General features: G+C 41.4%; 1 protein-coding gene across 1 annotated transcript; it reads left to right on the top strand.

Moving 5' to 3' along the window:
- The first annotated feature begins 2348 nt into the window (after positions 1-2348).
- Positions 2349-76583, top strand: MYOZ2 (myozenin 2). Its single transcript, XM_072119194.1, has 6 exons — positions 2349-2506; positions 10153-10255; positions 41656-41825; positions 67443-67572; positions 70649-70832; positions 76104-76583. The coding sequence occupies exons 2-6, from the start codon at positions 10180-10182 to the stop codon at positions 76336-76338; spliced, it is 795 nt and encodes a 264-aa protein (XP_071975295.1). The 5' UTR covers positions 2349-2506; positions 10153-10179; the 3' UTR covers positions 76339-76583.
- The last annotated feature ends 38765 nt before the right edge of the window (positions 76584-115348 follow it).

The following is a 115348-nucleotide window of genomic DNA, read 5'->3' as shown; positions in this document are numbered from 1 at the left end:
TGGGGACTAAATTTCTGCATAAAACAAATTGTACTTCCTAGGGACAACATTTAATATTCCATATGTACTGCAAAGCTATTTAAAAAATCCAATACGTTGCACCATTTTCCTGAGGGCTCTGTTTTTATGGTTTTCACTGTACACCTCCCATTTATTCTTTGGGTTGGAGATACCAAATCTATATAGGTTTTATAATATTTTAAGACCAGGAGCCTTAAAGGACTAGTACATATTACAATATAGTTGCTGGACCTGTTGACAATTTTGCATTGGGATCTTTCAGCTGCAAGTGTGTTATTTGTTTCCATAGAGACATATCCAATTAAATTTTTTATCAGGAATATTTTGCAAAAGAATAAAACCTCCAGGCTCAATTATAATGGATCATTACCTGGAGGTTTTCTGAAATAACAAAGACTTGAATCTGATGCTTTGTTTCATTGGACCCCTCACAAGAAAGGCGTCTAGTGGCCCACAACTACCTGTGACAGAGCCACATAGTTGAATGGAGCATGGAAAAACTTGGCACCTTTTTTTCAAAGTAAACAGGGACAAAGAAAATTTTTGTCTAGAGTTACAATTATAAAATATACAATTCCACTTAAGAATGAACCTAAAGAACCTATTGGGGGTCATTTACTAAGGGCCCGATTCGCGTTTTCCCGACGTGTTACCCGAATATTTCCGATTTGCGGCGATTGTACCTGAATTGCCCCGGGATTGTGGCGCACGCGATCGGATTGTGGCGCATCGGTGCCGGCATGCGCGCGACAGAAATCGGGGGGCGTGGCCGAGCGAAAACCCGACGTATTCGGAAAAACCGCCGCATTTAAAAACCGAAAAAGTGTCGCTTGGGAAGCGCTTACCTTCACTTGGTCCGAGCTGGTGTATTCCGGCGCATTCAGATGCTTTTCAGCAGAACAGCGCCACCTGGTGGACGTCGGAGGAACTACCTTATTAAATCCCGGCCGGACCCGAATCCAGCACAGAGAACGCACCGCTGGATCGCGAATGGACCGGGTAAGTAAATCTGCCCCATTGTGTACATAACCCAGGGATTGTCTTTATTGGAAAAGGCTTTTAAAGGGATTCCGTCATCAGCAATTGCCCTGATACACTTCTGCCAGAATATTGTCAAGAAGAGTAACAACTTCTATTTTTTGTATGTTTCATGGTTCAGTGTAGTGGTACCATCTAGAAAATCAACTTTGAAGTGAGCTGTAAATTGGTTTTATAAAGTCAAGGGGGAGGAGAGGTTAACACTGAAGTCAAGCTCTAAACACCTACTCCTATATGATTGAAATCATGCCTCAGACTTCAGAATATAGTCAATTACAGTGCAGGGGGTTGTCTGAGTAGGAGAGAGCTTGACTTCAGTGTTAAAATCTCTGATTTTATACAACCATTTACATTTTACTTCATTTCTGGCTGAGGGCACCAGACTGGGCGATGAAAGACACGTGATCTGGAAGGTGTTAAGCTGCTTGACAACATACTGTTCGTGGGTTATTAGGCCATTGCTGTTGACAGGTTCCCTTTAAAGAAACAGTCAAGCACTGTTTTTCATCCTTGCACCTCAGTGTTATACTCCACGGTTCGTCCTTGGATATTCACAGGTATCCCTTCAGTACGGTTTATCATGAGGCACTGGTTGGACACCATGTTAGCTTTCATATTCTTAGTTATATACATTCCCATCATGCATCAGCACAGACAATGCACTTGAGAACTCCTTTAGGTGGTAAGAAGAAGGTTTATAGTGACATAATTTTTGTTGTCCAACTTAGGCCAGCTGCACATCACCATGGTCAGTCTGCAAAAAACAGACTGTTGGCTGGGTGCATTTCATAGACCGACCAGTGACGAGGCAGGGATTCCTGAGCAATGCATGGAGTCTCTTGTTTTTAGAGCATGCACTAAAAACAATAGTTTCAAAATTTCTGCAAGTTCTGCAATGTATGAACATACATGACTCTGTTTCATTGTGAATATTAATGTCTAGCACAAAAGTGGTTTGCAGGATTATTTATGGACAACAGAGTAGAAGGCACTGCCAGAACACAAGTGCAGTTCACATTACAAGAGAAAAAAGATTTGACAGATGACCTCCAAAGTGCGAAATACCATGTGACACTGCAGCACATTGTTATGGTCTACCACAGAATAACACTCTGATCTTTACCCATGTGGCTTCATATTCTGTCCCCATTACTCCGATCACTTTTCACTATTGATATCGAGTGAATAAAAGGGAGAAATACATTTCAAGTTTTCAATCATACTATTTTTATGAGGTATAAGAGTCAGGAGTGTTAAATCTATATTTAGACAGCTGATGTCATTGAGATGCCAGGCTGTGTAGAATGCTTGAGACCCTCTGCTTTGCCTCCATACCAGTTACTATGCATGGAAAGTCTGTCCCGGAGTAGGAAGGTCATTCCCACTTGTAGCACAGTAGGAGCAATCCATTCAAACTGCCTGGTTGGTTTCCATCAGTAAGGCACAGGTAAGAACTAGAACCTAAACTATTGTTCCAATATAATGTAGAGACTGCGCCTCTAATCTGCATAGGGTCTTATGGTTACTTACATAGCAACTGTCAAATTTTAGTTGTAACTTTTGCTCCTACTTAGTAGTGGAGAAGTTGGTGTTGCTCGAATGTAGTAATAGGAAGTTTAAAAAACATCTGAAGGTCAATGATATACAAAGTACAATCTCTGCCAGATACCAGGCTACATGACATAATAGAAGCATCATCATTATAATCAGATCCATCATTATTTCTCTACTAATCTCCCAATCTTGAAATTATTTTGTTAGACACTTGTTTATTTGTCATACGAGGGGCAACGTTTGCCTGTAATAAGCTTCTGTCAGAAGCAGTAACAGGTGAAGCTCAATCTTGGTGAATCTGCACAATGGGCAGACCTCTACAATTTTGAAGGTTTATAGAAGTTGTTAAGAACTTGGCCAGTTATGAAGAGTATGTTGCTAAGCAACTACTTTTGTTACTTGCTCTAAATAGGAATATCAAGTTCTATTTATGAAATGCTAAAAGTCACGTGATTTCATAAAGTAGCAAAATACCATGTATTTGGTGGATTGCAAATAAGATGTTTATAGTTTATTCCAGGGTGAGAATTAATAAATTAACCCCTTCCTGCCCGACCTATGCCTTTGAACTTCTGGAACACGGCTATGTTGGAGATGTGAGCACATCACACACACACACATTGTATGTATTAATAAGCTTGGTCCATTATGATGCAAAATATCACAATGATCAACTCCCACAGCTTTAGCTTTGTATTTCTGTCACTGTATTGGATTCAGCTGTTATTTTCCAGAGGCTGCACAAATGTAATGCGTGACTCATGTTTGTTAGAACAGAAATACAAAAGCATCTTCTCGCAAAGTGCAAAAGCCTTGTAACACATAATATGATGTAACAATTGAAACATCACTTTAATGCAGAACATATAACTGCAGGCAAATAAACAAAAGTAACCCTTGCTATGCTTTACAGCATTGTCAATATCTTTGCAGTGTATTAACTCCCATGTACAAGACAGGGGGGTTGCATTTGATTTTATGTATCTTTTGCTTGAAATACAGTCAAATCTTCTAATCTATAAACTATCGTACATATATACCCTAATAGATAAACAGATATTAAAATTTTTTATCATATTTTAGCTGTACTGAAAATTATATTTGAGTGCACATTTTATTATACCTGTATATGCATGTGGGAAGAACAGTAAGCAACTGTATACCCATACATTTTTGGGGACCAAAACATATAATATATATCTCACATCTCTAAAATCTTTGTTTATCTCTATGCAGAAATCTGACCATGATTAGATAGTGTTGACAAAGGACACATCACAGTTCCCATTTGTTTCTGAGTCATTTGGATAATACATATAATTATGTCTTATTTAAATAACATATATGAGGATTGTAGTTTTACTTAAATCTCTGGAAATATTTACAGTTCTAAATTCATCCCATATAATGTCAGAAGGAAGCTGAATTTAATTAGCACAGTGTCAACCCATGTACAACTCAGGGGCATTCAACAGTCCTACAATTCTATTTTAGTCTAAAATTTTGACACACTCATTTCCTGAACATCTGCCGTCCCTAAGGAGGCGGTAACATGTGGACAGATGTGCATGATTATTAATTGAAATCAATTGTTTTTAAGGCAGATTTTTCTGCTCACTGTACTTAGCCTTTTTCTTAGTAAGAGATGTTGTAATGGAGCAAAAAGCCCACTGCTGCATGTAAACCTCCTGTACAGGAAAAATTGCCCTACCCTGGGGGATTACAGTTTATTTATATATCTCCAAATTCTTATAAGACATTATAGTGAAATGTGTTACATCCTACATATCTTATTTGTCCTTGAGTATTACATTACATTAAATTGTATCATTTATACGTATACATAACTACAACTATTGAAAAGTCAACAATGGCACACAGTAGCTATAACAGGTATAATGGTATCTTAAAGGAAACCTACCATAAGGAATCTACCATCAAATGTAGACCTGATGGTGGATTCCTCCTGCCTGCCTGTGCCCTAATCTGCAATTTAATAATCCTGAAACCTAACCTAACATGTTAAAAACTTTATTTTAGCAATATGTAAATTAACTGCAGGGGGCTACTTCCTAGGCGTGTACTAGCCTGGCCGGGCACTAGGAGCTAGGGCTACTCCATGGCCCAGTATCTGCTACCTAGCAACACACCGCAAATAGTGATGACACATGGATGACACACTGTGTGTCGGTCATATTTTTTACAGCTCTTATGGGAGAGCAGAGCCGCCAAGAATAGGACCTGCATTGAGTTTTTTTCTCAGGGGCACTAGGCTGAGACACAGGGCTGAGAAATCCTCTGCCTTATTTTTAAGCCCATAGAAAAGCATGGAGCCATGAGACAGTCTCAGCCGTATCACCTAAGGAAAAAACAGTCGTGTTTATGAGCCAACAAAAGAAGCAAGTTCTTGGCACTATCCATATGTACCTGACCCCCACAGCCGACCTGGGTTGAAGTCAGGTCAGAAAAGCAATGTCAGTCACTCCACAAGGTATCAGCAGTGGTGCTCTGCTGGAAAGGTATAGTCCACTCATGTATATAGATCAAATAGAATAGAGGCGGCACTTACCGATGTGTAGTTCATCTTTATAACATAAACAGTGCAGTACAGGGATAGAGCAGGACCTGACCTATATACATTTGTGTTTATGAGGCCTTATACCCTAACATGACTAGGGAAATATGGGCGTAAATGTGTCGTATTTTCCTGAGCTAGCAAACGTCCTAATGTACTTTATATCTATGCTGTCATGCTTGTGCCTGTATTTTCCTCAGTCCTGTATTTGAAACATATTGGATAAATATAGGATAGTTCATACCCTCCCTGAGAGAGCTGTGAGTTAGGGGTAAAACCCCTTTAAAAGATTCCCTTTAAAAAGGTTTAATGTGAAGCTCTTGCAGAAAACTTTGCATGCTTTAACAGAGGGTCGATCGCCCCTGGAGACCCTTCTGGAGGCACATACCGTAATCCCCAAACCCCCAAAAAACCACACATCCCCTAAGAACTATAGACCTAGTTCCCTATTGAATATTGATAATACATTTCTAACAGGTATTCTGGCTAAAAGACTGAACAATATTGTCCCATCTCTAGCTCACAAAGATCAAGTGGGCTACGTTCAATCTAGGCAAGCTCCCGATAATGTTAGAAAAGTACTAAACCTTATCCAGCAGTCTAATGTCTCTAAAACTCCCATGGTGGTTCTGGCCCTAGACATTAAAAAGGCCTTTGATAGCGTAATTAGGCCGTTCTTATTTTCTATGCTAGGATGGGTTCAGTATCAGAGGTCTTTTCTAGAGATGAGCGAGCACTAAAATGCTCGGGTGCTCGTTATTCGGTACAAACTTTTCCCGATGCTCGAGTGCTCATACCGAATAACGAGCCACATTAAAGTCAATGGGAGACCCAAGCATTTTTTCACTGAACACATTGAACACATTAAAAGAACAGTGTTACAGAACACATTACACATGTTTCCAGATGTTTTACTTGCAAGAATACATTAAAAAAACACTATTCTTTAATTTGCAGGTGTTCGCGCGTGTCTCCCGCTAAGTTAGGAAATGTGCACGAACATCAGCAATGTGAAGAATAGTGTTCTTTCAATGTGTTCTGCACTTAAATGCTCCTGTGTTCACTGTTTTCACTGTTTTTATTCTATTCTTCACTTTGCAGATGTGCGTGCGTGTCTTCCGATAAGTTCGGAGACACGCTCGCACATCTGCAAAGTGAAGAATAGAATAAAAACTGGGAAAACAGTGAACACGGCAGCATTTAAATGCAGAACACATTGAAAGAACGCTATTCTTCACATTCCAGATGTTCGTGCACATCTCCTGACTTAGCGGGAGACACGCGCGAACACCTGCAAAGTGAAGAATAGTGTTATTTCGATGTGTTCTTACAAGGAAAACATCTGTAGACATGTGTAATGTGTTGAAGAACAGTGTAAACACTGTTCTTCACTGTGTTTTATTAATTTAATGCTCGAACTCGAGCTGGCGAGATACTCGTCCGAGTAACGAGCTGGTCCGAGTATGCTAATACTCGACCGAGCAGTATACTCGGACAAGTATACTCGCTCATCTCTAGTCTTTTCCTTTCCCTTATTAAACAATTACACTCCTTCCCTTCAGCCACGCAGAAGCCCCTGACCACCAGGCAAGGCTGAACTGATCAGGGTTAATCCGAACATTGCAGGACTTCAACTGGGGGGGCAGCCAATACAAGGGGAATCTATTCTGCTTCTGACTATAACTAAGCCTCTGCCTAACCTTTCTGCGGCGATGGATAGGTTTGCTCGAGCTTCTGACTTAAGTGTAAACTTTAATAAATCTGAAGCACTCTTCTGCAACATTGCCTCCCACCCTCAGCTAACTTCCTGCGAATGTTTCGGCAACTTCAATTTGACTTTGCTAACTGAGATACCTCCACCATATCTTGGGTAGGGTGCATTAACACCATAAAGATGAACACATTACCTAAATCATGTACTTGTTACGTTAGCTCTCCCATTCATGTCCCTGTCAAGGCCCTACAAGATTTACAGAAGGCCATCTTTACTTTTATATGGGTGGCAGGAAGCCTAGGATCAAGTTTTGCCTGATGCACCTACATAAGGGAGTTGGGGGAATGTCAGTAACCCATAATCTCCCAGGTACAAAATAGGGCAGCTGCTCCATTTCAGTAGTTCTCTGTGCCCTCAGACTCCCCTCCCAGACATGATGTACTTTGAGATTATTTGCAAAAACGCTGTCTACAGCTGTTTTGTCCTCTATATATTGGATACTGAATCAACTACCTAGGGATCAGAAATTGCCCTTCCAGACCCGATGGGAGTCAGGCCTGTTGTTGGTGGATAAACCGCAGAAGTTTAAATATCAAGCTCAGAAGATGTGTCAATTTACCTGTATGGCAGCCAGAATTCATATCGCAGCCCACTGGAAGTCCTTGTTCCTGTCAGCAGACCACGTGAAGGCAAGGGTCTCGCAGATGTTACTTTATGAAAGATCTCGCAATACGGGGTGATCACATGGAGACGTTTTACAAAATGTGGCAGCCTTGGACAGACTACATCCAGCTGCCATGACCCTCAGCACTACTAGCCCCGTATCTCAGTTAGCTTTGAGCTCTTAGGACTCTTCATCTCCTTGCATCTGAGATTACATTATACTACACTTATGGATGTTCTCGGATTATAATGGAGTGTTCCAAAATAAAAAACGGATCATTATTCACCTGATAAATCCTCCATAATTCCGGCCACATTAAAGGACATCTACCATTAGATTCTCGGATGCTAGATGATTTATACTCACCTCCCCTCCCTTTTTCAGTAATCTCATTTCATTATAGACAGGAGCTGCCGCATTTAGAAGAAAAAAAAGATTTTAAAATATCTAAATGAGCCTCAGGTGCTCTTCTTTCTATTAATTTATTCACTGCTCTTGTCTTGCCTTGTCCTGTCCACACTAGTGTAGAGCACCTCGGGCTCATTTGAATATTTTAGAAACCTTTGTTTCTTCTAAATGCGGCCGTTCTTGTCTTTACTGAAATCAGATTACTGCAAAGGGGAACGGAAGGGGGAAGTTAGTAGAAATCATCTACCATCAGGGAATCCAATAGTAGATGTCCTTTAAAGGAAATCTACCATTTGATTTTATGCATTATACATACCTTGAATATGCTGTAGCTACACTGATGCAGAAACATATCTTGTTTAATCCCTGAACTGAGTGGTTTTGCTGAAAAAAAGATTACAAAATTATGATAATGAGGCTCTGTCACTTCAGTGGTTGGCCTGGCACTTCTACTCGCCCTAATTATGCCCTTTTTCAGAGAACACTGTATTCACTGTGTTGTCCCTGACAGGCAGAAGTAATCAATTGCTGCACCATCCCCCAAATGTTGTGTATGAGTGATCCAGCTCAGGTTGATGTTGTTTATGTTGGCAGCCTACATACAACCCAGCTTTCCCAAGGTCCTAAATTTTTTTGAGCAGTTCTGGGATTAAACAAGATATGTTTCTGCATCAGTGTAGCTACAGCATTCTCAAGGTATGTTTGGTTCACAATGCATAAAAGCAAATGGTAGATTTCCTTTAACAGCGTCCTGCGACCGGTGATTGGCTGCATGTGTCATTAAACAGATGGCACACAAAAAAAGAGGATCTCAGAGAACCTCTTTGAAGCGTATCTTTCTCGACTTTCATCAACTCCTTTTCATCCAACTCCTTGTATCCTCTAATAAGTGCCACTCTGCTGATTCTGACACAGTTGGAATTTTCTCTGTATCCCTCACTCTTCCTGAGGAATCAATGCCATTATTGTTGTATGACAGCAGAGAGTCTATTAGGTACTGAAGTTTGGATTTGCCCATCTGACAGTAGAGATCTGAAAATAATGATAGTGAATACTCAGGAGTGCTAGACTAGAAGCAGTGCCTATTGTTGAGGCTGGTGAAGGTGCTCTTTATGGAGCTAGGTGTAATATCTGCTTTCACATTGCTTCTTGTCAATGCCCCAGCAATTATCATGTTGGGGTAGTACTAATAGTTGTTAAACAGGCCACATTCGCCACAGGCCATATTCGCCCCTTCATACGAACCAAAGTCAAATATAATAAATATGAGTATATTTTTATATGGTTGATTTAATAGGTTTTTAGCCATTGGGGCACATGTCTCAAACTTTTGGTTTGCCTTTATACTATAATTTTTGAGACTTTTCATGGTTCTTGTGCTCATTTGCAACTTTTTGTTCGCCATTGTCTAGTTTTCTGCAGTGTTCCCTGGGTTATCCCCTGAATCCAGATGTGAAAGTTTAAAAAGTCACAAAAAAGTCGCAAATTTTTGTGCAAATGTACGGGTGCTCCTGACCAGGCGTAGATATTAGCCAGGGAACTGTTTGCGACTTTTGTTTTAAAAAGCCACAAATTCACTACAGACCAAATGCCACACATATCAATAAGGAAAAAACTGGTAGGATACATCTGACCAGCAGAAAAACCAAGAAAAGTCCCAAAAAACATATGGACAAATGTGGACTTATGATACATGATTAAGGGTGTACGTTATACCTGAAACGCGTAGTCCCTTTTTTCCACAGAAATAATACTAGGTGATGAGTAAGTGGATGTTTGCTTCTTTTATTCATTCTCTGAAGTTTTGGAAAATAAAGATTTGAAGTTTTAAGGATTTCTCTGTGCCGGAGTGAACCAAATTTTTGTATGCTATGATACATGTGTCCCATTGTTTTGCAGTTGCACAAACAATGCATTTACAAAGTTCTGAGAATATACCGTAATCATATTTTATTATGTTTCTTGTGCTAATATTGATAATTAATATTGTTTTATGACTTTTACAAGTATAAGCATGTGCTAGAAAGTGCTGTCAGGGCCATTACTGGGCATTCCTTCTATGTCCATCTGTTTACATTAAAATCTATACTATCTGATCGGTTGTTGTGAGCTCTTGTAAAGCTGTAGGTCTGTAATTTCTATTTACATTGTTTTTCCATTTTTTTTCCATTTTTTCAGTGTACAGTAACCGGTATAAAGAAGACAATGTTATCGCAAACTGCCCTACAAAAAGAAAGACGTGCACAAGCCTCAGCCATAATGATGGAAATTCAGGGAATCGGTACATAAAGAGTTTTAAATCAGTTTATCTAAAATGAAAAGTAATGAATGTATTGTTATCCATATATAATCTGTTAGAATATCATGCTTCCCTCGGTAGCTGAGCCTTTTGTAGTTGTCAATTTCAGATCTATTTTCAGCTGAACAACTGCTGTAATGGAATGAACCTTAGTAACAGCTGACAGATAGTCTACTTGGATTGACTTTCATCTTTGTCTTTAGGGTTACCACTATAAACAACTTCATAGTAGGGATCTCATGGGTGAATGATCAAACATATCACTGAAATTAAGTCTGCATAGCATTAAATAAATACAGATACCACTCATTCATAATATCTGTATTAAGTTATATCCAAACACTGTACATTGTTAACATGAAATGCAGGGCAAACACTACAGCCAGTAGTAAACTATGTGGTCGGGTTGCTGAGGGAAATCATATACTCTCCCTTTCCACCACTTACAGACAGCTGAGCCAGAGCCGATCCTCTTCTTAAAGCTTTTCTTGAAGTCCCTGGTGTGTGCTCTCAATAGATGGGACGATCACATACTGTATTGACCCCCTCTAAACAAATACAGGTCACAATCTGTACAACTAAAACCAATACAAACTGCATAAATAAAGGTATTAAGCCCAGACCAGAGTGTGCTTTATATCATCCTAAGGCCATTATCCCCCTTTACAGCCAGCCCAAAATTAAATTAAAAATATAATAAATGTGTGTACATTTTTTTACAACATATTAGTATATTGTACATAGTGACGAGAAGACCCTTATAAGTTCAGGTTCGGTCGAATTCTTACCCAGACTCAGACCTGGACCGAAACTGAATCCAGCAACTGGTGCTAAAAAAGTCGCCGGTGGTTATTAAATCTAAATCAGTAACGTCAATAGGGATCGCCAGTCCTACCTAAAATGGTGGTGCACAGAATTGCAGCGTGTAGTGGCAGTAAGTTAGTAAGTGGAAGCCTGCAAGCGCCAGATCCCTGAGGAAGTTCAGGGTTGGGTATGTGGGACCGAAACAGCCAAAATTGGCACAGTTTGGGTCCGTTCTACCCTAATTGTCATTCTTCTAAGTTTTAGACATAGAGCTATAGCCCAAGGAACAAATCCCCCGATTAATGGTTATGTCAGTTTGCTTCTTGTTTCTTTAGTTTTTTTTGGCATCCCAGACCTGAGAGCGGTTGCTAGGGTCATAGCATAGGAATTATCACAACTATGAAGCTTGGAACATTCAGTCCCATTTTCCTCACCACTGTACCTACAAGATGATAGATGGTAACAAGCAAACTAGATTCACTAATGATTCTTATGGTATGAAAGTCTTTGAAATGTTCACAGTTACAATTAACTGATCTAAATACTAGCTAGTCATATTCCACAGCCGTGCTGAGACCTCCTGTGTTTGTGGCCACTTGGAGGACAATATTGGAGCTGATATATCATGCCATTAGTGCCAGATTTTTGGATAAAATCCCACAAGAAAAAGTTCCTGCCACATGACATAGAATTTGTGAAGTTAGCACCACAAGCAGGGCAGGGAAATGGCCAGCTAAATGGACTCCAACCTGTTCCAAAACCTCTTCCAAGGTTATAGCTTAAATATGCAGCTAACTGGACCTGGCATAGATTTCACTTGTGGCGCCCAAGTGCAGCACAGGAGTAGCTCAAGATGCTTTATCCTTCTTCTTCTGACCAGGCCCTTTTTCGTTTTTGCGTTATCATTTTTCACTACCCACCTTCAAAAATCTAAAAAAATTTTATTTTTCCATGTAAAGAGCTGTGTATGAGCTGGTTTTCTGCATAACAAATTGCACTTTATACTGATGGTATTTAATATTCTATGCTGTGTACTGGGAAGCGTGAAAAAAAAACTGAATGCAGTGAAAATTATGAAAAAACGCATTTGCACCAATTTCTTGTGGGCTTGGATTTAACAGCTTACACTGTGCGCCCCAAATGACATGTCTACTACATTCTTTGGGTCAATACTATCACTGAGATTCCAAATTTGTATAGGTTTTATAATGTTTTCATACATTAGCAAAAATTAAAACCTCCTGTACAAAAAAAATTCTTCATTTTGCCGTCTTCTGGCAGTTAATAACGTTTTCATACTTTGGTGTATAGAGCTGTGGACGGTGTCATTTTTTGCGAACTTTTATGATGTTCAATGCTACCATTTTGAGGACTGTACAGCCTTTTGATCACTTTTCATTTAATTTCTTTTGCAAAAAGTGGTATTTTTTACTTTGGGCGCTATTTTCCGTTAAACCCTGGGCACATGTTATAAAATTTTGATAGATCAGACATTATGATATTTACTGTTTATTTATATTTATATCAGTTCTAGGGAAAGGGGGGTGATTTGAATTTTTAATTTTTATTTTCATTTTTAAACATTTTTTATTTTTATTTTTTTTTTTAATATTTTTCAGACGTCCTGGGGTACTTTAACTGTAGGTTGTCTTATTGATCCTACCATATACTGCCATACTACAGTATGGCAGTATATTGGGATTTTGCAAATCATCCGCTTTGCCACCAGCAATCAAAGGGTTAACACCCGCGATTGATGCTTGTTCCATTGTGCAGCAAACACCCGCTGGGTATGACCCCACTTCATACACCCCCTCCACTGCTGGACGTACAGTAACGTCCAAATGCTGTAAGGAGTTAATGGGGCATTTTTAGTGAATTTTCGTACCTGGTGGTTTAAGGGTTTAAGACAAGCAGAGGTGAGTATTTATAGATTTCTTTGTTTTTCGATTGTTTCCTTTAAAGTAAGAGCCCGATACAGATTAAATTGGTGCCAAGCAGCTTCACTTACCCCTTGATATAAGGCAGGAGGAACTAAGTAGATCTTAACTTTTCATGTATGCTTGTATCAGCCGTCTAAGGAAGAGGGTGGTCCTATCAATGATAGAGGGCTATCTCTGAATGAATTGTCATCTAGTCAGGGGGCTGTCCTACTGGTGGTTGACAGATATCTGTGTATGCACAGATATTCATAGAATTGTTGTCAATCAATTGCTAGAATGCCCCTTGACTGGATGACTAGACTAGATGACTAGAGTGTGCATACATAGATAGCTGTCTATCACCGATAATGCAACATGCCCAGCAGGGCCTAACAGGAAATAGGGACTTGCAGCCAAGGAGAAGAGTGGTCTTCATGGTGGTCATGGTAGCCCTTTCCTGGATAATGGCAATCCTCCCACTCCCATGAGGGCTGACAGGGATTGTGTAAGAAAGCTTGACAGCAAGGAACTCCTTGGGCACTCTCAACTGGTAAGGGTTCCAGGCTGATGCTAGATGGCAGGCCTTTGGTGGTAATGTGGCTAAACCAGGAATATGAAGCCTGTATATTCCAAATCACAGGTCTGTATTCCACACACCAAAATTCAGACAGGGCCTAATATAAAAAGTGTGCTAGGGGTTAATGGCAAGAATGTGTTGCAGTGAAGAAATTAGTAGGGATCATATTCTGGGTCACTGCAATAAAAACATCCTATAGCTTCTTTTAACACCTTAATGACCCCTCAATGCTTTTAACCCTTTATGACCACCGTAGACGCCTTTCACAGGTGCTGCATCAGAAGAAGATTGCATGGTCCAGCTTGTGCCAGCGCCAGCCTGTGTTACCACAGCTCAGCCCTGGCACTAACACCCAGGATCGGAAAGCTCGGCTCCCAGGTTTTTAAGCCCTTAGAAACCGAGGTCAAACATGCACCGTAGTGTCTTAGCGGCTGCAGAGGGAGAACAGGGAGCTGATGGTGTTGCATGACAGCCCCAGTGAAGGATAAAAGTTATACTTAATCTTTCCCCCTAAAATATATATTATTATGCTCAGCTCAACTTTTTATTTACAGATTACATTATAGTTTGAAGCTGATAATCTCTTTTAATTAAAATTACATACCGTACATTGGTTTAAAAATGGATGAAAATTATGGACAATCAGGAGCTGAATATAAGTTAACACTCAGTTTTTATTTTCCAATAATATTTTTGTGCCTTCCCATATTCTGAACAGAAAGAAAATATCTGGATTTTATGTTGACAAATAGGTTTTTGCCCCACAGCCTAAACCTAGATGAGACACAATTAGAATCCGTAGCAGAGACACAACTGTATAAGAAATTATTCAGGCTTATCTCTAAGCTGACACTTTAGAAATCCATATCACACATGCCATGGTGTTGCTGGTTTTTACTTAAGGTCGTGGACAGGAAAGAGATTAGCTGGATATAATGTATGAATGAACATCCACTACAAAATGGCATAGAAATAAGTGCACAACGCAAACATATTTGCCACTTAACACATCTTGATTAGCGTGTCTGGCATCTACTTGGCACTTACATCTTGTGTTAATCCCAGAAGTAAATGATATTCTCCTCAGCAAGGTGGGGTATAAGAGCTATATAGGAAACGATCTGTAAAATCCTGGAGACCAGCACTGACGACAGCTTTATCAATGGCTCTGATGTGTGGGATAATTAAAAACATGTTCTAAAAACACAAAGACATCTTTAAACTAGAAACTACTAACTTCAGAATGACTGTACAAGTAAAAATTGGATTGTGCATGGCATTTTATGTACTGTCTAGACCTACCGTACATGTATCCCAATAATCTGTCATTTTGGAGAAAAATGGCCATCACTGCCACCACATCTATTTTTTTTCTATTTTCTACCAGGTGCAGCAGAGGTTCATTTTCCCCCGAACCTACTGGAACCTCCTACATAGAGTTCAGAGAGTCAGTGACGTCACTGGCTCTCTAGAAGTCTTGCACATTTGTGGGCTGTGCTGCGTGAGATTTGCAGAGAGAGAGAGCTGGTGACATCACCTGATCTCTGAACACTGTCTCTGTACATTGTCGATTACAGATATTTAGGAAATCCAATTGCGATCGGATTTCGGGGGGGCGTGGACGTCGGACAACCCGACGGATTCAGAAAAACCGCGGAATTTAAAAAACTAAAAGTATCGCAAGATCAAGGACTCACATGCAGAGGACCTCGGCGCAGCAGTGACAACTACTGGATATCGGGAACACGAACTTAGTGATCCCGGCAGAACCCGAATCCTCGTTGGACAACATGCCGCGGGATCGCAACTGGACCGGGTAAGTAAATGAGCCCCTGTATGTTAAATGTGGTGCATGGTTCGACTGAGCACTGGAACGCCCCCTTCAGTGTAAAAATTTGTGTCGCATGAAGAGTAGCTCAGTGTGCGCCACAATTGTGTTGCGTGCGTCAGAAATGTTCTCAGACACTTAAAATACCTGTGCAAGCAGTTTGCACTGAAAGGAACTTGCAAACTCTGACAGAAAACTAGCCCATGCCTCTTGTGCCTCTTTCTGTTTTTTCGCTCCCCACTTGCAAAAATCAATTTTTACATCTTTCACTGTGCGCTCCAAATGACATCTCTTATTTATTCTTTGTGTACGATCACAGGGATACCAAGTTTATAAAAAGTTTAGATTGTGAGCCCCTGGGGACAGGGAAAATTTGCCATGCTTTGTGCAGCGCTGTGTAATCTGTAAGCGCTATATAAATAATTATTATTATCATTATTATTATTTTATTAAATGAGCGATTTTAAAAAGTTAAAACCTTTTGTATGAAAAAAATAATCTTTATTTTTCCATATTCCATATTATTTTTCCTACGTAGGTGTATGGAGCAAGGTAAGGTTTAATTTTTTTCCGGGATGAGCTGAAATTTTTTATTGCTACCATTTTAGGGACGGTGTAACCCTTTGATTACTTTTTATTCAAATTTTTAAAACACCAAAAAGTGGTGATTCGGACATTTGGGTGCATTTTTTTCATTATGAGGTTCACCATCAGGAATAACCATTTTTATATTTTTATAGATTGGTCAGTAGATTTGTACTGTAATGGCTCATGTGATCATCTTTTGACTTGTTCATACTAAAGCACTGCAATAACCATGCTAGTGCATAGGCTGACAGGCAAGGATCGAGCAGGCAATTCTGAGGACAGACCCAAGGCCTTTTATTAGGTCTGCAGGTATCCAGAGGAGCAGACGGCGCCCCACAATCGCATAGTAGTGTTCCGGTAAGAGGACAGAGGGATCCCTGTCCCTTACCTGGTATGTAGATCAGATGGTTACAGTATTGGATGTCATACCAGTCCAGACTATTAACTCAGGGGCAGTCACTGCTCTTCCCTGCGCGGGGGATCCAAGCAGAACTTAGCTTAATCTAAGGCCCTTTAGTGACCAACGACAAAAGCTGCATGGGTGGTTGAGAATGGGTTAGCTTATATGTTTGGGGTGAATGCTTTTGGATACACTGCCCACTACTGGAGAAAGAACAGAAAAAACACAGAGGGGCTGATGTATTAAGACTGGTATGTTGTATGGCCTGCTGTAGATTTAAGCTTGTCAGATTTCAGTCAGTTTTTGTAAATATAACTGGCTCCACTTTGCTGTGTTCATTTTTTTAAAGTGGCAGGCATGGGGAAAAACAACCAAAAAGTCGCAAATTGTGAGACGCATCAGGAATTGCACATTTTTTCATTCCTTCTATAGAAATCACAAGGCATCCATCCACCTAAGTGAAGCTTAATTTTAAAAGAATTATATTACATATAGAAGTGGCACTGATGTATTAAAAAAAAATATCTAAATAGATTGTGAAAATATCATTCATTACTTTTTGTGACCTGACTGTCATCAATTATCTTATCTGGATTGATCACAGGCTAGGGATCCTCTAAGCCACCAAAAGCCAATGTCCAATATTCATTTAGATCTAATGTACAGATTTATCTTAATTTATCATTGACAATATATTGAATGGGATACAATAAGTTCACCTTGTCGTCTGTACATTATATTGGACTTTATTAATCACCCTTCAGTTTAATTCTCTGCATTGGATAACATGCCAATGAGTAATAATATCAATGTTCACCTTCCTAGCAATTAAATTGACCTTGACTTAGTGAATATATTCATGTGACCTTGCTTCTTCCAGGATCTACCAATGGAGATCACATGAGTAACTGCAAGAATTTTTTCCAAGAATTTTAACTTCAATTAACTTCTACATGTAGTAATTTATGTCTACAAAGCGTACAAGGTCTACAAAGTTATACTCTGAGGAAACTGGAAAATAATAGAATCTACCTGTATATCTTACAGTGTGTGCCCCTGGTAATTTATCAAACTATTATAAATCTGTAATATGTACAGTAAGACATTGAAATACATGAACAAACTAGAATATTAATGGTTAATATTTCCATTTTTGCTTGTGTAACCTTTAGGGCTTGTTCAAATGTAGCAGAATTCTACTAAAGGTGATATTTTCTGCTATGTAGTATTTTTTACTAATGGAATTTGTAAATGTATGTGCACACAAACAACATTTAGGTGTATGGTGTCACGGCATGAGTGATACTGGCTATGGAAGAGCAAGAGGCGGAGGGGGGTTATTCCTGAATTGAGACCTGTGCTTCATGACCTCCATAAGCCTCAAGAGGGCATATAAATAATAAATAATGGCAAAGTGCTGTCATTTATTCTTCAATGTGTTTCTGTTAGTCATATATAGCCACAAACATTGGGTTGCAAAGGAAGAAGCTTATGTATTACTCACGGTGGTGTCCCATTGCCATCAATATCTGCCATTTTCAATCTACAGTGAAGGATTTAGATCTGTCATGTTTTATTTTAATAAGCAATTGTAATAAGAGATGAGTGGATCTATACATTAAATTCAGGTCTGGTATTTGGGTGCTTCCTGTGTGACCCCGAAATATGGTTTATTCTGAAAACAATTCTGTTGCTTTTCTTGAAATACTGAATTGAGTGTTATGTCTGTTATTCCTCCTGTAAATGTTTTCAATACATAGACAACTCTGTTAACATTGTCTCCCTGCTCAAGCCTGTCATCTTGAACCGCTTTTCCCGACAGCTGTCTCCTCCTGCTCCGGTGGCCGACTCCTCTGACATCTATGAGGTAAAGGAGATCCTTGATGCCAAGACTGTAAGGGGTAAGCGGTTCCTCTTGGTTGACTGGAAGGGGTTCGGGCCAGAGGAGAGATCCTGGGAGCCCGAGGACAATATCCTGGACCAGGACCTCCTGCAGAGATTCCTCCAGCCCAGAAAAAGGGGGAGGCCGAAGGGGGGGGTACTGTCACGGGTGGTCCCGCGATCCCCGTCGCGGATCGCGGGCTCACCCGTGCCGTCGGTCCCCCGCCAGCGCGCCGCAAGCGCTACTCACGGGTCCCGGCTCCTGCCCCGCCGGCATCGGCTCCGTCCGCAGCTGCTCCGTCCCCTTCGGCTGTGCGCGCGCGTCCCCGAAAGCTAGGGCGCGCGCGCGGCAAGTTCTGCAAATTTAAAGGGCCAGCACGCCACTAATTGGCGCTGGTCTTTTCCCTTTAAACTATTTAACCCTGCCTCTTCCTGTAACCCTTGCCGGATCTTTGTGCCTTGCGCCCTAGAGAAAGCTGTATTTGATGCCTTGTGCTGTTCTTGAGATTTCCTGTTGTGACCCCAGTTCCGTTTCTGACTACGCTCCTTTGCCGCCTGTCCTGACCTGTTGCTACGACTCTGACTACGAACCTGTGCTGCCCGTCCTGACCTCCTGCCTGACCCCGACTACGAGATTGCCTGCCGATTCTGTACCTCGACCTTGGCTGCCACTGCGGACAAGTCACACCTGTGGAACGACTTGGTGGTACCACGCCGCAGCAAGTCCAACCCGCTTTGTGGCGGGCTTTGGTGAAAACCGGGTACCACTTAGACTCCGGTCCCAGGTAGTGGCTTGTGCCATCGTCCGCAGTGGTTCACAGGATCCACAACCTCTAAGCCTGACAGTAAGATCCGGTCATGGATCCCGCTGAGGTGCCGCTTCCTACTCGGCCGACTCCGGCTGCCATCGTGGGTCAACAATCCCGAGAGACTGTCGCTCAACGCCAACAGCTGGAACAGGTTACCGCCATGCTGCAGCAGCTGCTGGCCACCCAGCAGCACCAACAGGTTCCTGAGGCAGCTCCAGTGGCTCCCGCTACCCCGGCTTCTCTTCCCGCCGCTGAACCGAGGCTACGGCTGTCTATGCCCGGGAAGTATGATGGTGGTCCCAAGTCTTGCAGGGGCTTCATAACCCAGTGCTCCCTGCATTTTGAGTTGATGCCGTCTCAATTCTTCACGGAACGATCCAAGGTGGCCTTCATCGTCAGCCTTCTCTCTGGTAAGGCCCTGGCCTGGGCTACTCCTCTCTGGGACAGAGACGACCCGGTCACAGACAATCTCACTGCATTTCTGGCGGAGTTCCGGTCCGTTTTTGAGGAGCCTGCACGGGCCTCTTCTGCTGAGACTGCGCTGTTGAATCTCCGCCAGGGCGGCTCATCCGTGGGAGAATATGCGGTCCAGTTCCGTACCTTGGCCACGGAACTCTCCTGGAACGATGCGGCCCTGTCCGCAACCTTCAAGAAGGGACTTGCTCCTCATATTAAAGATGCTCTGGCCGCTCAGGATCTGCCGTCTACCCTGGGTGGTCTTATCACCTTAGCCACCCGGATTGACGTGCGATTTAGAGAGCGTGCTGAGGAATTACGCCTAGAGCAACCGCAAGTTCGCCCATGACGATTTCCTCGCCTGGCTCCTGCTTTTCAAAGACCGCTCCAGCCCCCTGATGTACCACCCGTGGAGGAGCCAATGGAGGTGGACAGGCTCAGACTCTCTTCCCAGGAGCGTATCAGAAGGCGTCAGGGAAACCTCTGCTTCTACTGTGCCAGTCCTGAACACTTCCTGGGGTCTTGCCCAATCCGTCCCCAACCTTTGGGAAACGCCAGCACCTAGGGTTCTTGGGAGAAGCGTCCCTAGGTGTGAGCAAAGCTTCTCCACGTTTGATGATACCGGTGCTTCTCAGCGTGGGCACCGGCACCCAGATCCAGGTCTCTGCCTTCTTGGACTCAGGCTCCGCGGGGAACTTCATGGATGCCGCCTTGGTCTCCCGGCATCACCTTCCTGTGGTCCGTCTTGAAAGGCTGTTGGTCATCTCCTCCGTCAGTGGACAAATCCTTTCTGACCCGGTCCACTACCGCAACAAGCCACTGTCTGTGCAAGTCGGTGTGCTGCACAAGGAGAGCCTGTCCTTTTATGTGCTTCCACGTTCCACATACTCCATCCTGTTGGATCTACCATGGTTGCAGTTCCACGCACCCGTTCTTGACTGGAAGACGGGGGAGATCCTTCGGTGGGGACCCGACTGCCAATCTCGCTGTGTGGATTTGCCTCGTCCTGTGCCAGTTCTGGCCTCTTCTGTGTCCCTTAAGGCCCTGGAGGGTCTTCCGGCATGTTATAAGGACTTTCGTGATGTCTTCTCAAAGAAGCAAGCTGAGACGTTGCCACCTCACCGTCCCTACGATTGTCCTGTGGATCTGTTGCCGGGCACTTCTCCCCCACAGGGTCGTGTGTATCCGCTTTCTGTACCAGAAACCACAGCCATGTCGGACTATATCCAAGAAAATCTGCAGAGGGGATTTATACGCAAGTCTTCCTCTCCGGCTGGTGCAGGTTTTTTCTTCGTGACCAAAAAGGACGGGTCACTCCGACCATGCATAGACTATCGCGGTCTTAACAAAATCACGGTTAAGAACCGTTATCCGTTGCCATTGGTCACTGAGTTGTTTGACCGCCTTCTTGGAGCCAAGATCTTCTCCAAATTGGATCTTCGTGGGGCTTACAGCCTCATTCGTATCCGCCAAGGGGATGAATGGAAGACCGCTTTTAATACCCGTGATAGACACTTTGAATATCTGGTGATGCCGTTCGGACTCTGTAATGCACCAGTCGTCTTTCAGGAGTTCGTGAATGACATCTTTAGAGACTTGCTTTATGTCTGTGTGGTGGTCTATCTGGACGATATCCTCGTGTTTTCTCTGGACCTTGAGACCCACCAAGTCCAAGTACGGCAAGTACTCAGTCGATTAAGGACCAATCGTCTCTATGCCAAGCTCGAAAAGTGTCTGTTCCATCAGCAGAGTATTCCATTTCTCGGCTATGTCATCTCGGACAAAGGCCTTCGTATGGATCCTGCCAAGCTGTTGGCGGTTCTTCAGTGGCCTCGCCCAGTGGGACTGCGCGCTATACAGCGATTTCTGGGCTTTGCGAATTATTACCGCCAGTTCATCCCACGTTTTTCCTCTCTGGTGTCTCCAATTGTGGCGCTTACCAAGAAGGGTGCCAATCCCCGACTCTGGCCTTCGGCAGCTGAGGAGGCCTTTAAGAACTTAAAATCTTTGTTTGCCTCGGCTCCAGTCCTGGTGCGTCCCGACATTGAAAAGCCTTTTCATCTGGAAGTGGATGCCTCCTCAGTAGGGGCCGGAGCAGTACTCACGCAGAAGGGTCCCAAAGGCCGCACAGTCACCTGTGGATTCTTCTCCAAGTCTTTTTCCTCCGCAGAGAGGAATTACGGGATAGGAGATCGAGAATTATTGTCGATCAAGCTTGCCCTAGAAGAGTGGCGTTATCTCCTGGAGGGAGCTCGGTTTCCGGTCAGCATCTATACAGACCACAAAAACCTCCTCTATCTCCAGACTGCTCAGCGACTCAATCCACGCCAAGCTCGTTGGTCACTCTTCTTCGCCCGGTTCGATTTTCTCATTCATTTCCGTCCGGCCGAGAAGAACATCAAGGCAGACGCCCTCTCTCGTGCTTCGGATGTCGTTGGGGAAGAACCGGTTCCTCGTCATGTTATCTCTCCTGACCGACTTGTACTGGCCGCGCCAGTGGATCTTCGTCTATTACCTCCTGGCAAGACATACGTACGACCTGTGCTACGGAGGAGAATTCTGTCTTGGGGACATTGCTCTCGTGTGGCTGGGCATCCTGGGGTGCAGCGTTCTATCGCCCTCATTACCCGATTCTACTGGTGGCCAGACCTGGCCAGGGATGTCCGGGATTTTGTGGGTGCCTGTACTTCCTGTGCCCGGAATAAGCCTTCACGTCTTAAGCCTTCTGGTCTTCTTCTGCCGTTGCCGATACCCAGCTGTCCATGGACTCATATTGCTATGGATTTCATCACGGATCTACCTTCTTCTTCAGGCAATACCGTCATCTGGGTGGTGACTGACCGGTTCTCTAAGATGGCCCATTTTATTCCTCTGCCAGGTTTGCCAGCTGCTCCATGTCTTGCCGACCAGTTCTTTCACCACATCTTCCGACTCCATGGACTTCCACGACACATAGTCTCTGACCGTGGAGTACAGTTTGTCTCGAAATTTTGGCGTTCTCTCTGTAATCAACTACAGGTGAAGTTGGACTTCTCTTCCGCCTATCATACCCAGTCGAACGGGCAGGTGGAGAGAGTTAACCAGACTTTGGGCTGCTATCTACGCCACTTTGTTTCTGCCCGTCAGGACGATTGGTCCCAACTGTTGCCTTGGGCGGAGTTCTCCTATAACTCCTTGGACTCTGCATCAGCGGGTTCCGCTCCATTTTTTGTCAACTATGGATTCCATCCTCGCCCGCCTCTACCTCTACCCCTGGCTTCTGATGTTCCTGCTGTTGAGGAGTTGGTACAGGACTTAAAAACCATCTGGGAGCAGACCCGCCTTTCCTTGTTACAGGCTTCGACTCAAACTAAATTTCTAGCTAGGGCACGCGCGCGGCAAGTTCTGCAAATTTAAAAGGGCCAGCGCACCACTAATTGGCGCTGGTCTTTTCCCTTTAAACTATTTAACCCTGCCTCTTCCTGTAACCCTTGCCGGATCTTTGTGCCTTGCGCCCTAGAGAAAGCTGTATTTGATGCCTTGTGCTGTTCTTGAGATTTCCTGTTGTGACCCCAGTTCCGTTTCTGACTACGCTCCTTTGCCGCCTGTCCTGACCTGTTGCTACGACCCCGACTACGAGATTGCCTGCCGATTCTGTACCTCGACCTTGGCTGCCACTGCGGACAAGTCACGCCTGTGGAACGACCTGGTGGTACCACGCCGCAGCAAGTCCAACCCGCTTTGCGGCGGGCTCTGGTGAAAACCGGGTACCACTTAGACTCCGGTCCCAGGTAGTGGCTTGTGCCATCGTCCGCAGTGGTTCAGAGGATCCACAACCTCTAAGCCTGACAAACATTCCCTATGTCCATGAAACATGATCTTAGATATTCTGTTCATTCATTGCTGAAGACTGTTCAGAATTGTTATTTTATAGAAAATTCTTGATTTAATAAAACACAGACGTGTCAGGAAAAATGTGACAGATCCTCTTTAGCCTCTTATCTCTGCACCTGATTTAATGCCCAGGCCATTTTGATGTTTTTCTCAGTCAATGGCTCACTTTCACCAAAACGAATGCAAACTTTGGGTACATTTACACGGCCGTCTGGGGGATGTATATTTGCGGCCGCATATAGGTCCCCATAGAGGTCAATGGCAACCCAGCAGCAGTACGGTGCCAGACATTGTTCCGTGCTGTACACTAGGAAAATATAGAGCATACTCTATCTGTTCCCGTTTGTGCGGCCGTGCGCCGCTGTTTTCTATGGAGGGGGGAGGGCGGGCTAACCGCCATCTGAACGTACCCTTGGACTGTATAAAGTACGGCAGATTCATCCAAACTGGTGCACAGTCTTCATGAATCTGGTGCCCCGGCACTACTCTGGAAGTGTGCACCATTTTTTGGTGCACTTTGTTCATGCTGCAGAATTGCGGCACAGACAGAATTGTGGTGCAAGTCAATAAAAATGTGGCGCAAACTCTGACTAAACACTAACACGTACATTTAGGTGCACATTTTTTCTTTGTTTTGTTGGCCACAGTGCAGTCATGACACAAAAATGGCACAGACACTTTATAAATACATGTGCAAGCAGTTTGCACGTTCTTTTCAGTGCAGACTGAAGTCAGACAGAAAACTGGTGCAAACTTCTTTACCCCTTAAGGACGAAGGTTTTTTTTTCACTCATTTCTCACTCTCCACCTTCAAAATTCCATAACTTTTTCATTTTTCCGTGTACAGAGCTGTGTGAGGGCTTATTTTTTTGCGTAACAAATTTTACTTTCCTGCGATTTTATTTATTATTCCATGTCGTGTACTGGAAAGCAATAAAAAAATTCCAATTGTGGAAAAAAAATTAAAAATGCATGTGCGTCACGTTCTTGTGGGCTCGGTTTTTACGACTTTCACTCTGCGCTCCAAATAACACCTCTATTTTATTGTTTGGTTCGGTACGATCAGGGTGATACCAAATTTATATAGTTTTTATTGCATTTTAATACATTTTCATACTTCACTGTAAGGAGCTGTGTGAATTGTAAATTTTTTGGGAAATGAGCGGGAACGTTTGGGGACGTTTTCATTGCTACCATTTTGAGGACTGTGCAACATTTTGATCACTTTTTATAACATTTTTTATGTCATGCGCCATTTCCCATTTTGGATGTCACAGCCGAATATAACAGTTTTCATATTTTGATAGATCGGGCATTTTGGGATAGCTGATGTGTTTGTGATTTTTACTGTTTATTATATTTTATATTAGTTCTAGGGAAAGGGGGGGTATTTGAATTTAATATTTTATTAATTTTTTACACTTTTTTTTCTTTTTTTCACTATTTCTTAGACCCTCTAGGGTACATTAACCCTAGATGGTCAGATTGTTCCTACCATATACTGCAATACTACCGTATTGCAGAATATGCAGTTTATTCATATGATTCATTACAATGAGCCACTGGCTTATTGTAACGAATATACAGAAACCATGCAGCCTCGGGTCTGACGAAGATCAGAGGCTGTCATGGCAACCGATTGGTGCCCCTGATGATGTTCGGGGGAGTGACGATCTGGCGGCAGCCAGCACAAGTCCTTGAGCCCTCTTCATACACCCTTCATAGCTCTGTGGCAGATATATCCATCACAGAGCGTGAAGGGGTTAAAGGGAACCTGTCACCAGGAACCTCATTTTCACTAAAGGCAGATTGTAAAAGCCCATGACACCTGCAGTGCAAAATGCCTCTCTGTCTTTTATAAGCATTTGCATTACAATATAATTGTGTGTTATGACTTATGACCTTGATTAGATTGTGAGCCCCAACTGGGACAGGGACCGATTTGGCAAGCTCTGTGCAGCACTGCGTAATCTGTGTGCGCTATATAAATAAAGAAATTATTACCTTGCACCCTGACAAAATCTTGGGGTAGTCCCAGGGGTTGGGCTTTGGTTTGGATGCATTTCAAAAAACAACATGTGACTTGTCTGAGTTACTCCTCAGAGCTTGGCCCCCACCTTTGTGCTCCTGTACAGTTCCTCCCTCCTGCTCTTTCACAGATCACAGCCTGGTGAGCTGACATCAGTTTGAGAGGGAGGAGCTGTACAGGAGTACAAATATGTAGACAGCCTGCAGTACAGACAAATCACATATTGTTTTTAGAGATGCATCCAAACCAAAGCCCAACCCCTGTGACTACCTCAGTATTTTGTCAAGGTGCAAGGTAAGTTATAACACACAATTATATTGTAATGCAAATGCTTATAAGAGGCATTTTTGCACTGCAGGTGTCATGGGCTTTTACAATCTGTCTTTAGTGAAAATGAGGTCCCTGGTGACAGGTTCCCTTTAATAATTGTGGCCAATGTGATCTACCTTCTCTAACTTTTTAATTTTTCTGTCACTAGTTGTATGGGGTCTTATTTTAATTAGTACAAAATGTAGTTTTTAATAGCACAATTTTATGTTTTAAATATCCTATTGGTGAACTTTTATTTACCCTTTCTGTGCAGCATATTTTAAAAAGAATGTAAATCTGATGTTTATCGCTGAACCTAAATTAAAAAAAAATCTCTGGGTCAATACTCATACAGTTCCCTCTGCAGCCACTTAGACACTGAGGTCCATGTTCCACCATGGTGTCTGAGGAGTTAAATACTCAGCATCAAAGCTTTTCTGATCCTGGCTGATAGTGAGCAGGATGCAATGTCCTGCAGACTTTTTCTCATGTGGTGCCATAGAAAGGCGTTGCATCAGAAGAAGTACCCATATTAACCATAATAAAAAGTCGAAACAGAGGTCGTTAAGGGGTTTAAAAGAACCTTATAACAGATCTACAAGCTTTGATTCTTTGCAGGTGGTACTCCATTGTAGCAGTTGGAATTTTTTCTTTAATCCCCACCATTCCCGTTCAATTAGTGTGATGAGTTTTGGCAGGAAAACATTTTGCATGTGTAATTAATTAATTTAATGAATCTTATTAATATTATTAATATTATGTTGAGACTTTCTTGGGGTTAATTGTTTTGATTTTACTGTAAATTCTATGAGAAAACACCCTGCCTTCTTGGGAACTAAGCTACTAAGAGCGACACAATTATGAATCAGTTTCCTTTGAAAAAATAACACAGTTTCACTGCCAATAAAGCTTTTTGTGCTTATTTGGAATTGCTTTTACTGTAGCGTTGAAAGGAGGCAGTCACAATGTAAGTTATGTAACAATGGATTTATAAATGATATAATACTTGCCAAAGTTCCTTAGAGATCCTTTTGAACTCTGGGCTAGAGAAGGTTCAATAAATCAATTGTCGTTCAAAATGTTTAAAGTGTATGTTTGAGTGTATCTCACCATTTAGAGGTAAATATACCTTCAAAATCAAGTATAATAAACCAGGGACAGTTACTCATAGATCCACTAACTGTGCCCCTCTGTGCTGCAGCTTCACAAGCTCTTACACTCTCCCTCCTTCTCCCCTTGTTGTCCAAGCACTTTACCCCTCCCTCTGCCTGATGTAATCTCAAGGTAGCAGAGGAAGTTTCAGCAAGTAGTGGGAGAGGGAGTTGCTGCTTGCACAATGTAACAGCATGTGAAGATACAGCAAGCAGGGGCTCTGAGCCCAGAGTTAGTAGTGTCTCATTGTGTGTTATATCCATCTCATGGATACCATCACCTCTCATCTCTGATCTGTCTCAGCTCTTTTTCTATGTGTCATGATACCAGTAGAATGTTCAGAAGCTAAATAAAAAAAGGAAGCTGAACCTGCTCCCTGATAATCTAACCACATTGTCAGTACACAGGGATCATAATGTGTTGCTTAAAGAGTCCCCACCAAAAATTTTACATGCATCTATGCATCGGGCCCACATCTCTACTAGTATTCACAATATTCTCATTATACGTGGGGGCACAAGACCACCCAATCAGCGTGCCCCTGAGCTGGTGGTAGTATATGTTATCAAAGTGGAAGTAGTTTTTGGTCAAAGAAAATTCAAGCAATTGGAAAAGGAGATTATTTTGGGCCCAGTACTGACAACCCCTCATCTTGATGAAAAAGGCAATGGCTTTTAGACCTACCCAATGAGGGATTGATGAGTATAAAAACTCAACATCAATAGTCGCCAGCCAGTGATGTTCATTAATTGTTATCCTTTCAAATTTTTTAAAAGGTCAGGAGTATCACATGTATGTGATGACAATGCCATCACAAACGGTTTCAGAATCAGATCCAGGTAGATCCCAACATTTTGAGTAATGCTCCCCATCCCCTACACAATGGGTCTTCCCCTTGTGGACTTTAGGGAGTCCATAAAATGTGGCTACAACAAGGTGGGTTGGTAACATAAACTGATATTAGTTTTTATCCTGTGCTTCCTTCAGGATAATTTTGAGTTCCCCCAGAAAACACTTTGTAGGGCTACTAGAAAGTATGGTATATCCATCATTATTCAAGATGAGTTTTTAGTTCATCACACACTAGCTTTGTAAATGCATCAATAAGAGACACATCAACAGAAGGGGTAAACTGTTATTTTTATTCCTTAATTCAGTAAATGGTCCAGTCCCAGTTCCAATGTGGTTCCCTTCTTGTTTGAGGCTAAACAAAAGGTGGACATCTGCCAGTTACTCAGTTGGGATGCCCAACTCTTTACTTTGTTTTGTGGCTTGCTGACTTATATATTTATGCCACTTGAGTTTCCTGGCAAAAAGATGTACATCCTTTACTCCTTCACTTACTCTAGGTGCAAAATCAGAACTGGGCACAAACAATAGACCCTTACTCAGTACACCTATCTCAATATCTGTAAAAGTACGGCAGAGATTATCTGTGTTGTGTTAGTGGTGGGAGCTGCTCTGGCACAGATTTGTATCATTAAATGTCAAGTAAATAGTAAAGCCTACCATATTCATTATTCATTTTGTCTTTATATTTCAACAAATGCACATAAATATAAAGGTGCATCACCAAAGTCTTTCATATTCCAATGCGTCCATACGTATACAAAAGTCCACACTGACTCCTCAGGGCTTCACCGAGACACCAGAAACTCTGGCTATTAGTGATGTTTCGGAGGATGCCCCTCCTTCTTCAGATATGCAAAAATGCTAAAGTACGTATTTAGACAAATATATTTACTGAACAATATTACTTTAGAAATGCAGTACAAATCACTTAAAAATTACTCTAATCACATTCTTATTTCAAACAGCAAGCTATTTACAAATATTTACTTTGTACTTGTACTCCTGTTCCTGAGAGGGTAAACTCCTGCACCTGGTGTAGCAGGCTTTTTCCCCCTATCTTGACCCCTTCCTCTCCCCCTGCTCCTTCCCCTGGTATTTTATTGTCTACGTCAGAGGTTTCAGTGTCAGTGGAAGAGGAGTCAAAGTTCTGGCTAAGGAACTTGCCCTACAGAGGAATAAACTTTGTTATCCCTAAAGTCTTGAAGGTCAGATTGGAATTGTCTATGCTTGTACCTTTAGGTTACCAGCGCACCAATTAAGCCCAATTTTTTCCTTTTTACACATATGTCAATAGGGGTATTTCACTTACACTCAGCAACAGAATTTAAATCATACTGCCAGTATGATTTACCGCGTAGCTGCATGAGATTTCCATTAGTGGGTGTGTGCGGCACTGCCACAGCCCCCCATAAGCCCATCCATGTTTCAACTCCTACTTATCCCTTGATTTCAATGTTATATGCACTAGAAATGGAATCAGAGAAGAGTGAAAAGCTTCCAGCACTGACACATTGAAAAATTATGTGTAAAATTCCAAATTCTTTATTTCATCTTGTTAAAATCTTTCTTTGAAAAACCCGCAATCTCTTTTCCAACGTGATGGACTATAAGCTTTTTTAAAGAAAGATTTTAACAAGATGAAATAAAGAAGTTGGAATTTTACTCACAATTTTCCAATGTGCCAGTGCTGGAAGCTTTTCACTTTCTCTGATTCATGTCTCTGGAACTGGACCAGCCTTTGCTCCACGTGCACAGTCCCAAAGAAAACAATATATGAACGAACCACAGGCGGGTGAACTTTCAATACCATCTTTTTTCTATTGTTTTTAGTTACTAGAAACAGAAACCCACGTGGGATGGTGTGGGTTTGCAGCTAGGGATCTATAGAGGGTACTGTCCTTGTTAGGATGATATTTTACTGATTTATATTAAAAATTTAATTTATAATAAAATTTAGGTTTGACTCTTTTATCTTGTACGTAACCCGGGGACGTACAAATGACCACATATCTCCACAGTAGCACAGATTACAATTCATCAATCTGAAGTATATCTATAAAGGTCTTATGTAGCCATACATCACAGCGTAAGAGAGTGTGTATCATACAGTCAAACAAACCCTGTTAATGGGGTCCAATATATCTATTTCCTTGCATGTTTCATCCCGGAGAAATCTAGGTTTCATAAATGTGAGAAGAAAGGTTTTAATTGCTAATGCCTAGATATCAACATATCAATATTATTTTCAGATCAGGTTCCTGTTAAGTTCCAGCATTGTACTGTCCCGTTATATATTTGGATGTCTTATACATATTGTCCTTTACCATAGCTGAAGGAAACCTGGACACTTGATTATGTTAGGAAATGTCAGTGGTTGGCAGTTTACAATTACCCTATTCCTGTGGTGGGTCACTAATTCCAGGAATGGTGAGATATAGTTTCTCAACATGCCTAGAGATCTACTTGTGTCTACATTGGACTTCATCCATACTGTACATGTGTCAGGGCCAGATCCTGGCAACCACACTGGCTAAATGATCATGTACATATTATATTTAAATATAAAAGAAGTTTTATTTATCCAGAACATAGAATTTCTTGGACCTCAAAAAATGTCCCACTTTACAGATTGTTTGCATAGTTTTATGCAACCCTTTTATTTCACACACAGATGGAAAACTTAGCTTAATCTTTCTGAACATGATTTTACATCGGTTGTATTACACTGAGCCATATGGAAATATGTCAGCCATGTCCCTGAAGGAAACAAGTGACAGATCTAGAGTTTGAAAAACACAGATGGTACAAAAGGGTTAAATCTACTTCTCTCTACAGTCATTAGATGTTGTATTACATTATACTTTATAGTGCCATTATCATGACCTATATGTGTAAAGGGATGTGTGCTCATGCATGCAAAAATACCGTAATAAAATAACTTATATATCACTTCCAGCTTGGATCTGTGTTTAGAGCAATATGAACCATCACTGCAGACTGTGCTCCGCAGTATTCTGGGGCTAGTTTCTTTTTTTCCTCAATTTTGGAATGTTCCATCCTATGTGTGATATAGAAATATTCTTTAAGGGGCTATTAGATGCTTTGTAGAGGTAACCTTTTTATGAATTATAGAGGGAACAGCTGATTATAGAAGGCACAGCAACTGCTGATACATGATATTGTATGTTCCAGCCCATTAAAAAAATACATGTAGTGAGAATGTAACTGGCATGTAGATTTCATAATAATGTACTATATTTCTACATTAGAATACAGGCAGTCCCCGGTTTAAGTACAAGATAGGGTCCATTGGTTTGTTCTAAAGTCGAAACTGTATATTTTATAATTGTAGCTGCGGACAAATTTTTTTTTTTTTTGCCCCAGTGACAATTGGATTTTTAAAATTTTAGCTGCAATGTGACCAGGAATTATCAGTAAAGCTTCAATACAGACCCCTTACAGCTGATCATTGTAGCTGGGGACTAAAGTAAAGCATCCAGAGAGCTTCACCAGAGGTCACAGTGGGCAGAGGGGTCCGCCTTTAACTAGGGGTCATCTGTAAGTTGGGTGTCCTTAAGTAGGGGACTGCCTGTGTATATTAGAAGTATATTCTATATATTACTATATTATACAATGGGGTACAATATTGATCTATAATATAATGGGGCACATATACTTGCAACACACTTTTTCAGACTGTGCCCTATCTTCATTGGGATTGCACAGGTATTTAAGTAGCGGGTGCTTTGCCATTGTGTCACACGCGGACCTTATTTTGGCGCAACTGCACTGACTTCCATGCAAAACACATTGGGCATCAGTCAGACGATCCAACTGATTCGGACTGAGTGCGGTATTTAACTTTCAAATTGTGTCGCTAGCCCTAACACGCACCACTAAAAAGATGGTAAACTCTGTCAGACCTGAGTGGGGAAGCGACACATGCAGGATATCGGGCGCACAATCTTGAATTGTGAATTGTGGCACAGTGCTTTCGAGTCGGACAATGCACTTTCGGTGAACTCCAGTGGCGGGGTAAGTAAATGTGCCCCAATACCTTAGCGGCAAGCCTGTTTTGGGTTAAGATATCTAAACAAATCATTTCCTTCATCCTCACCTTTTGAAAGCCATAATTATTTACATTTTTAGTCATAATAGTCATATGAGGGCTTGTTTTTAGCAGGTTGAGTTGATTTTCTAAATTGGCACCATTTTGTGCCATAAATTTATTAATTAACATTTACTGTCCCACAACTGGGGGAAATAGTGAACAAATTTAATTCTGACACTTATTTGAACAATTGTAATCAATGCGGTATAAATACATATACACTTTATTTTGTAGGTCAGAGTCCAAATTTGTATAATTTGTTATATGTTTTTACAACTTTTGCATGATGAAATCATGGAAACATTGTACAAAAAAAATTTGATGATGTCAACACATTTCTAGACTTGTAGTTCTTATGCCTTTACAAAGGAAAGGGGCTCACAATCTAATCAACTGACCAGTATGTTTTGGAGTGTGGGAGGAAATCAGAGGAAACCCACGCAATCACTGAGAGGACATACAAACCCTCTGCAGATGTTGACCTGGATGAGACTTGAACCCAAGACCCCAGCGCTGCAAGGTTGTAGTGCTAACCAATCAGCCACCGTGCTGTCCTTCATAATCTTATATTTGTTATCCATTGCCTTATTCCTTCTCAAATCAACTTTTAAAATTATACTAATTAGCCAGAATGGCTCCAGAGCCTTTCGGTGCTGCAGATTCACTGCTGCAGTAAGATTACGGCAGGCAGAAGTGGGAGGGAAATTCTGAAGGAGCAGGGGGGAGCGTAAAACTTGTGAAGCAAAGCAGGGGGGAGGGTAACACCCCCCCAATTCTCTTTGGGCTCATTAGCATAATTTTAAAAGTTGATTTTAAAAGGAAGGAGTCCATAGATAACAGTATAAGAAAATTACCACATTCACAGTGCCTGGATCTATGAGTCAGTACCTCTGGTTTATAATGCCTGATTTTAATGTTAGATGTCCTTTAATGTAATTTTTTATATTGTTTTGTAAGCCATAATTAAAAATAACTAATTGACTATAAGATCATTTTGAAGAATTTGAACACTGAGACCAAATATTATGCTACATAGACCATGTTGTACCTCATGGCAATATGCATATGTTGGGTGTGTTTTACATAAAAAAATATATATATGTGTATTTATATAATAACATATATACAGTATTTATATACATTTATTAAAATAACAAAATGTATTGTATGGTAACAACTATAGAAGGAATAACTTTTTTAACATAATCTGAGTTCATGAGATGAAAAATGTAAATGTGTGTACTTGACAAGCACTAATTGGTTTTGGGGGGGTTAAATAGTAATTTTCCAAATCACTACCTGTTATTGACAAACCTTCATTTATTAAGTGGATTCATCGGTTGTTTTTGTTTGTCCTGGCCTCAGAACCACATGTTGGAGAGTTTTGCCGTTTGGGCTTGGTCAGGCTAACATCTGAAAGCAGACGTTTGATCAGAAGGAAGTCTGCAACTTTCAACCAGTTTATTTTGCTAGACTGAGTGTAGGTTGTTACACGGAAATAAATATTATTACAGACCACAGGCCAGACCAATTCCAGACCCACATTTCTGTGAAATAATCTTCAAATTTCAAATAATGAACTACTATCCAAAAAACAAGTGTGTTGACTGCTTTGGCAGGCGCAATGCCAGTGACAATGTGTGTGATCGTGCTTGATCTAGACATGATGACGATATTACCCTGACCACATGTCTGGCATCTGTGTGATGGCATGTGTAGGCTTTTTCTTTCCCTTACATTGATTATGACTTAAGAACAAATCAGATTTTGCCAGGCAGTTCCTTGAAATGTGTCAAGAGAAAGTAGTTACAGAATGTGCTCATATCACCTAGTCGAATATTGTACATGTCATTTACTTTACTAATTGATACAAAACTCTTATCGTTTGCACAGGGTCTGTTGGGTTATGTTCAGATCTCATTTTTTGATATGCTTTGTATATACATCGGGTAAGTTCCCATATGACCATATATCCTTAGACTTATACTGGCAGACAGAGGCACCTTTTTCTCCTACGTCTACACAGTATATGTTGCAAACTGTGGGAAGCAAAGGATGGAAAGAAGGAGCAAGATACATCTTTCCATCCTGCTCACTACTGGAATTGCATCCACCCTCCTGGCCTCCACAGAGCATAAGCTCAGGGAGATCTCTGGTGATGTAATGGTCCATATAAGGGCAATTACATCACTGGAGGAAACACCTTGAACATGTTCAATCCTCCTGCTTTCAGGGGATAGGGTGGAATCTGCCCGTGTGTCCTTACAACACAGGACTTAAAAACATGATATTTTTTATTTTATTTTACATGGGTCCATAACTAGTGTTTTAAAAAAGATGAACAATACCTTAAAGGAAATCTACCATTTTAAAATGGTAATTCTGACCTAAACATACCGTTACACAGCGCTAAGCCGATGCTAGAGGTGGTCGTGATAAGGCACGGAAATCCACAGTTTCGATGAAAAATCGATTGGCGCTTGGTCCTAATCATAACAATGCATGCACTTTGCGTGCTTGAAACTTCACCCCCCTACCCTCCCTCACTGAGTGACGTCACCGAGCTCTCAGAAGCACTGGCGCATGCACACTACATCTTCATTTCGCATGGCCGCGCATAATGAAGATACAGTGCGCATGTGCCAATGCTCCCGAGAGCTTGGTGATGCAAGGCGTGTACATTGTTATCATTATGCCCGAGTGCCAAGTGCCCTGTGTCAGGGGCCGAGGAGCACCGAATGGGGTCATATACCTATTGATAAATCGATTTTTCATCGAAACTGCGTATTTCCATGGCTTATTACGACCACCTCCAGTATCGGCTTAGCTAGTGCTGCGTAACTGTATTTTAAAGTCAGAATGACCATTTTAAAATGGTAGATTTCCTTTAAGGACTGAAGTCCTGGAACACAACTTTATTTTACTCTATGGCTATTAACTGGCATAGGGAGATACAACATTACTGTAAGGGGACATGTAATAGGATCAAGGCTGCCTCCTGGGTGTCAGGGTCAGTGGATCCTTTGGACCACTGCAGGAGGTGATACCAGCCGACACCTGGGACCCGAGTCTAAGTGGAACCTGGTCTTCACCAGAGCCTGCCGCAAAGTGGGATGGACTTGCTGGGTACCACCCAGGTCGTTCCACAGGTGTGACTAGCCTGCGGTGGCAGCTGAGGTACCTTAACAGATGACAGTTTCGTGGTTGGGTCCATGCACAGGGTCAGAGCAGGCGGCAGAGATCCAGGGTCAAGTCCAATCTGGGATCAGCAATGGGAGTCCAGGCAGCTGGGAACGGAACCCAGGCACACGGGACACAGGAACACAGCAATGCGGAGGAAGTCTGGTAACGCAGGAACACGTAGGAAGTCTGGTAACACAGGACTCTGGAGCAAGAACACACAAGAACGCAGGAACACACAGGAATGCAGGAATACACAGGAACACAGGAATATTGCTGGGGAGATTTTTCTAAGGCTGTGAGGCACAAAGATCCGGCAGAGCAGGAAGGGAGGTGCCGGATTATAAGGTGGAGGTTTCCAGCTAGCGCACCAATCAATGGTGTGCCCTAGGAGGCAGGGCCGCGTGCGCACGACAGTCCGGAGGATAGCAGGAGCAGGGACAGGTCAGTCCAGAGCAGTGGCTGCAGTGGGGGCACAAGAAGGGCCACGGGTGCGCTCGTGATCCGAGACAGGGATCGCGGGAGCACCCGTGACACTGGGCTTTTGTTAGCAAACCTTTTGGGGCCAACTCTTTCCTAGTACATCATTTTTATAGACTTTCTTCAGTGGTTGTAGACAGCTGGGGCCCAGAATACCGATATGGCTGGTTTATGAGGCCTTGGGCCCGCTATGGTCACAGTGCTTGTTATTGGGACCAGAGGACGGGCCTATAGCCTGGCAGGTCTCCAGCTGGTGGTGTGTGCAAGAAAAGTAGAGGGAGACGCTGATAAAGGAGGTTTCTGCCTGGGGCAGCCCTTGAGGTGTATATGGAAATCCCTGGATGATGGAGGATGGGGAGCCCATGATGGTGAATCAGCCTGATACAGGGATAAAATGGAGGCACATTGTGCAAATCAACTCACGGTTCTTTATTCTTACTCAAACAGCATTCAACAGTCTAAAAATCAACAGCAGGAGTTTCAGCAGGCTGGAAAGCTGGTAGGAGATAGCTGGTCTGCAGGAAGGGTTGCGCCACTTTCAGCTTCCAGCTTATTTTACAATAGTACAAAGGATATAATTGGTTAATAACATTTCACATGTTAACTCTAGCCTTACCAGGCAGTGACTCACGGCTGCAATTACAAAGTTTAAAAAGTCAGTAGCTTCTGAGTGAGTTGGTCAGGCTCACTAGATAGCTACTGATAAGGAGAGGGCTCTATTCGTAACAACCACCTAACCTATGCATTGTCAGGGGTGTTGCTCATAACTATAAACCAAAAAAGACCCCCAACCCAAAATTATTATGGGTTTATTAGGTTTCTATACCTAAGTCGTTTTATGTCAAATGGTATCATGTCCATTTAATTATGAACTAAAAAAACAAACATCTAATTAAATAAAATTCTGACATAAAAATTACTGATGACAGGCTCCAGCCTGGCAACATCGCACTGGATTGTGAAGGCAGACCTTTTCACTGACACTATGTGAATGGCACTACGAATGCTGAAAGCTGTCTCACATAGTGACTACAGTACTGATCAGGTACAGGCAAAAGTGGTGTCCAGCAACTTACGGGTGACAATCTGCTCCATCAGGCCATAACTTATCACTGCAGAATTTGTGACCCAGATGTCCTCACCATCTTGAATCTTATCTCCCTTACAGATACCACAGTATAACGTTCTCTAGATCACAAATGTCCTTCGCTGTGCCCCTAAGTCATATATTCCCATTACAACACTGCTAACCCCACTGTGTTCTCCACATACATTACATATTCCTCTGACAACCCAACTGACCATGCCAATACTTATCATATATACCCCTCACACCACATTATGTCCCTCACATAAAAAGTGCCCCTATGCGTAAATGGAACATGCTGTGACATCTGCATATAAAACATAAACTGTAACATTTTCGATATACATACTATGTACCTGGAATCCATTATTATCTGGTGCTCATCTACTTAAATATATAATTTACAAACCCAAAAAATATGAATTTTTACAGGGTCCTGTCAATCTATTTCATAGCGTCTCTGTGTTAATTACAATTATTTAGAACATTTGGAATTTCCAGACTTCCAGTATATTGCATGGAATTTTAAATGATGTCACCAGGAAGAACAATTTAGAAAAATTTTAAAATATGGCCTATAGAAGCAGGAGTGTAAAACAGAGAAACACAATAACAGCATGCAATGTCAATCAGCTTCCGCTAAAGCCACTAGGATCTTGTCATCAGGGCCGCGCTGTGGGTAGGCAAAGGTGGCAATTGCCCAGGGCCCCCAGGGGAGAATCTCTTCTTTCAAATGAATCTTGAATTTTGTTTCTAGGTGCTCTGGATCCAGAGATATTCAGGTTTAAAGTAAGAATATCAGGTGCCATTTTTATATATAAATATCTCCGTTTTCCTACATTTTAGAAACACAAATTTTCATATAAAAGAGGAGACTCTCTTCTTTCATAGGAAAAAAGAAGTGAGGTTCTATGAGTCACAGAACCAGAGATACAGCCCCCTGAAATGTCTCCCCCATCTCCAGATTCTTAGCCATCAGGCTGCGGGAGCATTTGCTGCACACAGGAGCTGCTGCACCTCACAGATAATGGAAATATTCACTTTATATCTTATTAGTACTACATTTTGAGAAGGGATAATATCAATGAATATTCATGTTTTTAACCCTTCTCTATGCAAATCTAAGAACACACTTTGGGCCACATGTATCAATCGTTTTTTTCTGTTGTTTTTGCGCCTTTTCATTCAGGCGCACCGTTTTTGTGCCATTTTTGCGACTAAATGCCAAACTAGCTGCGCAGCAAAAATAACCAGCTTTCCCTCATTTATCCTAGCAATCCAGATGTTTTGATGCGCCTAATGATATTCATCACTTGCGACTTTTCATTTTGGCGCAAAAACGGGCACAAAAACACTCCAGCCCGAAGCTGGCGTTAACTGAGAAGAAAGCACTGAGCCCCTTTGCAGAACAGCTCATTTCTAGCAGCAAAGCTCAACCAGACACTGCAGACACTAGAACAGATCATACAGACATGAGATACTCTGCAGACACTAGTACAGATAATACAGTCATTAGATACTCTGCAGACAGGAGCTGCAGACTCTATTTACACTTCATCACCATTCTATTTACAAAACATTCTGCAGAATCCTGAGCTCAAAGCAAGAGAGAAGAGAACGTTACAGAATGTTGCACATAGTACTGACAAGTGTCCCCCATGTAATTCTGCACAGTATCACCAGTGTGTCTGAGGGGGATACTGTGCAGAATTACAGGGGTGCAGCAGGAGACCAGCATTGGGGGATCCCCTCCAGGAGAAGCCCCTGCTGAGGAGGTCACTGGGTGCTGGGTGTCACACACCTGGGTGCTGCTGTGAGTGTTATCTTCATTCTGGGCTGTGGGAGAAGCAGAGAGGAGCTTGTAGCAGGATCACATGTAAGTGCCCGAATCTAACATTACGCCTTAACTGCGCCAAAATTGCGCCTAAACTGTGTTAAAGTAAAGTGATTAATAAGAGGCAGAAAATATACTTATCACAGATGGTTGTAGCTTGTGATAATTCTGGAAAACAGTGCGCCAGAATTTAGGCGCAACTACTATACTTAGGCGCACAAAAGTAATAAATGTGGCCCATTCTCTCTTATTCCCTTTTATTTTGTGATAGTTATTTTTTGTTGGGAAAATTGACTGATACGATGAACATTCAATCCTCTTCGCTTAATGTGACTACACCGCGACCAGAACATGTCCATAAAGTTATATGTAACACCAAAAACACACACACATGTCCTGGTATAAAGTTTTTATTTCCCATCATCCTCCATTATTTACACCTATGTTATGACGTTCTCACTCTCATTCTTATGAAGCGCGGAGGGCTCTGTTATTGTGCAGCTAATACAATGGCGACATCTAAATGTGACTTTTATTATCTCATTAGAGAGGTTTATGGATATATAGTTATTTATTTGGGTTACCATTGTATAAGGGAGGATACAATGATACATCTGTGTGAATTTTCTGCAGTTCCCTTTGCTGCATATTTTGGTGAATATACACATGTGGGGTCTGTATGATCTCCTCACATCTTACTGTTTTAGGAAAGTAGATTTTCTTTATATAAGTATCTGGATTTGTACATATTTTAGAGGAAATTTTGAATGTTAATTGCCAAATGCATCGTCTGGTTGTCTGCTTTCAAAATTCTATAGGTTTTATGGCGCCTTTACTTTTTATTCTGTTTTATTGATATATTTTGCAGGTTGTGACTGTCTAAAAATGTCTAGCTGAAAAGCAGATATTTAGTTATTACAGTTTTAGTGATATTATGTGGATTTATTCATGTGAACATATCAATAGGGCACATTTGTGAACTCTACACATGTCCATGTTTGGATCAAATTTTTTGCCATCAAAGTCAAATTTTAAGTATTTTTAATAAAATGTTTCAATTTGAATCAAAATTGCATGAAGGCGCCTGTGTCTATAAAATCTTTGATGCAATTTTGAAAATGGGGCAAGTGTCTGCTTTCAGAAAATATCGGTCCCTCTCCCCAATGGGCCTCACAGTCTAATCAACCTACCAGTAATTTTTTGGAGTGTGGGAAGAAACCGGAGGACCCGGAGGAAACCCACGCAGACACAGAGAGAACATACAAAATCTTTGCAGATGTTTACTAGCGCTGCAAGGCTGTAGTGCTAATCACGGAGCCACCGTGCTGCGCATCATTCTCTCAATCATCTATCTCCTATAAAATTCTCCCATATTACAGTTTGTTTTACCATACTAAAGGAGCCTCTTGCTGACTGTGACTGGTCATAAAATAGTTTTATTTTGGGGCCCCACTTTTAGTTTTGCCCAGGGCCCCACTTTCTCTAGAACCGGCCCTGCTTGTCATGTATCAAAAGTGGTATGGACTTTCAGTATAGGGATGTAATATTACCACTGTACAAGGCATTGGTTCAGTCTCACCTGGAATATGCCATCCAGTTCTGGGCACCGGTCCATAAAAAGGATGCCCTGGAGCTGGAGAGAGTACAAAGAAGAGCCACAAAATAATAAGGCGTAGCAGTTAAGAGGAGCGATTAAATCCATGGTGCTGTACATATGTACATAGGAATGCACATGAAGTGTAATGATGCTATAAATGTTATTGATAGGTTGTAAATATTTTCTGTGCAGAAACGTAACTGTGTGCCAGAGTTGTAAATCCACAGAATGTAATTACAGGTTTATCACAGATTGTCTTTCAGATTTTCAGATAAATCTGCTGCAGATCTACAGCAGAAAATAAACGTGCCATTGTCTATGTCAATTTCAATGCAATATAATTCCCCAGAGAGTAAATAGTAACACCACAAAACTATTTGAAAGCTATGTAAATCCACAGAAGACTTTCTAAGATCCAGGCAAAAGATCTGCTGCACGTCAGTGCTCGTGTTACCTTAAAGGGGTTATCCAGGTTTAAAAATTTTTTTATGGCCGGGCTGGGGAGGGATAGTTAAACATAATAAACATGGACTTACCTCCTCCGGCGCCGCCGATGTCCCGCGCCGCGGTCACTTCGATCCGTGCCCCTGTAAACAAACAGGGGCACGGAAGCCGCGCACAGGGAGCTTCCGGTCCACATTGTGGACGGCTTCTCCCATCCGTCCGTATCTCTCAGCGTTGTAAGCGCTGGGAGATGGTGCGCATGGGAGCATCCGGCCGGCCGGAAGCTCCCTGTGCGCCCTTCTACTGAAACCGGCGCACGGAGAAGACGGGCCGCGGCGCGGGACATCGGCAGCACCGGAGGACATGTTTATTATTTTTAAATAGCCCTCCCCAGCCCGGCCATAAAAAAAAATTTAAACCCGGATAACCCCTTTAAATAAAATCTACCCTCAAAGGCACTGTGATGTAATCTTCCTATATTTGTTATCCATGGCCTCCTTCCTTCTAAAATCAACTTAAATTATGGTAATGAGGACTACTCAAGAGCCAATCCATGGTGTAGCTTCACAGACTGTTACCCTGTGCAAGAGCACATCCCACCCTCCCACCTGCTCCTTCCCTCTGTCTGATGTAATTTCACTGCAGCAGAGGAAGTTTCAGAACAGAGTGGGTGAGGTGGAAGTTCTGAAACTTCTGTGGGGCATAAATAACGTATATATGATGACTGAATAAGTTTGCATATATAAGGTAACCTACGTGCTGGTTTTAGTATAATTAAGTGAAATTTATTAACAAAGTACAGTAAAGCTCTAAAGTATTTATCACATTCTCTATACATTATAATAAAAACACAAGCCTTTAGTTACTATTTAATAGCAGCGCAACTCTTCACAATATTCAAGATTGTGTATGATGTGAATGATAACAAGGGGTAGCTGAGAAGTGGATACAGTTACATACAGCTTAGCAATGATATGTGATATAAGCAGCCTGGCCTTCAGACCTACTTTATTTAGTATGTTGGATGAAATTATCAGATATATATTATTACTGTTGCTGCTGATTTTAGCTCACAGAGCGTTGCCTACCCTGGATACCATCCTACTGGATACGTTTAATGTGTAGTGTATACTGTTTCCAGGAATATTGATGTGTTTTTGCTATTACAGATGGAGATGACCTTAACCTTGGGAAAAAGATAAGTGTGCCCAGAGATATAATGCTGGAAGAACTGTCTCTTCACAACAACCGAGGAGCAAGACTTTTTAAAATGAGACAGAGAAGATCTGACAAATATACATTTGAAAACTTTCCCTATGAAATGAAGCCACAGACCAATGTAAGTAAAAATCTGTGTTACAGACAATATTTAAAAGGTATGATAACAGAAGCTATAACCCCCATAGTGTAATTATAATCAGCTCCCCATAGTTTTAGTATATATAGCCTCCCATAGCATTAATATATAGCACCCCATAGTAGTAATATATATAGTCCCCCATAGTAGTGATATACATATTTACCCATAGCAGTAATATATAGCCCCATAGTAGAGATATATAGCTCCCATAATATTGATAAATATAGCCCTCATAATAGCTATAGATTCCTTCTCATTGTAATAATAAATACAGCCCCCATTGTGTTAATATATAGCCCCTATAGGAGTGATATATAAATATAATACCCAATAGTTTGGATGTGGAATGCACGCCAAAATTTGTCTCAACACATGTGCGTTCCATTATGACTTTACTATTTTTCATGTGTTACACATATTATTGAAAAGATTGGAGACTACTATGGACGTGGGGACACATCAACCAGAAAAGCTCCCTCTTTGGCACTAGCACTTTAGCACTTTATATGTAAAAGGTTAGTTCACAATGTACACGCTGGTACAGCAAATCAATTCAATACAAGCCAAATGCACATAGTTATACATTATATGAATATTTTCACTGCTATTACGCTAATATTGTATGTGTTTTTTACACTTTTTATGCATTGTAAACACTAATACGTAAATATGATGGGCGGATCTTTGTCGGTCATGTGACCATGTATGCTTGTTTATATTTCCGCTGACTGCACCCTGTAAATAGCTCGAAAAAGGCTCTGCCAGGGGCGAAAGGTCACTACTGTCACCTATGATGGAATAAAGGACCACACTTGGTTTACACCACTAAAGGAGTGCTGCTCATTCTCTTGTATTCATGGTTGGAGGACTTGAGGCCTAGTCCTGTGATGCCTGCACCCAGGGCCAGCGATAGCACTGTGCCACCTGATCTACCTCTTTTCCAATGTCTCCCTTCCTGTTGACTCCCTCCCTCCTTTAAAACAATAACCCTGAAGATGCGTTCACACATGGGCCACATTAAAGCTCTTGCGCCAGTTTTCTGTCTGAATGTCTAAAATGCTTGCACTTGTATTTATAAAGTGGTTGCACCAGTTTTGTGTGGCAGCTGCTCTGTAGCCGCCACACCACAAAATTCTACACATAAAGGGGCATTCAGTCCACATTTATTATTGCAACTCGACAGGATTGTGTTGCACACTATTTTAACAGTGCACCAAAGAAAAGGTTGGTGACCCTTCCCAAAAAGTGCAGGAGGTACCAGATTAATGAAAACCGTGCGGCAGCATTCTGTAATGTGCCGCATCCTGCACACTCCACAGGCAAACTGCACTTATTGCACTACTTTTGATAAATGTGGCCCACAGTGTTTTCTGCACACATTTGTACGTATGCATAACACCGCTTGTGTTTTCATGTGTTTGGCTGCTTAGAAAGAGTTTTCTTTCATTGCTAGAAGTGTAAGCAGGTTTGAAAATGTAAACACATTAGCTTACGCTTCCATCAATGAAGATAATGGCTTTAAAAGCAGCCAAACACATGGTAACATAAAAAATGTATGGTGGGGCAACAGGAGGGGGCAAAAGCGGGCCGTGGGTCACTTTCTCTAACTCGAATTTGGGAGGCATAGTAAAGGGACCCACTGAGGCACTGGCGCTCAGGGGCCTACTAGAACCTGGAGCCGGCCCTGCCAGCACCCACCTGGACAAAGTGTTGATTGTGCTGCTTGTATTTTCTCACCGTATATATATATATATACATATATATATATATATATATATATATATATATAGCCACCATAATGGTAATATATAGTTATATATAAAGCCTCCCATAGTATAATGATGTATAGCCCCTGAATTTTATAAATAGAGCCCACACCAGAGTTTTAAAATTGTATTATTATACAATAAGCTACTTAGAAAGTAGTAAAAGTATTGTATATACTAGAGTATAAGTACACCCAAACTCGGCCTATACTCTAGTTAAAAAAAAGAAAGTTAATAACTCACCTTTCCAGCACCCCCGCATGTCTTCTGTGCCATCATTTGCCACCTGGGGCCCTGGTCTCACTCTACAAATATACACTTAGGTGTACACATATAGTAACAAGGAAAACCAGCTCACACTATGCATCCTGTTCATCAAGCAACACAGAAACAAACCCCGCCATGGGGGCAATCATTAGATCAACAAAATAAATGGTCCAGCTCTAATAATATCAGGTGTGTTTCCAGCTTTATTCCAGGTCCTTGTGAAACATCCACAGATTACTTAAAAACATGTCAACGCGTTTCTGGCATCTAAGTGCCCTTAATCATGACCAACCATACCCATTTTATTTTGTTGATATTCACACATATAGAAAAAGACATAAACATACTAACATAACTGACTGATTTATTGTGTGATTACAATATATACAATACTTTTCAGTGGTGGGTTTAGCCAGACCTGGACCCCGTGAAGTTCTTTGTGATCCAGGTCCTCTTAACACCTGTACTGCCGATGTTGACTAACCAAATTGGGATATGGCTAGCAAGCAGTTTGGAGATCCGGTCGTGATTTAAAGAGGACCTGTCACCCTGAAAATGACCCCCACAAAATGTGCCCCCCCATACTCCTCACCCCAGCCCCTTTCTCCCCAGACGGTTTTTTTTTTATTTATTTGTGTTAAATTGCTTTAAAGCGATCTGACCTCTTACTAAATAAGAGGTCGGATTCTCCTATCTTGACCCCGGGCAGTTCGGCCTTATTTATTAGGGGGCCGGCCGACACACCCCCTCCACGCCCCCTGTCTGCGGGGACCTGTAGGAGAAGCCGGAAGCATTGCATGTATTGCGTGATTGCTGCCGGCTCTCCGAGATGCAGCATTGTATGTAAGCCTGGCAGGGCCGGCTCCAGGATTCAGTGGGCCCCTGGGCGACAGAGCCTTAGTGGGCCCCCTTAGCAGTAAACGCCACCTTTACACCATTTTTCAACACATAAAAATTTTTATAAAAAGTGTTTAAAAAGTCGCACAGTCCTCAAAATGGTAGCAATGAAAACGTCAGCTCATCTCACAAAAAAAGACACCACACACAGCTCCTACACCATAGTATGAAAAAGTTTTCATTTTTCAAAATGTATTAAAATACAATAAAACCTACATATATGGTAAAAACTGAGCCCACAATAAAGTGACAAAAATGCGTTTTTTTTTTACAATTTCCCCAAGCTTGGAATTTTTTCCAGCTTCCCAGTACATGACACGGAATAATAAATAACGTCACTGAGAAGTAAAGTTTGTTATGCAGAAAAAAAGCCCCAACACAGCTCTGTACATGGAAACATGAAAACGTTATAGATTTTAGATGGTGGGAAGCGAAAAAATGACCAGAAAATCACTGCGTCCTATAGGGGTTAATATACAGTTGCTCCATAAATTTATATACAATCACTTTTAACTGTAACAGGGTCCAATAATTGGGTATATACAGCCCCCTGCCCCATTAATTAGTTAAATGCACATTAAGCACCTTATAATGGCCAATACAAAAATAATAAACGTTAACTTACCTCAAGCAATGCAGGTCCAGGGCTCCATCTTCACCTCTTCTGGGGCCACGATCTGCAGCGTCAACTGTGCAGCAGCAGGGACACTGGCGGTGTGAGGTCATGACGTCACCGGCCAGCGTCCTGCACCGCAAGCACAGACACTCTGCAAGTCTCTCACTCAAGTCCTCCGATGGCATCGACCCCCCCCCCCGCACCGTCACCCGCACCAGCACCCCGGCTCTCCATTACATCGGCGACACAAGGAAGCCGATGTAATTGAGTTTTGTGATCTGGCCAGCGTGTGCCGTGGGCCCCTCTGGCAGCTGTGGGGCCCTGGCACTAGCCCGGGTGCTGGCGCCAGCCATGAAGCCTGGCGCGGCCGCAACTGCTGTTAGCGCAGCGCAGCCGCCCGACAATGTATAGGGGAAAGTCTGCGGCCACTGTCAGTGCGGCGCGGCCGCATCTCGGAGAGCGATGCTGCCGGCTTCTCCTACAGGTCTCCGCAGACAGGGGGCATGGAGGGGGTGTGACGGCCGGCCCCCTAATGAATAAGGCCGACTGCCCGGGCTCAAGATAGGAGAATCCGACCTCTTATTTAGTAAGAGGTCGGATCGCTTTAAAGCAATTTAACACAAATAAAAAATTTTAAAAACTGCCTGGGGAGAAAGGGGCTGGGGTGAGGAGTATGGGGGGCACATTTTGTGGGTGTCATTTTTGGGGTGACAGGTCCTCTTTAACAAATGTGGATGGTGATTAACAAGTCAAACTGTCCATTCATCCTATCCCTGCTTTTTGTTTTAGAGCCATTGCTCATAGCTCCCAACCGTCCCGATTTTGACAGGACTTTCCCGTTTTTCTTACCTCTGCCCCGCGAAATGGGCAGCTGTCAGATTGTCACGGATTTTCCCCCCAGGTCCCGCTGTGTCCCCATAGTAAATACTTTGAAAGCCAGAACTGATAGTAGAGAATGGCTTCTACAGACATCGGGAGGGAATCCTTTTCAGAGAAGTGTCGGGCTTAGCGGGGAGCAGGGACCATGTCATCAGCATCTGTCCATATATGGTCACTGCATCTCCTAGGGTTCCCCAGAGCAGACATCGGGCAGGGAATCCTTTTCAGAGAAGTGTCGGCTTAGCGGAGAGCAGGGACCACGTCATCAGGTCAGATCAGCATCTGTCCATATATGGTCTCCAGGGTTTCCCCAGACACAAGCTATTTATTTAATTAAATTAAATAAAGTTTTGGCCAGGCTGAGATTCGACCCTGGGACCCTCTGCACTGTAGACAGAAGCTTAACTAACTGAGCTATAAGCCCAGTGATACAGAGCTGAGGATTTCTGGTAACTAAGAAGTGTTATCTGCCATTTACACTGTGACACAGACTAATGCACTGATATATAGAGAGGGATCTTCTCAGAGATTATTATTGTAATTATTGAGACTATTATTATTATTATTATAAATTTTATTATTTTTATTATTATGGAGATGATTATTAATAATAGTAAAAATAATAATAATCATCTCAATAATAATAATAATAATCTCCATAATAATAATAATAGTCTCAATAATTACAATCATCTCTGAGAAGATCCCTCCCTATATACCAAGGCATTAAATCTGTGTCAGTAGTCAGTAGTCATAGTTCTTAGTTACCAAAATTCTACACCTAGATAATCACATTGGTTATAGCTCAGTTGGTTGGGGCACTGTGACATTATTATACATGGACACTGCAGGTTCTGGGTTCTAATCCCAATGAGGATAATATATATATTTTTTTTTATTGAGATCATTTTTATTATTATAATATGGCTAAAATTTGGGGCGTGGCCAGGGAGTGATTGGGGGTGTGGCTTAGGGGGATCGATCGCTACGCGTGCCGCCATTTTGTCCCTCTTTCCCTTTCACGAATTTTGGGAGGTATGCCATTGCTGTATGGGCAGCATTTGTTGTATTCTATATACACAGCTGATTCTATAGAAGTTAGGCATCTACATTTTGTGTTAAGATCTGCATTTTTGATGAAGAACCTACATTTACAACATAAAGGCCTAAAAACACAGTTAAATTTAAAAAAAGAACATAAAGGCCTTTGAACAACAAACATCTTTTGATCTTCCTAAGGATACACATTCTACTAGGCTGTTTTAACAAGTTAAACAGTTGTCAACAGATTTCTAGAGAAGGGAAGCAATTTAGAAGCCTGATACAAAATTTCCTTAGAAACAAAGGCAAGTGCATATAAATTTCGTTTCCCAGACACCGGAAAACAATTGCCTGCTTGAAGTTTCTGGGTCTGTGCTTTTAAGAAATAAATAGTTCACATGGGATGTTTGGAAACCAGCCATTGACGTTTTACTAGGTAATGCTACTGAAGCAATGCACATTACCATGGAAACTAAATGGGTCACAAAGAAGGTTGGGTTCAACAGAAAGGATTCAGAAAGGTTTGTTTGGTGATTTATTTTTCTGATCACTTACACTTAATATAGCCTATTGATATCAGATACCTAACACTCATCATACGTCTAATATGTTACCACAGCCATCATACTATGTACAGTGCTGTATTTGGTAGTAGTATAGAAGTCTGCAGTTGTATAATCACAGTAACATATGTCCAGGTGCAGCAGGAAAATACTAAATTTACCAATCAACATTTACATATAGAAAGCAGATCCTGTACCCATTTCCTTCCCCACTACTTTTTTTCTGGTCTCCTTTGTTATATCCTAACTGTTGAGTATTACTACTATAAAAATGATAAACTCTTCTCAGCGGGGTCCTTTCCTGCTTTTGTACAGCAGTTTGTTGTAAAGTGTATAAATATTTGTGACATATGTTTAATTTCCCCTGATTTAACAACTCTGTGGGTTATCTACAGTACATTGTCTACTGTATAGTATATATAGTATCTTGTATATCCAATATTGATGATGTAGTAAAATATATAATGCAATATGCCACTATAAGGTGTTTTACTGTGTGTGGCTCTGGATTAAATTAATCTTCTGTTAACTGCTGGGGCAAAACAAGTTATCGACAATAAAACCTTAAAGAACATGGGATAAGGCCTAACTTGCTGATTGGTGCGGGTCTCAGTGATGGGACCCTCCACAGATCACAAGAACAGGGGTCTGATGTATCTCCGTTGCACCCTGAATACAGCTCTTGGCAATCTGCTTCAGCTCCATAGAAATGAACTGGGCAGCCCGCACATGTGCGCCCAACTGCACTGGTCATTTCGGGGTACGACTAGGGTTGCGACAGGGGTAGATTGGACCACCGTGATCCGTGTTGGTCCCATTACTGAGACCCGTACCAATCAGCAAATTAGGCCCTATCCTGTGGATAGGGTTTAAGTGCTTAGTCGGACAACCCTTTAACATATTTTAATATTTAATAAGTAATTTAAAAAAAAACATTTCCGTACCGCATTCCCCCATGGTTGCTCTCTTCTCCCAACTTTTGTCTGGGTTTCCCTTTCAGACTCATCATACTGCCTAGGGGCACACAAGAAGAAAAGACTCTTCTTCTGCTAATACCAATAGTATTAGCCCTTTTTTGTTTTTGCATTTATGTTTTTTATTCCCCTCATTACAAAAGCGATAACTATTTTAACGTTTACAGAAATGTGTGATGGCTTGTTATCTGCGGGACAATTTGTACTTTTATATTCTATGCAATGTACTGAAAAAGCTGGAAAAATTCCAAGTGAAATTGACAAAAAAAACACATTTGCTGCATTTTCTTTTGGGCTTTTGTTTTTACAGCTTTCATTCTGCACTACAAATGAAACTTCCACTTTATTCTTTGGGGGTCAATATGCTCACAAGGATATCAAATTTATATAGGTTTTATAAACAAAATTCAAATCTTTCATTTTGTACAAAAATATATTTGACATTTTGCCAAATTCTGAGACCAATAACATTTTCACACTTTGGTGTATGGACCTATGTAAGATTCATTTTTTTGCGGTACATGCTAGCATTTTAATCTAGCTGTGCACCGCAAGGACATGCCTCTTCCGGGTGGACCAAACAGAAGAATTGCGGGGTGCTCCGGAAAGGTGAGTATTCAGTTTGTTTTTTAAATGAAATAGGCAAACGGGCTGGCCGCAGAACGGAGTAGGGGGCTGGTTGCAGAACGGGGCAATGCTGGCTGGCTGCAGAACGGGACAATGCTGGCGTGCTGCTGAACGGGACAATGCTGGTGGGCTGCAGAACGGGACATTGCTGGCTGGCTGCAGAACGGAGGAATGCTGGCTGGCTGCAGAACAGGGCAATGCTGGAAGGCTGCAGAATGGGGCAATGCTGGCTGGCTGCAGAATGGGGCAATGCTGGCTTGCTGCAAAACAGGGCAACACTGGCTGGCTGCAGAACGGGGCAATGCTGGCTGGCTGCAGAATGGGGCAATGCTGGCTTGCTGCAGAACTGGGTAATGCTGGCTGGCTGCAGAACAGGGCAACACAGGCTGGCTGCAGAATGGGGCAATGCTGCCTGGCTGCAGAACAGGGAAACACTGGCTGGCTGCAGAATGGGGCAATGCTGGCTGGCTGCAGAATGGGGCAATGCTGGCTGGCTGCAGAACGGAGGAATTCTGGCTGGCTGCACAACGGGGCAATGCTGGCTGCCTGGCTATATACTTAGGGACTGCCTGGCTATATACTGAGGGGACTGGGGGCTGGCTGGCTATATACTGGGTAGCTGGGGCTGGCAAGCTATACCCTGGGAGGATGCTGTGACCAATGCATTTTCCAACCTAGGTTTATGCTCGAGTAAATAGGTTTTCCTAGCTTTTTTTGTGGTAAAATTAGGGGCCTCGGCTTCTGTTCGGGTCAGCTTATACTCAAGTATATAACAATTTTGTGACCGTTAGATCATTTTTATTCAAATATTCATGGATGGAAAAATGGTGGAAAGTGTTGAGTGGTATATTCCATTATGGTGTTCACAGCAGGAAATAATCTTTTTATATTTTGATAGAACGACAGTGATCTCTGTGTGGTAAAGTTCAATGTGTTCAATGGTGTGGATACAGATGTCTCCTACATAGATTATGAGGTACAAGTATAAGTACCATCCCAGTCAGTGATTCTACAGGACTTTCTCTGTCTCTCTCTGCACCTTATAGTGCACCCCCTCCAAAAGCAGATCTTCATATATGTGGTATGGGCGGGTGCCCAGGCCTTTGGCTTCAGAGGGGCCCACACCCACCCAAACCCGGGCCTTACATGAAGATCTGCGATCAGTCAAAAAAAATCTATGCTCACCTTTGGCTTCTTCTCCCTCCAACTCCATGATGCGGTGGTGGCCGTGTGATGTTATAGTGTGTACACATGCCATGAAAGCAAAAAGAGGAGAAGACAAAGCCGTGGGGAGAAGAAGCCGAAGTTGATTATAAAGGTTTTTTTTTCATGAGGACATTTCATTACTAGGGAGTTGTACATGGTCGTATTGTTCACCGTACATCGAGCATGTCCTATTTTCCACCATATTTCTGTTCCATGCGTCCCATAGAAGTCAATGGGAACATGTGAAATATGGGCTAAATACGTGCTATAAATCTGACAGGTCACCTGAAGCCTTCAATAACTGCAAAACACTTACTAAAATCTGTAAGAAGGAAATAAAATCAGCCAAAATACAAAATGAAAGACAGGTGGCCAAAGATAGAAAAACAAATTGTCAGGGCTGGGAGTCTGTGGACCCTCTGGCCCACCGTGGATAATGGTACTAGCCGACCTGGGACTGGAGTGTAAGTGGCACCCAGTCTTCACCAGAGCCAGCCGTAAAACAGATGGGCTTGCTGTGGCGGAATACCACCAGGTCGTTCCACAGGTGTGACTAGCCCGCAGTGGCTGCCAAGGTAGTAATAAAGGGTGACGGCAGGAGAATAGCAAAGGAAGGCACGCCAGCGTGAGTCATGCATCCTGTAATATACTAGACTGGATGAATATAGACATGATCCAATCTAAACTCAATAAAATAAATGTGTACAAAGCTCCTGGACCACATGGGTTACACCCTATAGTTCTTAAAGAACTCAGTTCTGTTACTGCTGTGCCGGTGCCGAGTGACTGGCACAAGGTGAATGTGGTGCCAATATTTTAAAAAAGGCGCTAAAACCTCGCCCGGCAACACCAGGCCTGTAAGATTAACTGCATTTGGGGGGGAAATATTTGAAGGGTTGCTAAAAGACTACATACAGGAGTATGTGACATCAAATAGTATAATAAGTGGCAGCTAGCATGGGTTTACGAAGCATAAAAGTTGTCAGACTAACCTGATTTGCTTCTATGAAGAGGTGAGCAGATGCCTGGATGGAGGAGCTGCTGCGGATATTGTGCTCTTGGACTTTGCAAAGGCATTTGACACTGTCCCTTACAGACGCCTGATAGGGAAAAATAAGGTCTATTGGTTTGGAAGGACTAATTTGCAATTGGATTGAAAACTGGCTGAAGGATCCATCCAGAGTTATTGTCAATGATTCCTACTCACAATGGTCAACAGTTTTTTAATGATATAGAGGTAGGAATTAATAGCACTGTGTCTATTTTTGCAGATGACACCAAGCTGTGTAGTGTAACACAATCTATGGATGATGTTCGTAGGCTACAGGGTGACTTGAACAAAGTCATCCACTTGTTATCCACAAGTCATCCACTTGGTAAATGAGGGTTAATGTGGATAAATGTAACGTCATGCATCTGGGGGCTAATAAACCCCATACAACTTCTTAGGGGAGTAAATCTCGGAGAGTCCCTTGTTGAGAAGGACCTGGGGGTACTAGTAGATCATAAATTATATAACAACATGCAATGTCAATCAGCTGCCTCTAAAGCCAGCAAGATTTTGTCATATATCATAAGTGGTATGGACTCTAGGAAAAGGGATGTAATTTTACCACCATACAATTTCTCATTGGTTTGGTCTCACCTGGTATATGCCGTCCAGTTCTGGGCACCAGTCCATAAAAAGGATGCTCTGGAGCTGGAGAGGGTACAGTGAAGAGACACAAAATTGATAAGGGGTATGAAGGGTCTCAGTTAGGTCTCAGCTAGATTTATTTAGTCTGGAAAAGAGACAACTAAGAGGGGACATAATTAATTTATATAAATACAGGAATGGTCCATACAAATAATATAGTGAAAAAAAGTTGTTAGATCAGATTAAATCAAGAATTGTTTCCCCTAAATCCTTCCTCATCCAATCCCTTACCTTCCTTGGTTTAACTTGATGGGCATGTGTCTTTTTTCAACCGTATAAACTATGATAAACTATGATGGAATCTGTGGGCAGAGTGAATTGGATACAGCTTCAGGGCAGATACACGAAGAGGTTAGTTTCTGCCCACTTCACCTCTGGTGAGAAATATTTTTGTGAAACCCTTTCAGAAAATGCCATACCTTGGAACGAAAAGGTTGAACAGCACAACATGGGCATCATTCTGTTTTTACCAAACGTATAAGAATTTGGTAATCTTCATAACTTTTGAATTACGCTTTAACCTTAGATTTACAAGTCATCATTTATCAAAAATCTATATTGTATGACAAAACAGCAAATAAAAGTTTTTTTTACAACGTGATACAGCAGCAATTATGAAGATATACACAAAATGGCACATTTACTAACGGCTTTGTCAGACTGTGCACGTTCTTCTAGGCTAAAATGGCTTACACCAGTATTTAAGAAGTGTCTGCCACACTATTGTGCTACACGTGACCCTTTTGTGGTGCAGCTGTGCTAGCCTCCATGTGACACAAATTAGGGGGCTAGCCGTTGGTCAGTCCAACTGATTCGGACAGGGCGCCGTATTTAACTTGCAAATTGTGTCGCACGTCTTATGTGCACCACAAAAAAGATGGTGAACTCTGTCGGGCTAGTGCGGGGAAGCGACATATTCATGACTTCTGGCACAGGATCTTAGTGAATTGCTGCATCCAGCATTATGCAAGGAAATACCAATTTTAGTGTAGTTTCCAACTTTTTAAGTAAATGTGCCCCAAAATCTGCTTCAAGTATCTTCCAATGTTGATGAAAGATGAGAAACCTTATAGGATACTTGGTGGTAGATGCTGCATGGCTGCAATAAGTGGGAAGACCCTTGGTAATGTACTGTGACATGGGAGAAGTGCCCAATAACAAAAAGAAAGATGGATGTCCCAAAAAGGTTTTTTCAGTTGTGGATGCAAAAGATATAGGGGGTCATTTACTAAGGGCCCGATTCTCGTTTTCCTGACGTGTTACCCGAATATTTCCGATTTGCGCCGATTTCCCCTGAATTGCCCCGGGATTTTGGCGCACACGATCGGATTGTGGTGCATCAGCGCTGGCATGCACGCGACGGAATTCGGAGGCGTGGACGAACGAAAACCCGTCGGATTCGGAAAAACCGCCGCATTTAAAACAAAAAAGTGTTGCGGAGCTTGCACTTACCTTCACTAGGAATAGGCCAGTGAACTTGAGCGCGTTCCGATGCTTTTCAGCGCAGCAGCGCCACCTGATGGACGTCAGAGGAACTACCTTAATGAATCCCGGCCGGACCCGAATCCACTGCAGAGAACGCGCCGCTGGATCACGAATGGACCGGGTAAGTAAATCTGCCCCATAATGTGTGCATCTATACTATATAAGCCAGAACAGTTTCATCCTTGAATGTAAGGAGGATTTACACAATCCTTCATCAATCCTGACACTAGTCTTTGCCATGATCCTAGTATATCCACCATATTCCATATTTCTTATACCTACACATATCCTGCCTCAACACAGTAATGCCGAATAGTGTGAATAATACCTCTTATTGCTGTCTAGAGATAATAAGTATTAGTAATAGTATTACTGTACATATCGATGATACATAGCAATACACTGCCGTCATAAAAACAAAGCTGATAAAAATATGGGCCAAAAACAGCATATTTGGAATTTTTTTCAGGTTTCAAATACCTTTCTCAGAACAGTGGTGCCACTAGGATGTACAGATCAAAATAACGCCAGATAACAAGCCTCTATAAATAGAGAAAAAGTTATCACTTTTGAAATGTGTACATAAACTGTGTCCTTTACCCCCTGCTGCAAACGTACATAAAAGTACGGTCGGTGTAAGGGCTGAGCCCTCTCCATACAGAATGGGTGTTTGATTTATATTGCAGCAAACACCCACTGAGGGTGTTAACCCTTTACATGCCACTAAGCGCTGCCGTGTTGGCTATGTCGTCGCTCACTGTTGAGTCATCGGCGAGTAACAATCCATCGCCATGACAGCCTCGGGTCTGTAACAGGAACATTGTAACCCATCTTATGCAAAAATACAAGATCGATCAGACCACCTAGGGTTAAAGTACCCTTGGGGTCTAAAACATTGCAAAAAAACAGTTATTCCCGGCAGTAAACCCTGTAATGGAAAATAGCACAATGGAAACACTACTTTTTTTTGTCATTCTACTGCTCATAATAGTTTACAGTCCCACAAATGGTATCAATCTAAACATCATCACAACCCGCAAAAATTACACATTGCACTGCTCCATATGCCAAAGTATAAAAAAGGTTAGAATATAGCAGAATGAAGAATTTTATTTTGTACAAAAGGTTTTCATTTTTTAAAACCCATTAAAACATATATAAATTTGGTATCCCCATAATCACAATGACCCAATGAATATAGGCAAGGTTTAATTTGGAATGCACAGTGAAAGCCATTAAAACAGAACCCACAAGAATTTCCTCCGGCCTCTAAGCAGTAAGCAATCTTTACAAAAGAGAGGAGAAGCTTAAAGGAAAACTTTTAATAAAATTTAATGCATTCTGAAGCAAACATACCTTGAGATTGCTGTAGCTACACTGATGCAGGTACATATCTTGTTAAATCCCTGTGCTGAGTGATTTTGCTGGAAAAACAATGATAAAATTATGATAATGAAGCTCTGTTGCCCCTTTGCCTGGCTCGATGCTCTTCCTCCCGGTGCACTGCGCTACTACTACTACTACCAGAGAATGATGTAATCACTGTGAGAGGCAGAAGTAGTCAATCGCTGCACCATCTCGCAGCTGCTGTGTATGAGTGATCCAGCTCAGGTTGCTTAGTTCTGTCTGCAAATTTCACAATGTGTAATGTGTTTATATAGGCATCCAGCTTTCCCAAGGTCCTGAATTTTATAATTGTTTTTTCAGCAAAACCACTCAACTCAGAGATGAAACAAGATATGTTTCTACATCAGTGTAGCTACAACATTCATACAGCATAGATATGTTTGGTTCATAATGCATGAAATCAAATGGTAGGTTTTCTTTAAGAAGGTTTTTTTACCTTTTAAGTAAGTGATCGATAAAGTAGATAGATAAATATATAAAAAGATATGATTACAGATAGATATAGCTGTAGAATAAAAATTTTCTTTACAAGACAAAAGCAGCACTTGTCACATTAGGTCAAGGTGTCAGCACATCTACTGTCAAAATTTATATGGAATAATAATGGCTGTCAGATTCAATGACAACATAAGAGACACATTATGGGGGGATGTTTTCTGTATATTTCAGTTGAATGGCCCCTTTTAAGAGATAAGATAATCATAGTAATAATGGAGGTCACATAGTGATGGGAATAACTGTTCTTCCTGAATGCAGATTAGTGTGATGCAATCTTTATCAGTAAGTTTCGGAGTGCTGTACATCAGATTCATTGAAGCAATGCTTTGTATAGTACAGCATGTCTGTACACAGTGCCTGAAAAATTCCCTTTTATGATACATTGAGCTATGACAGTACATCCGTATTCATAGCATGACATTACGTCACTGACTTCCTGCTGGAAGGCATATTAGTCATTGTCTGAAAGAAACGCACATGACTTCATATCACCTACCTTGTGGTTTTACATGCCTCATTTATCCTTATATACCTATTAATACAACATTTCCTTATTTGCTAGCTACATATACAGAAAACAAATGAGAATTTAGACTTCTTAAAAGATTGTCAATGTTAAGAGATGTATTATTTTTTAGGAGCTGCTAAAAGTTTGAGACTTCACTGTGGCAAGAAGTGTTATATGGCAGTATTATTTTTGTGTTTCTACAACTGACCTTGTAAAATTATACAGACAGGTATATACGTTTCATGGAGAGGTATACAAATTAAAGGTCAGATAGATAAATCTAGCCACAGACATAAACAATTTGATCTCATAAGATAATATATAATATCTAATATGATAATATAAAATGATAATCATTCCAGCATGTATAAGCAGAATTTTTTGGGAAATTTTGAAATATTTTGTATTTTTGTGAAATATTTAGCATATCTTTAAAGGGAGGACCATAACATAGAACAGGTGCAGATCTGTCCAATATACCTTATCATACTTTCTCTACTGCTTTTGGTTTTATGGGGATCCATAAAGGTAAATTTTGTTACCCCCCATTCAGTGCTCATTACAGTTTACCATAATGAAATCACATACATATCATTGAAGAGGGTTAGTTAGTGAAAACAATATTAATCAGACATGGGCAGACATTGTATCTAGCAATTGATAAGTGACGAATGTGCTCAGATAAAGAACTTGATGACAACATCTCCCACTTGTGATATACTGTTGCTGGATTTTCCCTTTTGATGTCTTCAGGTACTTGTGCCACATTTCCACACTGCGCCCCTAAAATACACTTACAGTATAGTCCCCCCTGATTACAACATTGTACTCTTAAATAATTTATGCTCCTCATAGCACAACAGACCATACTGTGTCCTTTCATAAATCCAAAAAATACAAAAAGGGGTTCTGTAACATAAACAGGACCCCTGAGGATCATTTGCATAATTTAAAAAGAATATTTTCTCCAAAACTAGGCTATTATAAAATGAAAGAAGAACAAATCCTGTTTCAGAGGACACCACCACTGTGTTAGTGTGTTTGGTGTACAATGTACTGCATCCATGTGGAAGATTTCCTTAGAAGAGGACCTGACAGATCAATTTAGGACCCTAACCAACTACAGGTCTTTATAGACCTATTGTTTAGGGTCCCGAATTGACCTATATGAGGGCTGTGGGTGGGTAAAAATTTAAATAATAAACTTTTGTTCTCAAACAAACAAAAATTAAATGCTTCACACCTACGAAATGTAAAAGATGAATATATGTAGATTTATACACTGCTCAAAAAAAGGGAACACTAAAACAACACAATATAACTCCAAGGAAAAATAAACTTCTGTAAAAACTGTCCACTTATGAAGCAACACTGATTGCCAGTGGCAATTATTGGAAATTAGCCAGACAGGAGTGGTTCTGCAGGTGGGGACCATAGACCACTTCTCAGTACTTGCTTTTTAGTTGATGTTTTTGTCAATTTGAATGTTGGTGGTGCTTTCAAAGTCGTGGTAGAATGAGATGGACTCTACAACACACACAAGTGGCTCAGGTAGTGCAGCTCATCCAGGATGGCACATCAATGCGAGCTGTGGCAAGAAGGTTTGCCTTGTCTGTCGTAGTGTCCAGAAGCTGGAGGCGCTACCAGGAGACAGGCCAGTACACCAGGAAACATTGATTGGGCATAGGAGGACAACAACCCAGCAGCAGGACCATCCACTCCACCTTTGTGCAAGGAGGAACAGGAGAAGCACTGCTAGAGCCCTGCAAAATTACCTCCAGCAGGCCACAAATTTACATTTGTCTTTACAAACGGTTAGAAACTGACTCCATGAGGATGGGATGAGGAGCTGGATGTCCACAGATGAGGGTTGTGCTCACAGCCCAACACCATACTGGACAAAAGCCATTTGCCAGAGAACACCAGGATTGGAAAATTCGCCACTGGTGTCCTGTGCTCTTTACAGATATAAGAAGGTTCACACTGAGCACATGTGTCAGACATGACAGAGTTTGGAGAGTTGGAGAGTTTGCTGCTGCCTGCAACATCCGTCAGCATGACCGGTTGGGTCAGTAACGGTGTGGGGTGGTATTTCTACCATGTGCTCGCCAGAGGTAGCCTGACTGCCATTAGGTACCAAGATGAGATCCTCGGACCCTTTGTGAGACCATATGCTTGTGCGCTTGGTCCTAGGTTCCACTTAATGCAGGTCATTGCTTCACCATTTGTGGCTGGGGTGTGTCAGCTGTTTCTGAAAAATAAAGCCATCAAAGCTATGGACTGGCACACTCATTCCCCAGACCTGAATCCGATTGAGCACATCTGGGACATCATGTCTCGTTACATTCACCAACATACTGTCCAGGAATTGGCGGCTGCTTTAGTCGAGGACTGGGAGGAGATCTCTCAGGAGACCATCCCCAACCTCGTCAGGAGAATGCCGAGGCTTTGTAGGGACAGGCACATGGAGGCCATTACCAACACTGAGCCTCATTTTGACTTATTTTAAGGACATTTCATCAAAGTTGGATCAGCCTGTAGTGTGTTTTTCCACTTTCATTTTGTGGGTGACTCTAAATCCAGGCCTTCATTGGTTAATAAATAAATTGGTTAATAAATCTTTTTTTGTGGTTTTGTTGTTAGCACATTGAACTTTGTACAGAACAAAGTATTTAATGACAATATTTCATTAATTTAGATCTAGGATGTGTTATTTGAGTGTTCCCTTTATTTTTTGACCAGTGTATATACCACAATACACAGTATCAACAAGAATTTACACTCCCAAAAAGGCTAAAACAAATACCATGCAATATTTGATTTCAATCCACAAATGTGTTTAAAAATATATAATGCACAAAGTAATAGCTCCTATTCTATTACAAACCATTTTTTTCTAGAAATCACAGCCTACCATGTATACAAAAATAACTTTTTAATTCATACACACAACCACCTTCATGCAAATGTGCAGCGAACAGTGATTACATGGAAAAATTACATGAAACAAGCTAATGAGATAACAAAAGTTACTTTTAGATCAGTGTAATATTAGAAGCACAATAATGGAACCTTCCGAGGTTCATAAGAATTTGAGTAAGAACGCTAAAACATAGGTGTAAATAATGGAGTGTGTTGGGTGCCCCTGCGACCCATGTCTCGGGTCGCAGATGCACCCATGTTCCTCCATGTAGCCCGCTGCGGCACTCACCTCGCCGGGTTCCAGCGCCATCTCCCGCGACTCTGCGCACACGTCCCGCCTCCAAGGGCGCATGCGCACCAGGTCTGTAAAATTTAAAGGGCCAACACGCCGATAATTGGCGTTGGCCAACCGCCTTCCCTGGTAAGTTCCCAGACCCTTCCTGTGTCCCCTGCCTGATCTTTGTGCCTCATACCCTTAGAGAACGCTTGTCTGATGCCTTGTGCGATTATCCTGATTTCCCATTGTGACCTCGATTCCGTTCCTGACCTCACTCCTGTGCTGCCTGTCCTGACCTCCCGCTACGTCCCCGACTCTGATGCTGTGCTGCCTGTCTCAGCCTCCTGCCTGTCCCGACCACGACCTTGCCTCACGATTCTGTACTTCGTCTTGGCCGTCACCACGGACAAAGTCGCACCTGTGGAACGAACTGGTGGCACCACGCCACAACAAGTAAACCTGCTTTGCTGTGGACTTTGGTGAAAACCGGGTCTCCAGTCCCAGGTGTCGGTTTATGCCATCGTCTGTGGTGGTACAGAGGATCCACTACCACTGATCCTGACATGGAGGATGGTGTGAAATAAAAACTTTATTCACAAATGTGTGTGTTTGTGTTACATATAACTTTTTGGACATGTTCTGGGTCTCAGTTTTACTATGCAACCACATGATGCTCTCAAATGTGGAGAGTGTGCTCTCAAATTGTTCTAGATAATAACAGGAATATAAATTAAAGGAAATCTATTACCTATTATATTACCTAATATATTACCAATTATATATTGTAGCAATGACACTACATAATGCATTTCAGGTATTTACATTCCAAATCATAACTGTAGCAAAATTACAGTTATGAAGTAGCCACCAAAATTAGTTTTTGGCTTGGGGGTCACTGCAACTTGAGGAATTGTATTGCGGGGTCACGGCATTTGAGAACCACTGGTTTAGATAGACATTCACAGTGGCTAGACCCCTAATATGTCCACTCTGAGGGTGCAGTCACACGTTGCAGTTAAAACTGCATCGCAATTAGCTCTGGGTTGGTTTTAGGTGGTATTACTTATTTTAACAAGTGAAAGACATCAAATTCACAGGTGAATGACATTTGTAGAACAGCTTTCTCCTTCCAAATCAAATTCACCCATTCAGTTCATGTCTTTCACCTGTGAAATTGACAAAACTGCACCTAAAACCACCGCAAAACTAGTTGCGATGCAGTTTTAACTGCAACGTGTGACTGCACCCTTAGAAGGTTCCCTCTGAGTAGGGATATTGCTATGTACTACTTCCACATGCCATACAATTAAAGGGATGTTTATGTAATTCCCTTATTTATTAGTAGATATTATCCAAAATTAAACCCTTCCTTTAAGTATTTCTCAAAACATTCTGCTCATTCTTGGTGCGAGAATAGTAAATGCTTTATTACTCCCTTGTAGCATACAGTAAACATGTAACAACCAGGAGGGGCCACTAGGGATAACCTGATTGTATAATGAGCTTGTGTTTGATGTTATTAGCCTATTGTCTTGGAGTAGTTATATAAAGTCCTGTCTCACGCCAGTATGCGTCAATGGTAGCACTTATACAATTCTGATCTAATCTCAGTGACCTGTACTTCTGTACCAACCATTTAACTAGTGTCTATGTCTAATAGAAGTTTCATTCAATGTCCTTCCAGTCTACATGATCACAGCACAATGTGGGCTGAATACAAAAGCCGGATCATACGCACAAGCTATACACAAAGCCATGTTACACGTGGTGTGCAGATGATTCATTTTCTTGTTAATATTTTACTTGAGTTCCTGCCTCCACAGGTGGCTGCAGACTGAGAAAGTTGAATGTTTTGCTTGAAACCTAACAGTACTTTGTGTACAATAATAAAGCATCTGGGTACATTGCGAAACCTCTTATGACTCAATGGAGCGGAGGTCATTCCATGTTGCATTTCATCAGCTGACTAAACCTGACAGGTCTCACACATGCTACATGGGTTGTATCACCGGAGACATTTCTGTGTGTCATGACTTCATTTTAACTTTTGTACGTTAGTTTGTCACTTTGCCATGAATACTTACTGTATCTCACCTTATTGATTAATATCCTATAACATGTCAAGTGCCAACAATACACACAAGATTATACTAAAATAGAAATAAAATTTTGATAAATATAGAATGAAAAGAGAGATAGATTAAATGATCGATCCAGTAAATAGACATTATATACAGTAGATATTTGATGTAGATGTTCTGTGTGTCTGTGCTAGAGGTGCACGGACACTCTCTCACTGTATGCTCAGATGGATGATCCCCTCAGGTCTGTGCTAGGTGCAGACCTGGTCACTAAGAGCTGTGCTCTCTAGGAGAGCTGGGTTCCAAGAGCAGAATCCTCAGTCAGGAGCTGGGCCCAAAGAGAGCTTGTCACTTTCTGTCCAGGGGTTTTGTTCTGGTCAGGTTGTCTCACTCTCCAATCACACTCCAGCTTACAGATTGGAACATTATTGGATAACAAATATTAAAACACAGATTTAACCCTTGCGTGTTCAGGCAGAATCTACTGCTGCTAAGTGCCTAAGACCTATGGCATTCTCCTTATGAGCTGATCAGACTCACTAGAGGGGTTCTAAAGGTGGAGGGCCTCAATTGCAAGCAGTTCCTTGCCTATACAACCGCAGGGTTGTTGCACAAACATTTGAGGTTTTTCACATCATCATCATCATCTCCTCCACCTTATTACAAACTTAATACTGTTCTTTGAATCCCCATGAAAACACTATACTGCCTCTACAGTAGTTAATATAATAACAGTGGCCAATATAATAAAAGTGGCCCCACAGTAGCCAATATACAGGCAGTCCCCGGGTTACATACAAGATAGGGTCTGTAGGTTTGTTCTTAAGTTGAGTTTGTATGTAAGTCGGAACTGTATATATTATCATTGTAATCCCAGCCAGAACTTTTTTGGTCTCTGTGACAATTGGATTTTAAAAATGTTGGGTTGTCATAAGAATCAATATTAACACTAAAGCTTCATTGCAGACACATTTGATAACTGTTACAGCTGATCATTGCAGCCTAGGACTAAAGTAGAATAAATTACCAATATCCAGAGGTCCATTTGTAACTAGGGGTCGTATGTAAGTCGAGTGTTCTTAAGTAGGGGACCGCCTGTAGTAACCCCACTGCCCCCAATGTTCAGTGCACTGTAATCAAGTTACTGTTCCCTAGTAGTTTTTATCACTGTACCCAAGTAGCCAAAAGTAACAGAATTCCAGTGGCTGGTAACAATAGAGCATCCAGTAGCTAATATTAACAATCCTCTAGTAGCCAGGAGTAACAGTGCCTGTGGTAGCCAGAACTAATAATGCCCCCAGCAGACATTAGTAACAGTGGCACCAGTAGCCAGAACTAATAATGCCCACAGTAAACATTATTAACTGTGCCCTCAGTAGCCAGTAGTAACAAGGCCTTCAGTTGTCACTTGTATTAATATCCCTAGTAGCAATAACGTCCCATATAGCCAATAGTAGTAACAATTCCTCCAGCAGTGAGAGCCCTTGGCGGCCTGGGTCAGGATGTCCCCATTTAAATGGGACAAGTCTGTTCTGCTTCAACTATGAGCTGCATCCAATAGTGCCTTGCCGCAGGGTTACCCCATTTAAATACTTGTGCATCATAGCAATATCATCACCTAAGATCAAAAATAACATGGATCCAGCAGACTGCGGGCTTGCAGACAGTGGGCCCAGGTCCATTATAAGCCTATCTGTATTATCTGTAGCCTATGTGCTATTATCTGTAGCCTATGTGTATTATCTGTAGCCTAAATGGGTGCAGTTTAAAGCGCATTTCTATACCAGGCAGGGCCTGGCATAGAATTGCGAATGAGCACAGCCACCCATGTACCAGTGTATTATAAATAATCCCCCTGTGTGTCTAATTGATAGATCACTTTTTCTAATCCGTTTCTAATTTCTGATTTTCTTTCCATGATTATGAGGGTGGCAATCTTGCTTGAGCTCTAGTAGTGGATGTATTGATGGTATTTTTTACGGCACCGTTATCATTCTTCCTAAAATGAAGTCAGTGCTGTATAAAAGAACCCCTACAGGCCATTTTATGTATAATCAACCCTACAGGCCATTTTAGGTGTGCAACAGATCAGATAGTATCGCTGTTATGTAATGTTACGTTATACTTACTAATGATGCATCTCCACATAGTGACATCATTATGAGATAGGTCTTAGTAGAATGTATTTGGAAAGCTCACAACCATAATATCTAAAGATGACATCATATTGTTTGCTGTAGCACCTGTTTTTACTTCCTCATACCAACACTTTACAGCACATAACACTGACAGGGGAAGATACAGCTTTACATAATGCTGCAGTAAGCATCATAAAATGATTAAAATCATTCATGTCACTTACAAGATGGTGTGGTCATATCAAAGTTCTTCATATGCAAATGATGCCTCACTAATTATTGTGGCCGTTATTGACATGAAACTTACCTCACTCCCACTTCACCTCCTCCTCACACTTAGTATCCTGCTCAATACTTTTCATGGGCTGACCCCCTGTATCCACCTGTAGTGGGACGTATGCAACTACTCAGTCCTCTTATGATGTTCCAAATACTCTGACGTTCAGACAGCTTGATAAATCTGCCCAATAATATTTGAAAAGTTCATCTTCCATGTCAAGTGAAAAAGTGAGTATGCAATTGTTTGGAAGTGCTATGCATGTATTTTCAGTCTTTCTATAAATCTCGAGTATTTTGGTGAAGACACTAAACACTATGTGGCACAACATTATTTAAAGGACACCTGTCATCAGGTCTGTGTCACTTGTCCTGTCACTACTACCTGTTGGAGCAGCTCACAAGGATCCCATCCCAGCCTTTATCTAGTTATTTCATACATTATTCATTGTAAAATCATCTATTCTTTATCATGTAAATGAGGCTGGTCACATGGTCAGAGGCAGTGATGTCACCCCTGTTACCCCTCCCCTCTCCTCCCCCTGCTCATGTCTGTGTGTAATGTATAGTAAATCATTGCTAGTGTGTGTGCTGCATCTGCTGACATGCTGCATCCTCCTAATATACAAGTGAGAGACACAGACATCAGCTACACATGAATCTGACATGTTCTGCTGTAACATGGCTGCCTGGAGCTGCTGTATCTCTCCTAAACACACACACATGCACACACAGGCTGCAGGGGGCGTGGCCACCAGCACCAGGAAGCACATCATTATACAGCCTCACATCATTATACAGGCTGTCAGTCATGCACTGGGGGTGTGGCTGTGCCTCCCACTCATGAATAAGCTGGACAGCTTGAATATGCTAATGCTTCATTGGATGTTTCACAGGTCATTTACATACAGCTTTAGGACCTCATTGCTTAGGTTTACAGGCATGTAGAGGGACAAGGAAGGGATAGAGGCAATGCTTTCTAATGGCAGTTTATGAAAATCTATTTAGTTTAGGGGGTTATTTTGCATGACGGGTTCTCTTTAATATAAGCAAGAAAATACCAGATGTTACATAATATACTTCTATACTTCAGAAACACATACAAAAAACTATGCAAAATGTCAAGTCCTATGGATTCTAAATCTAACCAATTTGATCAGATCATTCATATGTTTATATAAAATGATAGTCTTATAATAATTTTAATGGCCTCTAAAATTAGCTATTTTTCTAGAGGGAAAAAGCTCAGAATTTAATGCTATATAATTGTAACTTCTTGTATTTAAAATACAACAATGTGATCTATTTATGATGAAAACATAATGAAAGCTTTCAAAAGACAAAATCATGGACTGTGTCTACAGGATCTGCAGTCACGCTTCAAATAGCACGTGGGTCTATAAAGAAATATTACTATTATTAAAATAAAGTCATATGCTTACAATGTACATGCTACATGCACTGATCACATGACTTTCACATGAAGAGTGCAGGTTTAGTGCCATCTCTGGACGCAGGAATGTCACCCACCCGTTCATTTTTTCCATTACATCACCACACTGGCCATGTAATGAACATGATCTGGAAGGTGTTCATCTACTTAACCCCTTAATGGCCTGGCCCTTTTTTGTTTTTTCATTTACATTTTTCACTCCCCACCTCTTTTTTATTTTTACACGTAAAGAGCTCTATGATGGCTTGTTTTCTGCGAATTTTACAGCTTTCACTGTGCACCCCAAAAGACATGTCTACTTTATTCTTTGGGTCAGTGCAATCAAGGGGATAACAAATTTGTATAGGTTTTATGATGTTTTCATACATTTACAAAAATTAAAACCTGTACAAAATTTTGTTTTTTGATTTTGCCATCTTCTGGCACTAATAACTGTTTTATAGTTTGGTCTATAGAGCTATGGTTGGTTTCATTCTTTGCAACTTTTGATGATGTTTTCAATGCCACCATTTTTAGGACTGTACAACCTTTCACTTTTCAGTGAATTTTTAATATTTTTCAAAATGGCATAAAAGTGCCATTTTCAACTTTGGGTGCTATTTTCTATTACAGGGTTAAAATCAATTAAAAAACATTATTACATTTTGATAGATCGGACATTTTCAGATGCAGCAATACCTAATGTGTTTAAGATTTTTACTGTTTATTTATATTTATATGACTTCTAGGGAAAGGGGGCTGATTTTAATATTGGGGTTTTTTAATTAAAATTTTTTTAACTTTTTTTATTTTTACTATTTTTCAGACCCCTAGGGTACTTTAACCCTAGGTATGGCAGTATATGGGGATTTTCCTCTTCATTCATCACAATGATCATCGTTCCCGATGGCGTCACGGGGAGTGGCGGCCTTCACCAAGTTGGCGGCGCCCATGCTCCTCCATCATATTGAAGCCGCCGGCAGCTTTGCCAGCTGCTATCGATGGCATAACACCCTCGATCAGGTGTTACTGGTAAGTCTTTGCTGCAATATGCAGCAAAAACTTACTGGCTATGGACAGGGCTCAGTCTGTCGAAGCACTATGTACTATTATGGCACGCGTCGGGAAGGGGTTAATAAGGTACAGGTAGTGGTTTATTTCTGTAGACAGGTTCCATTTAATGGAAAATGTACTAATTCTGACAGTTTAGTGGAAACATTTCAAAGATTTATGATAATGTCCCATGCCATAAGATAAAGTTACAAATAATACAAACAATATTTATTTGCTGAAATTGGAATACCCCTTTAACCTCTTCACAACATGCAGCTATATATGTTCTATTTGCACACACCCTGTGTATATAGAAACATGTATAGAAAGGTCAGAAACATAGTCAAGACAGTGTCCAAATTCAAACAGTTATATCTTCTGAACCATAACACACAAGATGCCACAGAATCAGAGATATCCATTGTTAAAATTGCTGTAAAAAAGTGATCTTTATGTACATCTTTACAGTCCTGGTTGTAACTTTAATCTTGAGTGGATATCTCTAACTCTGTGTCACCTAGAAACACAAGTGATTGAAGTGAGTGCCCCTTCAGCCTGTTAGCAAAAAGCTATCATAAGGTAAATCAAGAAAGAAAATCAGTACCATTTATAGATGTATATAGGTAAATTACTTGATATCCTGCCGCCACACTTACACACACATTACAAAATACATATGGCCAACCCCTTTAATAGAATTTTAATCTTCACTTTCAAATAGGTGATAGTAAACATTGCATTCCACTTCTTGCTATCGAACAAGTGTACATTGTTTATATTATATAAATAGTAAATTAAAAAATATTACACCATAAGCATAAAAGTTTAAAGAATTTTATATAGGGAAAAGGGTGCAATTCCATGCAGAGGGAATAAAAAAATAAAAGTGCCCCTTGGAGTAATACTGAAACTAGTTATACTATCTATAGCCTTTCATCAATATATAATTAATTCTGATTTCAATGTTTTTATATTTGGCAAACCCAGGTTCAACAGATCAATCAGAATGGAAAATCAGAAGATATGTCAAATGAATCAGTTCAGCAAACAGCTCCGCAAACACCTCCAAACACTCCAGATCCAAGGAGCCCTCCCAACCCTGAAAACATTGCGCCAGGTAAATTTTATTTTCGCAGGAACCCTTTCAGAATTCATGCACGTGATCTGTGTTGACCGCACCCGAAAGTGTTTTCTGCTATTAAGCAATTGTTCCTAACCCCGGCCTAAGTACTCCCTGAAGCCAGCAAATTTTCCTAAATGCAAACTTGTCAGCTGCGTAAATTTCTTGCAGCTGGTGGGGCTATCGTGATAAATAACCCCCAAACTGTATAATCCAAGTGATGATAAGAATAGATAGTAACAGCTTCTACTTAGATAACAGGATATATCACTTAAAACGGCAGCCTGTACTGCAACCATTGTGTTGTCGTAATCACATCTACATCAACATCAACATTTTGTGCGGCCCTGTGTATGAGTGCCATCATCAGCGGGTCATCAGCGGGTATGCGGCACGAAACCACGGATGACACATGGGTTGCAAACAACGTTCATGTGCAGGAGCACTAAATGTGTAGCCCGTTAAGCTTTGGTTATTTTCTTTTTCATGGGAGGGTCTGGCATGTGAAATCTCAGCTAATATTCTCTTAATTAACTCCTTTCATTAAGTAGACAAAGCTGCTTTTCTGGAAAAGAATCTTAGCTACTTTTATCCAGATCCACCCTGCATGAAGAATTCCTGACATTCACAGCCTCACCCGGAAAATCATGTGCATCTACTGTAGTCTTACATGATAAAGTATGATGATGAAGTGTTACAATTATGTGATTTGCACATTGTGCCTTCACTGCCCCTCCCTGGGATTCCATTTACTGCTGTACTATGCCTTCTACAGAATCAGTTTCTTATTATAATGCTGCCTTTTCTTACATAGACTGACACTAGAACTAAATTTATATAGCATCAGTGAGGGGATTGATTACTGGAATTTGGTCTATGTTTGGTGTTTGGCGCAGTTGTGGTTCAAATGCAGTTTTTTTAACTTTCTACTGCCCCAAATGAACATAGGACAGTGTCACTTCAAGTCACTTTGAAATAGACCCCGCTTTTGCCAAAGTGGCTATTTGCTCAGACTAGTTTTCACAATACTGAACTAAAATCAATGCAATTTGGTGCAAATTTTCGTTTAGGCGCATGCTTTGCCGCAAAATGACTCCGGACACCCGCTGGCATAGAAATAGAACAAAAAACCCTACCAAATTTATCAAGACCAATTGCTTTTTAGAGTGGGGGGTTTATATAAAATAACCATAAGCGGGCTGTATATAAAAAAAAACATGAGAGGGCTGTTATGATTAGCTAGGGAATATTTTAGGGAACAGGAGACTGTTTAACTTTCTGAATTTTTAATGCCCCCATCTGAGTTCACTGCACACTGCAGGGGGGGGTCTTCTAAGGCTCTATCGCCCAGGGGCCTAGAGAAACCTGGAGCCGACCCTGCTAGAAAGTGCCATTCCATGCATAAAGAGTGACTAAGCCTACCTGGACATGAATGTGTGCTATTCGCTGGCTGCAAATGCTGTTTCTGCAGTCTATGGGGCAGATTTATCAAGTGTCTGAAAGTCAGAATATTTCCAATTGCCCATGGCAACCAATCACAGCTCCCCTTTAAAATATTCATGAGCACTGGTGAAATGAAAGCTGAGCTGTGATTGGTTGCCATGGGCAATTGGAAATATTCTGACTTTCAGACTGCTTGATAAATCTGCCCCTATATGTCAACAGAATGTAATAAGTTGCCCAGCTGAGTTCAATGCAACATCAGCATGTCAGCATTTTTTGTGGGCCCAAAAAAATGGTTGTATGACTTGTCTCACATAACATAATTGTGTTACCTATAAACTGATACGCACGGCACACGGATGACCCCATGGTATCTGGGTTATTGGGTGTGTATATGTTGTATGTATGTGTGGTGTGTATATACTGTATGTGTATATTCTGTTAAGTGGTATTGTATGCATCTGTGTATTTGCTGTATGTGTGCATATATATGATGTGTATATGCTCTATATGTGTGTGCATATCTGATGTATCTGTATGTATGTGTGTATATGTTGTATGTATGTATATATGGTGTGTGTATATACTGTGTGTGATTGTGTGATATATGTATATATTTTTTAAGCAGGTAGGGGGCCCCATTCAGAAGTCTGCTATGTGGCCCTGCATCTCCTAGTTACGCCCCTTCTTCTATGGGAAGGAAACATAGGTAGGAAAGGCATTCATGAGCATGGGTACATCAGTTAAAATAAACGGATAACAGACTGACAAAGCTCAGTAGCTCACAACTGAGCTGGGTCCTTGAAAAATGTATCCTTAGCTAGCCAAATTTCAAAGACTGACAATATTGGGGACAGTTCTCCATGCATGGAAGTGAAAGGCCCTTCCATGATAATGACTCATTGGACCTCTCTCGGGTCATTTGCATACAGCTTTAGGACCTTATTGCTTAGGTTTACAGGCATGTAAAGGGACAATGAAGGGATAGGGGCAATGCTTTCTAATGGAAGTTTATGAAAACATACTTAGTTTAGGGGGTTAATTTGCCTGACAGGTTCTCTTTAACATCTATAAACCCCAGACATTTTTTTACTTACTGACCATTGTCATCTCTCTTTTCATTTCATTCTCCATTTACTACATATGACTCACCTAGTTATGTCACACTTCCGCAAGACTAATTTCTGATGTGTGGATGTCTGTAGCTTTTTGACTGTATAACTTATTTCGGCAAAAATTACAACATAAAGTGTTTCTCTGGAATCTACCAAACTCAGACTCCTCCATCAGGCTTCCAGATGGTGAAGATTGACTCATCACCCATTAAGAAAGTATTTCCGATGATGGAATACTTTACACCACTGCAGCCAATGCTTGTCACTGTACATGTGATTCCAGTCTCAGTGGAAACCCAAAACATTCTGCTTCTAAAATGTCCTGTGTTCTCAATGGCAGTTTGCTATCTACTATTCAGATTTTGTGCGTTTTTAGATATGGCTGAAATTCTATTAGAAGTGGTGTTAGCATACATTTGTGCTTGCTTATAGTATATATAAATTTATTAAAGTAACTGAACACTACATGTACAGGAATGTCATGAATTGTTAATTGCGTCCCATTATTTACCCAGGATATACAGGTCCACTTAAAGAAATTCCTCCAGAAAAATTTAACGAGACTGCTGTTCCTAAGTATTACATGTCTCCATGGCAAGAGGCAATTGTAAATGATCCAGATCTGCTAGAGGCTCTATATCCTAGAATGCCTACACCGGGAGACAAAGTGGATGCTCCAGACTACAGAAGTTTCAACAGGTATGTATTTACTTCATATAACTGTGTGCACTGTAAGGATGCTAGAAAATACATTTATTTTAATAAGTACCATAGATAAACCCTATAAGGCATTCCTTTTCACCCTTGCCATAGAGCTACACACTCCAGTGCTATCCAACAAATGTCCTGCTTATGAATGTCTCAAAACAGAGATTATTGTGGCCCATAGAAACACCATAACCTGTCATTCTGACTTCATATGGGAATAGAACTGTGGAGATGCTGCGATCTTGGACTATAGAATCAGGAAGCTTTTTATCCTGTGGAACAAAGGTAGACTAACAGATACCTCTTGCATGGTTTATCTGAAGGAAAAATAATACAATATCTCATGTAGTTTATATCTACTGTATGAGATACAGTCTGAAGTCCAGTTGAAGTCTCTTTGTTGAGATCACACAGGATGAAAGGGGTTTTCCAACTGCGGAATTTTATGACAATTTTGCATTTACTTCCTACTTCTTATTAGAGATCTGTCTACTGCAACACCCACTAATTCTCAGAATGATGGGTCAACAGTGCCGCAGTCCACCCACAGTCACATTCATTTAAGTGCTCATTGCAATTCTTTACACAGTAAGTGACCATGAATGTCACTGTGTAGGCACAGACACCACCATTGGTGCTTTCCTGGACAAACTTGGAGACTTCAAGAGGTCTAGCATTTATATACAGTCTAGTGTACTAATACACTGAACCTAACTCTCTTCTACCAGTTGGTGGGTGTTCATCCTCTGAAAATAACAAGGCAAATAGAGAACAAATGCTTAGAAGTTAAAGCAATAATTTTTATCAGGAAGTCCCATAATTCTTTCTTATATAATAATTAATGTTTTAAGACTAGAGATGAGCGAGCACTAAAATGCTCGGGTGCTCGTTATTCGAGACAAACTTTTCCTGATGCTCGAGTGCTCGTCTCGAATAACGAGCCTCATTGAAGTCAATGGGAGACCTGATCATTTTTCAAAGGGACCATGGTTCGGGAATAAAAAGTGTTATTTAATTGAAAAAGAATGTCTTCTGATAAGTTAGCAGATGTATGCAAACAATGTATGCTTCACTGTTCCGCGCGTATATTATCTCCCGACAAGTTAGCAGATGTGAAGAACAGTGAAGAATAGAATAAAAACTGTGAACACAGGATCATTTAAGTGAAAAACGCAGTGAAAAACACAGTGAAGAATAGAATGCAGATGTTCGGCAGATCTGCTTACTTGTCGGGAGATACGCTGTCCCGGGATCCGCTCCTCTTCTTCCACTGAAGTCTCCCGATCTCTCTGCCCTTCCCGATGTCTCTGTGCCGCTGCCCCAATGTCTCCGTGCCTGCCGCTGCCCCGCTGTCTCCGTGCCTGCCGCTGCCCCGCTGTCTCCGTGCCTGCCGCTCCCCCGGTGTCTCCGTGCCTGCCGCTGCCCCGGTGTCTCCGTGCCTGCCGCTGCCCCGCTGTCTCCGTGCCTGCCGCTGCCCCGCTGTCTCCGTGCCTGCCGCTCCCCTGCTGTCTCCGTGCCTGCTGCTCCCCCGCTGTCTCCGTGCCTGCCGCTGCCCCGCTGTCTCCGTGCCTGCCGCTGCCCCAGTGTCTCCGTGCCTGCCGCTGCCTCGGTGTCTCCGTGCTGCCGCTGTCCCGCTGTCTCCGTGCCCGCCACTGCCCCGCGGTCTCCGTGCCTGCCGCTGCCCCGATGTCTCCGTGCCTGCCGCTGCCCACGATGTCTTTGTGCCTGCCGCTGCCCACGATGTCTCCGTGCCTGCCGCTGCCCCGGTGTCTCCGTGCCTGCCGCTGCCCCGCTGTCTCCGTGCCTGCCGCTGCCTGTGCTGCTTCCCAGTGTCTCTGTGCTGCTCCCTGGTGTCTCTGTCCTGCTCACCGTGTTCTTCAATGTGTTCTTCACATACTATTTTGTTCGCACCGTTCCGCGCGTATCTTCCGACAAGTAAGCAGATGTGCCGAACATCTGTAATCTATTCTTCACTGTGTTTTTCACTGTGTTTTTCACTTAAATGATCCTGTGTTCACTGTTTTTATTCTATTCTTCATTGTTCTTCACTGTGTTTTTTTAATTAAATGCTCGATCTCGAGCAGGGGAAATACTCGTCCGAGCAACGAGCCGTTGCTGATTTTCACAGAATACAGTGGATATTTCATGAAATAGCCTTTGGGTTACCTTTTTCATTGGCTTCAATGGTGACTGCAACATGACTTTAGTCTGAAGACTGCTTGTTGCCAATGGGGTAATGTCACAAAATAATTGAACAGGTGCTTCAGTGTAAACACTATAGGCTTGATCAGCTGCTTCACTGGAGTGATATTTAGAAGCTGTGCATCTTAGCTGTGTTAAAATATCTTAATAATGTGCCACTGAAACCATATTACTGTATATACTTGTGTATAAACCGAGTTTTTCGGCGCAAAAAATGTGCTGCAAAACCTCACCTTGGCTTATACAAGAGTCTTGAAAAAAAAATAAACGTACATACTCACCCTTCGGCGCCCCGATGCTCCACGCGGCTCCTGATCCTCGGCGCAGCTCCCAACAGCTCCTCTTCTATCTTCTCTATGCTGCATTAGCCGGCAGAGACGCACCAATGTGATCTTACGGCCGCTGATGACATCATAGAGAAGATAGAAGAGAAGCCGCCAGGAGTCGCGCAGAGGATCAGGAGCCGCGTGGAGCATTGGGGCACCGGAGGGTGAATAGGTAAGTTTATTTATTTATGTGCTGGGTGGGCTGGTTTTATACCAATGGGGGCTGGCTGCATACTACTGGGGACTGTCTGGCTGTATACTACTTGGGGCTGGCTATATACTACTGGGGCCTGGCTGTATACTACTGGGGGCTTTCAGGCTGTATACTACTGAGGGCTGGCTGTATCATACTGAGGCTGGCTGTATACTACTAGGGTCTGGCAGGCTGTATACTACATGGGGCTGGCTGGCTGTATACTTCATCGGGCTGGCTATATACTACTGGGGGCTGGCTGGCTGTATACTACATCGGGCTGGCTGTTTACTAATGGGGGCTGGCTGTATACTACATGGGGGCTGGCTGGCTGTATACTACATGGGGGCTGGCTGTATACTACTGGGGGCTGGCTGGCTATATACTACTGTGGGCTGGATAGCTATATACTAAAAGAGGCTGGCTGGCTATATACTACAGGGGGCTGGCTATATACTGGAGGCTGTGACCAATGCATTTCCCACCTCAGCTTATACTCGAGTCAATAGGTTTTCCCAGTTTTTGGTGGTAAAATTAGGGGTCTCGGCTTATACTCAGTACATCTAATCTCGAGTATCTCTAATCTGTAGCCATAAAAATAAGTAGAATTGATTTGTAAATCCACTTATCATTTCTAGGGATAACATCTTGATGTGCCAGTGTACAGTAGTAACATTTATGTACCATTTTCCAAGTCTGTAATATGTAAGAATTATCTGAGGATAACAAGGTCTTATGAACAGCTGTTGGAAATAATTATTGTGATTTCTGTGATGTCACTTCCAGACTGACTCATGGAGAGGAGTGAAGATCTGGCAGAAGAAATATGAAATATTAATGTTGAACTTAATAGCAAAATTTAAGTTAAAGGGATGTATTCATTTTTACCCATTCCCTTCCCAGTGAAATATAATATTTCCATTTACAAAAATATTTTGACAACTGCAGGGATTTGTATTCATAAATAGCCAAATCATACTAACCAAAATCTAGAGGACCCCAAAAATATCAGCATAATACCTATTTAATCCTCCATTATTGCAAAACCATAAAAAAACTATGAATCCAAAAAGCAATTGACACTAAAAAAAAAAATCATAGAAATAATTTCATCTTTATGGACACAAAAAAATGACATGAAATTCATCACAAAACATCTGATTAAAAAACCCATCAAAAGAGATACACATAAAAACACAATGAAAAACGTGTGGGTATAACTGGAGAGGAGAATCACTATATACATATTGTGAGAAAGTGAGAGGTGTCGTGTGGGTTAATGCAGACATTTGTTAAGTAGGAGAAGTCTGTTTGGTCTATGTTGGCCTCGCTGGCATAGACACATTTGTAATGTCTGTACTGTGCCTGCTTATTATGGAGTATGGGTAGGCTGGTAGTGGGACTCCTACTCCATCAGGGCTTTGGTCCTGGATAGCCCAGAGGTGCGGGTCACAGGTCTCCTTAGAGACTGATTAGGGCCAGCGGCACACGTGGTGCTTTGAACCCGTTTTTGGGCCATTTTTAAGCAGTCCATTAAAAAACGCATGCGTTAAAACTGATGTGTTTTCAAGAAATGCATGCGTTTTCCTAACTGACTGCTTAAAACGTCCCAAAAACGGGTTCAAAACGCAACGTGTGCCGCCAGCCTTAGGCTGCAAGCCAGAAGGAGAGGCACTAAATGGAGAGCTGAAGGCTGGACCGTGTTCACACAGCAAAGGTAACTGAGTGCCTCCTAATATTCTGCTGGCCAAGAGCGTGGTCCAGGCAGCCTGGTACATGTATAGTTAGGTGCTGTTGTTAAATTAGGCAGTGCCCAGCCGGGCAAGGTTTATTTTGTACATGCTTAAGTCAAGGCTGAATTTGTGTTTTGACAAAGAAGTGTGAATAAAACTCTTGATTTGGACTTTTACTCTGCGTGTCCTGCACTGCTGCAAAGCATCTACCAGAGCGATTCCCCACAATATACTATATATTGGCACTGGCTATATATCTAAATACTTGGCTAAAGCTATTGCTGCCAAAAGTACTATGATAGTCACAAGTGTTAAACCATGTGTTTTATATCAGTAGCATGTATCCTATCTCTTCAGACATACAATCACAAAGCCACCTCCAAAAAATACCCACAAGGCGCCATACTCCACCAACCAGTTCCATACTGTACGACACCCCAATGTACGTTTTGCACCCTGCATGCTGCACCTTTTAAAATTGGGTGATCCGAGTTTATACAGAGGGAATGTAATTTATTTGTATTGTATAGGTATGCAGTGGCACATGTAAGACAATGGCTAACACAGGAAAAAAGGAAACCCAAATTAGTTTGGTAAATGGATTAACTTTTATTTACCACTTATATATATCTCTCTTAAACTAGATGCACCAAAACCTGTATTTTAACTGATTAGGTTCAGGAAGACTTATTATCTGATATAACAAAACCTATATGACCCGTGAAAGGCTTGTCTTACTTGTCTAATAAGTGGCTCATGTTCCAAATAAAATCAGCATATTCATAAATTTTTTTTTCATTATTCCCAGGGCCGCAACACCATTTGGAGGATTTGAAAAAGCATCCAAGATGATCACTTTCAAGATCCCAGAATATGACCTGCCTTCTATGAACAACTTAAACTTTGACATGTCCATAGACTCTATGAGGGCAAGGAAGTCCTTTAACAGAGCACCTCAAGGGTGGATTTCAGAAAATCCCCATATTATAGTTTCCTCTGACATCATCTTCAGTCCTGATGTCCCAGAATCTGATGATCTATAAATCCAAAATGTGAGATCTAAGTTCAAAATGTTTTCTTCCCATGTACAGTAGTGTAGTGATGGTTTCTATGATGTTTCTGATATATAGTTTGTGACCTTGTGTACTTTTTGTAACTGGTATGTTCAGATTATTTCTTAAAATGTTATCAATAAGTTACAACAGTGAGCTCACTACCATATATGAGTCCAGTCTCTGATCCTGGCACAAAAGCAATGCTATAAATAAATGGATTTGTCTTGATAATATTCTGTGGGATGGCTCATTGTTTTGCAGTTATTTTTGTGTGGTAAATCTTAGGGAAACAGAGAATCTAAAGTATCAGATATCTATAGTCCCCGAAACACTGCTGACATTAGCATTAGCACTTGCAAGCCATATCGTCTGTTCAGCCAATAAAGGCTAAACTAAAAATTTTAAGGTTTTGTTTTAGAAAGATTACCCATCTATGAATAGACACAGCTCTGATGGATAATTGTTTCCAATCCTCAGGAACAGACAAAGCAATGTCTAGAACCCTGGGCTTGTACAACTGAAATCTAGCATACAAGCCCTGAAATAGGTGCAACTCCTGGTACAAGACGAGGAATTGTGCCTATTTCGAACCTTACACCACCTGCACACTAAGTGGGCATGGGGGGGCGTGAAGGGGGGCACGGCAGGTGGCTCAATCCTGCCCCGTTTAGGTGCAAATTATGATTCTATACCAGTATGGAGCTGTTGTAGAACTGTCCCTCAGGCACAAAGCTGCTGCTTGCCACGATTTGTCAGGATGTCATAGTCTTCTGATGAAGGCCTTCTGTCGGGGATGGGATCTCATCATGGGAGGGGCTTGGCCGAAAGGCATATGTGTTTTCCCTGAAACACATCCATTCAAGAATGAGCACCACATGTTTTACATGTAAGTCATGTTTTTAAAGCACCCTGAATGTCGACTTTCTGTGGATAAAATGCGGCACTTGATCATGTGATGTCACACAGGTACACGGCTCCTTACAGTAATCATAGCTGTGTGTTATAACAAGCTGTGCCCCTGTGTGACATCACATGACAATGGACAGATTTCTATCCATTTGAAGTAAATAATGAAGCTTCCTATAGAATTACAGTAAGTAGAGGTCTGAAAAACAGTGAACAATTAATAATTATATAATAATCAACATCATTAATAATCCTACATTGGATTTATGAGTTTACCTGGGTTGAGGCCATACTGTTCATGTACCTAATTAGATAAAAGGAAACAGGCATGCAACCGCAGGGGAGGCCACAACCCCATTGCACTTATTGGCTGATATGAAAGGATATGGAGCTGGAAGACTCTCTTTATTATATATGAATCACCATATTATATATGGTGATTAGCTCTGACTGGTCCCAGACCTTTCCTGTGCTTTAATACAACCCTCAATGGAGCATTTATAAAGAGCTATACAAAGCCATGTGTGTCAATAGCAATGTCTACATACTGTTACTTCCATCATTAAAATTGTGCCTGAGAAACAGCTTTCAACTTTAAAAAGACTTCGGGATTGATTTTCCCAGTCCTAGCAAAAAACACATTTCCTTCTAACTTACAGGTAAACAGGACCTGTAAAGGAGGCAAAAATGTAATCTCTCTTTAATCTGCCTTCTTGTACTCCTGTAGTGTGAACACAGGTTTAGCTACTTTGCTGTTTGGGACTGATTAACACTACATCTGTCTCTCTCCTGCAGCACAGATTTGGTTCAGCATCAGGTAACCTATGGTGATTGACAACATGCACACTACTTCCTGCTCCCTTTGCTATCTGGATCTCTGAGCTCTGGCCCAATGACAACTGAGGCTGGTGCTTTGATATCACATATCAGTCCTTCCCACCATTCCTTCACTGCTGATTATAGTTGGCTAGCTTAAAGGGGTATTCCCATTTCAACAAATTAATGTTAATGTTTTTATAATTAAAAGTTATACGATTTTCTAATATACTTTCTGTATAAATTCCTCACTGTTTTCTAGATCTCTGCTTGCTGTCATTCTATAGAAAGCTTCTATGTTACTTCCAGTGGACAAAAATCTGACCATGGTCCCACAGGTGAATGGCTCATTATAACACACGGCTCTGATTACTCTCTATGATATAACGAGTCGTGCACCTGTGTGACCATGTTCAGATTTCTGTCTACTGGAAGTAAGCATAGAAGCTTTCTAAAGAATGACAGCAAACAGAGATCTAGAAATCAGTGAGGAATTGATACATAAAGTATATTAGAACATCATGCAGGTTTTTGTAATAAAACAATAACATTAATTTGTTGAAATGGGAACACCCTTTTAACACCTTTTGTTCATTGCTTTCCTGGTATCCTGATCTTGGATCCTGTTCAGACTTCCCTTTTGTATTAGTTATTTTGTACTTAGTTTGCTCTCTTTGTTCTGACCCAGCTTAATGTCCATTATTATCTGTTTGTATGGTTTTGTCCTTGTGTTCAAGCTTTGCACTCTGGCGTATGGAGGAATAGCATTCTGCCTAGGGCATGAAAGTCAAGTAGGTAGGGCCTTTGTTGGGTTCAGTGTCAAGGCTCACTGTCTTGTCTGTGTTCCTGTCTCTGGTCCCATTAAACCACCTACAAACCTTTTCTATATACTGTAATTGCTCAGATTAAGTGATAAACCACAGAAAGCCTGTAAGTGGTAGAACTAAACAGCAGACGCCAGGAGAGTTAACATTATGCTGAGATAGCAATAAATCACAGATATGATTAAATATGCATGCTGCACAAAAATGTTCTGCGTGGGAATGTTTGGTTAAGCTTTACACAGAAGACATAATGCATCTTTATTCAAAACAACACATGCAATGTGATTGAATACATGTATTTCTATATATAAAGCTTATTGTGTGTTTTAAAAAATCATATACCCCAATAGGCTTTTATCTAAGCAAACTCTCTCTCTAAAGTGCAGAATTAAAAAAAATATATGGGCACCAACATATCCAGAAATTACATTGCTGCCTACAAAATCCCTGAACACTTAAGCCCTACTTCCAGAACTGCCCTGCACTCTTTTCCCCTGGAAGTACCCAATCGTGTTCAGGTTATTTTTTGCATACCCTCTCCTTTTGTGGTGCCCTACACCATTATGTTGGCACCACCCGCTTCTCTGACTGCAAGTATGTTATTTGGCAGGTAATGGGTGTGCATGTTTTCCACAATACATGATGCTTATAACTAATGTAAAATCTTGGTTTCATCAGACCAATACAATCTAATTCCTCACTGTCTGTTGGTTGTTTGGGCACATTTTTGCAAATGTCATCAGGTTTCAATTGTCTTTTACTAAGAAAAAGCTTATTATTTGCCACATAAAGCCCAGATTAGTAGAGAGCTGTAGTCATGGTTGACCTGCTGGAGGTTTCTCCTATGTGCAGAATATTTGAAGCAAAGCTAGAGTAACTACTGGGTTCTTTTACCACCTTTTTGTGAAATACGAAGCCACAGGGTGGTCAGTGCCTTTTTGGGAAGGGGGAGTTAGCTGAGAAGATTCCTGGCCATTCCATTGCCTTCCATTTTAAAATTATGAAGGCCACTGTGCTCTTGTGGGATTTCAGTGGTGCGGAAATATTTCTGTAACTGCAACATCTGCACTTTTGGGTTTTATCGCTATCCTCTAACAGTAAAGTTATGGCAGAGGAATCAATGTCAACTATGATTTTGCACTTATTTAGTATCCTGCCGACTTGCACTAGTCTGAATGCTTCCCTGTTCTCTGGAGCTTACAAGTGTATTCTATATTACTTTTTTATGATAATGCTCCTCAGCTTCTTCATTTCAGTTTGACTGTGACCTTCCTCATGTGTTTTGTTGTGTGCTGTTTTTGTCTCTGTGTTTTTACTTTATCACAGTAAGAGAAAGTTCCCCAGTTGTCACCTACCATCTAGGGAAGAATTGGTAAATAGTAAGGGAGAGCTGGGTGGGCTTAGGGGTCACTGGCTGTGTCTTTGCAGTGTCCCATGGGAGTGGCCAGTGAGAAGTTGTTTTACCCCCACCCATGGGAAACCTCACCATCACAATTCTATTTCAAATTTTTAAAAACACCCATATCCCTCCTATTTGAAATAGACGTATGACAGATCCAGAAGATGGCTTGTTCAAATACTAAGTCCCATTTAATAATAAAAAGAAAGTGAATAAGAAAATTATTAAATAGTCTTATCTATTTCAAAACGGTAGCAATAAAAAGTACAATTTGGCCTGCCAAAACAAGCCATTACAGAACTTTTTTTTTAAGTTTTCAACCTACAAATTTATCAAACATGTAAAACAAAAACTAAAATGTTGAAAAAAGTATTTAGTTAGCCACCAATTGTGCAAAAAACTCCCACTTAAAAAGATGAGAGTCCTGTAATTGACATCAGAGGTAGACTTCAACTATGAGAAACAAAAGGAGAATACAAATCCAGAAAACCACATTGTCTGATTTATTAAGAATTTATTTGCAAAGAATTGTGGAAAGTATTTGGTCAATAATAAAATTTCGGTACTCTGTTATTATCCTTTGTTGGTAATGACAGAGATCGAACATTTTCTGGGAGTTGTCACAAAGTTGGCACACACTGTTGCTGGTAACTTATCCCAATTCCTCCATGCAGATCTCCTCTACAGAAGTTATGTTTTTGGGCTGTTGCTGGGCAACACAGACTTTCGAGTCCCTCCAAAGGTTTTCTAGCGGTTTGAGATCTCAAGACTGGGTAGGCCACCCCAGGACCTTGAAATCCTTATTACGAAGCCACTCCTTTGTTGCCCTGGAATCATTGTGAGGCTGAAAGACCTAGACGCGTTTCATCTTTAATGCCCTTGCTGATGGAAAAACATTTGCACTCAAAATCTCACAATACATGGCCCCATTCATTCTTTCATTACATGGATCTGTCACGTTGGTGCCTTTTCACGTTGCCATTTCTCAATTTAATGAAAAATATTTCATGAAAACATGTCATGAAAAATAGCGCCTAATGTCATAAATGTCATTTTGCAAAATATAAAAAGTGATCAAAAGGCCGTACAGTCCTCAAAATAGTAGCATTAAAACATCATCAAAAGTTGCAAATAATGAAACCAAACACCGTATACTCCATACACCAAAGCGAAGGCCATGAAATCCAAAACCCACAAGAAAATGGCGCAAATGCATTTTTTCACCAATTTCACTGCATTTTTACATTTCCCAGTACACAGCATGGAATTTTAAATACTGTCACTATAGAATTTGTTATGCAGAAAACAAGCCCTCCCACAGGTCTTTACATAGAAAAATAAAAAAGTTATGGATTTTTGAAGGTGGGGAGTGAAAAATAACAACACAAGGGCTTGGTAAATAAGAAGTAAGTAAGTTTAAGAAGAAGTTACAGGTCTGTGAGAAACAGAAATCTTGCTTGCTTTTAGGTAACCAAATACTTATTTTCCACCGTAATTTGAAAATAAATTCTTTAAAAAGCTTTTTTTTCACATTTTGTCTCTCATAGTTGAGGTCTACCTACGATGCCAATTACAGGACTTTTACAAAATAGGCACAAATAACCTTACATTCTTATCATTTTTTCCACTTCTCTTTGATTTTTGGGGTGCATTGGTGGATTTGGCCACCCAGAAAAATTTGTCATGCCACGTTTTAAATTGCTTTGCCTTATCTTTTGAATTTTGATAAGGAGGTTTAAAGTTGTTGCGCAAAAAAAGCCTCAACTCAACAAATGTCATAAGAAAAAGATTAGAGTGTGATGCTTAAAAATTTGTGACAGCAGACTCAGATTTAATACCCTCTAAAATCAACCAAAAAAAGAGACAGACTCAAAATTCCAGACTAAAGGTAAACGACCCCCAATGTCTATTTTCTATGGGGGGGTCACTGTTATTTACCAATCAATGAATAAAATAACTATTAACATTATAGTTAATAACCAATATTAAGTGCTATATATTATGTGCTGACACAACAAGTACTGTCAACACTTAAAATATGGAGAAAAACAGTAGCCCAACCCATAAATATGACATATTACACAATACAATATATAAATTCTTATTACCTTGTTATTGGGAAAAAGGAGGATGCATGTGACATGTGAGAAATATTTCTGATTATGTAATATGATCCTACTGACTGTCCCACATTTTATTCTCCTTTGGTCACGTATTGACATCATCCATCATTAGTCAAAACACCCGAATTACATTTTCTATAAATTTTGTACTTAAAAATGAAGTTCAAGTCCAGTACATGGTTTATTATTATCTAAGCAAGAATGTTTGAAAAATTGTTTTGCGGTTTGGAATTGCAAGTTCTTACATATTTGTGAATTATGCCAGAGTACAAAAATCAATCATATAAACATACCAAATACCAGAATTCTTTGGCACAAGACATGATTGAAAATTTATCCATATAGCATTAGCTTCTCTCAACATGAAAAGTCAAACATCTAGGGCTCTTTCACATTGGCGTTGATGTTCAGCTTCAGTTGCACATCCGTTGAGTTTTGTCTCCTTTGTGTCTCTGTCTTTCTTCCATTTTATCTCCATGACAGACAAGTATGTACAGATTTGTGATCCGAGTTTTGTCTCCATGTCCACAAAAAACCTTTGAAAACATTATCAAACTTTGAAAAATTGCTTTGTAAAAAATCATACTTGGTTTTTCAGCCTCCTCATTAAAAAAAATGGTTATTCCATCTGCTTTTTTTGAGGACCCGTAGGGGAACATGTATCAAACCTTTGGCTTGCCCTTTTCTGTAATTTTTGAGACTTTTCATGTTTCTTGTGCTCATTTGCAACTTTTTCTGTGCCTAAAACTGTTTCCCTTCAAAGTATGCAATCATGTAGTTTTCTGCAGTGTTACCTGAGTTGTCACCCTAATCCAGATGTAAAAGTTGCGACTTTTTTTAAAAGTAAAAAAAAGGTGCAAATTTTGTCGCAAATCTAAGTCTGTGCCTGACCAGGTTTAGAAAATAGCTTAGAGCTTATTGCGCCTTTTGGAGACTTTTTGTTTCGCAAATTCACTGAAGAATTGCTAAGATACGGTACATCTGACCAGCAGAAAAGCCAAGAAAAGTCCCAGAAAACAGACAAACAAAGCCGGACCTATGATACATGTGCCCCAAAGACTTCTATTGCCTTCCGTGATCTGCATCAGTGAAATAATAGAACATGTTTCAACAGTTTTTTCACGGACAATGGATCAGTAAAAAAACAAGCCAATGTGAAAACAATGGCTCTGTAATTCATCCGTGGAAATCACTGAACCGCAGACGTAAAAAAAGGAGGCCAATGTGAAAGTACCCTTAGAATAAAATACTGGCACTACCAAATGGTGAACTAGAGGAGTTAATTATCAGTTCTTTAGGGACTGCTTAGATGATGCAATTATGCCCACTAATTACCAGCAAATATTACTGAAGAACATGATGCATGTAATATTTTTGCCACCTAATGTACTGTATGAAATTAATTTAATACCTACTCTATTGTTCTCAAAATACATCCAATAATTGCCTTTGACTAGCTGTAATTTTACAATACTTTTTGTCAGGCATTGAATTACCAATTGAAGAAGAAACTGATGAGAAAAGCTGATGTATCCCTTAATAACAATGATTAATAAGCTACATTATTGTCAATTTAGGGATAAAGCTTAAAGAATATTGGGTTGGGATAATTTCCATCTGACATAATATTCTAAGTCCTGCTGTAGCCTTCAATCATTTGTCAAAATGATGTTTGGAGAGTGTGTTGTTATGACAATTGAGAAATCAGATGGAGACACGGCACCTTCAGGAGACCTGCCAAGGCCAATTATGTAACAGGATTGAAAGCAGGACAGATTGGCTTATTTGCTGGAACACAATCTTTTCTCTATTCATTGCAGATTTTATGGACATTCTAAGTCGTTATGTAATAAGATTTATGTCACAAGATCCGGTTCTGCAACAAGTATGTTTGATAAATGTTTCTAACAAATATATATTGAAATAATGGTATACATTATTACATTATTAACTATTCGTGTTATGAAGATATGGGAAGGAAATCCACAAATTTTCTAATATACTAACCAAAAACAAAACAAAAACTACAATAGGTAAATACAAACACCTATCACTGCATGATGCTGGATTGGACCAGAACCCTCATAGAAAGTCTCTTGATGTGAGCTGTGGCACAATGCATGACAGAAGACATGACAGACAAGTATGTACAGATTTGTGATCCGAGTAAGATATCAGTGGTCAGGTCAGGTCAGAACGATATAAAAATATATTCACAGTTGTCAAATGAGAATACAAATGGTATTTATGTTCCAATCTTATGTAGAGCTACAAAATAAAATGGGAAATGACACCACAAATCACCTTACATCAGATAAGCTACATTTTTCAGTTCTACCAGCTATCACTTTCCATACACCTTTTCCAACAGGTTTCTAAACTCCTTGCCTGCTGGAGTAGAAGTTCATAGTGTGTGCATGTTGCTAGCATTGCAGACTACATTGGTTGTATACACTGTAAATAACACAAACTCAATATACATTTTGCCTTGCACCAATATATTGGCCCAATTACATATAAATAGAATAGTTGAGCAATAAAGTTAGTTGACCTCAATTCCATCATTGCCTGTGGCAGTTTTCAGGAAAACCAAGTACTGCCACTGCAGGATAGCCAAGATGACAACAGAGTTTTGTCTGGCTGCACGCGTGTATGCACAAAGATCCAACATAGAGAAATGTCTTATTCAAACCGCCCAGAGATATGTATGCTAATAGATGTGACAGGTAAGAAAAGAGAAGAGTAAGTAAAGTTGGATTATCAAAATTGATAACATAGCTTCCAAAGAGCTTGTCATCCATCAGATTTTTGTACATTTTGAATGTCAAATGTGTATGTTGTATGTTCTCTCTGTGTTTGCGTGGGTTTCCTCCGGGTCCTCCGGTTTCCTCCCACACTCCAAAATCATACCAGTAGGTTGGGATCAATTTGGCATGCTTAGTGCACAGCTGCGTAATCTGTAGGCACTATATAAATAAAGAATCATTATTATTATGCGGTTTTATATACCTTAAAGGGAACCTATCATAAGGATTTAGTACACATGACACCAATCTGTTATCTAGGATGGTGTCGGCTTTACAGAGAAGTCCTTGCATATTCTGGAAGTTTCAACATAAACCTGAAAAAGAATTTTGAGTACAGCATATTAATAACCTGTAAGGAGTCATGTGGGTGCAGAACAATCATGCTGGCCTTTTGCCTCCTGGCTTGTTTAATGGCCTATTGTCCAAGTCCACAAAAAAAACTCTGGGTGGCAACTGCCGAAGGGTACTGTGTCTCCTAACATGTCATATGTACAACATTGAAAGATATTTTTCTGCTTAATGCAGAATCTCCCAAAATATAGAAAGACATTATTGTGATTCTGTCGCTGATCTGGATTACTGGTTTATGGTGGCCATATGAATCTATGTCCACATGACAGATTTCCTTTGATCACTGTTCCCCAATTTTTGACAGATAGCTCGATTACAAGCATGGGTGTGATATTCTGATCGCCCCATGAATTGCCATTTAATTTTTACGGAAGTAGTGTTGCAAATTTATTGGAAAAGCACTTAATTATCAAAATAATTTATGCCAAATCAGAGCCTAACATAAACCTGCAAAAAAGTTTTCATGTGTCAGGATGCATTTGGAGAGCCATAATGGTACCAAAACAGAGGAAAGCCCCAACAAGAGACACCATTTTGGAAAGTACACACCTTGGAGAGTTTAGCAACGTGTAATTTGTGTATTTTCCCCAACAGGTGTTTGATTCAATTAGGCCCCAAAAGTGAAAAAAGGTGAAAATTTTCTCAAAAAAGTCACTTTTACCCCAAATTTTTGTAAGCCACAAGGGATAAAAGATGAAACAACCCCATAAATGTGTAAAACTATTTCTCCTAAGCACAGAACTGCACCACTTTTGCATATAAAGTGTTGTATGGGTACACAGTAGGGCTCAGAAGGGAAAGAGGGGCTTTGGCCTTTTAGAAGCCTGATTTGACAATAATCCTTTACATGTGTCAGGATGCATTTGGAGAGCCCTAGTGGTACCAAAACAGAGGGGAACCCCAACAAGTGTCACCATTTTGGAAAGTGCACCCTTTGGAGAATTCAGCAAGGTGTGATATGTGTATTTTCCCCTACAGGTGTTTGCTTCAATTAGGTCCCTAAAAGGAAAAAGGTGAACATTTTCCCAAAAAAGTCACTTTTACGGCTAATTTTTGTATCCCATAAGGCATTAAAGATGAAACAACCCCAAAAAATGTGTACTAGCATTTCTCCCGAGTATAAAATTGCCCCACACATGCAAATAAAATGTTGTATGGGTAAGCAGTGAAGCTCAGAAGGGAAAGAGGGGCGTTGGCCTTTTAGAAGCCAAATTTGACAGACATCCTTTACATGTGTCAGGATGCATTTAGAGAGCCGTAGTGGTACCAAAACAGAGGGGAACCCCAACAAGTGTCACCATTTTGGAAAGCACACCCCTTAGAGAATTTAACAAGGTGTAATATGTGTATTTGTCCGTAAAGGTGTTTGATTTAATTAGGACTTAAATAGATAAAAGGTGAACATTTTCCTATAAAGGTCATTTTACTCCTAATTTTATATAGCCACAAGGGATAAAAAAAATTTAATAACCCCCCAAAATGTGTAGACCTATTTCTCTCAAGTGTAGAAGTACCCCACATGTGTATATAAAATGTTGTATGGGCGCACAGTAAAAGGAAAGGGGAATGTTTGCCTTTTAGAAGCCAAATTTGACAGAAATGTTTGACATGCATTTGGAGAACCCTAGTGGTATAAAACAGAGAAGAATCCGAAAAGTGACCCTAATCTTTGAATGCACACCCCTTAGAGAATTTTGCAATGTGTAATATATGTATTTGCCCCTACAGGTGAATGATCCAATTAGGCCCTAATCATTAAAAAGGTGAAAATTTTCCTATAAAATGTCACTTTACCCCTAATTTATGTAAGCCACAAGGGATAATATATTAAATAACCCCAAAAAAGGTGTAAAACTATTTCTCCCGAGTGTAGAAGTACCCCACATGTGCATATAAAATGCATTATGGGCGCACAGTAGAGGAAAAGAGGGATGTTTGTCTTTTAGAGGCCAAATTTGCAAGAAATCCTTCACATGTGTCAGGATACATTTGGAGAGCCGTAGTTGTACAAAACAGAGGAAAACCCGAAAAGTGACCCTTATTGTTGAATGTACACCCCTTGGGGAATATAGCAAGGTGTAATATGTGGTGTAGTGTAATACACGTGGTGAAATGACCATTTTGAACATATAGGTGGTTTCCAAATATGATGTGCAATGGAGTCCAAGATGGAAATTTCAATTATTTCTGGAAAGTTCAGTGCCCGTTATGTGGCGCCCCTTATGAAATAATGGAGGGGTATAGGGAGCAACGGGACATAACAGTTGTTACAATTATTCATTTTACCGAAATTAATTCACAATAGGTTGGGCGTGAATTGTGAATGTCTAGTGTATAAGGAGGTACAATATATCAAGGGACCAACTAAACTTTTGTCACTCTGGAATTGTCACAGGTCTCTTAGTAGTATGTAGTGTCCATCCTAACTCCTCTTTTGGAACAGACTCTTTATTGAGTCCTACCATTAGAAGCAGCAAAATTCACCGGGAAAATGCTGTCCTGGCAAAACACAGGAACATCTAAACCAGAGGTACTGGGGCCCCGTCCTTCTTGTCCCAATATTAGTTTCCTAATATCTTCCTCTTGAAAATGGAGAAATGATACGGCAGGACCTGCACATTGGAACAGCTCGTAAGAGTTGTACAGCATCATCTGAACAATGTGCACGGCCAGCACTTTTCTTCGTTTTAGTAGGGAAAGTGTTGCTCTTATTCACCTTAGCGATGCCCATTGTGACGAATACTGCTGCTTTTGGCTGGACCAAATCGACCAGCAAATAGCGGCAAACATGGACAGAGGGGGGCAACAAAACCCCTCTGGACCGCAAGGCAAAATTGGTGGCTGTCAGGAACAGCCGCCACCCTGCCCCGATCACCGTGTCTACAGACATGGTGACCAGTATTACTGACATCATAAGTAAATTCGCTGCTATTGGCTCGTCTGAATTGATGAGCCAATAGCAGCGATAATAAACTGGGGGTGTGTGGGGGGAACGTAACCCTTCTGGTCCATGGGGCAGGATGGATGGCTGTCAGGAACAGCCGCCGTCTTACCCCGATCAGTGAACAGCCGCCGTCTTACCCTGACCGGTGTTGGAAAGTCACTACTCGCCGCACCGTTCTATAACAACGCTCATTGGGAATAGGCTATACAATCTTTATTTATTTTTTAAGCAATTTAGACAAATAAGAGTTTATTTTTTGCGAGACGAGATGCACTGTAAAAAAAACTTAATTTTAGTGGGTTTTTAGCTTATTGAAGCAATTTTATTAACTTTTTACGTGTCGAGGAAAATAAAATCATCAATTCTTGTTTTGGATTTTTAGCATTTTTTTGGGGGGTTGTTCACTGTAGCATAACAATAATATATTATCTTTATTCTACGGATCACTACGATTACGGTGATACCTCATTTATATAGTTTTATTTTTATTTGTCCAATTTTATTGAAGGAAAACTAGAATAGAAAAAATTGCATTTGTTTTAGTATTGCCATTTTTATAGCAGCATAACTATAGTATTTTTTGGTTTACGGAGCTGGTTGTAAGCTTATTTTTTGCGTGACAAGTTGTTCTTTATATTGGTATCATTTTGGTGCTTGTAACTTTTTCAGATCACTTTTTAGAACATTTTTTGTAAAGCAATTTGATAAAAAGTTTAAATTTTTGGCAAGTTTTTGGTTCACCGAGCGGGTCCAATTATGATTAGGATTTATTGTACAGATTGTTACGGACGCAGCGATACCAAATAAGTGGGGTTTTTTCGTGATTTAGTGTTTTTTATACTTTATTACTTGTGTAAAGGGAAATGTGGTGTTTGGGGGGACTTTCACTTTCTTTTATTATTTATTTTTATTGTAAAAAAACCTTTATTTATTTATTTTTACTTTTTTTTACAGTTAATGACATCTAAGCTTGAACAAGTGATCTTCTGTACAAGCTTTTTTACAGGTTACACAGTGCAATACAGATGTATTGCACTGTGTAATGTAAGACACTGAGCATGCTGCGCATGCCCAGTGTCTTACAGCCGGGTCCTGCCAGAAGGCAGGGACCCGGCTTCCGGATCAAGATCTCGCAGCCCCGGGCACCGGCAGTCCCGGGGCTGCGATCGGAGCAGCGGACCCCCCCGGTAAGCGCCGCGGGGGGGTCCGATTCAGGTTTGATTATCTTTAAATGCCTCTAACACGCCGCGGTCAGCGCGACCGCGGCGTGTTAGGGGTTAACACCCGCGATCGGAGAAATCTCCGATCGCGGGTGTTAGAGGTGGGTGTCAGCTATAATATATAGCCGACACCCGCAGCTTCTGGCGCCGGCTCCGTTCAGGAGCCGGCGCCAGAAGCTTGACGTAATAGTACTGCATTTTGCGGGAACGCACCTCCCGCGATGCAGTACTATTACGTCAAATGTCGGGAAGGGGTTAAAGAGGACCTGTCACGCAATTTATCGGCAATAGGAGCTGCTTACTAAAGTAAGCAGCTCCTATTTCTCGATCAAACGCCCCAGTGTTAGAGTGATAGCGTTACCGGAAACCGGTAGGATATAATTGTCGGACAGCTCACAAAGCTGTCCGACGTATTCATGAGGGGGCGGGTTGGGGCGTGGCTAGGGGCGGTGACTGCCGCCTAGCGCGTGGCAGTCACTGCCGGCCTATGGAGCGAGCGGGGCGGTCCGGGGAAGAGGCAGCGCCTCGGACCGCCCCCTCATGAATACATCGGACAGCTTTGCAAGCTGTCCGATGATTACACTGTACCCCGCCGCAGTGTTTGATAGTGTTACCAGAGGTTTCCGGTAACGCTATCACTATAACACTGCAGCGTTTGATCAAGCACTAGGAGCTGCTTACTTTAGTAAGCAGCTCCTAGTGCCGAAAATTTAGGTGACAGGTTGACACATGGGCTTCCTTTTGCAATATTCATAAAACCGCATTTGTTTTTGTTGGGATGGTTACATGGTGGATTCATTCAGTTATGTAACTATGTGATAAACATAAGTGTCAACAAGATGTTACATAAAGATTTGGTAATGAGAAAAGCTAGAATAATATTACGGCATAGAGTACCTGTTAGATTGTTGTACAGAATGGAATGCATGGTAGATAGATGTGCGGTACAACAATGGAATGTCACATACTAATGACTACCACAATTGTTTTCCTGTACTTGTTTTCTTACCGATAACAATAATGGAGTGACTTAGCTCTTGAGAAGTCTGTTAAAGTATCAGGAAAAAGAACACAGTGTACTGGAGTATTTTGTGCCCCACCCTCCCAGCGTAGAAATATTTTAGTAAATACAATTCAACACCCTTGTTCATACAGTGTGGATATCCCTATTGAAGGCTTTCAAGAATTAGATTCTTAGATAGAGTTCTAGTCTGTACCAAATGGAAAAAGTATGTGTTTACAGTGGTACATGTTGTGTATACATGAATGTGTAAAAACATATGCATGATAACATCATGTCTGACGAAGAGAACTAGTATTCTCGAAAGCTCACCATCAAATATACTCAGTTAGCCTCAAAAAGGTATCGCCTGATTTCTTCACTCTTCTTAAAAACATATGCAAACATATATGTGGCTCAATTTTTTTTCCAATCCAATCAAATGCAAACAACTATCAAGAAAGGTTATTGCAATTACTGAGTAATTACCCAAGTAAGACCACTTAAAATTCTCCTTATACTAGCAACAAAATTTTGCTGGGCAGGTGGCTCAGTGGTAAGCACTACAGCCTTGCCGTGCTGGGTTCAAGTCCCATCCAGGTCAACATCTGCAAAAAGTTTGTATTTTCTCTCCGTGTTTGCGTGGGTTTCCTCCCACACTCCAAAAACATACTAGTAGGTTGATTAGATTGTGAGCCCCATTTTGGACATGGACTGATTTTGCAGGCTCTGTTCAGTGCTGTGAAATCCGTGTGCGCTATATAAATAATGGAATTATTATTATTATTATTTGGATGTTAACTCCTTGCCACCAATGGCCTTATTTCAAATTTACTTTTTCCATTTTTTGCTCCTCTGTTTCAAAAATCCATAACGTACAGAGCTGTATGAAGGCTTGTTTTCTGTGTAACACATTGCACTTCCTATGTCAGTATTTAATATTCCATGATGTGTACTGAAAAGCTGGAAAAAAAAATGTGGGGAGATTTACAGCTTTCACTGTGCACTCCAGAAAAGATGGACTTAGCAAAGTGAGGTGGACAGGAGAAATATGATGCAAGGACTCCCTATCTGCCACCTCAAAAAGAGTGTTGTAACAGTAAAACTGTCAGTTTTAATCTTCTGATTCTATGCTGATTCTATGCTGGATCAGAACAATGTAAAATTAAAAATATTTGAGGGGTTTAATAGAGATGCTATCATAGAGTATCTCACTGTACATAACCTTATAACCCAGAATCAGCATGGATTTATAAGGGATTGATCCAGTGAGACTAATCTGATTAGCTCTTATGAGGAGGTAAGTTGTAGACTGGACCTGGAGGAGCCTGTGGATGTTTCATATCTGGACTTTTCCAAGCCATTTGATACAATGTCAAAGGTTGGTACGGAAAATGAGACTGCTAGGACTAGGAGGAAATCTGTGTATTTGGGTAAGTAATTGGCTTAGTGATAAAAAACAGAGGGTTGTCATTAATAGCACATTCTTTGGGTCGAAGTTACCAGTGGGGTGGCACAGGGATCAGTACTGGGGCCATTTATTTTTTATATTTTTATTAATGACCTCATAGGGGGTTTACACAGTAGAGTTTCAATATTTTTCGGATGATACTAAGCTCTGTAAAGTAATTAATACAGTACAGTGGATAGTATAACATTACAGAGGGATTTGTGTAAGCTGGAGGAATGGGTGGAGAAAGGCCTGATGAGGTTTAATGTAGATAAATGTAAGATAATGCATAATGATGCATAGATTCTAATGATACAAATCACTGGTCAGAACGCACATGGAATATTGTGTATAGTTTTGGGTACCAGTGTATAAAAAGGACAAAGTAGAACAGGAACGGATTCAGAGGAGAGCAACCAAAATTATTAGGGGAACGGGTGGACTAGAATACAATGATAGATTACTTAACTTGGGGTTATTCATCTCAGAAAAAAATATGCCTGAGGGGAGACCTCATTACAATGTACAAATACCTGAATGGTCAGTACAGATATCTCTCCAAATATCTTTTTATGCCAAGGCCTATAAAAAGGGGGCATCCTCTATGCCTAGAGGAGAGGCGATTCTATCATCAACATAGACAGGGATTCTTTACTGTAAGAGCAAATACAAGCATGGGATACCTTCCTACAAACCCTGTTTTTGTCAGTGGGCTTTTAAATTAGTGGATTGCACACAGACCAATGCCCTGTGTACAGTGTCGGACTGGTGTACCTTGGGCCCACCAGAGAAAATTTTTTGGGGGCCCCCTCCAGACCCCCCCCTACCCCGCACCCTCACCCTTCATGTGGTACTGTGCTGTGTACTGCGGCTGTACCTCCATGTATGGCTGTGTACTGCGGCTGTAGCTCCATGTATGGCTGTGTACTGTGGCTGTAGCTCCATGTATGGCTGTGTACTGTGGCTGTAGCTCCATGTATGGCTGTGTACTGCGGCTGTAGCTCCATGTATGGCTGTGTACTGCGGCTGTAGCTCCATGTATGGCTGTGTACTGCGGCTGTAGCTCCATGTATGGCTGTGTACTGCGGCTGTAGCTCCATGTATGTCAGTGTACTGCGGCTGTAGCTCCATGTATGGCTGTGTACTGCGGCTGTAGCTCCATGTATGGCTGTGTACTGCGGCTGTAGCTCCATGTATGGCTGTGTACTGCGGCTGTAGCTCCATGTATGGCTGTGTACTGCTGCTGTAGCTCCATGTATGGCTGTGTACTGTGGCTGTAGCTCCATGTATGGCTGTGTACTGCGGCTGTAGCTCCATGTATGGCTGTGTACTGCGGCTGTAGCTCCATGTATGGCTGTGTACTGCGGCTGTAGCTCCATGTATGGCTGTGTACTGTGGCTGTAGCTCCATGTATGGCTGTGTACTGCGGCTGTAGCTCCATGTATGGCTGTGTACTGTGGCTGTAGCTCCATGTATGGCTGTGTACTGCTCCTGTAGCTCCATGTATGGCTGTGTACTGCGGCTGTAGCTCCATGTATGGCTGTGTACTGCGGCTGTAGCTCCATGTATGGCAGTGTACTGCGGCTGTAGCTCCATGTATGGCAGTGTACTGCGGCTGTAGCTCCATGTATGGCTGTGTACTGCGGCTTCAGCTCTTTAAGTAAAAGAGCTATCCCAAGATAGAAATAGGGCCTTTCCCCCACCCCAGGATAGAAATTGGGCCTCCCCCCACCCCAGGATAGAAATTGGGCCTCCCCCCACCCCAGCATAGAAATAGGGCCTCACCTCCCACCCCAGCATAGAAATAGGGCCTCACCCCCCACCCCAGCATAGAAATAGGGCCTCACCCCCCACCCCAGCATAGAAATAGGGCCTCACCCCCCACCCCAGCATAGAAATAGGGCCTCACCTCCCAGCCCAGAATAGAAATAGGGCCTCACCCCCCACCCCAGCATAGAAATAGGGCCTCTCCCCCTCCCCAGCATAGAAATAGGGCCTCGCCCCCCACCCCAGCATAGAAATAGGGCCTCTCCCCCACCCCAGCATAGAAATAGGGCCTCTCCCCCACCCCAGAATAGAAATAGGGCCTCTCCCCCACCCCAGAATAGAAATAGGGCCTCTCCCCCACCCCAGAATAGAAATAGGGCCTCTCCCCCACCCCAGCATAGAAATAGGGCCTCACCCCACCACCCCAGCATAGAAATAGGGCCTCACCCCCCACCCCAGAATAGAAATAGGGCCTCTCCCCCACCCCAGCATAGAAATAGGGCCTCTACCCCACCCCAGCATAGAAATAGGGCCTCACCCCACCACCCCAGCATAGAAATAGGGCCTCACCCCCCACCCCAGCATAGAAATAGGGCCTCACCTCCCACCCCAGCATAGAAATAGGGCCTCTCCCCCACCCCAGCATAGAAATAGGGCCTCACCTCCCACCCCAGCATAGAAATAGGGCCTCTCCCCCACCCCAGCATAGAAATAGGGCCTCACCCCACCCCAGCATAGAAATAGGGCCTCCCCCCACCCCAGCATAAAAATAGGGCCTCACCCCACCACCCCAGCATAGAAATAGGGCCTCACCCCACCACCCCAGCATAGAAATAGGGCCTCACCCCCCACCCCAGGATAGAAATAGGGCCTCCCCTCCCACCCCAGAATAGAAATAGGGCCTCACCCCCCACCCCAGGATAGAAATAGGGCCTCACCCCCCACCCCAGCATAGAAATAGGGCCTCACCCCCCACCCCAGCATAGAAATAGGGCCTCTCCCCCTCCCCAGCATAGAAATAGGGCCTCACCCCCCACCCCAGCATAGAAATAGGGCCTCTCCCCCACCCCAGCATAGAAATAGGGCCTCACCCCCCACCCCAGCATAGTTATAGGGCCTCACCCCCCACCCCAGCTTAGAAATAGGGCCTCACCCCCCACCCCAGCATAGAAATAGGGCCTCACCTCCCACCCCAGCATAGAAATAGGGCCTCACCCCCCACCCCAGCATAGAAATAGGGCCTCACCTCCCACCCCAGCATAGAAATAGGGCCTCACCTCCCACCCCAGCATAGAAATAGGGCCTCACCTCCCACCCCAGCATAGAAATAGGGCCTCACCCCCCACCCCAGCATAGAAATAGGGCCTCACCTCCCACCCCAGCATAGAAATAGGGCCTCTCCCCCACCCCAGAATAGAAATAGGGCCTCTCCCCCACCCCAGAATAGAAATAGGGCCTCTCCCCCACCCCAGAATAGAAATAGGGCCTCTCCCCCACCCCAGCATAGAAATAGGGCCTCACCCCACCACCCCAGCATAGAAATAGGGCCTCACCCCCCACCCCAGAATAGAAATAGGGCCTCTCCCCCACCCCAGAATAGAAATAGGGCCCCACCCCACCACCCCAGCATAGAAATAGCGCCTCACCCCCCACCCCAGCATAGAAATAGGGCCTCACCTCCCACCCCAGCATAGAAATAGGGCCTCTCCCCCACCCCAGCATAGAAATAGGGCCTCACCTCCCACCCCAGCATAGAAATAGGGCCTCACCCCACCACCCCAGCATAGAAATAGGGCCTCACCCCACCACCCCAGCATAGAAATAGGGCCTCACCCCCCACCCCAGCATAGAAATAGGGCCTCTCCCCCACCCCAGTACAGACAGTACACACACAGAGGGCCTTACCTTTGCAGCAGCCGCGGGAACGTCACAGGAGCAGGAAGCAGGCCTCGGATATCGGAGCGCCTGGGCCGCGTCGTCACATGAGCACCTGGGCCGCGCCGTCACTTGAGCGCCGGGGCCGCGCTGTCACTTGAGCGCCGGGGCCGCGCCTTCTCCTGACCGCCGGGGCCGCGCCTTCTCCTGACCGCCGGGGCCGCGCCTTCTCCTGACCGCCGGGGCCGCGCCTTCTCCTGACCGCCGGGGCCGCGCCTTCTCCTGACCGCCGGGGCCGCGCCTTCTCCTGAAGCGCCGGGGCCGCGCGGTCCCATGAGCGCCTGGGCCACGCCGGCACCAGAGTGCCGAGACCCAGCAGGCGTCAGGGCCCACCGGAGGATTCTCCGGTACTCCGGTGGGCCAGTCCGACGCTGCCTGTGTATAAGCCAACTATTCCATCTGCAAAACTCAGAGCAGGTTCTATTCCCATGTTTTTTGTTCCAGGCTTCTACTGTCATACGCCAATGACAAATGGGCTGCAAACCACAGACTATTGTTTTCAGCCCATGTGCAGGTAGAGTTGCTCTAAGTAAAAAACATCTTCAGCCAAACTTCAACGTTTAAAAGAATTCTGTTGTAAAGTATCCAAAAAATATGTGGACAGTATATGGATGTTTTTTTGTAATATTCATACCAGACTATTGTGGTTATAAGTTTAGGTCATGGACTATTATATGTTATACATTCGCCTGTCAAATATACAGCTAAGAAGTAAGCATGTTCGGAAACTAGGTCAGCACTTTGTTGGAGCTCCTGGCTCTATCTCGCTGATGCAAGCCTATACCTGGCTGCTATTCAGCTATCCACAGCTGATTTAACCTGATCGGACAAGATGTTAGCAAGAACAACAGGTCTGGAGTTTACAGGACAGAGCTGCACAATAACACATATAATGCAATTTCACCTAGAGCCAAAACAGATATGTATCCATGTTTGATAGAAAATACAAAGGTTAGTTTCATTTTATTTATGTTAAATTTGCAAATACAGTGAATCTCATGATTTTAGATCTTAGTACATAGGATTTATCATCTTATTATTATTGATACTCCTTCTGGTCTGAATTGTGGATTTGACTCTACTTTAACCAGATACCTAATGTGTCTCAGTAACAACAAAGACCCCTAAAACACAAATCTAGATCATAAATAACATATATGATAAAACATAAGTATCAGCTCCTTCTTGGTCTGTGGTACGTGACTGAGGAGGCGCTGATTTTATCTGGGTGTCTTGTTTATTTTTTGTAGTGTGAAGATGGGTTTCACTTGCCATGCCATTTTGATTGGTTAAGCTCTACACCTGTTTCTTTCCTACAGAGTTGACTTGGTCCTTCTGTAGTTAACCCTCGGAGATTGACATCTTCACACTCATCAGCTGCTATCTGTGCTAATTGGGTCTCTGAGCCCTGGGCCTATCACTATTCACGTCGCTTCCTTACGAGAGTGGTTACTGTCCACGACTTACGCTATTGTGGAATTTTATGATGGCCATATATACACTCACCGGCCACTTTATTAGGTACACCTGTCCAACTCCTCGTTAACACTTAATTTCTAATCAGCCAATCACATGGCGGCAACTCAGTGCATTTAGGCATGTAGACATGGTCAAGACAATCTCCTGCAGTTCAAACCGAGCATCAGTATGGGGAAGAAAGGTGATTTGAGTGCCTTTGAACGTGGCATGGTTGTTGGTGCCAGAAGGGCTGGTCTGAGTATTTCAGAAATGATCTAGTATTTCAGAAATGAGCTGATCTACTGGGATTTTCATGCACAACCATCTCTAGGGTTTACAGAGAATGGTCCGAAAAAGAAAAAACATCCAGTGAGCGGCAGTTCTGTGGCCGGAAATGCCTTGTTGATGCCAGAGGTCAGAAGAGAATGGGCAGACTGGTTCGAGCTGATAGAAAGGCAACAGTGACTCAAATCGCCACCCATTACAGTGCAGTACAGTGCAGATGGTCTACAGCAGCAGAAGACCACACCGGGTGCCACTCCTTTCAGCTAAGAACAGGAAACTGAGGCTACAATTTGCACAAGCTCATCGAAATTGGACAGTAGAAGATTGGAAAAACGTTGCCTGGTCTGATGAGTCTCGATTTCTGCTGCGACATTCGGATGGTAGGGTCAGAATTTGGCGTCAACAACATGAAAGCATGGATCCATCCTGCCTTGTATCAACGGTTCATGCTGGTGGTGGTGGTGTCATGGTGTGGGGAATATTTTCTTGGCACTCGGCCCCTTGGTACCAATTGAGCATCGTTGCAACGCCACAGCCTACCTGAGTATTGTTGCTGACCATGTCCATCCCTTTATGACCACAATGTACCCAACATCTGATGGCTACTTTCAGCAGGATAATGCGCCATGTCATAAAGCTGGAATCATCTCAGACTGGTTTCTTGAACATGACAATGAGTTTACTGTACTCAAATGGCCTCCACAGTCACCAGATCTCAATCCAATAGAGCATCTTTGGGATGTGGTGGAACGGGAGATTCGCATCATGGATGTGCAGCCGACAAATCTGCGGCAACTGTGTGATGCCATCATGTCAATATGGACCAAAATATCTGAGCAATGCTTCCAGCACCTTGTTGAATCTATGTCATGAAGAATTAAGGCAGTTCTGAAGGCAAAAGGGGGTCCAACCCGTTACTAGCACGGTGTACCTAATAAAGTGGCCGGTGAGTGTATATTCTTATCATATACTACATGCGTCTCTATGGTATTTTGATACAACCTCAACGCAATAATCACATAATGCACTTAGATACTACATGCACTTTATATCACATAGGTATTTTGCACATAGCCTTTTTGATTCATGCTATTTTAAAATATCTTATTACCTACATATGCTCCACTATATTTTGCATAGTCTGTTATGATTATGATATAACTCAATTGCTATAACTATAGGACAAGTATTGGCTCACATAATGTACATGATGCACATTAGTCACTTTTGCACTTTACATCATCTACCCGTGTATACTCACAAGAGTGGTAATTCATTGTGAGCGTTTACTGCTACATCACATTTAACATCATTGCCTTTCAACTAATTAAAATACATATATATCTACAAACACTTATATTTGACACAAGTATTATTAACGGGACATTTTTAATCCCCACATATACACTCTCTGTGACTTTTAGCTGTTAAGTTTAAAGTCGTCACCTATTGGTGTACTATATACAATATGTACATGTTGAATTTGGTAATTACAATTATTCAATATAATGTATTAATGTTTATATTTGTTTTTGTATAGGAATAATTTTGTTGTATGTTGATAATATGAATTTTACATTGTTATCATGCATGATTATAAACACAATTCACAATAAATTCTGCACTTATTTGTTTTCTTCACCTTCTTCACGAGCACTTCACCTTTTAGTCACTTCACACGTTCTATTGTCTTATTAATTATGCATCACCATTAATCACTATTAATAATAATATAAAGTTGATGGGCAAATTCATTATTTTCAATAAATTGTGATTTATGCATAGGGGATGTGGCGAAATTATACATCCCGCTATGTCTATGTTTACATCTATGATACAACAATGAATCATATTGCTCGTTGCGATTGCCCTTACCTCTGCCCACATCCAATATGGAAGGTTGATGCGCATTGCTCCGACGTGCAGGCGCGCTCGGGCAGCTGGTCCGGAATTCCAGTTGATGATGACGTGCTAATGATGCGCGTCACGCGTCTTCCGCCGGTCCGTGCCCGGCTTCCCGGAGCATGCTCGGTGACCGGACCGGATCAATCACAAACAGCCGGTCCAATCCCAGACAACTTAGGTAATTTCTGCTTTTATGTATAAAATTATTTATTGGCCCTTCCTTATTTTGGGGATGGTCCTTCTGGCATATATACTCTCCTCTTACCACGCTGCAGCACACCCCCTTGAGGAAGCGACGGTGAAACATACGTCGGGCTGCTGCGGTGGTGGTCTCGAGAGCCTTTTGTATGATTGGTAGGCACCTATATATGTAACGCCCTCCCTTTTATTTGGGAAAATTTACTATTGGGTTTTGGTATATACACATATACTTATATTGTGCTCTCTCCATTTTTTTTTATACCAATTGAGGTGGATTTGTGATTCATTGACCACCACCGCTTTTGTGTGTTTGTTGTTGTGCATTTTAGGTGATGATCTTAAATTGTTTTGTCCTTTTTGGTTGCCTTGTGGAAATAAAGATTGAAGATTGTATTCTACTGTTTTATGTATTGTGACTTCGTTGATGTGGTCCTGTGTGCTATTATTGGTATTTATTTCGTGTTTCAGTATAGGGACTTGTTACTCTGTAGTGGTTATCTCTTTTTGGTATTCACAATCACTATTCAGGCCAGAACTTTGATGTCACACATATGCTCATATGCATTCACTGCAGGTTATACTTGATTTCTGATTTCCTGACCTATATCCTGTCTTGTGATTTGGTTCTGTACGGCCTTATCTGTTGTGACCCAGCTCTGTAGACTCATATTATCTGTTGGTATTGTTTTGTCCTTGTGTCCATGTTTTGCACTTTGGTGTGGGGTGGAACTGCTTTCTAGTTGCCCTGTACATGAGGCAAGCAGGTAGGGCCTTTGGTGGGTTCAGAATCATGGCTTACGGTCTTCTGTGCTCCTGTATCTGCTCCCTGCATTACATAATGGTTTTGTAGTAAAGATTTTAGGGCATAGTTAAAAATTCAACTCTTTTAAAGACCATTTCCAATTCAGTGTTTGTGTTTTATTTTTTATTTTTTTACTACCCACATTCCAAAAGCCAGATCTTTTATATTTTTCCATTTACACAGCCATTTGAGGATATGTCATCATTGGGACACATTGTTCTTATTAGTGGCAACATTTAAAATAGTGTGCAGTGAACTGGGAATGCGGAAAAAGTTCAACATACAATGGAATTGAAAAACAAATATTTTTTTTTAATGGTCTTTGTTTTTATATGTATCGTCCTGCAGTCCAAAAGACAGATCCCCTTTACTATTCAGGTCAGTAGACTTGTTTTATTTTGAATTTAAAAAAATTCAAGCTTTTTGCAAAGAAAAAAGTCTTTGCGTTACAATATTTAGAAAACCATAGCTATTTCATACTTCGGCACATGAATTATTATATTCCATTCTTTGTGGGTAATGCTGACATTTTTAGAAACCATTTTAGGAACTCTGTGACTTTTGATTCATAATAATTCTTTATTTATATACCACACACAGATTACGCAGCAGATCACTTTTCATGTATTTTTATGGGTGACAAAATGGAAACACAGGGGGATTTGGACATATGTATATCCTTTTTTCATTACACCATTTACCAAATGGGATAATTATTCATATGCTTTGATAGATAGGCATTTTGGGATAGTGGGATACCTAACAATTTTTTATTTAACTTTTTTAAATTATTTCCGGCACATGTGTTGACAATAAATTCACAAATAAATCATCAATGTCGAGGCCTGGATTTGGAGTCACCCACAAAATTGAAGAAAAAAAGTGAAAAAAACACACTACAGGCTGATCCAACTTTGATGTAATGTCCTTAAAACAAGTTAAAATGAGGCTCAGTATTGTGTGTGGCCTCCAGATGCCTACACGACCTGCCTACATTGCCGCGTCATGCTCCTGATGAGGTTGCGGATGGTCTCCTGAGGGATTGTCTCCCAGACCTGGACTTAAGCAGCTGCCCACCCCTGGACAGTCTGTGGTGCAACGTGATGTTGGTGGATGGAGCGAGACATGATGTCCCAGATGTGCTCAATCAGATTCAGATTCCCCTCCAAAGAAATGCTACCCCACACCATTATTGACCCACTGCCAACCGGTCATGCTGAAGACCGGCAGATCGCTCTCCACAGCGTCTCTAGACTCTGTCACATGTGCTTAGTGTGAACCTTCTTTCATCTGTGACGAGCACAGGGCACCAATGGCGAATTTGCCAATCCTCGTGTTCTCTGGCGAATGCCAAGCTTCCTGCACAGTATTGGGCTGTGCGCACAACCCCCATCTGTGAACGTTGCTCCCACATTCTATCCTCATGGAGTCCATTTCTAGCCATTTGTGGAGGTCATTCTGAAGTGCTCTGGCAGTGCAGGGCTCCTCCTGCTCTTCCTCGCACAAAGGCAGAGGTAGCAGTCCTGCTCCTTGGTTTGTTGCCCTCCTATGGCCCCCTCTTCGTCTTCTGGTGTACTGGCCTGTCTGTTGGTAGCTCCTCCAGCCTCTGGACACCACGCTGTCATACACAGTAAACCTTCTGGCCCCAGTTCACATTGATGTGCCATTCTGGATGAGCCGCACTACCTAAGCCACTAAGTCAGAGTCCGTCTCCTGCTACAACAAGTGTGAAAGCACCAGCAACACTCAAAATTGTCCAAAACATCAGCCAGAAAGCATTGGTACTAAGAAGTGGTCTATGGTCCACATGTGAAATTGATTGTCAATCAGTGTTGCTTCCTAAATGGACAGTTTGATTTCACAGAAGTTTGACTTACTTAGAGTTATATTGTGTTGTTTAAGTGTTCCCTTTATTTTTTGAGCAGTGTATTTTTGCTGCATGTATGTATGTGAAGTATAGAATTTGGCAGTAACATACTCAGTCTCAGAAGTGATCCAACTCAAAACAGGCATCTCCTGCCATTTTATGTGTCTTGAGAGGAAAGATAAGCAGAGGAGTATCAGCTGGGAGAGAATCGGTTATTCTTTTTTTCCTTAACTGGCGTAAATTTTTGTCTGATGGAAAAACACATATGTAATATACTCTGCATTAAGTCACGTTAACAATTTAATGTTGACATTTGTACTTTTCACACATTTTCTAAAGTATTGTTAATGTTTTACTTTAGATTGAAAGAGTCTGTGGAAACAAGAAGTTGACACAGTACTACATTCATGTGATGTTATCAGAAGAACTAGTCCAACACAAACTGTTTGTTCTTTGGGAGGCTTGCCACCTAGCAACAGCTGGTGTAGACAGAGCATAGAATCATGATGAAACAAAATAGAATCTTAAAAGAATAAGTCCTTATTATGTCCCAAAGCAATAAGAATAATGTATTATGTCCAGAACTATATTTTAAACCACTGCAAAGAATATTATAATGCAAAATAAATCTAACATTGTTGCCTTGGTATTTACCTTCTACTATTTTTATTTGTTAACAATGAGAGAAATTATCTTTAAATGAAACAAAATATGTATAGAGTGTTTAAACAGCAGTGTATATACTAAAGTAGAACCCCAAGCTAAACTTAAAATGGAACTCATTTCATGTTATTACTCATTATTATATCAAGAAAGGAAGTCTTAGCTCTTATGTTCACTGCCACACCTTATAGGAATGTGATCCTTAGGACACAATGATACTTAGGCCACTTCTCACTCCCTTATCTGCTATAGTGGGGATGAATTTTGATTCTGTGAGCCTCTGTTTTAAAGTAACAATCTTGCAATGAATGCATAATATAACTTCCCAGTCACATGGCCACACTGGCCCTATAAAATTTACATAGACTTCTCCTGTGGCACAATCTATTGATAAGGTATATATAAGACAGATATACTTAAACTGTCTAAACACTGCACCTACTAGATGGCTTAGTTTACGGCTGAGTACCAGGACATGCCAACTTTACCCAAAACATTCCAAACTTTTTGCACAGAACAGTCTAAAAAGCAGCTAAAACATTTATATATTCTGGTGCGTTATATTCTGGTAAAGCTTCCCCAATATGGTTTTGATTCTAAAGACAGTATTGAATACATTTCCTTTTATGATTCCTTGACTTGACTAGGCTACATTTCCTTAGTGGAAAAATAAAGATGATACTTCCAAGAACATCTGGATCAGCCCAAATTCTCATTTTGGAATCAGATGACTCAGCCTTTATGGAAAACAAAGTTTGAACTTTTGGAAATTCTGAATTTTTTTTTTTTGTATAAGAGTTTATCCTCGGGACATGTTTTTGGAATCTTTAGAAAATAAAATTCTCATGGAAGATACCAAAAGTCATGACTTTTATCTCTGGTAATATTGATCTACTATTAGGGGTACCTTAGCTTATTTTATGTCTTTAGTAAGAAAAATCTAGAAAAAGTTTCTCAACTGATAAATTGTAACTGTTAAAATATTCAGTAACTGATTTCAAGGCTGCATTGAAATTAGAAGTATATTGGTTACAGCTTAATTTTAACAATATAAAAATGTTTGAACGTTGGATGTTTGCATTAGAGTTCCTTAGAATAGAATCTGCACTCAATGACATTGAGCAGAAGTGTGTCTGTGTCCTTCATTCATGTCGTCAGTGACTCATGTTGGGAGCATAGTTTAGACCACATCCTAACCAGCAACTGAAATCTCTGCAACAGGAGAACTCTAGTCAATACGCCTCCTCTAAACATGTGTCCAGCGTGCTTAGAGTTCAGGATATAAAAATATTTACTCCAGATTTGTTGAATAAGCTAATTCTGCCATTCTGAATACTTAATACATGAAACATAAAATGTGATAAGTGCAAAGGAAATCTATATTTAAGATATTCATAAAGCTGCCTTCAAGGGGAAACTGTCTTCGATTATATTCAGTAAATAGGACTCTATTCTCAATAATATATTAGATTTTTTTGGGGGGGCGGGGGGTTTGCAAATTGTAAATAAAATTTTGCTCCTTATAATAAATCATTTCCCTACCTTAAAATCATTGAGGAGGTGCTGAAGTATGTTTTTTTTTTGGCAAAAACACTTAAACAGTATAAACTGCTAAGAGATGGAAATCTACCAGGAACACGGGCTCATCTTATATAAGTAGTGTTAAGATGTACTAAGCTTATTACGATGACTGGATGATAAATCTAGTGCATTTATAAACTGTTTAGTTTAAGTTTATATAATCTATTAGGTTACTATGAAACAGGATGTTACAGAAAAAAAGTTCCTGTAAGCCAAATAAGAGCTCTCCCAAATAAACATAAAAGTGTGGTCAAAATAAGACTGGTTTGAGAAAATACAATTATACACAAGATTTAGTTTTGCTTTCAATAAAATAGCTTAATACAAATCAAAGTCCAGTCCTATCAAAGCCAACCTAACCTCCCATCACCCTATTTCTCTATAGGGAGAGTATACACATCCACATATAAATATATTTTATTGAAAAATTACTCAGGACACTACTGTCTACTATGTATCTATAAGTGAAGGTAGAGTAAATAACTACATAATACTAAAGTGTTAGATTAAAGAATATTAAGCAAAATTAAAGAGACACATCACCCAAAATAAAACAGTAAGATACAGTCGGGTGGGAGCACTTGGCAATGATGGAAACTTCCATCAACTTCCCCCTGGAGGTCTTCATCAACCCATAACATAAGTTGCTACTACTCTGTCTTTGTGAAAGTCTAGAGATGGTAATTCTGGATTTGTCGACTATAGATACCACTGATTTTATTGTACATACCTTTGGTTGATACTAGTGTTTGGCAATAAGTAAGATGGCACTCATAGGGGCTTATTTACTAAGGGTAGCAGATTGCACTTTTGTCGGACTATTCGCTGGTTTCATCATTTGCGCAGCTTTGACTAAACACAGGATTTAACATTCAAATTGTGTTGCAAGACAATGCACTTACATTCACCAGGAAGAAGAAGGTGAATTCCGTCAGACCAGAGTGGGAAAGCAACAAATGCAGGATATTGGGCGCACAATCTGAGTCAATTGCGGCAGAGTGCATTATTGTCGGACAAGGCATTTTCTGGGAACTCCAGCGGACTGTTAAGTAAATGTGCCCCATAGTATGCAACTATTGTTGTTTCTGAGGCTGGGGCTCAGACAGACAGTTTTTGTTTATTTGAGCTTGTTTATCTAGAACAGCTTATGGTGTTGATAGAAGAGTTATGTATACAGCATACTCTCTCTGTGTTAAATGGGAATGTGCTGTTATTTTACACAGTTAAATTGTATCATAACTTTAAGAGAAAAAAAAACAAGCTTGGCTGAAAAAATGTCTCTCCAAAAGAGCCAAATATCTCATCAATCAAACTGTAGACAGACCATCTGCCTTAGATATGTGCACATAATTGTAATGTATTGTACATTGCATAATACAAAACAGAATGATACTGTGACTGATGATGGAGAGAACACTGGGTGTTACAAGCCTTCAAAGGGGTTTTCCAGGTTGGCAGAAAATTGTTCAAGTGGTTAAATTTGATAACATAATAAAAGAGGCAGCAGTAATCCTGCTGCTCCAGTTTTGATTCTCCAGTTCATCAGGCCATGTTATTTTGGAAGTACTGTATATAGACCATACACTGTACCTATATTACTACTGCAGCAAATTACTGTCCTAAGTATTACAGTTCTCAACCACTGAGGTTAGTGACTGGTTAGATGGGTATAATCCCTATAGAAAGTGCAGTGTACCAACTTACTGCAGGGCCATCATTTGTATTGTGTCATCTGACAATGTTATCGTGCTCTTATTTTATTGTATATGTAGCCCATGATCGCTAAAGCTTTATTTATTATTACAAAAACATAACTTTTTTATAATGCTAATAATACAAAGAAAAAAAAATGCAACATTAAAATAATCATTTAAATAAAGGCATCACATCATCAAAACAGGAAAATGTGTTCATCTATTATTCTATCAATTCCCCTTGAATTAAAGGGGTTGTCCGAGTTCTTGAAAAAAAGCTAAAAGTGGCCGAGACAGGGCTGCTTAAAAAAAATAAAGTCCTACTTACCTTCCGGTGCCCTCCAGCGCTGGACTCAGTTCCGGCCGGACCCGACAACCTTCCGGCCCCCATACACAATGCTGTGTATAGGGATGGATAGGCGTGCCCGGCCACGGCCGGCCGGAAGCTGAATCCAGCGCTGCTCCGGCGTCCATGTTTGTTTACATGGCGCACGGACCGGAGTGACAGCAGCGCTGGATACCGGAGGGCACCGGAAGGTAAGTAGGACTTTATTTTTTTTAAGCAACCCTGTCCCGGCCACTTTTAGCTTTTTTTCAAGAACTCGGACAACCCCTTTAATCAGTCCTGTCCCTCATCTCTCCCTGCATCACAGCTACATGACTGATTTTTATGATGGAACACCCTGCACCTGGTACCTAGCCTATTCTCCTGACACAGTCCCTAGCACTATCCCTATAAGTGATTGGTTATATTGGGCTGCCCCCTGCACTTGATCCTACCTGGTTGAGTCTGTCCCTGCAGTCCTTCTACCTGTGGCTTATGTAATGGCAGTGGACTGGTCCTATTAAATATATTGCATATTCTGCCTTTTTCAGTAGCAAGTCGTCTAAGACTACACCATGCTGACTAGTTACAGGGATCAACTTTTCGCTAAATGCTGATATAATATTTAAGTCCCTAAAAATGATTCTGGTATTGTAACAAGTCAGACATGTAACAAGTCAGCTAATTCTGTGAGCACAACATCATTTCTCATTTGCTACCCTATAACTGTCATATAGGCCAGTGCAGCACTTCTGATAAACCCTGTTAAACATTTATAATTATGACTAGAATAAATGTGACTGGCATGTAACAAATTGCCTTTCCTCTACACCAAACAGCAGCCACTTGTCAGTATTTATTCCTCAAATGAGAGGTAAAGGTGCCCCCACGCCCCATAACTACACAATATGTGACCCTGGCAGGCCTAAGCAGCGTGGGAAGAGCTACATACCTGCCGCTCCATACTGTCAGGTCTGACACAAGCTGGCGCTGGCTGTGTACCAGATGTGATGTCATCAACTGCCACCGTAAATATCACTCTGTCACCGCAGATATCATTATGTCCTTTTGTGTACATTACGTATGTATGGATAAAACAGCAAAACACATTTCTATGTCTAGATGCAACCAATTACAATAAGGCTTTCATTTCATACTCTGCTTCTGAGCAATGAAAACTGGACTGTGACTAGTCACTACTGTCTGTAAGACAGTTTTAGCTCTGTGCTGAAATACTATCAATTGTCTCAGAAATGCAATGAAATCAAAACAAAAGGGTTTTCAAATTTCCTTGAAGACCTTCAAACCAGACCATGTACATATGTTCAGACACCCCCCCACAAAAGGTGATTTACTTTGTTCTTGTTCGGCTTCGCAGTGCACTGCATTTTAATGCTTAAAGTTCCCTTTTAACTCCTAAACCTCTCAACGAGTTGGCCCTTTTTTGTTTTTTCATTTCCATTTTTCACTTCCCAGCTTCAAAAATCTATAACGTTTGTGTTTTTACACGTAAAGAGCTCTGTATTGGCTTGTTTTCTGCGTAAAAAAAATGCACTTCATAGTGATGGTATTGAATATTCCATGCCATGTACTGGAAAGTGGGAAAAAAATTCCAAATGCGGTGAAAATGGTGAAAAAAACGCATTTGCGTCGTATTCTCGTGGGCTTGGATTTTGCGCCCCAAATGACATGTCTACTTTATTCTTTGGGTCAGTATGATCATGTGGATACCAAATTTGTATAGGTTTTATAATGTTTTCATACATTTACAAAAATTAAAACCTCCTGGACAAATTTTTTTTTTTATTTTGCCATATTCTGCCACTAATAAATTTTTTATACTTCAGTGTACAGAGCTGTGGGTGGTGACATTTTATATGACTTTCTATGATGTTTTCAATGCTACTAATTATAGGACTGTACGACCTTTTGATCACTTTTTATAGAATTTTTTATATTTTTCAAATGGCAAAAAAGTGACATTTTCAATTTTGGGCGCTATTTTCCGTTACGGTATAAAACACAGTGAAAAACCGTTATCATATTTTGATAGATCGGGCATTTTCGAACGCGTCGACACCTAATGTGTTTATGATTTTTACTGTTTATTTATATTTATTTTTTTTAACTTATTTTTATTATTTTTCAGACTTTCTAGGGTACTTTAACCCTAGGTTGTCTGATCGATCCTACCATATACTGCCATACTACAGTGTGGGATCGCGGGGATAATACCCCAGCGTTACCGGTAAGTCTTTGCTGCAATATGCAGCAAAGACTTTCCGGCTATGGGGAAGGCACAGCCCGTGAGCCCTCTCCGTGTACCCGCACCAGATGCACGCCATACTATTACGGTGCACGATGGTAAGGAGTTAAGCCAAGATTTTAAACTACAGAGCAACTCTGAAAGTCTCTGATTTGGTTATACTATTTAGTAGTCAATATGCTCATTAAAGGGAACATGTCACCAGGGACCTCATTTTCACTAAAGTCAGGTTGCAAAAGCCCAGGGCTGCAGTGTAAATATGCCGTCCTGCTTTCTCTAAGCATTTGCATTTCAACATAATTGTGCATTATAACATACCTTGCACCCTGACAAACGAGTAATGAAAAAGGAGTGGCCACCATTAATTTAAGAAATGAAGGTCAGTCAGTCTGAAAAATTGGCAAAATTTTGAAAGTATTCCCAAGTGCAGTTGCAAAAACCATCAAGCGCTTCAAAGAAACTGGCTCACATGAGGACCTCCCCAGGAAAGGAAGACTAAGGCCTCTTCCACACTAGCGTTGCGGTTCATGTCAGGGTGCAATGCGTGAAAAACTGACGTTTTTGGCTGCGTTTTTGTTCCATTTTTCCTTGGAGTAATTAGCGTTTTTGCGTTTTTCACGCGCGTGTTGTTAGCGTTTTTTTTGCGTTTTCGGCGCATTTTTCACGTGCGAGTCAATGGGAGAATCGAGCATTTTTCAAAGGGACCATGGTTTGGGATTAAAATGGGTTATTTAATTAAAAAATAATGTCTTCTGATAAGTTGCAAACATCTGCGATCTATTCTTCACTGTTCCCCGTGTATATTATCTCCCGACAAGTTAGCAGATGTGAAGAACAGTGAAGAATAGAATAAAACCAGTGAACACAGTGAAAACAGTGACCACAGGATCATTTAAGAGAAAAACACAATGCAGAACACAGTGCAGAATAGATTACAGATGTTCGGCACATCTGCTTACTTGTCGGGAGATACGCGCGGAACGGTGCGGCCAAAATAGCATGTGAAGAACAATATATATGTGTGTGAAGAACAAATTGCAGATGTTTAAATACACCGTTCCGCGCGTATCTCCCGACAAGTAAGCAGATGTGCCGAACATCTGTAATCTATTCTGCACTGTGTTCTGCACTGTGTTTTTCTCTTAAATGATCCTGTGGTCACTGTTTTCACTGTGTTCACTGGTTTTATTCTATTCTTCACTGTTCTTCACTGTGTTTTTTTAATTAAATGATCGTTCGCGAGCAGGGGAAATACTGTTATACTGGTCACCTAGCAACCCTTACGTTTAAAACGCATTGCACTCGCATTGCACTTGCAATGATTGCGAGTGCAATGCGTTCTTGATGCATCTCCATAGACTTGAATGGGGCGTGAAAATTGTGCGTGACTCGCAAAAATAAAGCATGCTGCGATTTTGACGCGCGTGCAAACGAACGCAAGCACGCGCGTCAAAAACAACGCTAATGGAGAAAGAGCCATTGAATACAATGGGACAGAGCGCAATGCAAGTTCTGCGCGTCAAATGCACGCGCAGAACTCGCGCGTGAAAAACGCCAGTGTAGAAGGGGCTTAAGGCTACATTCACACTGCCGTTGCCCGCCGTACCGTACCGTAGCGGGCAACGGCAGCGCGGGGAGAGGAGGAGGTGAGTCCAGCTCACCCCCGCCCCCCTCCATAGGAAAATATGGCGCACGGCAACGTACTACGGAGAAAGATAGGACATGTCCTATCTTTTTCTGGGGTACGGAGCGGTACGGTGCCGCACGTGCGCCCACTGCCGTCTATGGGGGATGTATATTGGCCGTATATACGCCCCCTGGGCGGCAGTGTGAATGCAGCCTTAGAGTCACCTCTGCTGCGCAGGATAAGTTCATCCGAGTCACCAGCCTCAGAAATCTCAGGTTAATAGCAGCTAATATTAAAGACCAGGTCAATCACACAAAAAGTTCAGACACATCTCTACAACAACTGGTAAGAGGAGACTGTGTGCAGCAGCCTTCATGGTAAAATAGCTGCTAGGAAACCACTGCTGAGAACAAGCAGAAGAGATTTGTTTGGGCTAAAGAACACAATGAATGGACATTAGACCAGTGGAAATCTGTGCTTTGCTCTGATGAGGCCAAATTTGAGATCTTTGGTTCCAGCCACCATATGTTTGTAAGATGCAGAAAAGATGAACAAATGGCCTCTACATGCCTGGTTCCCATTGTGAAGCATGGAGGAGGAGGTGTGATGGCGTGCAGGTGCTTTGCTGGTGACACTGTTGAGGATTTATTCTAAATTGAAGGTATACTGAACCAGCATGGTTACCACAGCATCTTGCATGCTATTCCACGGTTTGCGTTTAGTTGGACCATTATTTATTTTTTAACAGGACAGTGACCCCAAACACACCTCCAGGCTGTGTAAGGGCTATTTGACTGAGGTGAGTGATGGGGTACTACAACAGATGACCTGGTCACCACAGTCACTAGAACTGAACCCAATCGAGATGGTTTGGGGTGAGCTGGACCACAGAGTGAAGGCAAAAGGGCCAACAAGTGCCAAGCATCGCTGGAACTCTTTCAAGACCATTTCAGGTGACTTCCTCATGAAGCTCATCAAGAGAATGCCAAGTGTGTGTAAATCAGTAATCAAAACAAAAGGTGGCTACTTTGAAGAACCTAGAATATAAGACATATTTCAGCTGTTTCACACTTTTTTGTATATAGTATATAATTCCACATGTGTTAATTCATAGTGTTGATGCCTTCAGTGTGAATCTACAATTTTTATAGTACCATATTACTCAAAAAACTGGGAAAGCACTCCAGAAATCAAGTGAAAATAAGTGGGTCACCCAAATGCTCAAACGCTATATTCTAGTTCCTATTCAGAATCCTTTCTCAAACCATATATATATATATATATATATATATATATATATATATATATATATATATATATGTGTGTGTGAGCCTAAGTAAAAGTAAAAAATTAAATTAAATTGATAAGTATAAAAATCTTTTTTTTTCTATTTCATTAAAAGTATCTTTAGGGATGTCATTCTGTAAAGGTAGTTTATATAATGTGGTTACTGAAAGGGGATTATGGTCCTGGATCAGATATCAGTCATTGAAATGGAGTATAGCACCTCGACCATTAGGCCTGGCCTCTCAGCAAAAACAGACTGAATGGAGGCATTTTCTCAGTTTTAAAATTTTCCAATCTAGAACTGAACAGCATTAAATTTACCGTTCAGGATATTGCCAGGTTACATGTTTACATTGTGCAGCATTGGTATTTGCATTCATCTCTTCTTTGCATCTGGTTAAATAAAGGCTGTTGATTCTGCATCAAGCATGGAAATTAAACCAGCAAATCGAACAAAAGGACTTTACAAAAGTATTAAAAATTAGCATTATGTAGTGACTTCCATTAGAAGGCATAAAAGGTTTAAAGAGACTTAAAGGAAACCTACCATTTCAAATGGTAGGTGTAAGCTGTAAACACCGAGCACTAGCTCAGGGTGAGCTGGTGCCGGTGCTTAGTTTCGTTAGTGTTAAAACCGCGGTATCGCGGTTTTGACACTTTTTAAACTTTATAGCAGAAGCTGCTTCGGCTCTGCGCGCGACCGTGCGCGCGCAACGCCTGCGGCATTTCCTATGTAGGCGCGCGCACGCAGCGCCGAAGCAGTTTCTGCTATAAAGTTTAAATAGTGTTAAAACCGCGATACCGCGGTTTTAACACTAACGAAACTAAGCACCGGCACCAGCTCACCCTGAGCTGGTGCTCGGTGTTTACAGCTTACACCTACCATTTGAAATGGTAGGTTTCCTTTAATTAACTGTCTCTCGTCCATATAATAAAATGACAGCACAGCTTTGCAAGAGGGGGGAAATATGAAATGAAAGCTTTACTGTTATTGGTTGGTTTGGAGAATGTATTCAGTTTTAAATATGGGAAGGACCAGAAAGTACAGAATGTTACATACAAGACTATAGATGTCACTTCTATCTGTGTCAAATCATGACTGTCTGTCCAATCTGCCAGATGCCAACGTCCTTCATGATCTCATGTGGCAGACAGACTAACAAGACAAGAATGCTATACAGTTACATACAGTAAGCATCAATGTCCCTGTGCTGTAATAAGCCATCTACAGGAAGACTTTTTGTAAGTTGAACCTTTTTTCTGTTGAGACAAAGGAAGCCACTCCTTAATAAATCTTTATCTATATAGCACCATCATATTCTGCATATTTACAGACCATGGGGTACAATCAAAATAAGACATTACAGAGCAATACAATTGTCAGATGGAACAATAGGAGTGAGGTTGATCTATGACTCCTTACCTATACTGGGATATTACTTGCTTTTTAACATGTATTTAGTCAGCACTTTCATATTTATAAATCATGTTTCTGTTAAAATAAGTTGAATATCTGAGCTCCTCCATGGCTTTTATCGGCGTTGTGTCTCAACGTTTTGCTCTTTTTAACTGTACCAATGTAGAGTTGTAATATTAATTAAGGAGGTCTGCGTATTTCTATGTGAAGAGGTGTGGATCTGCTTCTGCAAGGGGCTTCTGAATAGTTTTGCCAACAGATCTCAAACAGGAGATTCTCCAAGTCTAGCTACAATCCTGGAGCCTCCCTTCAGCGATGTGTACCCAACAGAAACATTTGTGTGCACGAGGCCTCTAAAAGTATCTACAGCTTAACAATGTTCATCATCAGCGGATGGTCGGGTTCGGCCACCTGACCCGAACATATTGCGGCCCTCTGGCCAATCATAGTTGATAGGGGCGCAAATTTTCCAGATTTGCTGTTCGGCCACCAATCACGCAATAAGTCCACGCAGACCATCGGGTCCGCTCATTTTCCAGGTGATTTTGATGTTCATAAGGGTCATTGATAAAAGCTTTCAAAAATACCAATTTTAGCAGCTTCCCACTGATCCTAAAAACTCCCCTAAAATGTAAGGAATTTACATGTGTAAGTTTTACTATAAACTTCAAAACCTCTGTTACAGTGAAACTATTTTTCTTCATGTTGGTGTTGATAAAAGCTGGGAGATGTTCCACAGGCTTAGCGCCCATATTTAATGGATACCTCTTCATATACAAAACAGATATCCGAAAGGTGGTATAGAGCAGGAGAAGCTTAATGCATTGTCAGAGGAGCTGAGCAGATTGTACATTGTGTACTTTTTGCAGGAAGCATATTATAGAGCAAGAGGAGCTGAACAGATTGTACATAGTGTCCTGCCTGTGGGAAGCATGTTATAGTGCAGGAGTAGCTGAGCTGATTCTACATTGAGTTTTATCAGCAAGCAGCATGTTTTAGAGCGTACAAATCTGAACAGATTGTACATAATGCAGGCAGAATGTTATTGAGCAGGAGGAGCTGAGCAGATTGTAGATGATGTCCTACCTGCAGGCAGCATGTTATAGAGCAGGAAGAGCTGAGCAGATTACAGATAATGTCCTATCTGCAGGCAGCATGATATAGAGCAGGAGGAGCTCAGCAGATTGCAGATAATGTCCTATCTGTAGGCAGCATGATATAGAGCAGGAGGAGCTGGGTAGATTGAAGATAATGGGGCTCATTTACTAAGGGTCCGTTGGACGCATTTTCGTCGAGTTTTCCGACGATTTACATTGTGAGCCGAATTGCCCCGGGATTTTGGCACACTTGATCGGATTTTGGCGGTTTTCACGCGTCAGAAAGTGGGGGGCGGGCCATCAGACAACCAACGGATTTGGACAAACCGTGGAATTTAAAAAAGGATTTGTGTCGCAAGATCAAGCACTCACGTGCACCAGGAAGAAGAAGGTGAACTCCGGCGGACCTCAGCGCGGAAGCGACGGATGCAGAAACACGGGCGCACGAGCTATGTGAATCGCGGCAGACCTGAATCCTTGTCGGACGACGCACCGCGGGATCGCGACAGGACTGGGTAAGTAAATGTGCCCCACTATGTCTCATTTACTAAAGGTCGCACTGTGCACTTTATTCAGACTGTTCACGTTCTTCATGACTGTAGGAAAATTTTATAACAGATAGACAGATGATAGGTAGACCGATGATAAAAGATAAATAGATATGTAAGATTTAGTAGAAGAGAGATCAATAGATAATAGGAGATAGGTAGGTAGATAGAAGATATATAGATAAATGGTTAGACATATATATACACACAGGCAGTACCCGGGTTACATACAAGATAGGTTCTTTAGGTTTGTTCTTAAGTTGAATTTGTATGTAAGTCGGAACTGTATATTTTATCATTGTAACTCCGCCCAAAATATTTTTTGGGTTATCATAAGAACCAGGATTAACAATAAAGCTTAACTGCAGACACCTGTGATAACTGTTACAGCTGATCATTGTAGCCTAGGACTAAAGTACAATAAATTACCAAT

The sequence above is a fragment of the Engystomops pustulosus genome, chromosome 1 (genome assembly GCF_040894005.1).
Source record: "Engystomops pustulosus chromosome 1, aEngPut4.maternal, whole genome shotgun sequence".
NCBI classification, from domain to species: domain Eukaryota; kingdom Metazoa; phylum Chordata; class Amphibia; order Anura; family Leptodactylidae; genus Engystomops; species Engystomops pustulosus.
The sequence above is the reverse complement of the archived record's forward strand: the minus strand, read 5'-3'. Positions and strand labels throughout refer to the sequence as shown.

Coding starts and splice junctions, on each gene's coding strand:
- MYOZ2 (XM_072119194.1), top strand. CDS start 10,180: ATGTTATCGCAAACTGCCCTACAAAAAGAAAGACGTGCACAAGCCTCA. Junction 10,256..41,655: donor GATGGAAATTCAGGGAATCG/GTACATAAAGAG, acceptor TTGCTATTACAG/ATGGAGATGACCTTAACCTT. Junction 67,573..70,648: donor CCCTGAAAACATTGCGCCAG/GTAAATTTTATT, acceptor TTATTTACCCAG/GATATACAGGTCCACTTAAA.